The following is a 124,302-nucleotide window of genomic DNA, read 5'->3' as shown; positions in this document are numbered from 1 at the left end:
ACCGGCTCTGTTGAGACTTGACAAGACAGAAGTTGTATGGAGAATAACCTCATAAAAAACGCATGTAGCTGTGTGAACGTGTGATTTTCCGCCGGCTGATCTGTATGGAATAGGTCGGCAGTGCTCACTGAAATGCAGGTCAGGGATGTGTTTGCATACATCACCACCTCCATTCAAAACCTACATTTCAATCTGCTGAAACACTCCTCACAGCGGAAATCATTCATTCATTCATCTGCTGTTCTGAAGCATAATGTTTGGATGTACAGATGTGAATCTCACCAGGTCATATTTTATAACAATATATAATTGTCTTTTGTTTGTTCGTTCACATCGGTATGGATTTAACACAGCTCAACAAATACTACCATGCATTGTGGTATACATTGGGACATCCATGCAAAGAAAAAGCCAGATCTATTTGCAAACGTGCACGTGAATATGTAAATTCTCATTGTACATACAAATTTAATTTACCGTTGTAATCACATGACAGTCACTCTCTGCCGCAGGGTGAAGTTAATAATCTATATGTAGATTGACTTTTCAGAGTAACAGACAACACGCAAATGAACTGCGTAAACATCATCACCGGGCTTAGATTAACACGGCAATGACGTGTCACACTGCATCATGATCAGTTACAGAGTTCATCATAACAGAGCTTATTTACATTGAGATATTCAAGGTATGTCCAAATGTAAAGTTCGAAAAACAAATGAAAGTAAGCTAAACAAATATAAGTCTATAAGACTGTTCCAAAATAAAAATACTGCCTGATACCTTTTTTCACATTTGCATGTGTCTTTCATAAAGAACACAATCCCAGAATGCACTGCGATGTGCTCTGTGAAAGTATAAATCTAGGACCTCTAAAACCCTGTGGATCTTGTCAGTATTGAATCTATTTACAATAACATAACAGAACAAATGATCATTTTCTTTATGAAGATTATAACTATATATGTGTAACTTCGGGGGTTTCCTCCGGGTACTCCGGTTTCCTCCCCTGGTCCAAAGACATGCATGGTAGGTTGATTGGCATCTCTGGAAGAATTGTCCGTAGGGTGTGAGTGTGTGAGTGAATGAGTGAGTGTGTGTGCCCTGCGATGGGTTGGCACTCCATCCAGGGTGTATCCTGCCTTGATGCCCGATGACTCCTGAGATAGGCACAGGATCCCCGTGACCCGAGGTAGTTCGGATAAGCGGTAGAAAATGGAATGGAATGGAATGTGTAACTTCAGGGAGATCATAACCATCAGCTGAAGTTCATTAGATGTTTTTATGGTTTTGAACTCATGTTCCTCATGCCGTACAGTATAAATATCATCTATATTGAAAAAATCAGAACCATATCATTTATAATGAATACATGCAGGATGAAAAATGAAGCGAGAGACCTTTAAATCATTCACAGCTGCCAAAACAACAGCACGTATATATTCCTTCAGCCTACACGCTGCTGTCTGTAACCGAAAGAGAGAGAAAGAGAGGGAGAGAGAGGGAGGGAGAGAGAGAGAGAGAGAGAGAGAGGTAAAGATAAAAAGTAGAAATAGAAGTAAAGAAGGAATTATGTAAGGGGAAAAGCGAGGGTTGGAAAAAAAAAGAAGACGATATTTGCATGTCACCTCCTGTTCCAGCACGTCCAAATGAATGGTTACTATAGCAACATTTCCAGAACATGTGGCAGATTTGAGTTACCTTGAAGAAACTCACACGCTTAATGTTACTTTGAACATCTTTTTTACAACTTTTATCAAATTCAGGGGACAAAAACAACTCAAATTTGAAAGTCCCTGTGGAAAGTGCTGGAAAGCAGAAAAAGTTGTGCAAAATTTATAAGAACTGGCTTTTCCTATCACTGCTATGCAGATGATACCCAACTCTACCTTTCTTTTCGCCCAGACGATCCGACTGTTTCTGCACGCATCCCAGCTTGCCTAGCGACATCTCGCTCTGAAAGAATGGCCATCACCTGCAGCTGAACCTTTCAAAAACAGAACTGCTTGTAATCCCAGCTGATACAAAGACTCATCGCACCCTCTCCATTCAAATTGGCTCATCAACCATCACATCTTCCAGAAAGGCAAGAAACCTGGGAGTGGTGATCGATGATCAGCTTAACTTCACAGATCAAGTTGCACCGCCCGGTCCCTGTAGGTTCATCCTCTAGAATATTAGGAAAATTAGACCCTTCCTATCAGAGCATGCTACGCAAGTCCTAGAACAGGCTCTGGTCCTGTCCAGACTGGACTACTGCAATGCGCTCCTGGGTGGATTTCCAGCTTGCACAACCAAACCTCTACAGATGATCCAGAATGCTGCGGCAAGAGTTATCTTTAATGAACCAAAGAGAGCACACGTCACTCCTCTATTCATTAAGCTACATTGGCTCCCTATAGTCGCTCGCATCAAATTCAAGACTCTGCTCCTGGCCTACAATACCATCACTGGTTCGGCACCACCTTATCTTCACTCGCTACTGCAGACATATGTACCCGCCAGATCACTACCCTCTGCAAACGAACAACGTCTTGTGGTCCCATCCCAAAAAGGTAAAAAATCTCTCTCGGTCACCTTCTCCGGATCTGTTCCACCTATGTGGAATGATCTGCCCACTGCTACAAGATCTTCAGATTCTGTCGCCATCTTTAAAAACGTCTGAAAACAAATCTCTTCTGTTCATCTGACTGTTTTCTCCTCTACTCTTCAAAAAAAAAAATGAATGAATGGTTCTGTATACTGTGTTAGGTTATATGAGACCGGTCTTCTTTTTTGGTTGCACTTAAGCTTTTGTTGTACTTATTTTGTCCCAATTGCTTCCATTGCCTACCCCACCTGTAAGTCACTTTGGATAAAAGCGTCTGCTAAATGACTAAATGTAAATGTAAATGTAACTGTATGCTAGTTGTGGACCGTTCACTATTAAAAAAAGTGCTACAAAAGATTCTTCACAGTGATGCCGTAGAAGGAGCATTTTGATTTACTTATATGTAAGAGTTACATAAAAACATTTCTTCTTTAATTTAAAGAAAAATAATTATTTGGGTAAACCCTTTTGAACCCTTTTGAAAAAAACAGCATGCTGGTTAGGTATGTATATTTGAAGCAAGGTAGCTGGTTTAGCTGGTCATGAGCTGGTGCTAAGCTGGTTTGAGCTGGTTTAGGATGGTCATGTGCTGGTCCTTAGCTGGTGCTAAATCGGTTTGAGCTGGTTTAAGATGGCCATGTGCTGGTACTTAGCTGGTCATGAGCTGGTGCTTAGCTGGTTTGAGCTGGTTTGAACTGGTTTTAGCTGGTCATGTGCTGGTTTGAGCTAGTTTAAGTTGGTGCTTAGCTCGAGTTTTGCTGGTTTAAGCTGGTCATTTGCTGGTCCTTAGCTGGTGCTTAGCTGGTTTGAGCTGGCTTTAGCTGGTCATGTGCTGGTTTGAGCTGGTTTAAGCTGGTCCTTAGCTGGTTTTAGCTAGTCATGGGCTTGTCCTTAGCTGGTCAATAGCTGGTCATGAGCTGGTCATGAGGTGGTTTGAGCTTGTCATGTGTTGGTTTAAAATGGTTTAAGCTGGTCATGTGCTGGTTTGAGCTGGTTTTAGCTGGTAATGTGCTGGTCCTCAGCAGCTAGCTTCTAGCTCAGGAGCAGCTCAAAATAAGCTAAGAACCAGTTTAAACCAGATCAAACCAGCTACCATGTTTCAAAACATACCTAACCATCACGCAGTTTTTAGGTTAACGTCTTCAGGAAAACCATTTAACCTAAAGCGGCTCTTGCAAGGCATTGTCAAGCAAGAGTGTTGCTATGAAGTTTTGTGTTTTTTATATTTATAGCATTGCTATAGATATTAGGATGTTTTGGAGGGATGCTTTATGGATTGGGTTTCTTTGAAGTTAGTATGTTTAAGAAATCTGTTGATTATAAAGAAATGTGAGATACAGTAAACAAACAGATCAAATAAATAACTTAAATACAGTAAGCGATAAACAACAGATACAGCAAACAACAGAGAAACAGGAAGGTTCTGTTCATGTAAATTTGTAGGATAAAACTAACAGCTATATAAATGTTTCTGCTGCAACGGTTTTACATTCTAATACAGTGAATGAATCAAACAAACACGTCCATAAAGAGAGAGGGAAAAAAGACAGAGATGAAATGGAAAAAAAAGTCAAATTCATGCTTGAACTTTCCTTTTAACCTTATTCTTTTGAACCACCTTCATGGGAATGTGTTTCTTTCACAGTTCACTCCAAATGTTTGCACCAAATACTCACATTTGGTGTTAATGGGACTTTAGTAAAAGCTCATGTTTTCACCTGCCTCGTGAAAAAGAGAGGCGGTTACTATAGCAACCACACGCTGCTGAGTGCTCAGTCTGGATTATTATACTGTACAGTGCAGCATACAGATTAAACCCTTTTCTACTGACATTATCATTTCAATAGATTTACATTTACATTTACAAAACATTTACAAATCTAGCATTTGGTTAAAAAGACTTGAGTATAGTTGACGTTTGTTAAACTGTGTACTGGAAACACCAAACGATCACATGGCTTGTGAAACAAACTTGACAATTGGAACCCATAGTTTTTTGCGGATGCTTTTGAAAGTCATGTTAATGAATTTATCTTTGGCATCATAATTATAAACAATGTGGCTCAGCAAACAATACAGAAAATGTAAGCAACAGCTGCAGCAAACACACAATAAATAAAACAAGTATTATTTACTTTCACGATCATCCCGAGTTTCTTTCTTCTGCAGAACACAGAAGAAGATATTTTGAAGAATGCTGATAACCAAACAGCACTGAACCCCATTGACTTCCATTATATGATTATATGATATTTTCTAAATATCTTCTGTTGTGTTCCACTGATGAAAGAGTCACTTCCATTTATTCTAATATTTTTCGCTATTCTAGAAAGAAACTGCACTGCCTAAATACAGCAGGTGTGTGTGGGTGCCGTAATGTACATCACCAGCTTCAACATCATTACAAAAACTATTTAAAAAAAGTCTCACGGCTGAGAACTTCTGAAATAAGGCGATGAGCGTGTAAGCGTGACCTACGCGTGTCTCAGCTCGGCGGGTGCCGGGCACAAAGTGACACCGTCTAATTGAAACAGGTGTGATAGGTCAGAGGGGGCGGGTGTTAACATCTGCTCAGGAGGCGGAGTCAATTAGCCTCTGCACAGCATGAAAACACACATCTGACAAAACCTCTTCTTCACCTCAGTGCTTAGAATACACAATCTTCAGTTCAGTGCCGGGGTTGTTAAAACCTCCATTCTGAAGTCTGTACTCTTTATAACAGAAAGGTTTTGATTTCATCTCAGATGATTCTCCTCAAATCTGAGCTCAGTTTGACACATTGTTGACATCTCTTCTGAAAGTCTAACAACTGAGACATTTGTCAGATTTCTTTTTCAGGAGAAATATCTGAGATGAGACTTACACAAAAGTTTGCTTTCTTGTTGAAGATCTCATCTGTGATTTTCTTCTTCCGTGAAGTTGTGTTGATAAACCCAAGCAGAAGGTCTCTGGAGTCCTGCGGGTTTCATTAACACCGTCAGGCTCCGAGGGTCACACAGGTGATCAGGTGTGTGAAGGTCTGATAAGACCTCTGCTGGAAATTCTATTAAAAATCCTACAAGCGCAACCGCATGATAAGAAGTGTGGTCTCGGTTTAACTGAGTCTGTGTTCTTTCCTCAGATTTACGACACGGCAGGATGCAAATCACTCACTTTCATGACCTTGAGGGCTGAGAGCCGCGTATTCACCTGCTCCACATGGTTTCTTCACCTGTCGAATCACTTTGATTGACATCTCAATCGAATTCTGCCAAACAAGAAAATTCGAATTCGTCACAAATCACACATAAATATTCAGGCGCAAAAGTCAACATGGATATGATTCAGCGGGTCTCACTCGTGAAACACAAGGCGTTCCGCTTGTAAAACAGAACAATTTACATACAAATGGATTGATGTGCGATTTTCAGCAGAAATGTGCTCTGCTCATATTTCTTGAATTTGAATGCAGTCAGAAGGTAAATAATGAATGAAATTAGAAAAGCAAATTTAAAAGTATACAATTTTTAATCAAGACACACAGACGTCTGCGTTTATTGAAAATGAATAAATGTCAATCGGAAGATAGTCTCCAAATAAAAAAAAGTTATGATGTCAATTATGCACATGAAACTATAATACTGGGAAAAGAAGGTTTCTGAGTTAATGCTTTAGTTTGAAATGAACTTTTCTAAAACCATCAAACTAAATCAACCTGGAACACCAGTTAGGACAATCCAAGCGACCTGTGCTGTTCTAAGAGAAAACAATTATCCTGTCTGTCTTTTAAACCTTCTTTGTGTGGAGAGCGAGTCTGGCGATGATGTCTATGCAGACAGATTTCAGCTAATCTCACTCAGCCTCCCTCCATCTCTGGCTTGTTTTGCTCTCCGATCTAAATCACTTTTGTTCATCAGTGTGCCGGTGTTAGCAAGACGCCCGTCTGATAAAGAGAAGAGATTGAAAATTGGGGAGGTTAATGAAATTTTTCTAAAGTGTCCGTCTGGCTGTTTAAAGGCAGATTAAATCTGCACGCCGTAATTAGAGTGAATTGACCTGTGAAATGACAGAGTCCCGTCTGGGTTAAGTGTTGGTAAATAGGCTGGAGAGATTGACAGATCAGGTAAATCAGCATGAGACCTGACCACCGGTGACCGGCCTGATCCGAACACTCCAGGTGAAAGTCATTGAAAGTTTTGCCTTTGTTCTCACAGAGATTGATCTAGAAGCCTTGAGTAACCTTACAGCGATTTTAACACCGTTAAGTGTCAACACCACACAAACCCTTACAAAAATGAGTAAACTCTTTGAAGTTCATTTTATAACTATACTTTAGGACTATTGGAGGCTGTGTCCGAAATTCCCACTGTAAAAAAAAAACTATAAAATCTACTCAATAAAATTGAGGTAACAATTTGCACTCACTTTGAAGGAGTATATTCTACCCCATATTATTGAGTAAAGAGCACCCAAATTTATAAGTTATAACAAACTAAATTAAAGTGGATATATTTTCCCTAATACGTAATTTATACAAGTAATTAATTAATACAATTGGGTGATGTTTACCCTTTGACAGCAGGTATTGCTCATCTACCTAATTATTAGTAGTAATATATAGCAAATATAAATAATTAAATGTTACTCATTAAGAAATGGTTGAATTTACATAAAAATGGTGAAAGGTGATTGCAATAAAAAAATTCAATGAACACTTTATTTTTTAAACACTGAAATCCACTTATATTCAATTTCTAATAACATACCACTTCACTTTTACAAATTACTCCTTGAAAAACTTACATTTCAAAATAAAAATGGACTGCTGACACAAACATTTCATCTTTTAAACATTAAACACTAATGCAAGTACAAAAGAGCCCATCTACATTCAAGTTGAATTACAACTATTGTTCACATTACAAATTCATGAAACTGTTCTATTTAAAAACAAACTAATGCCTTTAATGGATGTCAGAATATAGATTAAAAGCAACATTTCCTATACATACAACTATAAGATTTTGTCCTTTCAAACAATAAGCAACTTTTGTGCAATGTATTGTGATAGGGTGCTAGAAGGACGCAAACATGCATTTCATTTTTTAAAATATTAAAAATATCTAATGCAAGTACAAAAGAGCCATTCTACATTCAAATTCAAGTGACAGAACTATTGCAAACTCATTTAAATAAAATATAAATCTTTTTCGCTGGACGTCAAAATATACATTCAAAGCAATATTCATATTCTTAACATCAATTTCAATTGAGATACAAGTCATTGTAGTAACTACTTCTTGAACATTTTCCATCCAAAAATGTCTTTGTTGGCTAAAGCAAATTTACAGTAAAAAAAGCGTATTCCATAAGCTTACTTTTAAGGGTTTTGTTGTGTATTATGCATGTAAATGAGGATGAAACCTGGACAAATGTGCCCTTAATGCACCCCATGTCTTAAAGTAACAAGGACAATATAGAGGCTGGATATGGACTGGTTTCGACTAAAATGCCCATGTTGCAATCTGTAGTGTGTTAGGAGGTTCAATCGTTTTGTTGATACAAATCTGCATGTTTTGCACTGCCAGTTCATTTAGATTAAGGTACCTGAAGGTAATTCCTTAGGCCAATGCTTCTTGCGTATCCTTTAAATTTCTCATAAAGAATTTCCTGGGGAGGAAAAGAAAGTCAGATTTTAAAATTACAATTCAAGAGTGCTAAAACAAGATGTAACAGCCCATAAAATAATTGTATATCTTCTAATATCATGACTGCTTCATATACTGCACATACATGAGGGAAGAATACTAGAAACACTGTTCAATAATGCACTCCAATAAAATGATATACTTTTGCAGTCTTATAAAATACATTATATGTACATTTACTATAGACAACTTGAAAAATTGATGTAGTGCCCCATTAAAATTAATTTCAGTGGCAATAGACAAACCCTATGTGGCCTAAACTTAACTACCAATAGACTTACACAAATAATCAACAACAACAGAGTCTCTGTAGAGATTATTTTATTACAATTAATGAAAATCTAACAAATATTAAGTAAATAAAATATAAATTGAAAATCCTATTATAGGAAAATTCTGTCATCACGTACTTGCCACTTTGTCAATTTAAACCTGTATGACTTTCTTTGTTCTGCAAACCACAAAATAATATATTTTGTAGAATGTTGTTACCCAAATAAAAGCGGCACCAATTCACTTCTATTGTATGGACACAAAAACAATGCAAGTGAATGAGTGCCGTCGATGTTCAGCTAACAAAAATCGTTTTGTTTTCTGCCCAACAAAGAAAGTCATACAGGTTTGAAATGACAAAAGGGTGAGTACCTTAAATGATGACAGCATTTTCATTTTGGGGTGAACTACTGTTTTAACATCTAACCAGACCGATAAACACAAAATGTAAGTTAACTTTGTGCCAGGGATGTGTGTCTAATGAAACTGTCTACATGGTGAATTTACATAAATGCAAATGTTATACGTTTAGAATTTCCTTCAAATTAAAAACTAACTTTTCAGCCAACGGAATTAACCAGTTTAACTAAATGAGCAAATATCATTCAAATCCTGCGTTCTCTTGTAATTCACTGAGCTTTAAATGAATAGTTCCAAGTGTTCAAAGAAGTAATACGTTTCGAAATCATTCTGACTACAATGTGCGTTTGCCGAACTCTGTGTACAGTATAACACAGTTTCAACAAGCTGCACAGCTTTAAACATTATAATGGTTAATAGCAGTTTAATGTAAGAAACCTTTTCATGAAATTGAAAGTACTTGAGTGCAAAAGAAAGTGAGAAGATTCACATCAACAGCCGTGAATTACAGCTGATACAGCTCCTAATAGCTCTTGTTCTGAGTCGTGATTCCTGATTTCCCGCCGGGGCGTTGACGCATGCGCACTCCGCAGTGTCATAGCTAATATTTTCGGGTACATTTTACCTTTTTTTTTTTAAGGTTGCCATTATTACTCATAAAAAAGTAGGTAGTGTAGGTAGAATGTACCCATTAATATATATTTTACTTTCTTACCAATATTTTAAGCTAAATTTTAACTGATTTTAATGGGTTGTATTTTACACCCTCCAGAATCGTTTTTTACAGTATACTTCCATACTGTATAGCATGCGAAAATTAGTATGAGTCATGAATAGTATGTCCGAAACCTCAGTATGCAAAAAATAGAAATAACCGGATGGTCTACTTCCGACGAGATTCGTGAGTGTGGATCAGATGGACACTTATCCATCCCATGATGCAACGGGACCTGAGCAACAGTCAAATTAAAAAAATAAATCAAATAAATGTAGCGGAAATTTTAAGGCGGACGTCCGTTTCTAAGTGCCAATAAATGAATTTCTCGAGACTAAATGATGATTTTATCAACGCTCACATGTAGGATGTTGTTAATTTGTCTTGGACACTATATAGAACGTAGTGTTTTAACGGCCGATAGGTAGATACTTATTCACATTCAGTACGTACTGTCACAGTATGACATTTCGGACTCAGCCATAGTAAAATTTTAAGCACGATAATTGGAGTAAGTACACAAATATCAATGGACTAGAAGTATAAGTATAGGAAGTGTACTATTTCTACACTACTTTTGTCAGACTTTTTTGATAATAATTTTTTACAATATAATAAGTGGCATGCTAAAGTATGAGTACACAATTAGTTTACAGCATTCTATTGCAACTATTCCACAATTAAAGTATACTGACAGTTTGCTAGTCTAATCACATTTGTGTTCACGAAAGTACACTTTGAAGTATATGAAAAGTTTTTTTACTGCAAGTATATTCTACATTTTTGTACATAATACTTCTATCTACTATTTCTATTTTTGCACTTTACGTAGGTATGATTTCTTATTCTTGTAAGATACACTCGAGTGTACTTAAAGTAGTTTTATAGGAAATAACAATCTCTGCATCCGAAATCACATAGAATGACAGTACGAACTGATTTAAATTAAGTATCGACCGTTAAAACAGTACGTTTTATATATAGTATCTGTGGGGGTGATATGAAACGATTTCGGACATACTTCATCTGCCATGCTTTATTGTCATGTGACCCGTATGCTCATTGACCAATGACTTATTAACTTCAACCTGTCTGTAGGCCTCGGTACAAACATCATTTATTCACGTGATTCATTCATCTGTACTTACATTTTAAAAAACAGACCCCTGCTTCAAAGATTCCCAATACTTTTATTTGACTAACTTTTGAAGTTTGACTGTTGCTCAGGGCCCGTTGCATCATGGGATGGAGAGGTGTCCATCAGAGGCACACTCACAAACCTTGGCGGAAGCAGTAGACCATCCGAGTATTTTTCGCCAACTGTTTATTGCATACAGAGGTTTCAGACAGACTACTCATGACTCATTTTCACCTACTATATATAGTATGGAAGTAAGCGATTTCGGACGCATGGAATGATCACTATGTACAAGAAGAACAGTTTCACACGTCTTATTTACTCCATCTACCTAAAATTTGTAAGTTTACAGAAACTTTCAATCAAAAGAGTAAACAAACCACAAACCAAGTATATTTCCTCCATCAAAAGGTAGGGTACAACCAAATACACTAAAAAACTATATTTCAATGTCTGAAAGTATACTTTATTTTTAGTTTACAAGAAGTATATACAAATAAAACATATGCACATTTCTTTTTTAAAGTAGTTTACATAACTTTAATCTATTTATGGCAGAAATGCTTGTGTTTTTTTGCAGTATGCATCTGCCTACTCTCTTATTCATCCATTGAATTAGTTTGTTTTCATCACACGGTTGTAGACGCTGCTGTACGTGCGGATTACTGTTATCAGAAACACACAAACATCTCAGCATTTTTATTATGCACCACTCTTCACATTTATCTGTCTGTTAGCACCAGTTTGTTTCTGCTTCTTCTTTTTATTATTTGTCTCTATCGGCAGCACATTCACAGCTCAACAGGCGCTCGGGGCCGCACCATTCACCGGCGTGCAATTATCATTGTGTTCGGCGCTACCTGTACAGCTTGTTATTATATGTCTGGCTTTCTTCTTTTCTCTTTTTCTGCGTAAAGTGAAACGTAGCATGAAAATGTCATTAATATGTAAATGAGAGCGGTGTGTGAAGTCTGGCTTGAAGCCGTTAAGGGCCGCGCGGGCCCCGTCTGAACTGACACATTAAATCATAGGTGCTCATCAGAGCATGTGTATTTGTCTTAATTACAGCAGGTGCGCTCGCCGCATAAACACAAATTACGCAAATCACACGCGATCTGTGGGGAGAAAAACCTTTAACTGACAGATAAAACACAATGTGAGAGATGAGAATGTTTCTTAAGACAGTTTCTTAAAGTGATACTTCAGCCAAAAATGAAAATTCTGTCATCATTTACTTCACCTTCGAGTCGTTCCAAATGTGTATAAATGTCTTTATTCTGATGAACACAGAGAAAGATATTTGGAATAATGCTTATAATCAATTGGATCTCAATTCCCATTGACTCCCATAGTAGGAACATTCCTTTATCATTTTTTGTTCTGTTGAACACAAAAGAAGACCTTTTAATGGATGTAGTACAGCAAACAGTTCTGGGACTCCTTTGACTACCATTGTTTTTTTCCTTCAATGGGAGTCAATGGGTGTTGAGATCTGTTTGGTTATGAGCATTTTTCCAAATATCTTTCTCTGTGTTCATCAGAACAAAGACATTCATACACAAACAACTCGAAGGTGAGTAAATGATAATTGAATTTTCATTTGGGCTGAAGGAAAAAACTTTTCACGTGCTCGAATTTTAACAATTGAGATATTAAAAAAATCTTTTTATGTACAACTGTCATATTCATATACCAATAAACAGCCGCAGAAACATTAAAAGACTTCTAACAATACTTCTACCAAATTTCAAATAAAAATTATGTTTCTATTTTTATTTATTTGTAGAAAACGAAAACCGGAGACACATGTGAAAAGTCTTTGAGGTAATTTTCTCAGACCTCAAATCTCGCAAAGAAAACAAGTTCATATTCACTTTTAAGCAATACAACAGTAATTTTTTACATGTTAGGAACAGATCAAAAAATATTTTGGTATGTGATAACCTGGATATTTCTGACAGTTTTCATGTTTGTTGTCATTGTGTCACTCTTTCACATTGATGTTGGATGACTTTATGTCTTTATGTTTGGAATGGTCTCTTCATTTCTTCCGTGGCTGTATATTAAAATTGCATTAACTTTGATGGCACAATGCAATTTATAAACACTCTATTCTTGATTTCATTGTAAAAAAGCAGACTTTTTGTTATCAAGCAGTTGAAGACAACTCACATCACATTCAAACATTCATATGAATCATCTCTCTCTCATCTGTGCCTCAGGTTCATCTGTTCTTTAAGTGTTGGGTTGGTAAAACGCTAAATCATCTCATCCTTAACCGTTAAACTATGATAATATTTCATCCCTGATGAGTTCACAGAATTTGTCCTCTTGGAAGCACTGAGGGTGTGAGATGAAATTATTTTCTCTCTCAGTGGTTTTCCATTTGCTTCAGGATATATTGTGAGTCTGTGTGTGTGCGTATGTGTGGAGGGTAAATTTCTCTCTCCTGATGGAAATCCACACGGTTATTTCTGATTGCCTTGTTCAGACACACCGAAGTCAGGAGCCGAGAAAGAAGCCAATTCGATTCCTATTAGCAAACAACCTTTCCACAAGATTATAAAATCAATATATATTAAGCCTTTCCATTATCTGAACCTTTTTCATTATCATAGAAAACAAATCTGTAGAGCAGGTGTCCAAAAGTGTTCCTGGTAACATTTCAGCAAATTACACAGTTTGAGGGCGTCCGCAGGTGGAGTAGATTGAAAATTTCACGATGTTGTAACTCCGCGGCGAGCTGAAACCATTTGACCTCTACATCAGGTCAGGAATGAGGTTTCTGTGGTCACTCAATGGATTGTAGCGGTAAACACTGCCTCGTTCTTCTCTGCTTTTTATTTTTATTCAATTCCATCATGAAACATATAAAGAAATTATCTCTTGGTAAATTTTAATCACAATCAATTGTGAGTTTTTGAGTTTGTTTGAGTTTGTTGGATGCTTTTAGTTCATGTCTGTTAGCTTTGAGATCATCTATGATGATTCACCAGCAAAAAATAATAATTCTGTCATCATTCATTCTCTCTCATGTGGTTGTAATCTGTACCTGACTCGGTTTTCAATGGAACACAAATAAAGATATTTCGAGAAATGTCTTAGTGGTTTTGTAGAAGTTAAAGCAGTTCAAATGATCAACATTCATCAGAATATCTTCTTTTATGTTCTGCAGAGATAAGAAAGTCATAGAGATTTGACCTGACAAGAGAGTAAAAAACTTTCATATCGGGGGGGTGAACTTTCCCTTTAAAAATTCTATAGGAGAATTTGCAACGATCCCATAAATAGAGAAAACATTTTTGGTTTCCCAATAAACCTTTAGGCCTACTGTAAGTCAATTATGATTCTTAATTTTTTATTGCTTTTCAGATACAGAACTTTGATGTTTCTAAGCTTATATACATTTAATAATAATAGTAGATATTGATCTGTTTTTGGACGGCTGTATATAAGGTATGCTTGGCATATCTTGTGCTTGTGATCTACAGAAACTGTATATATATACGGCTGATTTTGTCAGATCTAAAAAGGTAATCTGGGTTTTCTCTGTTAGTGTGGACACAACACCCGCTCTGTGCACAGTGTACATTCACTATACAGCAGAAAATGTGTATGTATGATGGCGTACATTACCTTTGACTGGCTGTGAGTTCTGATGTTTACACACTGCCCCCTACAGCACACACACAACACTACACGACTAACACATCAACGCAATCTCTGAAGTGGTTTGTAGAAGGTTATTGGAAGGTTGTTCAAAGCCTTCAAGGGAGAGCCTTCAATTTTAGCACCTTTATTGAAGATGAAGGATAAGCCTTCCTCTCTTACCAAAACACACACGCACGCATGCACACACACACACGCACACACACACGCACACAGACACACACATACACAGCAGAGAGTCTGTGCATCTTAAAATAATCACGTGCAAACCTGCAGTGCACACATAAACCTGTTGACATCAATAGCATTAAAGCAAAATACTTTATACTTTATTTGTAAGGACTTCTAATCTATCTTTTTTCCATAAAGAACACTGAAAAACTTTGCTCTTTTCAGCAGGTTTGCCAGTAACTTACTGGCAATTTAATTTACAATTTTGTTTTAACCATTATCTTTCCTTTTTCTTATACTATCTTTCATGAAACAAGACTACATATCTAAGGTCACATTTCTTGGTATGTAAATGTATGCTTATTTAAGAAGATTCAAATAGTTGGAGCAATGCTCCGACACCTGTGCTGCGACGCGTGGTGGCGCATTGGGCGACCCAGGTTTGATTCCCGTCTCGTGGTCCTTTCCCGAACCCACCCCCTTCTCTCTCTCTCCCACTTCTCTCCCTATCCTCTCTATCACTAAGCTGTAGAATTAAAGGCAGAACGCCAAAAATAAATCTTAAAAATAGTTTCAAATATATTTACTTAAAAACAAGACAAAATTTTGGTTGAAGAAAAGTTGAACTCCAATTGAAAACAGTACTATAGGAAAGTAATTAAATCTACAGTAAGTTACTGGCTAACCTGCTGCGAAACTACAGCAACGTTTTACAGTGAACCTTTTACATTAATAAAGTCGTCTTCACATTTGTACTGCCAAAAGCACTACTCGTATAAGTATTATCTGGGGACCTCGTGTGATTTAGAAACCTTCCCAAGTCTGTTTTTCAGGTGGCGCATTCTCACGGGATAAGTGAAGTATGTGATTTAAATCAAATTTACTGATTTATTTCCCGGGTTGTGATGGCAAGTCTTTGCGTATTGTTTGTAAAGCCTATAGTTCAATGGTGTTAATGATATTTGGCTGTAGCTTGTCAGCATTTGAGACTGCGATCGCAAACCGGACAGAAGATAACCAAATGCGGTGATATATGAGCCCGCCAAATCACACAGATGCAGATTCGCACAGGATTAATATTATCACAGGACCCCTGTGTCCGTCAAAACATGGTTAAGTTAGATCATTTGCAGGGGAGTTTTTACTTTACAAATTATTGACGTGGCCAAATCGCACGGGATTACAATCACAGACAACCTCTGCAATTATTACAAATGACTAGAAAGAAACATCTTCAGTTTCATGCCGGCTTCTATGAGAAACAATGAAGATATCTGTGACTCTACTATTTATCATTTCTGTGGAGACATTTCACTTTTTCCCCTGCATAACCAAAATATTTACTTAAATAAAACAGATTTTTATTTTCTGTGTTTTAAACACAAATCTGAAGAGAGGAGAGAAAATAAAAGGGATCTTTGGATTTGTGGTGTTTTTAAGAAGAGAGCTCTCAACCCGTCAGCGTTCCACACCAATTATGCACTTCCCTCCTGATTCACAGTAATGATGATAAATCACCGCCTGCAGAATGAAAACACTTAGCAAACATTATTTGATGAATCTGTTTCACCCTTCACGACTCTGCTCATTGATTTCCATCATTCTGGATCAGTGTGTGTTTGAGCTCAATGAATGTTAGACCAAGCGCTTTGTTGTTTTCCTCAGGTTTGGAGAAAAGCATCTGCTAAATGCTTCAATGTAAATGCGCTGATGAATATTGCATAGTTTCATGAAACCGAGCGCCGTTCCTTTCATGTCGCAAACTTTCTTTTCAGTCCTTTTCTTTATTACTCTTGATCAGCGTGAAGCTCTTTCAACATTTCAAAGAGTCATTTAACTGCAACATTGAAATTTCTTCTCTCACCTTTTCGTATTACACACACACATGTATTATGGGTACATTCCATAGACTTTCTGCTCTTAATTCTGTATGATTTATAAGCTTGTTTCCTCATGGGGCCTAAATAATGTCCCAACAAGGACAAGGATTTTGCCATCTTTGTGGGGACATTTTGTCCTAATACCGTAGGGTTTACCAGGTAGCCTACACACACACAAGTATCTCCATATAATATTTGCAACAAAGTCCACAGAACAACAAGACGAAAAATCACGGATGGCATCTCTTTAATTTCTGAATGATTTCTCACATCAATGAGATTAAACGGAGGGCGAATAGAAGTTTACAGTCTCGTGTGTGTCTCAGATATTTCTCCTGAGAAAAAGAGTTGTGATGAGAGTTTGAGGAGAGATGTCAACAATGTGTCAAACTGAGCTCAGATTTGTCAAGTCTGCAATCAACAGTCGATATTATTAAAGATCTCAATATCAACTCAAACATTTCTCATTAAATCCAGATTATTCGACCTCTGCATCAACATTCATTACAGTATTTAAGAAATATATACTGTGTGTAACCATAAATCTTAAACCGACCGACCAATAGGGATCAATATCAGTTTTATTCATGCAGACATCCTGTAACTGTCTCTCTCTCTCTCTCTCTCTTTCTTTAAACTCCATTTGCGTCTCACTTTATCCAATCTATCTTTCTTTCTGCACATTTTCTCCAAGCGCAGCCCGTTTCTCTCTCTCTCATTCAGCGGCTCTATTAGTCTCTCTTTCTCTGAGATTATTTCAGACGGATCCCGTCTCTCTACATTACACACCGCTGATGGCGGTTACAGAGCTTTCAGAGCACCGCGACACAGAGAGAGATAGAGAGAGAGATTTGCTCATGCGTCGCAGGTGTTCTCTCCTCTAATTCAGATGCAGAGCTTCTCTCAGGTTTATTGAAGCAGCATCTCATGAGAGCCGGTCCGGACCGCTTGAGAGAGTCGGCACACGGCCATCGATCAACAATTTATAAGCGATCGATCGGCGGGCTGTCGGGCCTGCTTAACCGCAGCATCACGAGGGGCTTCAGCTCTCACAGCTGTGCTCAGAATTTATACAACATCCACAATGCCCCACACATCCAGCTTTTCATTCACCTACAGAGAGAGATGGCTGTATAAACACAAGCTCAATAAAACTTCTAACAGACACTGACATTTAAGAAATGATAGTCAGACTGCAATGAATCTTTCAGAGAGAGAGAGAGAGAGAGAGTCACGCTTTTAACACGTCTGTGATTGTGTCTGAGGATCTTTCAGCTTTAATAAATCATGCGGCTGCTGAAACCCAACAATCTTATCAAACCATGAAGAACCCGGCCTTTCTAAACGGGTCTGGGTTGTGTTTGATGATTTATAGTTTTATCCATGATACTGACATTTTCTGAACATGGTGAAATCTGAATTGAGTTTAAAGTCTCATCTGCGTCTCAGATATTACTCCTGAGAAAAGGAGTCAGTAATCTCTCAAATTGTCTTTAAAGTTTGAGAAGAGATGTCAACAATGTGTCAAACTGACCTCAGATTTGTCTCGTCTGCAACCATAAGTCAATATTATTGAAGATCTCTCTATGAACCCAAAGATTTCTCATCAAATGTACTCAAAGGCTGATCATTTCACATTCATTTTACACCTCCTTACTCTTTGCTTGAAACAATTAAAGTCAGCATGAAACGACTTCTGAAATGAGAAAAAACTTTAGGGTGGGACTTGATTTCATCCACAGAATACTGATTGGATCGTTAAAAGGTGAAAGATTTTAATGGCAGTTTACAATCTGTCAATCGGGATGAGGTTAACGTTTTTGATCAACGATTAAAAGTATGATATGGACAAATCATTTATAATAAATACTTCACCACGGTGTAAAACAATTAGAATGATCATTTTTATTTTCATGCTGTATTTATATGATAACTCCATCAAATCTCCTGAGCAATGAAAGAGCAACATCTGAGCAAAAACTCTTTCCTGTGGGAATTGGATTTAAACTGATTTACTAAGTCTGAATTTGCTTAAATCCCTCATAAAAACCCCATCTTTTTCTACAGTAAGGGTTCTTATTAGAGACAAGAGGCTTTGTTTTCTTCATCTTAAATAAAGATCTTACTCTACTGTGTGTAATTCACTCCGTCAGGACCCTGTGCACATAACTATCACTGGTGCATAAAATAAATATCCTAATATCCCCTAACCAAGACATTAATGCTTACAGACACTAATCACATCAACTGAGGAATAGAGTTTCTAATGTTAAACCTTTATTTTCTGGAGTAAGTGTGAATGCGTATTCTCATTTTTGCATCTGTGTCAGGGCCCTAGGGTGAAAATGTAATAACATCTCTCCAACACATTCACAGGTAAAGACTAAAGACTTAAAGGAGGAGTTCATTTTCAAAGCGTGACATTTTCAACATTATGTCTTACGTGAAATCATGAACACACATCGCAGAACAGAGCAAGGCGAGTTTATAAAGCATTTACAAGTTTTTATTTTAAATGACAGATCGTTTCACTAGATAAGACCTTTATTCATCGTCTGGTGTGGTTTAAAGTCCTTTAAAGTCCTGTTTGGAGTCCACTGAAGTCCACTATATGCTATCATGCATGGTGTGTGAGTAAATTATCAAGAACATTTATTTTGATAATGAACTACTCCTTTAAGGTTATTTAGTAATGAAGTAAAAAAACCTTCATTCATTTTATTAAAACTAACTTTGACACTAAAAGTGAAAATGTAGTGTGAGACAAAAATGTGAGTCAGGACTTGAGATAACACATCACAACACAAACTGTCCTGTTGAAGACTCCTGACTGATGCTTTTCGAACATTTAAACCTTTTAAGAATATTTTTGTCTTCGTATTTTAATGTAGCTAATATAATTACAGTACTGTCACATTCACAACGTGTCAAAATAACAGTAATTACAAGATGACAAATCACATGCTGACATACGTTTCTATGGAAACGCTCAAAATGGATCCACGACTGCCTTTTTGTTCACAAAATCACTACATGAGTTCATTTATTCATCTCTTTATGCTCTTGCTGTTAAAAGTGGTGTTACTGTATAATGAAATGACACATGAAACAGAAACATGTGAGAGGTGCATTACAGCAATTACCTGTCATTGTGTCTTTTACGTGAAGTTTCTAACCCGCCAACATGATTTTGTCTCTCTAGCTCTCTCCATCCTTTGTCACTCCAACAGGACATTTCGCATCATTCTGCATTGTGAGAGATAGATGTCTGCGAAAAGAGAGAGAGGTACAAATAATGGAAAGGAATAAATGGGGGATTAGAACAAAACACACAATGTCTTTTTGTTGGAGGAGACTCGCAATGCGTTGAGAAAGTGACAGGTCAAAGGTGAAGTGATAGTAATATCACACACACACGCAGGTGTGAATTAAAATCTCTCCTCTCAACACTGAGCACTGCAGCACAAGTCAATATAAAGTGAGAGAGTAGAAATAAAGAGTCGAACAATCAGATGACAGACACAGGTGAGAATACAGAAGATTTCACCTGATCATACAGGATAAAGAAGTACAACCACAGAGTGTTGAACGCCACAAAATAACAATCAAACTACAAAAATGCATCTAACTTAAGTGTCTGGAGATTATAGACAGCACTTACTTATAAAGCAGTAAATGCCTTGTATTCTGTAGGTTACCTCATGATTTTCCAAACCCATGCGACCTTTGGCATGATGTTCATTCTTCAGTATGAAGGTTAATAGAGCTGGTCATGATCTACTCAAACCAAACCCTAAATTCCCTTTGGATTTCTGAAATCATTCAGGTAAATTCATTCATTGATAAAAACGCTGAAATCCGATCTGATCTGAGATTATTTTACTCCAAACAAAAACATTCAAGCATCTTACCATAACATGTCCATAACATAAATAGTATAAAAAACATCTGGATGTTTATACATAAAATAAATATAATAAAAAAAATTAATTATAATTTATGTTATCATTTTCATAACCTTAGATATCTGTTTGGCAGACCTAATTAAACAACTAATCCTTACTTTCAGACTTCAGGTGAGGAGCAGAACTTGTTCAGATATGAGAGATGACATGTTGTGTTTTGACCTTTTATGATGTTCACTCATCAAAACTCACGCTCAGATCACGTGTTTTTTTAAAGTTTAATGGGCTCATGTCTAAGGTTCTCGTTTATAACACACACACACACACACTCTTAATCAACAAACCCAGCAGGACCTGCAGAAGAATCAATGCTGAAGTGTCTCCATCATCACCAGCCTCAGCACATCTCTCTCTCTATCTCTGTCTCTCTCTCTCTCTCTCTGTCTCTCTCTCTGTCTCTCTCTCTCTCTGTCTCTCTCTCTCTCTGTCTCTCTCTCTCTCTCTCTCTCTCTCTCTCTCTCTCTCTCTCTCTCTGTCTCTCTCTCTCTCTGTCTCTCTCTCTCTCTGTCTCTCTCTCTGTCTCTCTCTCTCTCTCTGTCTCTCTCTCTCTCTGTCTCTCTCTGTCTCTCTCTCTCTCTCTCTCTCTCTCCCTCTCTCTCTCTCTCTCTCTCTCTCTGTCTCTCTCTCTCTCTCTCTCTCTCTCTGTCTCTCTCTCTCTCTCTCTCTCTCTCTCTGTCTCTCTCTCTCTCTCTGTCTCTCTCTCTCTGTCTCTCTCTCTCTCTCTCTCTATATTGCTATATGAGCATGGTGATGGTTAAGCAGTATTTTTCAACACTGTTCAGTCTTGACCTCATGGTTTAAATATCTGATTAATTCTTTAAGTCTAAGTCACTTTCTTCACTTCCTTACAGTTTTTCTCAATTGTTTACACACAAATTCTGGTACTTCAGACACAATGACCACAACATGTAACTCATTCACCAACCCCCTGAACCAATTCTGCTAAACTACAAGCACAGTTCCTGCTTTACACTCAAATTGCAGTTCTATAAAACACTTTTTTCAAAACACTACACACAATTCTCTGCTTTTGGCACAATTTTCATGCAGAAAATATCTTGTTTTCACAAGGAACACACTGCCATTCAAATATGCACACTGACTCATCACAAGGGCAAACACCCGTCACACAGTTTTACAATTAGCAATCAGAGCTTTAGCATAAAAAGGCAACAGGTGAGCTCTTCTGTTTTGGAGCAATGGATGCCAACATTGGAAACAGAGGCAGAGCCAGAGGAGTGAGAGTTAGAGGAGGAGGACGGGGAGGACGAGGACGGGGAGGACGAGGAGGACGAGGAAGGCCAAGGACTGTAATCTCTGATGAGATCCGAGCCACTTTGGTTGATCATGTGGTCAACCATGGTCTAACAATGAGGGAGGCTGGGCAAAGAGTACAGCCACATTTGAGCAGGTTCACTGTAGCATCCATCATCCGGACTTTCCGAAATGAGAATAGGTAAGAAATCTACTCTCACTAGAAAATTGCAGTACTGCAAATCAATACAGTACTCAATGAGTACTGTTCTGTAGGACTGTAAAAATTCTGCAAATTATGTTTTAAGTATTTAGGAAATGTATACCTACATTGTATTTACAGTATTTTACTATTTGTTTGGCAGAACTGAAAGATTACCAACACAAGGTGGTCGGGAACGTGTTCTGTCTCCTGAACAGGAAACTGAAATCATAAACATGGTCCTAGAAAACAACGCCATAACATTACGGCAAATACAAAGAAAAATAATAGAAAACAATGACATGTTTCAAAATATTGATAGGGTAAGCTTATCAACACTTGACCGTGCCTTGCGCAGAAATCATCTCAGGATGAAGCAGGTCTACAGAGTGCCATTTGAACGCAATTCAGAGAGAGTCAAAGAATTGCGATATAACTATGTGCAAGTGAGTCCCACAATTGATGCATACTCTCAACACTGTATACAGTAAATTATACATATTTCAATATTGTAATCATAATGATTGTGCTTCACAATATTGACCACTCCGTGTCTATTTCTGAAATTGTCATGTGTGTTTCAGAGAGTCCTTGAGCTAGAGGTGGCTGCAGTGGAGCACCAGTTCATCTTCATTGATGAGGTTGGGTTCAACCTCACAAAAAGACGAAAGAGGGGAAGGAATATCATCGGCCAGCGTGCCATTGTTGAAGTCCCTGGCCAGCGCGGAGGGAACATCACAATGTGTGCAGCGATTACCCACCACGGCGTCATCCATCACCATGCTACCCTTGGCCCCTACAACACCGCCCATCTGATCACATTCCTTGACACCCTACACAACACACTCATTCCACCAGATCAGGTAGATGGCCCAGAGCAGCTCAGGTACGTTGTTATTTGGGACAACGTAAGTTTCCACAGGGCTGCTCTGGTTCGTAACTGGTTCACTGCCCACCCACGCTTTTTAGTTGCTTATCTCCCTCCATATTCTCCATTCCTCAATCCTATTGAGGAATTTTTTTCTGCCTGGAGATGGAAAGTGTATGACCGAAATCCACAAACGCGTATACCTCTTCTCCAAGCAATGGAGGACGCATGTGGAGATATAGCAGCTGATGCTTTCCATGGCTGGAATCGCCATGCTAGGCGATATTTCCCCCGCTGCTTGGCCAGGGAAAACATTGCTTGTGATGTGGATGAGGTGCTGTGGCCAGACCGCAACAGAAGAGAGGATGCAGCATAGTTTTTTTTGTTTGTTTTTTACTGTAACTGTATACAGTAAATTCTTCTGTTGTTTTGTATGTAGTGTATGTGCAACTTTGTGTTGGTTGGGAATGGGATGTACACTGTGTACATTGTTTTTGCGAGAAAAATAAAATAAAATTTACAGTAAAAAACAATATTCTCAAATATTTTACAACACACTCATGTTTGTACTCTGTGTAGTAAGTGTAACACTGAACCAAAAAAGGCCTAATTCAATTAAGTATTTTACATTCATCATAGTGTTTTACATTGAGCACATCAGTGTTCAGCTGGTTCTTATTAATGTCTATACAAATGATGGTTTGTGTGTGTCATTTGAAAACAAAATCCCATTTTGAGAAGAAATAAGATTGTTTTGAATGTAAAGTTTCATTTTGCTGGAGAACTGAGGGGTTTTGCCCATTGTGTGTGTTTTTTTGGATTTGTGTGTAGAGTTCTGAGAATATGAGGCATGCTTTCAGAAAATGTGTGTAAACAATTGAGAAAAACTGTAAAAGTGCAGTGTTTTTTCCATTTCTTGAAAAACTGTGAATGTGGACATACGGGTTTCTGGAGGGGAATGCCGATATTAAAGGAAAGAAAGTTTTGAAAAGAAATTAAATTAGAATTGTCGACAGGAAAACATAAACTGATGATGCTGATGATTCTGGCTGATGATACATTTTATTTCTGTATATTAAAAAATCTCAACCTCCAAACATTATTTTGCACTAGAGCTGTTTATCCTGAATAAATTCTTTTACGGAGGAGGCTGTGACATCCAACTGGTAAGGTAAAATCCCCCCCTTCTCTATCTATACACTGCATATAATATCCAACCACCTGTAAACCGTAATCAAGTTATGATTATAGGCGTTCCATCTGCGGCACATGATCAACGTGTTGGACCAATCACAACAGACTACACCATCTGACAAATCACATGAAACAAGGCTAGCGGATAGGAGGGGATTAGACGGATGAATCTCGGAACGAATCATTTGAGAGTCAGATAAGAAGTAAGGTAAGAATAACGGCCTATGATTACGATATAATAGTGTTTTTACACCTTCTATGTACACAAACTTGTCCATAAACCAAAGTAGGACCTTCAAAATCCAATGTTACTTACTCTTTAACATTGGTTAGCACAATCTAACAATAAAGACTTACAGCACATTTTCTTTCAATAATGTTAATTTCACTTCAAGTTCCAGTGGCTGACACAGAAATAAGATGTCATCCCATTTTCGCTTCTTTCCCAAAGATAACGTATTTAGGAAACGCTCTGTCTAGAGCTGTTTGTCCGTTTAGGGCTACTGTAGAAGAAACATGATGAATTCCATGTATGGGGACCCGTGGTGTGGATAGAAATAACTTATTCTAAGGTGATTAAAACATATGTACATGCTTCACTATGTAAGGTCTTTATACACCTCTGAAGACATATGTATATTATTATCCATTTCTATCAATAGATCCTGCAAAAAATGACACATTGGACCTTATTATTTCTTTTTGTATGAAGGGAAATGAAGCTCAATCATTTGTGTAACCTTAAAGAGCATTTTACTTCCAAATCCTTATTACTTTCCTAAAAAAAGTGGTTATAGCCTATGTCTAATTGAGCTTATTCTTAATTCAAATAGTTTATAATAGAGAAAATTGGCAGCTTTTCATTCCAGTGATAAAAAAGTATTGCTAATAATTTAATGAAGAAGAAGAATCATTCATAAACATTAAAATAATAATAAATAACCTTACTATGCTAAAAAAATATTTTCTTTGTGTAACAAAATCGTGCATTAATACATTTTTCTGGGAATATGGAGAACTCATTTCACACTACAAACAAGTTTGGCCAATCAATTGCACTCTTGAGAAGTACTTCCTCTTATTAGAAGTGTTTGTTTCCACTACATGTGTGTGTTTGTGTGTGTGTGTTTGCGCATCAGAGCCTCTGTGATAGTTTCTCTGTCCCATAGCTGTGTGTGTGGATGCTGCTGGTTTGACTGATGGTCCGGTGGGACGGGGCAGACGCACGCCTGCTGATGGATGGCCTGTGCCAAACCCCTGACACAGCCATTCAGCCAACAGAAATGATAGATGTTAAATCTAATTTTAAACACCCACAACTGAAGCGGACCGGACAGACGAGGCCTGCGCTGACAGAGCCACGGCTGCAGCCGTCTGATAACACAAGCCCTCACCTGAACCCATGACTTGAAATACAACAACACCTGAGAGTGACAGCCCAGATAAATATTACAACCAGAGAGAAAGAGAGAGAGAGAGAGAGAGAGTGAGAGAGAGAGAGAGAGTACATGTTTATTTAAAAATGAGACTGTAAGTACATTCAAAAGTTGTTTTTGGAGGACATTTGTTTACTTCCAGCAGAACTTCATACCTTTAAGAAATTTCTGATATGAGATGTCTTTAATGACTCAATTAAACACCTGCAATGATGTATAGAGCATCAATCTGATCTCATCTGCCATCTGAAGTGTTGAAGATAAAATATCTTGCTCCTCTTGAACACATCTGTGCAGATAAGAAGAAAACATGTTGTTGTAAGTCTGTCAGCTGTTTTTTCGGATGTGAAATTGACTTATTAATCATCACAAACACATATACAGTCTGTTAAGCTCAATATGTTACAAATACACACCATGACAAACTGCAGAATGAGTCAATGTCTTCTGTTTACCAAAGCAGAAATGCAGACTCAATATAATAATACAATATAACACCATACAGAAAGACATTTATACTTTGTGAATATCAGGCCTCTTATTGATCTGAGGTTTGGCTGACCCGAGGAACACTATACAATGAGTTTTTCAGAACCCACAAACCCTCAGCTGTTGTGTATTTCTGTCCCACTGAAACAAAAAACTGTTTTTATTATTTACATTGTCATAGCGTTAAAATTCACTCCTGAAATACAGTGGGTACGGAAAGTATTCAGACCCCCTTAAATCTTTCACTCTTTGTAATGTTGCAGCCATTTGCTAAAATCATTTAAGTTCTTTTTTCTCATTAATGTACACACAGCACCCCATATTGATAGAAAAACACAGAATTGTTGACATGTTTGCAGATTTATTAAAAAATAAAAACTGAAATATCCCTTTGCTGTGACACTCATATATTTAACTCAGGTGTGGTCCATTTCTTCGGATCATCCTTGAGATGGTTCTACACCTTCATTTGAGTCCAGCTGTGTTTGATTATACTGATTAGACTTGATTAGGAAAGCCACACACCTGTCTATATAAGACCATACAGCTCACAGTGCATGTCAGAGCAAATGAGAATCATGAGGTCAAAGGAACTGCCTGAAGAGTTCAGAGACAGAATTGTGGCCATGCACAGATATGGCCAAGGTTACAAAAAAGATTCTGCTGCACTAAAGGTTCCTAAGAGCACAGTGGCCTCCATAATCCTTAAATGGAAGACGTTTGGGACGACCAGAACCCTTCCTAGAGCTGGCCGTCCGGCCAAACTGAGCTATCGGGGAGAAGTGCCTTGGTGAGAGAGGTAAAGAAGAACCCAAAGGTCACTTTGGCTGAGCTCCAGAGATGCATTCGGGAGATGGGAGAAAGTTGTAGAAAGTCAAACATCACTGCAGCCCTCCACCAGTCGGGGCTTTATGGCAGAGTGGCCCGACGGAAGCCTCTCCTCAGTGCAAGAAACATGAAATCCCGCATGGAGTTTGCTAAAAAACACCTGAAGGACTCCAAGATGGTGACAAATAAGATTCTCTGGTCTGATGAGACCCAGATAGAACTTTTTGGCCTCAATTCTAAGCGGTATGTGTGAAGAACCAGGCACTGCTCATCACCTGTCCAATACAGTCCCAACAGTGAAGTATGGTCGTGGCAGCATCATGCGTGTGGGGTGTTTTTCAGCTGCAGGACAGGACGACTGGTTGCAATCGAGGGAAAGATGAATGCGGCCAAGTACAGGGATATCCTGGACGAAAACCTTCTCCAGAGTGCTCAGGACATCAGACTGGGCCGAAGGTTTACCTTCCAACAAGACAATGACCCTAAGCACACAGCTAAAATAACGAAGGAGCGGCTTCACAACAACTCCATGACTGTTCTTGAATGGCCCAGCCAGAACCCTGATTTAAGCCCAATTGAGCATCTCTGGAGAGACCTAAAAATGTCTGTCCACCAACGTTTACCATCCAACCTGACAGAACTGGAGAGGATCTGCAAGGAGGAATGTCAGAGGATCCCCAAATCCAGGTGTGAAAAACTTGTTGCTTCTTTCCCAAAAAGACTCATGGCTGTATTGAATCAAAAGGCTGCTTCTACTAAATACTGAGCAAAGGGTCTGAATACTTGGGACCATGTGATATTTCAGTTTTTCTTTTTTAATAAATCTGCAAAAATGTCAACAATTCTGTGTTTTTCTGTCAATATGGGGTGCTGTGTGTTCCCATTTATGAGGGAAAAAATGAACTTAAATGATTTTAGCAAATGGCTGCAATATAGCAAAGAGTGAAAAATTGAAGGGGGTCTGAATACTTTCCATACCCACTGTATGTTGGAAAGGGTGGAGAAAATTACAACATTATACTATATATATATATGAAAAAAAAGGATTATAAAAGCGTTAACAAAGAAAATGTATTCAGTTATTTTTGCTTTTACTGTATGATTTTTAAATGTATTTAAGTTTTTAGTGAAACGTAAGGGAATATATAACTATTCCATGTTAGTGATCTAAAGAAAGCGTTAAACCTCAAAGATCAGACTTTAAAATTTTCAAAAAAATCATACATTTAAAAATATATATAGTATAATATACATTGTGTAATAATATATTATTATGTGCATTGTGTCTTTTGTAAAGCTGCTTTGCAACAGTGTAATTGGGGGCTATACAAATAAATCTGAATTGACCTAAATCGAATGAATAATCTATGAAAAACTATTATATGATCGTATAAAACAGACTTGCAGAGAGAGATGCAGATATAAATCCAGAATTAATACTCCTACGAATGATACTTGTCTATTCATCTTCTCCATCAATCCCGGCTGTGGGTGTGATTTAATTCTCTCGTTCTCCGTCCATCATTGAGCGATACATCAGCCACATCACAGCAGACTTCAGAATACACAAAGCAATAAACAGACATTTAAACAAAGACCTCACACAGATGACAAGACGATCAAATGATGAACAGAATATACAGCTGCACCAAAAGAAACAACCAAAACTGTCTTTACATCACATAAAGTCATCAAACCAAATAGATTCTGAGATCAAATGTTGCTGGAGCTTCAGATCTGTCACTTTAAGACGTTTTTGTATGACTTATGACTAAAACATGTCCCACTTATGTCTGACACACATTTAGTTAATTCATTTGTCTTAAAAATTGTGTTTACATTTTTGCATTTGACTGGAGCGTTTTATCCAAACTGACACCACTTCAAGCCGTACACCTGACCAGTTCCTGTACTTTTTTTCTTGTGCTGATGTCCTTCTTTTAAAAACATTCAAGCTGGTTTGATTTTGCTCTATCAATGCAAAGATGTTCTTTCATGTGTTTGTGACAAAATTCTTTTTGGGGCACTTTGGACGTTGGAGGCATCGCAGACCCAGCTGAATTGTTTCTAACTACTACATCATACATAGATGATGAACTAAACTGAATTGAGTAAACTTAATAACCATGTCCAAATACTGTGCCAAATAAATATAATTGTAAAAATTGTGTTGTGTTTACTTGTTTTATTTAAGTAAATTGAACAAGCATCAAATATTATTTTGATCTACTTTATTGAAACATGTTAATTTAAAATGTAAAAATCTAAATTAAGTAGGGCCCGCAAGCTTGGGGACCTCCTAGTGGCTACAAGCGGTAAAACCATTTGACGCTTGATTTAAACACTCTGATAAGCAATGAAACGCACTTTCTTATACTGTTAAGCATTCTGTATTATTCTGAATAAGACAAAGGACACTTTTTCATCTCAAAACCAAGAAGGTTTATTCTTATAACAAACTGTAGAGAATTTTGTGCTGTTATGTGGTTGAGCGTAAAATATATCCAGTTTATATTCGTATGTATATGTCTCATTAATTCTATGTACTCAATACTGCTGTGCAATCCAATCAAAAATGTTAGGCAATGTGTGGGGGGCCTCAGGTCTTGACTTTGCTTAGAGCCCCCAAAATGGTAAACACGCCCCTGGTTAAGCCAAAACATTACTGTTTTTAGTCAGTTTAACACAATGCAATTATGTTTACATTTACACACTTGGCAGGCGCTTTTATCCAAAGCGACTTAAATTGCATTATTCTATGCACTATGTTTCTAAGTATGTGCAATCCCTGGGATCAAACCCAGGACCCTGGCGTTGCTAACGCCACTCTCTAACCACGGAGCCACTGAAAAGAGTTTGAAAATAAAACAAAATTACTTGTTTAGATAAAGTGAACAGTATTGTAAAATCATTTTTTGAAATGTGTATTTTATTATTTCAAATATATATCTGTTTAGGCTTGTTTTATGTCAACCCTTTTACGGTCTGTTATGTTATAGGTTTAAACTGAACAGTTAGTTTGTGTTAAGGGTGTTGTTAGTGTTGTCATGAGGACATTTAATGTAACTGAGCCCATTACCTGAGAATCATCTGAACATCCCATTAGCATTGAAATATAAACTTCAGTTCTTCTTCTCAAACCTCACACATTCATTGTGCCGCTTTAGGAATCTTGGCAGAAAATTAAACCTTGTTTTATTCTGTGGAGACGCACTCAGCGTGAAATTAAAGACGTCTTCTGACTGTAATATAAACGGGTTTCACATCCCCACCTCTCGCTCTCATCATCGCTGCTCATCTCAAACAGCAAAGATCTGATGAAATTACACTTGCTTTCAGTCACAAGAGAAGAAGTTTCACTTTAGTATCTGTCAATCACGTTTTATTAAAACCAAACTCACACATTGCTGAAAGGTCAACGGTCCAGTTACCGTCAAAACAAAGTTGTCCAATATATGCATTAATATGCAAAAGAGAAACAAAATGCTCTTTAAAATGTGATATTTCACTTTTACCATGCATTAGTAATTGGAAATAGTAGTCGATAGCAAAATATCTGTTTAATAAGTGTTACAAACTCACTTTCAGCTCTATTCCGGAATGACCCGTGACCTCATGTCTCGTTGCGCGTCTTTATTTGAATATGCTGAAATACGTCACATTCGGAGAAATGTAATAAGTGTAATACATACAGTAATGCACGTGTTCACTTGTATTCATGCAGTGCAAAACATGCAAAAACATTATTTTCAATTTTTACACATCATGGTAACATTTTGTGTACTGCCTTAAATAAAATTACAGTAAACAAATTAAAAAACATTAAAATGCATTAAAAAGGGGGTAACGGTGATGGAAATAAAGTCACAATTTAACAAGTTCATGTTAAGTTAAGTTCAGTTCACGAAAATATAGCCCCGATACATTCTTAATGTGAAAGATCATTTTTGTTGTTCCTTTTCATTTTAAAGTCAAATTGTGGTCCAGATATGTTTTTAAATAAGATTTGTAATGTGAAAGATCGGCCTAACAGAAAAAGTTGTCGTCAAATTCGATTAGTTGTGCATACTTTCGCTTAGTTTAGATACTCTATGTAGTGCGTAATGCTAGAATACTTGTAAGTGTACTATTTCAAATACTACTTGGGACCGGTGTTTGGTGTATAGTAACCAAGTAATCAGTTACTGTAATTTAAGTACTTTCCCTTGAAAAAGTAAAGTAAGGGATTACTGTAAATTGTTCTATAATTTAATTACAGTTACTTCTGATGTAAGTAACCCCTTACCCTACTGTGTGTAATATATGTGTGTGCAATAGTGGAATTGACATCAAAATTCAAAGTCTAACTTTAAAATCTGTGGTTTAATGTTTAAATCTAACATATGATATACTTTAGTCAGTTGTTTTATATTATTTATGTGAATGAATAAAAAGAGACGTTTCATGTCTATGCTTGAATCACTTAACTCATGAAAGTTGATGTAGGATATAGAAAGTAATTAGTAAAAAGTAATTTAATACTTTTTAGAGAGATTCATTTGTACAGTAATCTAACTACATTATGAAAAAGTAATTAATACCTAGTTACTAAGTGCATATTTAAGAGTAAATTGCCCAATACTGCTTGGGACTAATGCTGCGTTCCGGACTTGATATAGGCCTAAATAAATGTTTTTATTTTACATCCAAACCTCATTTATTTATCTGAGGTGGGAATTATCCCAAATTTCGCATCCTAAATGTGCCTATAGTTTTAGTATACTCTCTTATTTTTTGTTCAGACGGAAACTTATTTAATAAGCATATTGTCTATCGTTCTGACATGTCAGTGTGTTGTTAAGATGTAAACTGTGAGCGTCTCTCTGGCCTCAGATGTGTCGTGACGTTGTTTTCTCACTTTCTTCCCTCGCGTCACCTCGCAGGATACTCACCCGTTCAGAGACACGAGCCGAGCGCTGCAGTATTGATTTAATTAAACACACATTGAAATATGTTGTCAGAGGTGTTTGTTCCTCCACGGCTGTTCTCCTGTCAGCTCGCGAGGCCATTCAAGCTTTCTCACCGACACACACACAGTCATTCTCCTCCGTTTGTTTCCAGCCTCGCGGCTTTCTTTCCTTTAAGAGAGGAGAAAAATCGCCCGTGTCAGTCGGCGACCGGTGATGTATCGCTCTCATAAAATAGCCATTTCCCGCGTCGCCTGCAGGAGGGCTGATAGACCGCGGCGCGCCGGGTTACCACAACGCCCGCGCAGCGCTGAGATCGCGCAAGGGCGCGTTTTAAAGCAGCGAGGTCACGACGCTGCAGGAATGACACGGAGATAACTGTGACATATGCCCTCCATACGCTTAAAGATAGTGTCCAAGAAGATGTTGTGGATCCCAAGGTGCCTGTAAAACAAAGAACGTGTCTCTGAGAGAGAGAGAGAGAGACCAATAAAGTAAAAGGGTATAAATGTTACCAAAGTTTCTCGTGCTTCATCCTTTATTTCTTAAATTTCACTTTTTCTATGTAACTTTTCGATACTTCCACTAAAAGGAAAATGCTTAGAGGTTAAATATCTGAGACGCAGATAAGACTTAAAGGGACAGTTCACCCAAAGACGAAAAATTCTGTCATCATTTACTCATCTTCAGATTGTTCTAAACTTGTATAAATGTCTTTGTTCTGCTGAACACAGGAAGATATTTGGAAAAATGTCATATCTCATTCACCATAGTATTTTTCCTACATTTCAGTAAATTGGGGATGAGATCTGACATTCTTCCAAATATCTTCCTGTGCCTTCAGCAGAACAAAGACATTTATACAGGTTTGGAACAATCTGAAGGTGAGTAAATGATGATATTCTTCGTATACAATTTCTCAGACTTTTAATCAAAGTGAGCGAGTGCAGCTGTGACACCTCAGAGGAGATCTGGTCCTCCCGGTTCTCCCGAGTTTTTTTTTCTCCATTTATATATCAATGGAGTTTGGGTTCCTCGCCACAGGGCCATGTTGGCTTGCTCACCGGGAGACTGCTCATATTAAATATTATTAGATATGATTGGCTAGAATGATTTTGCTTGTTCTATAAACACCATGCGCTGTGCTGTGTCTTATATTTTCTGTGTTTTCTCCTGTAAAGCTTCTGAGGAACAATCCACATTGTGAAACGTGCTATATAAATAAATTGAATTAATTGACAGAATTTCGCTTTAAGCTAAAATTTGTGTTTTCTCTCCAATTAATCTCATCCAAAAGGAGAAATAAATGTGATGTTAAAGAGATTTCATCTGTGATTATTCTTTCTTTTTTGCTTTTAAGCAACATGAGTATAACTTTAAATGAAAATCGATGATCAAAGTGTTAACTGGCTGCACTTGCATTGTGATGTGATTCTGTGGCAGGACGTCCACGAGCAGCTGTAGGAATGAGATGTTTGTCATAAAGTGAGCGAGTGTGTTCTAATGACGCCCTGCGGCCCGACACGCAGAGATGAAAACATTCAGCCGGCAGAAATCTGTCTGATGAAGTATCCGTCACCGCTCCTCTGAAACATGACATACAGACGAGATCTTCACATCACTCATCACATTGAATATTTATGAGCGTAAACATGCAGGTACAGTAGAGTCACATGCTGAGAAACAACCACAGAGACATTAAAACACAGTTCATCTCAAAAATATCTCAGTCAAAGGATCCACAAAAAGAACAAAAAAGACAACGAATGGTCTCAGAATTGTTTGCGTAAAATATTGCTTTTATTTGATTTGGAGGTGATTTATGAGCGTGACATGTTTTTGACAGCGTATATGAGATTCTCAATCTTAATGTAACAATAGTGGGTTTATTCACCCACATCAGATAAAATCCCTTCAACACAGCATCTTGAGTTATGATGTTTATATTTGATAGAAACTGGAAGCTCGTGACGGCTTTTGGTCTCCTCGGCAGCAGGTTCTGTTTTCTCAGAGCTCAAGAGCTTCATCCGGATCAAACTGAAGAACAGATTCAGAGAAACACTTCAGCACAGGTTCATTCATTCACCTCTCACACTACTGCTGTTCAGAAGACAAACTCAAGTCAAATTACAGCAAATACAATATATAAACTTAATCTGAAAACATTTGAAGAGAAACAGACTCAATTTAATGAGATGCCAAACACACCCACATGACAAAATGCTATAGTGTACCATAATACTGTATTTATGATAGTAAACTGTAGTAAAATGTTTCAGTATTAAAGAGTATGTGCTAAATGCTAAGGTTTTATTTATTTATGCAAGATACAGCGGGGAAAATAAGTATTTGACACATTAGCATTTTTATCAATAAGGGGATTTCTAAGTGGCTATTGACACGAAATTTCCACCAGATGTAGCCATCAAGCCAGATATTGAATTCATACTGTGGCTAGAAAGACGTGACGAGAGCCGTGAGGCTGGGACCCGTGGCGTGATTGATAGTTTGAATCAGCTGTGCGCACACCGGTCCCCGATATCTCACGGTGGAGATTGGGAGCATAAGAGGACGAGCGACGGGACTGTTGTCGAGAGAGGACCGGCCCGAACATGTTTGTATTTGTATTTATGTTCTTGTGTTTTACTTGCGTGTTTTTGTTTTGTTCACCGGTAGTCGGCTGTGAGGGGCCGCCGGCTGTTATTATTTATATTCAAACTATCAATCACGCCACCGGCCCCATCTCACGGCTCTCGTCACGTCTTCCTAACCACACATACAAAGAAATCAGAACATTTAAGTATAAAAGTTCAGTCATAATAAATAAAGTGAAATGACACAGGGAATAAGTATTGAACACACTTTATTTAATACTTTGTAGAAAAGCCTTTGTTGGTGATTACAGCTTCTATATGCCTCTTGTATGGAGAGACCAGTCGTCTGCCTTGCTCAGGAGTGATTCTGGCCCATTCTTCCACACAAATGGTCTTTAAATCTTGATGGTTCCTTGGGCTCTTTTATGAACATTGATCTTCAGTTCTCTCCATGGATTTTCTATGGGATTTAGGTCAGGTGATTGACTGGGCCATTCAAGCAGCTTGATTTTCTTTCTTTGAAACCACTTCATTGTGTCCTTGGCCTTGTATTTGGGATCATTGTCTTGCTGAAATGTCCACCCTCTTTTCATTTTCAGCTTTCTGGTAGATGGCTGCAGATTTTTATCCAGAAAGTCCGGTACATTTCTCCATTCATCCTGCCTTCAATAATATGAAGTCTGCCAGTACCCCTTTCAGAAAAGCAGCCCCAAACCCTGATGCTTCCACCCCCAAACTTAACTGTTGGTATGGTGTTCTTGGGGTGGTGGGCAGTGTCATTTCTTCTCCAAACATGGTGTGTAGAATGACTGCCAAAAAATTCAATTTTGCTTTCATCTGACCATACTATAGTTTCTCAATAATCCACAGGCTTCTCCAAATGCTCTTTCGCAAACTTTAACCGAGCCTCACCATGCATTTTGTTCAGCAATGGAGTCTTGCGTGGTGAGCATCATGGATGCCATGGCGGTTCAGTTCATTGCTTATAGTTTTCTTTGAAACAACAGTACCTGCTGATGCAAGGTCTTCCTGAAGTTCTTCCTGATTGGTTCTTGGCTCTTGGAGAACTCTCCTGATTATTCTTTGGACTCCTCGGACAGGGATCCTACGTGGAGCACCTGATCGTGGCCGGAATATGGTGAACTGATGCTCTTTCCATTTCTGGATAATGGCCCCCATAGTGCTTACAGGAACATTCAGCATTCTGGAAATGCGCCTATAACCATTCCCATACGAAATGCTTTTCAACGATAAGATTACAAAGATCTACAGAGAGTTCTTTGCTTTTACCCATCATGAAGTCTTTCCTGTGTGCCTCCTAGGTAATGAGAAGCCTTTATTGGCCATCAATTAGGACTAAAGCAGCTGATATCAATTAGTACTGATAGCCGGCAGGGTTTCTCTCTCAATACTGACAGATTTCAGGTGATCTCCTGGCTTTCTATGCCATTTTGCACCTTGTTACCTTAATGTGTTCAATACTTATTCCCTGTGTCATTTCACTTTATTTATTATGACTGAACTTGTATACTTAAATGTTCTGATATCTTTGTATGAATTCAATATTTGGCTTGATGGCTACATCTGGTTGAAATTTTGAGTCAATAGCCCACTTAGAAATCCCCTTACTGATAAAAATGCTGATGTGTCAAATACTTATTTCCCCCCTGTATGTATTTACTATAGTTAACACTATATAATACATTATTATAGCATTTATAGTGTACTGTATAACAGCACAAGGGTAACTGTCATGATCCTGTCCTTCCTGTCCGGAGTTTTCGAGCCTTGTGGACAGGGTCATGACAGGACCATGTCTTGTGTGTATGTTACGTCTTGTATATTACGCACACTGTTTGTTGTGACATTGCGCAACGTGTCCTCCTGTCTCTCGTCTTGGCCCCCGCCCCCTTGTTCCTGGTATTCTCCTCATTAGTGTTCATTCTCGCCACCTGCCCGTTACCTTCCATTTACATTACATTTACATTTAGGCATTTGGCAGACGCTTTTATCCAAAGCGACTTACATTGCTTTACCCTATACATTTTACATAGGTATTTGCAATCCCCTGGGATCGAACCTACAACCTTGCATTGTTAACGCAATGCTCTTACCTCTGAGATACAGGAAAGCAATCTTCCCTTAGAAATTAGCCCTTGTAAGTGTTATTACGCTTACATATCTAGCCCCAGCTCACTGTCTGATGTCGGTTCATTGTTTGTAGTACGTACTCAGTGTTGTTGCTTCCCAAAATCATGAGTTTCTCGTCTCGTTCCTGCCTTGTGTTGTCAGTCATTTTTCTATTTATTACTATTTATCATTACTGTCATTATTATTTACCGTAAGTTTTTATTTGCCTTTTTGATAAGTTTTTCGTTTATCGTGTTCGTTCCCCCATCATGGGTAATTTTGAGCTTATTTTCTATATTTCTGTTGTAATTCGTATGCATTCATATAGCAAAATTACAAGTGTTAAAAAAGGTCAAATTAACACTCGTAGTGCATATGGTGGGGATTATATATATATAAACTGTGAGTGTTAATTTTACCTTTTTTAAAACTGCCGATTTTGCTGTGTACGATCTCATTCGTACATTGTAGTATGATTTGCTTTTGCGCCACTGTCGTTAGGCTTAAGGGCGGGTTTCAGTATTTGTTTCCCTTATAATTGTATGTTTTGTACGATTCACAACCAGTGTTGGGTGTAACTAGTTACTAAGTAATAAGTTACTGTTATTTAATTACTTTTCCTTTGAAAAAGTAAAGTAAGGGATAACTCTTATTTTTCTGTAATTACTTCTGATGTTATTCAACTAAATACTTTGTGTAATGTGACCCTGGATCACAAAAACCAAGAAGCAAGGGAACGTTTTTAGTAAAAGACAAAAACACATTGAATGGATAAAAATGATTGATTTTTCATTTATGTCAATAATCATTTGGATATTAAGTAAAGATCATGTTCCATGAAGATATTTTGTAAATTTCCAAACTTAAATATATAAAATATTATTTTTGTGAGTGGATGGCCTACTACAGTGCCTCCAATTAACAACTTTAATATTTTGATACAATATAATCTTTTGCACACTCAGATTCCACAGTTTTAAACGGTTATATCTCCGCCAGATATTTTCCAAACCAAACATCAATAGAAGGCTTATTTATTCAGATGATTTAAAAATAACATTTCGAAAAATTGACCCGAAAACTGGTTTTGTTGTACAGGGTCACATATGCGTGTGCAATAGTGGAATTGACATTAAAATACAAAGTCTAACTTTAAAAGCTGTGCTTTAATGTATAATTCTTACATTTGTAATAATTTGGTCAGTTAATAATACTACTTTATGTAGTTTCATTTTATTTATTTGAATGAATTAAAATAGCTGTTTCATGTCTTTGCTTGAATCACTTAACTAATCAAGGTTGATGTAGGATATAGAAAGTAATTAGTAATAAGTAACTAAATACTTTTTGGAAAGAGTAATTTGTACAGTAATCTAATTATTGTATTGAATATGTCATTAGTAACTAGTAACTGATTACTTTTTCAGAGTAATTTGCCAAACTCTGTTCACAACATACTAATTCATATGCATAAGCTACATCATAAAATATTTACGAAATTCTATGACATCAGGTTGGAATAAGCACACTTTCCAAGTTTCCCCTGCAGCTCTTATCTCAATGATGTCTAGTAGAACTGAGATAATAAAGAGGTCTCAAGCTATTTGGGACTGGTCTTCATATGTTCCAACTTCAGATTGGACGAGACTAATTCAAAGTCATTTTAAAACTGTTAGTTAACACAAAACAGAATACAATTTTTGAATCATTATTGACAAATACTTATTTACTTTGTTTCATCGTGTTGGAGGTCACATATGAAAGCTTTCGCAGAGCAACATCCCGTAACCATAGCAACCGTTTCTTCATCTTCACTCTGTGACCTGAAGTGGCAGCTGCGAGAGGATTTAAACACAGGAACTGAAAAAAGCGTCCGGGATGAATGTTATTTCTGACAGAACACAAATGAATCTGATCTAAACGCTGAAGGCCAATCAGATGCAAGCCGGCACATTACAATTGCGTTTAAAATGGGATATTGAGTCCGGTATTGACCTGTTGATAATGGCGACGAATGAGGTCACATCAGACTCATTACTGCTGTCAGGCAGATCTAGTTAACACACTATTGAGAATGGAGATTCAGTGAACGGAAATGAACGCGGGCCATTTTTATCACACTAGAGCACGCCACAGATCTGTGAGGGAATTATTCTGAACATTGATTAATTATTCAAACATCTTATTCAGATTCAACTGAATGCAGTGATTTTCTACAAACACAAAATGTTTAATGATTATTATACGAAGAGTTTGGATCCAAAATGTGATAACTCTGTTTCAAAAATCATGTTTTTATTATTTTATCATGTTTTTACTTTGTTTTATTGTGTTAGTTAGCTGTATTTTTTTGTTATTATGGCTTACATAAAAAAAAGTGAAGTTTGAATGATTCAAATAAAAGAAACCATGGCTACATGACTGAATTATTCTGGATTCTAAAATGCCATCTGATAGGAAACTCTGTTCACTTCTCACCCTGGTAAAGTTGGGCAACTTCGCCTTTGGTCGGACAGATTTGTGAGTCTGTGGAAGTTCTCTTAATCATTTATGATCGTCTCGGCTTTTCAAAGTAGCCGAGCGAGTCCCGTTTCCCCCTGACATTTAATTTGTCTGAAAATCAGCGAGCATGGAAGTCTGATTATCTCACGCCGCCTCACATACGCTCTTCACTATCACATGTGAAGAAAACTATCAATATCAGCCGTAGGAAAACTGTGAGGAGGTCATGTGCACGTCTGCACTTTCACGCTGTTCAACTGACTGATGATTACTGTGCAGAAAATCATCTCAAATTTACTACAGTAAACTGCAGAATGTAGTATAATACTACACTTGTGAAATACACATATTTTCTTTAGTATTTACTATAGTAAATGGATAAACAGTAGTAAATACTGTACAGTGCAGTCAAATGTATAATACTAAACTGTATTGCAGTGATTACTTCAATTATAATGTTTATTCTGTAGTATTATATCATTTCTACTGTATATAAAGTAACACACACTTTTATAAAAAAAATAGTTTTTATAAAAGTACACATGTAGTTCATTATGTGTTTATTGAATATGTATCTCACAATTCAACAGTATTATTATATAATAGACAATGAATGTAAGTATCAAAAACAGATATACATTGTGATTTATGCACCATGTGTGAAGAGCAGAAATCCAATATGAGCAGATGTCACTGGTGGAGTAATTCATATTTGCATCGATATATCTGTTCTCAGCGGATCATTTAACAGCACATATCCTCTGCTATGAGAAAAGTGTCAATGATTGGTGAAATCTGTCAGTGAACAGGAAGTCTGAAATGTATGTTCTCTCTCTCTCTCATTATTTTAGGTCAGATCCTGAGAGGATGATATATGTGTCGCCGTTGAATCATATGAGGGTTGTTCCGAATGCATTTGAATGTTAATGAAACGTGAAATGAAAATTGTGCTGTTTAATGTGGAGTTTAAAAGCTGTGGGTGTGTGTTCAACTTTGACCCGACGGATAGAATGACATTCAGTTTGTGTGCGGAATGAAAGCGGCGGGTTTCTTACGTCTCAACAGCGACTCCAAGCGGTGAGATATGGGAACTGCACCATCGGAACTGATGCAAATCTTCCCTATGCATACACAGAGATCGTAAATGTACGTTAAAAATACACCAATAAAGATTGAAATACTGTAGACCGTCAACAGGTATTTGAATTAACCCTTAAACAATAAAAGATGTAAGCAAGACAACAATATATATCACATCTACAAATGCTTTTGCAGTTCAAATGTGAACTTTTCTCATGCCAATAAAGCATGCTTACATTAAACTGATATAGAGATAGAGGAAGAAAGAGACAGACAGCACTGAGTTCGGTTTCATGTCTCTGGTGATCATTACCTGTATATGAAACTCCTCCATCATCTGCAGGTTTAAAACATCAGTAGACATCTGAATGTGATTTCCTGAACCCTCATATTAAAATATAGAATATATAAAAAGGTTTATTAATCATTCAAATCAGTTTTAATAAGGCTCATTATATTTGCCTGTTATGTCATTCACTCAATTAACTTTAGTCACACATCTCTCCTCTTGTAAGATGCTCAACGTTTTATCACTGAACACAAAACTATAAATTAATTACATATAAAAAATATTACATTTTTTTTTAAATCATGGTTTGCTTTACAAGCAAAATTCTTAGTTTTTATATATATTGTATGACATTAGTGTGCACTTCTACATATATTTAAGGAATGGTTCACAATAAACAACAACAAATATTATTTTTGCCTATTCTTTACAGACTCAAATAATCTGAATATGTCTTGTTTTTACCTGATCAGGTGTCAGACGCAGAGTGTTGGACTACAGCCGAAAGAAGTGTTTTCACACCTGTTCACAAACGAAAACGGTTTAGTTTATAATGCACGGTTATACAAGTTAGATTTCCATATGCAGTGATGTATAAATATAAGATAATTCTACATTCAAAATAGTCTGTTCACAGTAACTGTACTCGGATAAACAACAAAAGCATCAAATGATCGTCTGTCAGGAAGCTGCTGTTATTTTACTCTTGAATCCAAATTCAATTGGCTGGAAAGTCAAGCAACAAAAAAATCAAAAGAGGAAAGATGGAAATGGAAAATGTTTATTTAAAACATCATCAGAACCATGACAATACAGAGAATTCTTTAGATTGACAGGTGATCAAATACATCTGAAAGATTGCAATAACCAACATTTATTCAGCTTTTACTAAGACAATTACTGCAATAACGCTTCAGAAAAACCTTAAAGTCAACTGTTGTTAAAACCTAACATCAATATTCCAAATGCTGTTTAATGTCATAATTTTCATTTAACATCAATTGATTCTAAATCAGATAGTATTTTCTCTTAATAGTAAAAACATCGGTTTGTTAAGCTTTGTCCATATTTTTAGTGCTTTATCAAGTAAACAGAAAAGAGCAATTCTTCTTAAAAAAAAAGCCATTTCATTCCCAACATTTCTGCTCTACAAGCAGATCAAGTGAAACGTCACCACACAAACACAAAAGGCGCTTGATTGTGTTGTGAGAATTGTCCCAGACAACTCTACTTACACACACCAATCAAAGAACAAATCTACGAAACACCAACAAACAAAAACACATTCAATCAACCAAAGAACAAAAGCTGCCTTCCATAAAAAACGAACCTGCAAATCTACATCAGATTAAATTATACATTTACATTGACCTCAAGAGTTTATCATCAAATATTATCCTTGTGAACTTTACATCTATCTATTAATTACACAATCAAAATGCTTTTAAATATCCCACTACAATGATATGACATCATCACAACCCTTTTCACAAGACAATAGATTCTGATTTACTGTAGACGATACTACGAACTCAAAACACTGGATAGCTAAAGGGAGACAAGAACCAATGAAAAACAAAATATATATATAGTGCTTTTTAAATATTAAAGTTAATATTTTAGAGGCTGGAAACATTTACACACATGATCACACACATACACACAGAAATAAAATGCAAGAGGTGTGACGGAGGTCTTGAAAAAAAGTTAAAACTGGAAACTGTAATAACTTTGCGTTTACTGAATCAGGATCGGATATGAATATAAACACAAAACAAGTGCTGTCATGGTGATCAATCAATGCTAAACTTAAAAAGATGCAGAAAAAATCTGGGACATGAGGAACAAAACGTGGATTTGTGTGCGAACGAAGCAGAACACGTTTTGATCATTAAGTCAAACACGGACATAACTGCATTCTGAATAAACGCTGAAAATAAAACAGAACTTGTGTGTGTTTTTGTTCTCGGCAGTCTGTCGTGATCCTTAAACTGAATCACAAACCCTCTTAAAGATAACAGATCGATATTGTGCACATGCATAAACAATCTTTAACAACATGACCAGACCTGAACTACACCAGACATTATCACTCACCTGCAGCACTCCTGAGAAATATTTCAGAAAACCAATTTATGTTCAAACCTCGATCCGGTAAAGAGCGCAACATCCTAAAACCTTCACAACAACAACTGTACAATAAAATCAATCAAACACAGAGATCAAAGGTGACTTCTTCGTTTTATAAATAAATTATATGACAGCGCTCAGAGCACTCGAGTGCTGAATCTGATGTCACACGGGTGCACAGAGGCTTTTGAAATCTGCCAAACAGATCTGGATGGAAAAGCGAAGAGATGTGGAACTGAGAGCAGAAAGGGAAACAAATGTTTTCTTCAGAACTCCAGAGGGCCGAAGTCACTGAAGTCACAGTCGAACAGCTCGCTGATGCCCTCGTCCTCCTCAAGGCCGAAGTGATAGTCCTGACTGTGTGGGGGGGAAAGGCAGATAAAACTGTCCAATGGGAGACTGAGACCGTCCACCCCATCGCTCCGCTCCAGCAGGAAGTCAGACGAGCCCAGTGGAGAAAAATCAAAATATGGCATCTCGCAAACGCCAGAAAACGGATCAGAGTCCAGAAACGGCTCTGTAAGACACGAGAACATATTGTATGATTTCTCTAAATATTAAGGATAACATTTGTGCTTTGAGATGCTATGCATCATTTATATCTAACATTTAAGACAGCAGTTCAGATAGGAATCTAACAGTTTATTTTACATGTAATATTTTCCTTATATACTTAAATATATTAATTTGAATGTCGTAAATAAGATTACATTTTTCTAAACAATACTCTTAAGTAATATTATAAATAACAAACCTAATGCGCTTTTATTTGATTTTATTTTAAATTAAAACCAATGAAAACACCAAACAAGATTATGATTATTGTGATTATAAATTACGAGCAACCTGAAGCGTTATTACCAAGAGGCAGAGGGGAGGAGCTTGGAGCGTAGCTGGCGTTGATGTCACTTCCTGTGAGGCGGGTTCAGACTGCGGTGGGCTCTGACCGGTTGATTTTGCTGGACTACAATCTGTGACGGGACTACAAACCCCAGAACTGTCCTCAGGACAGAGGAAAACATCAATTGGGCCTCTAGAGCTCTTTAGAGAAATCTGGTAGCCCTAGAACAAGACGTTTCAGGTTTCAACAAGATTTCTTTCACCTCTAAAATCCCAAATGTGTTTGTGTTTGTGTGTTTTTTTGCGTGCTCACCTCAGTGGGTTCTGTCACCTGCATCTGTGTTTCAGGTGGTGCTCGTATCACCATGACGATCTGATCCGGAGGGTCCACGGTGTCGCGCAGGTCTTGACATCTGATGTACCCCAGCTTGACTTTTCATTAAGGATCACAGCGTTCACATTAAGACACTCTTGAAATCCTGTCATGTTTTTACCATGAAACATGAACAAGTCTAAACAGATACATTATCTGAAGATCACACACACAGAGATGAAGGATATTTCTTGTTGTGCGTGTCCTCTGTGAGCAGCCGTAGCTGCAGGCTGCTTTTGTTGATAAGCTCATCGAGTTTCTCCTCCGTGTCCGTCAGTTCAGCTAACTCTCTCTGAAGCTCCTGAAACCTCGCCACCGACGCCCCGTCTATACGGTTACCCCTGAATCGCAAACACACGCATACAGTGTCACCTCACATACAAATGTCAAATCTGTATCAAAATAGATTCATCATTATGCGTTTCATTATTTGTATATGTTTAGCTACGTTTGCTTAAGGATCTATAGAGACCTCCAGTACTTACAGCCACTGAATGTTGTTCTTTGACTTCTTGGAGATCAGACGAATGCCCTCCAGGACGTTGGTGATGTCATAGATGCGACGTTTCTGGACGTCCAGCACCTGGGACGCCCAGTTGAGATCCACCACACCATCTGGAGACTGAGCCAGCAGGTCCAGAAAGCGTTTGGTGGTGAGATTGAGAGACGTATCGTAGCGAGATTTCTCTGTGGACGGTCTGGGCGCTAGGAAAATGATCAAACACACAAAAAATTTACACTGTGTCTGTGAATCAAATACTTGTTTAATATAACAGATGATATAAAAGATGCTTATAAATGATTTAACGGAGAAAACAAAGAGTTAAGCACTAGGAAAAAGCGCTTCCTCATTTTACCAGGACCGGAAACCACTTTTTTCGTGGCAACAGGAACCCAACGGAAGGGATATGTACCGTACCTCTGGGTGGTGCGGGTGTGGCCGGAGGTGCTGGTCCACGGGAGGCGGTTCTGGAGGTGCAAATGTACTGATGATCACTGTCCAGATCCAACTTCCTCTTTACCTAAAAATCACGAAAGAAAGCAGAACTCACAACCACATTCCATTTCACCCATCGTACATGTATATTGTGTCAGGTTGGGTAACCCAAAGGTTAAAGGTCACCAGCAGGTGACATATGGAATGTGACACAACAGGACAGTAGGAGAGAGGGAGGGGTACCGGTGGTCTGCCCGGTGTCGCTCTTCGGTTCTCGAGCGGGGTGGTCGTGGAGGTGCCGGTGGTGTTGTGTGGGGTGGCAAAAAGCAGGATGTCCCCCCCAGATGCGCTGGTGGTGTTGGGTGTCGATATGATGACAATCTGATGGTCTTCACTGAGATTAATGCTGCCATTATTCAAGAGAGACTCAAAATCAACCAGCAGGTCCTCTGAAGTCTGACCCGATACACAACTCTCAGACATGGTCTCTGTGGACAAACTTCAAGCTTTGTGGAAACTAAACGATAGATTGAATGTAGAGAACAGCGAGGGTTAAACTGTGTGTGGTTGGGTCAGCCATGATCACACATCTGGGCGAGTCTTCGAAATGACAACGAGGCTCAGATCTGGGTCGAGGTCCTTTTTCAAAACAATCTCACCGTGCAACTCTTGACATTAAAAGTTACTAAAAGTTAAGCCATACACGTCATTCATAACCATATAATGCATTGCAACCGAATGCATGATGGGTTCTGACAGTTCTTTGTTTAGGAAACTGCTTTAGACAAGAAAACGCGTTAAAATAAGCACCTGATCAAACAACTGCAAAACAACTTTCTCTTTAAAGTGCATTAAACAATTCAGAATAAACCCTAAATGATGTATCTTTCATTATGTTACTATTGAGTTTTCAGTTGTATATTCTACATCAGCACTGGTACACGTAAGCAATAAGTGTACTATCATAACATTCGATTGTTTAAATATAATCACATGACCAGATGAACATTGAAGCAAAAGTCCACTTCTTCCTCTTATTTCACAAAACAATCCAAAATATCCTCCGCTCGCGTCCTTGTTTACTCAATCCATCCAGGAAGTGTTTAAAATATATCTACAATAACACAAAAAAATCCTTAAAACGTTTGTTTTCAAACGTATATGTGCATTAAAAGATGAATACATATGATCAGACTGGACGCGCGCGCCGGTGCGTCCGGAGTCACTTTTGTTGTTGTTGTTCCAGCTGATCGGATCCTGCTCAAGATTTACGCGCCAAATCTTTTTGCCGCGAAACCGGCACGTGCCGGAATGCTGCGCGCCGATTGGCGGAGAGAGCGCGTACTGCGCCGTTTGTCAACGTTTACGGGTGTTTGATTGGCTGGAGCGGATGTCAGTCAGAAGCGTCGCGTTCTGTTTCTTTTTGTTGAGTCCATTGAATGGAAACATTACAAATGTTTTGGGATTTATTTGAGGTGTTGAATAATTAACGGTGATGGAAAACAGCGTCGTTGTTAGTTAGGCTTTGATCGTTTGGACGATGTTGTTATTAATACTATGTGCAGAAATTAATGCAGACCACTTGTAGGCCTACTCTACAAATTGTTTATTTGCTTGAGACGTTTCATTGTATTTAATCTAAACTACATAATTTAGTTCATTACGTTTTTTTGTTCCGTTTTTATCATCATGCATAAGATCAACCCAATATAAACTGTTACTGTAAATGTTAATCATCTTAGTTTCACTTCAGATCAAAATAGGAACTATAGGGATTTGAATACAATATTAAACAAAACGGATGTCATGAAACCCCTTAAATAAATAAACTTTCTGTAAAACGTGAATCATAAATGAAACTCCGCCCACCGCTGACGTCATGCACACAGAGGAGAGGAGCTACAAGATGGCGCAGGCAATATTTGAGGTTCTGGAAGGTATAAATATATACTTTATTTAATCATTCTCCAACAAATGCACAAGCTTTGAGATGTCATTTTATTTCGATAATAAAAGCGCATAAATGTCGACACGATCAACCCTCTAAATACATATTTACTCAGTTGTTTCGATTTCTGTAAATGTCAACGTGTATGGATCATACAAATATAAATATGGATATTTTTTGGATAATATTAGCACAGTTGTGCGGTCGGTGTGTTGACTTATTCACTTTAATGCACCTGAGCAAAGACTAGAGGAGTGGGGGGTGGAAGAGCGATTGGAATAACAGCCTCGTGCTGCGACTCGTGGCGGAGGGAGCGCGACACATCTCTGGAAAAGCCGCAAATAATATACGCTCAATCTGATCATATACATTACATCTCTGATATACTTACACATCAAATTTTATAACATACATGAAAGATAAGGTTAATATACATTGTTTAGGATAAACTGTATTTGAAAATGTAATTAAGATAGTTTTACATAAATAACTTTCAGTGTAAACATAACTAACAATTGTTTCCATATTTGTCTATGAAATGTATAGGCATGGACAATCAGACGGTCCTTAATGTTCAGTCATTGTTAGACGGTCAGGGTGGAGTTTTGGACCCGGGCGCCCAGAATGTCTCAGGAACGACCATCCAGCCAATGGGTGAGCATTATTCCTCATATCACATCATCTTCAGATTTATTTATGATCTCTACTTCAAAGTGTTGTCACATTATATCTGTAGACGATGACGACGTCTTTCTCTGCGGTAAATGTAAGAAGCAGTTTAACTCTTTACCGACGTTCATGACCCACAAGCGTGAACAGTGTCAATCCAACACCCCGTTGCTGGCGACCGTATCTCTCGCCTCCAGCAACACCTACACCTCCATCCCATCCATCAGCGCTGGACCACAGCTGTCCTCCAACAGACAGGTATACACATCACCTGATCAGCCACACCTGCCCACGTCACTGCTGGATTTATTTACAGTATGCCTTTTCTTTTCGCAAGGTGTCCACGTACATCACCGTACCGCAGTCTCCTCTTACACACACACTGGTCCAGGGGAACGTGTTGGTCAGTGATGAAGTTCTGATGTCGGCGATATCGGCCTTCAGCTCTCTGGATCAGCCCATGACAGCCATGCAGGGATCTGCACAGGTAAACGCTCACCTGAGAAAAACTGACATCTTCTGGGTTCAGTTAATACGTAAAAACTGTGATAAACTTCGATAGGTGTAAAACCACAGTGCATCAAATTGTAAAAAGAAGGTGCATTTTGGACCCGGCATACATGTGACCTTTGACCCTTCTGGTGTTTTTCAGAGTAATCTCAGCATGCACGCAGGGACCTCGTACCTGCAGCACCATCAGCAGCCCCTCCCTCCCAACCAGGTCACGCCTCTTTCCTCACAGGGGCCCTCCAGCAATAGTAACTCCATAGTGCAGGTGTACAGTACACTGCCCCCTATGGCTGGAGGCGGTATTGCAGAGGTCCCCACTTTGGGCCTGCACTCGTTTCAGTCTGTACAGGTATGGTCTAAAACCTATATTTATCTCTGTTAACATGTTTATCAACAGTTATTATAATGTTGTTTGTCAGGTGCCCAGTCAATGTGTGGACGGCCAGGCGTTCAGCACAGCTCAAGTGTACAGTCCTGGAAAACAGAGCAACAAAAACAAGACCTGTACTATCGGCTCAAACCTCTCTGAACTGGGAGAATACAACAAAGTGGTCATTCCAAAGAGAGCCAGAACCGCCAAGAAAACGCCGGATGGTACTTTATACCGTACAGAACATACAGAGGCCAAGCCGTGTGGGAATACTGAAACTGAAAATGTTTTTCATCAGCAGGTCAAGCCAAAGGAAAAGCACAGAAGTTGAAGTGCACTTACTGTGACAAAGTGTTCACCAAGAACTTTGACCTTCAGCAGCACATGCGCAGGTTAATGACGAGTTTGACTTCAAACATATAACTGTCTGATCCAATAAACTCTCTTAGACAAAGTTAACATGCTATAATAAAACAATAGTTCAACATAATACCATAGTTATTTTAGTCATTCATGGTAGTTTTATTAATATGTTATATTTGATATATAATTTGAAAAAAAAAAAATATATATATATATATATACTTACATTTTGTAATATAGGTTTATTTTTATTTATTTCCATATTAGTTGAGATTTCACTTATTTTCAATTATTAATTTTGTGCCAAAACTTCATAAAACTAATCAAATAATGTTTAGGCCTGTATTTCATTTCACTAACCAGACATGTTGAATAGTTAACATAGTAGTTAACAATAATAACGGTGATATAGACTTGTGTTTCTGAAGTGTCAGAAATTCGGTTTATTCAAGAGATGAGAAGTTCTTACAAAACAAACAAACACGTGATCGTTGAGTCACACTCTTGAAGTTAATACCCTCGGTGATGTTCTGAACTCTGCAGTCATACGGGTGAAAAACCTTTTCAGTGTATCGTGTGCGGCCGTGCCTTCGCTCAGAAGTCAAATGTGAAGAAGCACATGCAGACGCACAAGGTTTGGCCGGCCGGGGTTCACAGCAGCGTCTCCAGGACACCCATCACAGTGCAGGTGCTTCAGGTTAACAATGACACCTCACAACAGATGGAGGACGAGGGACAAGGTGATGAATCCTCAATACAATACTGTTATAAACTAGAATGACTGGTTACATATGAACCTGCGTGTGTTTTGATCTCAGCATCTGTAGAAGAGAGAAACGCTGAAGTCCAGGTGGAGACGCAGGGATCGGCGGAGGGGAAACTGAATCAGAACAAACAGATTCTCTTGATCGACAGCTCATATCAGTGTCAGTTCTGCTCGACTAAATTCAGCACCTACTTCCAGCTAAAGTCTCACATGACCCAACACAAGAATGAACAGGTACAACATGGCATAAATGCCATGGCAAGAACATTTTGTCTCTATGCTACGCTTTTTCTGATCATGGCATAGGAACGGGTTCTAGCAATTCAAAATGTATCTGCGTCCATAAAAAAAAGATTTCTAATCAGCTTGAATTGTCCGACATCAATGCTGAAAATGCTTTGATTTGCATGTTAAAATATGTTGATCACATTTGTTGGTACTATGGCATTAGACTTGTGCTTTAAAGTCCCTGTGAACCGGAAGTAAAAACGATTGCAACTTCCGGTTCTTCCTTATTCTGACGCATTTCCGAGTGAAATGGAATTTCACAGGAGAAAATTAGTGGGCGTGGCTTATGTGTTTTTACAGTGAATTGATTAGATGTATAAAAACGCCTGTTGCATTTTGAAATGAAACTAGCAGCAGACTGACAGCTGAAGGGAGGAGTTAACGAATGCTCCGCCCAAGCCGTCTCATTTATGTCATTTGAGATGGATCGTCATTTCAGGGCCGACGTGCATTTTATGATTATAAGATTATGTGGGGAACATGAATTTTAAATGTCCCACATTGATAAGCTATTTACTATAAACGCTGCAATATTTCATAAAAAAATAAGAATTGTCATTTTTATATTCACTGGGACTTTAAAAAGAAGATTGCTATACAAACCTGCTTAATTATATAATATTCTGATATGCAGTAATTAATACTATAAAATATTGCAAAAAATATTTAAAAACGCAAATAAATACATGTATAATAATAAATAAATAAAATAAACCAAATACATTTAATACATTTTTATATGTTTAGAAATTAGGGCTGTTCCACCATTGGTCACATCCAGAATAAAAGTTTTAGTTTACATAATATACATCTGTACACTTTGCATATAACACATTTTTGTATTTATAAACACATACACATGCATGCTGAATTAAAAAATGTATAAATGTTTATATTCTGTATATAATTGAAATTATATCTAAATAGATGTATGTGAATGTGTTTATAAATAGAACATTTGTACGTAGAGTGCACAGATATGTATATTATGTAAACACAAGACTTTATTCTGGAAGCGATCAATCTTGATTATTTGTGGAACAGCCCCATTAGACCTGTAAAATTTCAGTTGTTGTTTACAAGAAATGATTGACACACCCGCTGTCTTCATCGCCCTGTTCCAGTATGCACATTTACACTAAAATGTTTTCACATGATTGACATTGTCAGGTTTATCGCTGTGTGGTGAAGAGCTGCTCGCAGACGTTTCAGAAGTTAGATCCGTTTCTGGAGCACATTCAAACGCATCAGGAGCAGCTGACGTACCGCTGTCATCAGTGTGGGAAAGTCTTTCCATCGCTGTTTGAACTGGGATTACACCAGTACTCCCACAGCTTCAGTCCACAGCAGAACCAGCGCAAAGAGACCAACTATTACAGGTGAGAATCACACCGCTGCTGTTCACTCAATCAGATCTACTGTATGAACTGAAGGTGTGTGTGTGTTTTTGGTCTGTCCAGATGTATTAAGTGTCAGAGTAAATATTCCACACAAGAAGCTCTGGAGCAACATCTGCTGAACGCCACTCACAACTACCCCTGTACTCACTGTCAGAAGGTCTGAAAATACATCACTGATTTCATCATTTTCTGCTTATAGACGGTTTCAGCAGCCACAACGTTATGTGGCCCAAACTTATCTCCTCAAAGAATCAATAACTGTTGAGTAGTTTTAATTTAATTGGATTTAACACAATCAAAATATTAATATGAATATAAATTTAATCTAAAATAAATCATTATAGTTTAACCAAACACCGATCGCAAGTTAACTTCAGGCTGATGAAACTGTCTATGGCCCAATTCACATTTTGCTTCTAAAACCGTGTGGAAACCGCGTGCCGCGCCTCTTTTGGTGCTTTTCCTCTGCATGGTACCGTCAGGTTTGGTACAACTCGGCTCAGTTCATTTCACTTCGGCTCACTTTGCTCTTCCACAGCAGTTTAGCAGCGCTTCAAAGTGGATGGGGATTATAAACCTATTGGCATTGTTGCACCACCTCCACTGCTGTAGTGAACGTGACAAACACACTCACAACACAGGAGTAATGCGGATGGCCTATCGACAGCGGATGGCAGCAAAACAAAATAACAATAAAATACCAGAGAGTTTGTGAAATCTTAAGAAAAGAGCAGATAACAATCATTTGGTTTAATCGACAGCGCACGAGCGTAAGCTAAAGTAGCATTTAGCATTGAGTTAAGGGTCTTGATCTCTATTTTACTGTCACAGAGCATAAAACTAAATGCCAATATTACGTTTGCATATTTATTTGTTGCAAATCCAATGACATTGGTAATGATTCTCTCTGCCCAATCCCTGATATGTGTGTAAACACGTCACATTTTGGTATTGGTACAGTACACTTGGAACCTCAACTGAGGTGGAACTAAAAAAGTATCAGGTACTAGGTACTGTACCCTATGGAAAACCTTCCAAAAGTGAGCTGTACCGCACCATACTGTGCAGTACTATGCAGTGGAAAAGCGCCATTTCTCTTCGCATGTAGCACTCTGAAAAGTTGAACTATTTCCATCTCGACGCGGCGCCTACATTAAAAATAACGAATATGCGCGCGGAAAAAACGCAAAATGTGAATCGGGCCTATAACTCTTGAAACTGTGATCCCTTCGCTCTTTTGACTAAAAATAGGGCTGCAGTGCACTGTATCATAGAAAATGTCTAATTCAGTAACTTGCTAATTAACTAAGCATGCAAGATGTGAAAAGATAATGCTTAAAAATGTCAACTCAATAATCAACAAATTTAATCAATAGATTTGAAAAGTTAAAAAAATTATATAACAAACACGCGCTGCGTCCCAATTGGCCTACTTATACTATGGCCTTAAAGTATGTAGTGTTTTTGTTATAGAATAGTATATACAATATTGCGTAGCAAAACTGTATGCGCGCACATGGACATAACACCACGAAACAGAAGAGGCTGTTGTTGCCTAGACGACACTGTGATCCTTAACTGTCACGAACATCAAAATACATCTCTTCCTTGCATTTAAGTGTTTATTCAGCTATTATTTTGTATGTAATCTTTACTGTATTCTTACACTTATTTTAATTTGTTTAATTGTATTAATGCAGTGCAGCGTCACTAAACTCCGCCCTCTCGCGGTGAGTAGTGGGTAATACCAGCAGTTAAGTGTCCATGAATTCGTACCTTGAATATCAGGAGACTATGATTTGGGACATACTAATTCTATTTTGTAATATTATTAAGAACAGATTGTATGCGAATCGGGACACAGCTATGTTTTATATTCTTTCTGGGAAAAGAAAGAATCTCTGCATTTACTTAACATGTAAATAAAACTTCGTACGTATATACATAACCTTTTGAAATCATGAAGTTATTGATATTCACAATGCAATATGCATTTTTGCTATAAGTCAATTATTTCGATATATTAAAAAGAAAATAATTTTTAAGGTCTTCGCACATACAGAAAACATACAGAAATTTTCGTATGCGTTTTTTTCATATTTGGCACTCGTTTGTACGGTGTCTCTGAATTGTCAAAACGCCTCTCAAAATGCTTGCTACGGATCCGAAAATCACAGAAAATCGAAACCCAGTGCAAATTTTTTTTATGTGATTGACAAAACAAGAGGTCGTATTTAATTTTTAAAGTGCCGAAATTTCGGATGCAAATTTTGTGCAATGGGCTTTACCGCAAACCGTTTGATTTGACCTGTCAGTTAAGATTTTGCATTAAATTTCATTTTGATGTTATTTTACTTTAACCCACTTAAAAAAAGTAAGTGAAGTAACATGCACATTTATATTTCAAACCGTGATAGATTGTAGCTTTATTGACATGTATTTTCCTTAGCTTTCGGTGTGTTCTTACATCTCCGTCTCTGTGATTTCTCAGGTGTTTCCCTGCGAGCGCTATTTCCGCCGCCATCTGGTCACTCACGGTGCGGGAGGGAAATTTAAATGTCACATCTGTAAGAAGTTCTTCAAAACCGAGCACTACCTCAAACTCCACACGCAGATCCACTCAGGTACCTTAAATACAAAAACAACGAACCAATGCTGTCGAAAGGATGAACTAGTTTAACATGTGTGCTGTCGGTGTTGTTCGTTCTCTTGACAGGAGAGAAACCGTTTAAATGTTCGTTGTGTGAGGCCACGTTCAACAGAAAAGATAAAGTCAAGAGACACATGTTGATTCACGAGCCCTTCAAGAAATACAAATGTCCCTTCAGGTGAGCGATGGACCGATAATATCATCACGACTGTGAATTCTCAGTTTTCTTCATGTTTGTGTTTTTATTTGTGTGGTGTCAGGACTCATGTGGGCTGCACCAAAGAATTCAACAGACCAGACAAACTGAAAGCTCATATTCTCTCTCATTCAGGTGAGAATATGATTTTCTCCAAAAATACCATGGTTTTACTACAGTTACTACTTTAATCATGACATAAAAGTAAAATAAAATAAAAAAACTACTACAATTTTACTGTAATAAAACCGTGGTTAGTTTTTCAATAGATTTGGTTGTCAGCATCATGCCGGTTGAAGTATTAATAGCTGACATTATTTGTATATATTTCATTTCTCGAAATAATGTCAAATTACTACAAGCAAAACTGAACTATTGCTTTGTGAACTTTGTATCTCCATGTACAGTAAATAAAGACATCCCCGTCTGTCTCTCTCTCAGGTATTAAACCGTACAAGTGTCAGTTCTGTCAGAAGTCATTCAGTCGTCGTGCACACATGCTGGAACATCAGCGCTCGCACACGGATAATTACCGTTACCGCTGTTCCTCCTGTAACAAAGGCTTCACCCGGCAGAAATACTACAGAGATCACAAGTGTCCGCTGGCAGGAGCCGCGGAGAGGCAGGGACACGGGGACGACACTGAGGGTACAGAAACATCCTAGATTGTCAAATTCATCATCGTGTCTAATTGATCTTCTCAGAGGGCTTGTGTTCTCCATCCTCAGGAACAGCGGACGGATCTCCTGCCGCCGAGCCTGATGAACACGGAGAGAACACCGAGGAAGAGGATGGAGAGAAGCAGATGAGAGAGGAGGACGGGGGCGCGGCTGATGATTTGGAGGGCGGGGCCGGGCTGGATCCCATGCAGGAGGAGGGCGGAGCCGTGGGGCTGCTGTCTGAACCCATGTGCTTTCAGACGGTGGACGGATGAAAAACACATCCATGAATGATTTGCTGGCACAAAGGTTTAGTATAAAGAGATATTGAAAATGACTTGTGCAGGTAGTGTCCCAGCTGAAGATCTGTACTGGATAGAACAGAATTGAAGGACGTCTTGTGTATGAATCCTGAGCAGGCGGAGCTTCGTTACCATCAGGCACCAATAGAATCTTTGACGTCATCTTGACGGTGCAGTCAGTGATGTTTTCTGACATTGTCAAAGTGTGAAATGATTGTTTATCCTTTAATGTGTTTTATATTAAAACGTTTAATTATTTTCTGTTCTTTGCATTTGATGCAATGACGTCAGAGAGTGTAACTGCATCTTTTGGATACGGTTTGAAAATAAATTGAATTTCTGCAGCGTCTTACAATCCAAATCTTTCGTTTACTTTAAATGTCATTTATTTGAATTCTAAAGAAGAAGTTATCTGCACTGTTAATGTGAACATGAAATAGTCCTGTGTAAAAGTCGAATGCTTAGAAGTGTCTGTGCATTACAAACTTCAACTGGTTTGCAAAAAACTGCAAAGGCGAAACATGTTCAACATAATTATTTATTCAACTGATGAGCATCTCTTACACATTTTACTATACATACAAATCAAGTCTAGTAAATCATGTCCGAAACAACCCTGAAAGCGGTCGCTTCTGCTTAATACTAAAATCATTTTTGATGTTGTTTTAATCTAACAGAGAAGAGCAAGTATTCACAGCATGTACAGTTTTCAGTTCATTTACAGTACAGCGGGAAAGAGGTTTCGTTTACACGGATCAGTAGAAAGAATGACAGATGTCACATTATCAACCGTCTTCCCAGGATTTCATAAGTCCTTATATTGTTATGGGTTTACATAAATATTAAGAAGTTATATTCTGAAAATGAAAAAGATCCTGAACAGTCATTCACGTGACGGTATTTCCCACAATGCACTTCTGATCGGGGCCGCACCAGTGGTTTAGACTCTGACAGAAAAGACAGAAAGAGATCTTCACAATTTTTCAGAAGATGCCCTATAGAACTAGGGTCTCGATTTGAATAAATACTGAACTCTGAGACCCCTCCAAACTCACATTATTAGTTGAGGGTTTTATAGTCAGTGTCACAGTCAACTGTCAAATCGAGCTCCTGCAATCATTCTAAAATCCTCTTAATAAATCTTGTGATATAAACAGGACTTGATTTTCCTTATCAAAGCTCTAATGTGAAGAACGCTCACTTCTGAAAAATAAAGCGTGGCATCTTCTGCCATTTAAACGGAGCTACGCTTTCTTATCACTGTGCTGAATGCCAGTTTTCTGGATGCCAGTGGAAATAAAGGCACAAGGAGAACATATAAACACATTCACACAGCTCTCACACTTATATGTGTTGCACACGTATTCAATCTCATCCATACCATTCTTCTCATTTCACGGGTAATGCAGAAATGAATACCAAGTGACAGGCGAGTGTACGAAACCCACTTTCCCATAATGCACACGTGTGCTGCATCATCGAGGGATGAATGTTGGTCTCACAAACACACATATATCGGCTTTATAACCCGAGTTCGTGAGTCCGTCCTCTCTGTCTGTGTGTGTTTTACTCCTGTCCAAAACCTTCCGTCTCCTCGATGGCGAACATGAGCTTCTCCTTCATCTGCTCGTAACTTCTGTACGTTGGCAGGTCCAGACGATTGAAACTACAGCAACACAAAGAGACCAATGGGATCGTAACATGTCACATGAAAAGTCTTGACTCGAAGCACAATAGCTGATGTGTATTATAAAGCTATGCAACTAGGGATGTAACGATTCACTCAGCTCGCGATGCGATTCACGATTCTGATCTCACGGTGAGATTTATCATTTTTACAAAATGAGTTGAAACAATTGGAAATGAACAACTTCCCTTGCATTATTTCATAAATGTTTCACGTTTCTTTGTATGGTAAAATTATGTTTTATTAAAAAAAACAAAGCTAATCTGCAATTTTAAAACAAATGTATAATACAAAAAGTCTCTTTAATATAAACAAACTAATACTGTCAGTGCTTTTTCTATGATTTTTTTGCATTTAAGAAATATCTGTATGTCCATATTTAGGTTTGCAGTGAACATGGCGGCCCCTGCTGTTCGAAACATGTATTGCGATTAAGTTCACACCTCAACCGATTCGAATCATCACACATTATAATCGATTTTCAACCGCCTCACAGTGAATCGTTTCATCCTTATTTGCAACCAGTGAAGTTTCACTAAGCATACAGCAAAATAACAGAAACGAGATGGACACGTTAATATAATATATACAAAAGTGACGAATAAATCAGATTTATGTATAATCAATAGTTTTAAATGTTCAGAGAGATTTACCACGTGTGACTCCGGGGAAGCCAGTTCTCCTTGCCGACCTTCTCGATGCAGAACTTCTGCGGCCCATTACTGCCTGTAAACAAACACCGTCACAAACACATCAGCCTTAAAACCTGAGCAGATCTTCACTTCAAAAAACGAAATCGTAATGAACATCAACAGTGTTAAACACTGAGAGAGAGAGAGAGAGAGAGAGACTCACCCATCAGATCAGCAAAACCTCCAACAGGCAGACGACAGGTACCAGTAACAAACTGCAGGAGTCTCATACGCTTCTCGTTGTCCATCTCTTTAATAAACTACAAAGAGAGAATGAGAGAAAATGACATTTAAAAAAAATTGTCAGTTCTGGTCCTCGATTCTGATTGGTTGAGCCGCATTCTGAGCCGTTATAAAATACCCGATTTGTAACTGCTGACGCTTCACATAGTGTCACCGTGACACTGTTGTTACGTCTGTGTTTCTTAGCCCCTTTACACATATCACCGTGTCTACACCTGATGGCTTGTATGGCTGTCACTATTTTTAAGTCATCGTATCATCGCAATTATTTGAAATTATGGCGATTACTTCAAATAACCGCAATTAATGTGAATCCTTTGAAAACGAGTGATCTGCAGGATCTGCTGCATTTTACATCCACTGTTCTTGATCTGCTCTCACGGTTACATTCAAATGACATTTCTCCATTGTTTGAGTTGTATCAGTTTTGTGTTGATTTTTTGCATCTACACAGCAAGACCCTCATATCTAGTTTTAGTGCTCAAGACTCAAGTCTTCTCTATTAAAGGGGTCACACGGCGCGAATACGTGTTTTTCTGTGTGTTATAAGTTGCCCATGCATGTATTAGATACGTAAAATTTCTAAAGTGTGGGAACAAAAGATCCGTTCTATCTATAAGCGAATGCTCACCCAGACCTGCCTGAAACACCTCGTGTAACCACACCCCCACAAATCTACATCAGTTGGTGGTATGATGTGACTAAAACGGCCCAAATGTACACGCAAGTAAGGTGGTGCACCTGTCTGTACAATTGAAGAGGAACCTGATGTTCCAAATATGGTAAAAGGCGTTACATTTCCGTCACACGCTTGCAGTATTCGACCAATCACTACACACTGGTTAACTGGCCAATCATAGCACACCTCGCTTTTCAGAGCCATGAGCTTTGTTAAAATAGCATGTTTCAGAGAGATGGAGCAAAGAGGAGATACAAACATGCACGATATGTGGAAAATACTGCAATTTTGAATCTTAAATTGTGTATACACATTACATTAGATCTAAAACAAATGATAACATATTAACATAATACAAATTACTATGAAAAGTGAATGGGAGCCAATTTTGAAGTGAACTACTCCTTTAAGGTCACTTTATAGTAAATAATTTTAGTTATTTGCAAAATTTTCACATTTCTAAAGTATATCTCTTCTTCATTTAATAAATTATTTGTCATTAATAGTTATTTTCAAAGCCATAAAACGGACAATTAATCATCAGCCATATTCCATCATCGTGACCGCCCTAATGGCTTGTTTTAATGGGACGCGCCGCCGCATCCAGTGTGGACAAAATTATAATGGGTTCAACGGAGTTCTATTATCTTTTGTCGTGGTGTAAGGAATAAATGTTTAACAAAAGTACTAAGCCCAGCGAAGCATTAGGCTATATTGCATTTTTATATAGTATTTACTATATATGGTGCTACGCACTAAAGCCTAATGCTTCACCGGGCTTATTGCTTTGTTTTACACACTCATGATGTCACACAATGCCCCTTTATAGCAACAAATCATTTCAACAGACACAAGATCATTTGTGTCTTTATATTACATCAAAGATCAACTTAACGTCTGGATTTCACTAAATAAAAAATACATCAATTCTAAGCTAAACTATTTGATTTGACCACGTATCATAAATTCCTATTTTAAGTTTGATCTAACACAACATTTAAACGTTGACACCAAACTCAATCTCTCAAAGAAAGAGAGACGAGAGACAGAGAGAAAGAGAGAGAGATGATGAAGACTTTGTTAAAGAAGATGAAGGTTGTGTTACCTGCCAGAACCAGATGATCTGTTTACTGTTGCATGTGTAATGTCTGTAAATGGTGTTCTTCTGCCAGTCGCTCAAATCAATTTCCTGCATTCCACACAACATCACCTACAACAAACAGAACTCTGTTACAGAACCCACACTGTGTTTTATGTGATGTGAAGTTTCTTAAACAATCAATGGGACAGACACGGCAGTATATCTCATCACCTCCAGCTCTTTGGCATCAAAATACTGCAGATACTGCTGAGGAAGAACTTCATTGAAACCCTCGAAGAACGCTTGAGTCTGTTCCTCAACTCCACGAGACAACCTCCATTCTGCTACCAGTCTGAACACACACAGAACAGACATTACACACCAGACCACAGTGAGAAAGAGCCATGTGTGTTTCATTATGAGACAGAGGCTGACCTGATGTACTCTTCCTTGTTCTCCTCCGTCACCTGGATGTTCCCTCCATCCGGCTTTAGATCGTGAGTCGTCACCTCACCCAGAATCTCCTTATCCACCGAGAAAAACATCTCCAGCCCACACTCCTCAATGTTGTTATCCCTATAACACACACACAAGTTATTGTACCTTTGACACAAACACAAATTGAAGTTGTAATTAACTAGATTAATACAAAACAAAGTAAACAGACTTGATCCAGATGAGTGAGTTGTAGAACTCCGGGTCGATAGACTCCAGATCTTTCAGAGCCAAAGGCTTGTTCAAGATCCGCTTGTAAAACGGCAAAGAGAAGCCTGTGTCGATGAACTTCCCGTGAAACAAAGCCTAGAGGAATCACACAGATGGATATAATCCCATTTCTGACACTATCATGTTTAAAGTCACCATGAACCGAAAGTTGCGATCGTTTTAACTTGTAATCGCATTTGTGAGTAAGCTTTATGTTATCCTGATCTTTATCCTTATTTTTTTCCACACACAGTCTTTATGAAATGCAATCTTCCAATGACCAAACAGGGAAATGTTACCATGGCGATGAAACGGCCGATGAACTTGAAATATTTGAGGTGGTCTGGGTTGATGGAGGAGGCGGGGTTTATCTGGAGGCAGTAGTTGTCCTTTCCCGCATACTCAAACAGACAGTACATGGGGTTCAGCACCTCGTGGGATAACAAGAAGAACCATTCCCTGCACGAAAAAATAAAAGATTACAGACTGAAAAACACTACAGTTTTGAGTAACTGCTCTTTATTTTCTTTAATAGTGAACCTGCCTGGCCACGCCCCCATAATCAAGCCCCTCCTCTCCAGGGAAGATGATCCACAGTCTCCGGCGGAGATCTTGCGCGTTGAAGCTCATGATCTGCAGAGAGAGAGAGAGGACGATCTTTTCACCGGTCTGATTCACCAGAGGTCACAGATTCAGAGTTCAATAATGAATCAAACCTGCTGGAACGAGTCTTCAAACAGAGTCTTACGGGTGACTGTGATCTTAATGTGCTGCGGCATTGCCAATTGCTATGATGACATAAAACAAATAAACAACATTGTTTTTCAGAAAAGCTTTCCAAAGAAATAAAATAGAAAATCAAAGACATTGATAATGACAAGACTCACCTGACACCAGAATCTGAAGTACTGAACTTTGGCTTTGAAGTCTCTAACGTATGTGATCTGAGGACCGTTCTCACTGAAACACAGCAAAAAAAATCCTTCATTACAAAACCAGAATCTAATCTGTCCAATAAACTACTTATTCAGTTCGATAATCAATCATTTAAAATTTCACCATCAAATGTGAAACATTTCAGAAGTACAAGATGGTTTCTAATAATGCAACACTGTAAAGAGAAAACATTTAGATCAGAATCTGCAAGACAAAAAAACCCTGTATGAGTTTCTTTCTCCTTCAGAACCCAAAAGAAGATATTTTGAAGAATGCTGATAACCAAACAACACTGAATTCCATTAACTTCCATTATATGAACACAAAACCACTGAACATTTCTCGAATTATCTTCTTTTGTGTTCCACTGATGAAAGAGTCACATACCAACCACATGAGGAGAATAAATCATAACAGAATTTTTCGTTTATGCCAAATAAAATATGCTCCTTGAGCTTTTATTATGAAACAGGAACACTGAGTTCATATGTTTTGGGTGGGTTTGGGCTGATTCTTGGATATTTTCACATCAACAGCAGCAGGTCTTTAACACTCCTGTGACGTCTGGATCATTATGTGTATCATGAAAACACTTCATGTGGATGAATAAAAGCATGGGCTGACTCAACAGTGACGCACAGGTGTGTTGTGTTTCCTTGAGCAGTTTCACAAACAAAACTGGTTTTTCCTGCTACTCGTCTGATAACTCGCAGTGTGTTTGTGTGTCATGTAACACACGCTGGCTGTCTGAAAGACATCTGAGTGACTCAAAGCTCAGATCAATCCAGAATCGTCCAGCAAATAATTCACGAAATTCATCATCCTACAAGTGTTACATCAGAGGAGTCATGACATCATCATGTGACACAGAAGACCGTCGCTGCTGCTACTGATGACATCATCACGTGGCACTGAAGACCCGCACTGCGGATGACCTCAAGCCATGATAAATCTCAGTCTAGAGTTGGCAGACTGAGAGGGTGTGTGTGTGTGTGTGTCAGGTGCTTTCCACTCACAGAGAGGATTTTCCAGTCCGCGGGTCGATGTAGGTGGTGGTTCTCCGAGTGTGATCTACGAAGTAGGGAATGCCGTCGACAGTGAACCTCATCTCCCATCCCTCTGGCAGAGGCTTGTCATTTAGCAGACTGCAAAGAGAAACCTTCATAAGAGTCTGTTTATTAAAGCATCACTCACTCACACATCTTGTGCCCCGGGAGACCCGAGGAGTCGAGTAATTGATCCAACTGAAAACAGTTCTGACCCTTGAGTGCGCGGATCCTCCCACTGCGTTGCCCGGGTCGGGTGATGAACGTAGTAAACTCTTCCAGTAGAGTCTGTTCTCTTTTCTGAGAGAGAGAGACAAAGGAGGAAAGAAAATCAAGATGACATTAGGAAATAATGAAAGCGAGATGTGATTAAACCTTTGCAAACTTCCAGAGCTATTTTCAGCGGACGAGACATTTTCAGCAGCTGGTTTACTCAGACGGAGCGCTTCTCATTTGTTAAATGGGGACACTGAAGGATGTGTGGCTAATTTTAGTCGCAGGTGCAGATAATAAGGTTAGCAGAGTAATAAAAGTGTGTGTGCTAAAGAAAGAGTCTGTATCTCACCCCATCCATGTGGCAGAGGACCCAGAGGATCAAACTCTTTATTCTGATTAGCTGAGCCCTGCTCCTGTACCTACACAACAACACAGTTTATTCATTCATCCTGTACTGCTTTACTGTTCTTTAACAAGATAACACACTGGCAGACATACAAACAGTTGGTATAATATAACATAATAAATGGAAATACCATATGCAAATAGTAGCCTTGTTTACACAAAACACTGTCATTTTATTTATATAGCACTTTTCAGTGTGGATTTTTCCAAAGCAGCTTTACAGGAGAAAAACAGAAAAACGCTGAAAAGGTCAAACAGTTCATGGTGTTTGTAGAACAAGCAAGATCATTCTAATAATTAATATCTAATATCAGCAGTCTCCCGGTGAGCAAGACGGCCATTTGGCGAGGAACACAAACTCCAATAATAGATAAATGGAGAAAAAAAACCTCTGTAGAAATCAGACTCAGCCGCACTCACTTTGATTCTAAGCTACTGTGTCAATGTTTGTGAAGAATAGAGAGAGCTTATTAGTTGTGATTTTTTCATTTGTTGAAACTGTTTAGGTCTAATTTGGTCTATTTTGTGAATGATATCAGACAACAGAGGAATGTTATAAACAGGGAAAATAGTAATGACATAATGTCACTGAGTGCAGCTATAACTACAAACTGATGTCATGTGATGTAAGTTTAGCGTTAAATACTAATCATTGTTAATTTAGCATTAATGTGATAAATGTGTCCATCTCTGCTCTTGGTTGGGGATGGAATTGCCTGAGCTGGACCTGGGAAGGTCAAATTTGTGCACTCTGTTCTTCTTTTAGTATTTAAGGTATGTTTTTCTCACATCAAAAATAAAATGAAACAAAATAATAAAAAGTAAAATAAAATAACAAAAAATAAAAATAAATAAACAAAGTAAACAAAATTTTTAATAATAAGTTTAAAATAGAATTACAAAAACAAAAATAAATAAAACTGTATTGCAATAAAATTAAATATAAACTATAGTGAAAAAAAATCAATAAAATAAAGTCAATTAAATTTTTATTAAATGACAAAAATTAAAAATTAATGTAAATTGAAAGAAAAAATTAAGTAAAATAAAAGAATGTAAAATAAAATAATTTTAGCCTCAGAATTTGCGACAGACCAATCAGAATTCCAGAGATCAGTGTAATAATGTAATATATAAATATAATTTCCTCACCCCAAATATGAATCTCTGGTTGAACTGTTGCATGGCTCCCTGCAGCTGACTGCGCTGGTGCTGCCATTGCTCATAGTTACGCACTGTCTCCATGGTGGGCCGCTGCCACGTGGTGCTTCTGGTGATGTGGTCCACAAAGTAAACCCGACCCATAGGGTCCACCCGCCTCTCCCAACTGCAAAAGAGCCAGAGATGAGTCTCAAGGTTCCGTTCATAAAAAAAAACTGCATGCCACCTCAAGATGATCATTTTTTTCCTAAAACCATAATGCATTTCACAAAACTGCACCGAAAGCTATTTCACCCCAAGAAATACATCAGGGCTGTAAGAGATATGGAAATCATTGAAATATTGCAAATGTGCATATCGCAAGGGTTCAAACCCCTTAACACACACATCACATAGATGAAGCATATTTTTTAAGGGCCGTGTGATTCTTACCCTGCTGGTAAAGCCTCTGGTCTCTCCCATGTCGTCCTCTTTTCAACATGATCGACAAAATACATACGACCGGTCTGATCAACACGCTGCTCCCAACTACACACACAGATGACACAACGTCACAAACATGATGACCTCCAGCTTTATTATTAATAATACAGATTATAGCACTATGGCAAAATCCAAAATCCAAATAATCGCTTATATATATTTCAATCATTTGTCATATTTACCCCGGTGGCATAGGTCCAGGGGTGACCACGCTGGGAATCCTGCTGGGGGCAGGGGCAACACTGCGGGCTGTTCTACCCGGCTGCTCTTGAGTAGGGGCCGCACTCGAGTCTGAGGCTCCGCCCCCTGGTGGGTTACGAACCGGAGTGTCCGAACGGGACGAATCGCTGCCGTCAGGACATGAGCCAGTAGAGAGAGCTGGAAATAGAAAACATCCCTAATGTAAGATTACAAACGTTCTCCGAACACGACTGACCAAACGTGACAGCACGTGCATGTCACCTGGAGAAGACGAGGGCCTACGTGGGGCTATAGGCGGCGGTCGAGAGGGTCTCGGGGGTCGTGACCCTCTGGCGGGCCGCGAGGGCGAGTCCATTCCGTTGACCTGTCCGTTTGGGGCGGACGGACGTTCTGAAGCATCTCTCACTGATGGGGATGCATCTCTGCTCCTACACAGAGAATCAGACGTGAGTCATGACATTAGACAAACAATGCAATAAGCAAGGGTTTGAGGTGTGGCTAGGACGGTTAAGATAGACCACAGAGATAATGCCGTTCATATTAATGTGAACTCCCTCATTTCTTTCTCTGTGAGAAGAATGCATGTGTACCTCTGACTAGAGTCGTCCATAGGTTCCGATTCCCCATTTAAAGTGCCTAGAAAACAAACAGTGACGTGAATAACTTGATGAAGCGTACATGCGAGACAGAACATGACAGAGACTGACTTTGGTTGTTGGCCTCCGCTGACAGGAACACCTCTGGATCCACCTGCAGGCCGTCTAAACACACGCACAGATCGCCAACAATATCAGTCTGCTCTCTGTCTGCGCAGAGCTGCATCGACTGCACAACTTCGCAGACTGATGGAGAATAACAAAAACAAGAGAGAGGTGCTTGAGAAAATCTGTTTGTGTTCTGAATGTTGAGTTGCATAGACAGCGTCTGAGATGTGTCTAACACACACACACGCACACAGACAGACACACACCTATCAGCTGTTTAATTCAATTACACAGGATGTCATGTGACAGAATTTTAGCAACTTGTTTTTGTGTCTGATCTTTTTCTGAATTTTTATGTGCTAGGAATGTAGTCTTGTGACATTCTGTCTCCTGATGACCCCGGGCCATTATTATTGTTGAGACCTGTCTTCAGCTCTAACATCACAAAGTTCAATCAGATCATAGACACAAGGTCACATACATTCATTGGTTTCTTAAAACACAGTTTGTGAAAAACTAATAGCCTTAATAAAAAGTTACATCAGAGGAAAGCAGATTTTAATAATAAATAAACTCATGTCATTCAAGATTCTATTTAACGTAATGACACACACGTGAAGTTGTGTGACGAATGCACGTGTGTCCCAATGTTTTATTTGTAATTGTCAATATTTTGAATGCAGACTCTCAACAATACATACTGAAATATGATTATTTTAAAGGTGGGGTGCAACATTGTTGTATGCATTCTGACTTCTTTACACTGTTAAACGTGCTGTCTTCTCATGCTTGACATGGTCAACTTGTCAAAAAACGAGTTGGATGTGTGACGTAGTTATTCTGTGCTCGATACACTCCCCCAGTGTTCGTATAGGTTTCAGAGAGGTTTTTTTCGAGATAAAAGAGGAAGCCCACACGTCAACCCGTGAGAGCGGGAAAAAGAGCATGAGCGCACATCAACCAGCTGGAGCAAGAGAGAGCGCTGCGTTCATGAAGTTCAGCTGTGTTTGTTTGCTCACTGCATTTCGCTGAGGACTGTTATATAAAGGGTGGATATAATGCTGGATTTGGAGAAAGATGCACGCGGTAAGTGAAACTGAGTCATATGTCTGTGCTTTGTTGCCAATCGGCGTGTCCGTGCAAAAGTTACATAACACAAACTTATAGGGAATCAACATTTAGAAGGGATCTTGCAATGACGATGTTTTGTGTGCTCTTGCTGTAGTCCCGCCCCCTGTCTCTTATAAATGTGATCAAACTAAAGACTCTTCGAAGATACGAAGTATGCAAGAAACTGCGTGTGTTACAATTGCTTTAAAAAGTATCTGTAATATAACCTTAGACGTGTTCTTGTGAGCTTCAGTTATTTTAATCAATATAACATACCTATAACTTATATATTGTCTTTCTTACACATGCCAATAAATTATAAAGAAGATGCAGATTCATAAGTGCAACAAAATAGATATTGTGAATATTATGCATTTGTGAATCATATTCTGTGAATATCCACACTGTCTATTCAAAACCTAGGATGTCCAAATTGCATTTTTTCAGGGAAATGGAAATTTGTTAAATGCTTACATATGGTGTTGTGAAATGGACAAGCATTGTTTATACTTTTCACTGGTTAGATATTTGCGAAACCCAGTGACACACATAAAGGAGCGCTAATAATGATGATTTCCGGGAAAAAACTAAAAATCACAAAATACCAAGATGCAGATTTCAGAAGGACAGCAGCGACGTGTTGATTAATTCAAACTCACTCTTCATGTCATTAGATTTGAGCGTCTCGCTGATATCGAGCGTGGCCACGCCCAGAAGAATGTCAGACTTCAGTGTCTGATGACTCCAAACACGGAAGATCAGTTTGCTGAACGGAGTGACAATCCTGACACACAAACACAACACAAATAACATTATAAACATACAACAGAAACCGTACAGAAGTCCAGTTCGATCTGATAAACGTGTCTCATCTGCTAAACAGAAATCGTCAGATCATCTCTAGAATCTACTCATGTCATTCATGTGTGTACCTCAAACAATCTGAACAAATCCTTTCAAATCAACTATGACAATAACACCGGTGACATCTGCTGTATAAAACCATGTGATGATATCATTCATGATTGTTTCTTTACAATCGCTTCACATTGAGAAGATAAAAGCCAATTGAAAGAGTGTGTGTGTTTGTTAAATAAAAGCAAACATGTCATTGGTGTGAATGAGAACTGAACACTTACACAGTGAGCGGCTGCTTCCATCGGGGTGAGTGTGTGTTCGTGCATTTCTCCGTCTTCTTGGACTGACCGTCCACAGACACCTCAACATACGGACTGGGACCGAACCAGTTCTTCTTATTATCCTTCAGTTTTGCCGAAATCACTGCATACACACAGATACAAACTTGTCAGACATAATGACACAAAGCTTTGCACAAACTCTATCTTCTCTTTGCTAAACCATTTATTCATAAGATGTTTTGATCTCATCGAGATCAAAACATACTGGTATTACAATATTTGTGGGAACATTTCATCCCCACATCGTAGGTTTACATGCAACACACAGCCTGGTGATAAAACATAATATGATATGATGGGTTCATTTGCAAAAACAGATAACTTATGTTTTTTCTTATTTTAAAAATCATGTTTTTGTTGTGTTTTAGTTATTATTACTTAATCAAAACAACCCAACTCCACTTTGACTGATGTTACTTGAAATAACATCAACAAAGTTATCTGTTTTTTGCAAATTACCTCTTTAATTCTAGACTAAACTTTACAGTAAATAAACCAGGCTATACGAACATTTCGAACATATCCATGAATATTTATAAAACACATGCAGACGTGTGTGCAGGTAACACACCTGTGATCTGAAGCTGTGCTTTCATAGGGAAGCCATTAGCCGGGCCCACTTTAGCTCCACCGCAGGCCATCGCATGAACTACAATGAGACCTGCAACAAAAACAAAAACATACAAAACTATAAAAACAGATAAAAACAACGCCTGATAAAAGATCTGAATCACCAATAAAAGACAGAAAATGAAAACCTGAAACTGTAAATCGACACATATCTTACATCAAGACTTGGGAAATGTGAAAGTGAAATACAAAGTTGTGCTTAAGGAAGTCGGCTGTTTACTTGTCTGAAGAAATTAAACCACACAAATGTCACAAGTGTTTAACTTTTGTTGTCTGGGAACTCAACGTTAACACAATGTGAAATCTGAATGAAACTGGAGATATTAAATAACTTTTTCAGCCGGTTCATTTACTTTGTTAAAGAGTAACAAGTAAAGTTTCCACTAATAAAAAAAACATCAAGTTGGCCAATTTTTACAAACAAGAACTTCTATGATGCAATAAGATTGATATTTTATGATATTTTCACAGTTATTTAATCTGAAAAACAAACACTTTCACATTCAGGAAAACATGTCTGTGCTATAGCTTACGTACGAGATGCCAAGATCAAAAAACAAATGAGATTTTCCTTTCATGGAACCCTTTGACTCATTAATAATAAAACCATGGATATGTATTCATAGTTGCCACACCTCAGCAATTGATTCATACATGTGTGGGTCGTTTACAAATATACAGTAAAAAGAAGAGAGTTAAAAAGGGGGTAACAAATATATTCTTTTATATATTTATTCTTATTATATAAAATAGCATAAGAGAGACAAACATCATAAAATCAAATGTAGATCCAAACTTTAGACTATTCAAATGCACTACAAACATTATTCAAATGTAAAATTGACCACACATTTAATATGATCACATTCTCTAGTCTGAACCTTCATTTAATAAAGTTCATGGATCACATCATCTGGGTCTGATAACTTCTCAAGTCCCGCCACAAAGATTCATTCAAAATCACACAAAATGTCACGGAACGCTGGTGGTTAGGGGAGAGATATCAGTGAGATCCGAGAAAACTTTCACTTGAGCTGATCTGTGGCTCGGTTAATAATTCATCACCGATCGTGTGTCGGGCCACAATAAACAGCCAGCAGGCCAAACCCAGGGACACATATAAACACGCAAAACCACAGAAGCTAAACACTTTTATCACATCTTTGAGCTTCCAGATGAGCAGTCATAACATTAACACACACACCTGAACTCAGAAAACTAAAGAGACAATCACATTGTCTCTAACAGGGGATGTAAGGCACCAAAGACATCAAAACACTCAACTCAACTATAAAACTCAGTAATTTATATTCAAATAAAAGTCATATTAAACCAACTACATTTTTTACTAAAAATACCATGGTTAAACTATGGTTATTGTGGTGCGACAATGGTAAATCTGTGGTTACTATAAAAGCTGCTACAGTACAGTATAATTACAAGGTTTTTCATTTTATGGCATTATCATAGTACATGACAAAGAAATCACGGTATAACCTCGGCTCAAACTTCCCAAGTCAATATGTTAAATCGTTGGTGTCTCCACCTGTTGACAAAGTGATGATGGGATGGAGATCATCTGTACTACACAACATCTCCATTATCTCATCCACAACACTGACACACATCACAAACATGTCAAAGCTCACGGTCAGGGTCTGACTTACACACCTTTACAATAAACACTTCCATACATCCTCATTAAATATGATGAATGCTTACAAAAACCTACTTTATAGATTCCTATAAAAATCTGGCACTTGGGTTTAATGAAAATCACATTCAATATATCTTTGACACTGTATGCTTTTAGACATAAAGTAGTCGACAATGCCATTGTACAGTGATCGTATTAGACAGTTACGTCATGGCTTTTTTGTGGAAATACAGATTAATTTAATACCATTTGGTGATAATACCATGTGACATATTGTGGTGTTTAAATCATGAAATTAAATCAATTTCTGTATGTGATGACGGGTGACTTTAGTAAACATTCCCTATGGTACTTTTGCAATAATGCTTTCTTTGCCAAACTTATAAAAACCTTCTTTTGGAATATTAATCGTGGTTTTATTATAGTAAAAGTGAAGCAATCATGGTATTTCGGCAGATTGATGATCACTTGCATAGCATAGATTTAGTACATAAAACTTATATATGATTACGGTTATTGTGGTGAGATCATTGTAACAACGGTCTTACTCCAAATAAAACCAAATAACTTTGGTTATTATAGTTCACCAATGGTTAACTTTCGTAAGGGTTTCTTTGCCAAAGTTGTACAAAATGTACCCTGGTCATCATATGTGTGGTTTCTCCCACAATGCCATAGTGAGCAAATTCATACAGACAAACAAGTAAAAACCTTTGTCATTGTTTACTATGGTCTCACAGTACTATATTACCTACGAAACTATGTTTTCTACAGTTCATTTAAATAAGGTTCTCGAAATACCTGTTCAACTGGGAAACATTCAAATGATCAAAACCAAAACCAAGACACGAAGAAGTTCATGTCTGTCTGAACATCTGAGTCTGATAATAACATGTCACGTGTGTACGGGCTGATATGAAAGAATCGTAATAATCATGTAAACTAGAGATACACCTTTAGACAGATTAGAATAATAATCTGTATAATAATGGTTATTATAATATTTAAGACATGTATATGAGATTTACACCGTGAAAGTGATTGACCGAGCTGTCAACACGCGTCTCTCGCTGTCATTATACGGCAGTAATCCGCAACACAAACACATTTCTGGATCATTTATCTGTTTCTTACCCGAATCTGTCAGTGGGTCCGTGAAGACTTTGACGAAAATCCGAACCGGTCCGTCCTGAAATAGTTTATTAGAGAATTACGGAGCGACTCCGGCTAGGTTCGGGAAATGAACTTCCGCCATCTTCACGACAGTACGTCATCAAAGACGCTGTTCTGAAACTAGCCCTCCCACTACAACGTCTGTGTTCAGAAATCGGCCCTCCTTTGTCTTTTTGGAGACGCTGTATACTACACTTTTCTGTCTATTAATTTAAGAGCTGTGTAAACGTAAATTTCTATAGAAATATTTTTTTATTTAAAAAACTCGGTCCATTATAATCCATCTAAACGCGGAGATACGTAGCAGGTATCACGTGACATGACTACTTCCAGCAGCTCTCTTAACGCTAATTAAATACCTCATTTAAAACAGTACATATTATTAATAACACACAAACGCCTGATGTTAATTCATGCCCATTTCATCTCACAAATGTCAGTCTTGTCGTTCTACAGTCCCTCTGACAACTGTGATAAGATAATAGCGCGCGTACACACTACCACACCCACTAACTCACTCACTTACTCACAGAACGACAATCTTCTTTTGCTATGTACACATGCAATGTTGATAGTGCTAAGTATGCCGGTCAAAGTGTATTGTTTATGCTCATGTATTTTGCATGCATTTATTTATCAAATACATTTATGTAAATGATGTCCGATTCAACACAAGCAAGTCTTAAAAAGTGCTGATAGTACTGAGATGTAGCATCAGTATATAAATATGGACTACATTGGGTATGTTCAAATATTTAACACTTGTTTGAAGTTTAAACTTGTTAAACTTAGGTGAGATGCACGATATGTGACCGCCATCTACCGGTAAAATACATTAATAACACGGGCACACACGCACTTATTTACTGAATAGTTTTTAGTTATCACTAAGTGAGAAAACTGAGTGCATATGAATACATGGATTAAAAATTAAATAAAAGCGTATCACTTGATTTTACCCATAGCTACGGGTTGTTGCTGCATGTCGTGAAAATGAGTACAAATTATTATAAGAAATGTTTTTTAGTCACCGAACTTAAGTTGTTTATCTTGTTTTCCAAATATTCGGATATTTGCTTTTCAATACAGGTGGCATGATTACCTGTTAGCTGTATGAGTGTGTGTTAGTGCGCACTACTACGTGACGTTACGTTACAGTGATATCCTGAAGATCCTTCATAAACTTCCGACATGGTCCAGTCACGGAATTATGATTAATTAATCCACCCTTACAATTGTTGTTATAAATACATCATCTACCGTCCAACCACAGATCGCTCGTAACCATAAAAGGTAATAAATTAACAATAATTTTGTTTGAACTCTTTGCAAATGTCATGCGCAATGACACGGGTTGTTACGGTAACGCATATGTGTCCGGAAATGATCGTGTAGTGAGGCATGTTGAATCGGTGCTCTCTGCTGGCGGACTGTAATGCTTCACTCTTCGGGTTTGGACGCGGGTCGGGTTTGATGGGCGATGGGTTTGATCGCTCGCGCGCGTAAAGAATGGTTCATCATCGGTATATTGCTCGTGATCACGTGCGCCAAGCTCGAGCCGTCCGTGGGGGTGAAAGGAGGTGAGACTGATAGAAATCTTACGGGTAATGTTAGACATCTGGTGTTGATAAAACTATTTAAAATAGTTTTCGACCATGATTACATAATAACATAATAAAGAATTACTTTATTCAAGCGAAACGGTTCTTGTTTTGGCTTCCTCTATAGTGGTCAAATGCATAAACAACTTAATTACAACTTAATTAGTTTTGTTAATAATTGTGGTGTTTGTTTTTGTGAAAACGGGTTTAGAATACGAGTTATTAATACGTTACAATTTCTGCCTTGATATTGTAAGCTTGATTAAGTGGGATGGCATCAGACTTTTGCATGCAAAGTTTAGTACATACGACATCATGTAAATAACATTACCACTGACTAGATCTGTTCGAAAGTGTGTATTGGATTTGATTAAATGTGTTATTTGGCCCAGATAAAGCTGGTTTATAGAGGCAGCAGGTTGATGGATGTGTTAAGCTCACCTGTGGTGACTGTAGTGACACGTTGCAACACCCGGATCTGAGAACAGTTTGCTTTAACACTGTCACTATGTTAAGTTCAAGACAGACTCTCCGTGTTTCAAAGGTTTGAAGATAGATGAGGAAATGCCTGGAACACCAAGTTGTCATCATAATACATAAGTAATCATAAATGATTATAATTATGAACATTTTCTCTGAGTTTGCTATAAATAAAAAGCAATGGTTACTGTAGTAAAATCATGGTGTTGTATAAAAATGATAACCAATCTTCCCAAAACATGGCTACTATATTTTAACTATATCAAACATTTTCAAAAGGAATTATCCTCTTTTAAGTTAATATCTGATGCAAAGCCTTATTCATTGCATTAAAAAGTCTGTTTGTCCTGTTCTCCTTCAGGTCCTCTTCGGCCAGAGTTCACCATTACCTATGTGGCAGTGTCTGTTATTTTCTTTAACAGTGGTTTATCTTTAAAAACAGAGGTGAGACTGATACCTCTTCAGGTATGTTTAGAGATGATCTATAGTGTTAAAATGAATCTCGCTCTCTCTTTCAGGAGTTAGCCAGCGCGTTAATGCACGTCAAGTTGCATTTCTTTGTCCAGACGTTCACACTTGTGTTTTTCCCCGTTGCCATTTGGCTCCTTCTTAAAGTTCTGGCGCTCACTGCGATCAACGTCTGGCTTCTGAAAGGGTACGTCTCTCTCTCTCTCTCTCTCTCTCTCTCTCTCTCTCTCTACCTGGTAAGTGCTCAACTGAATGGAGTCTGTGTTGATGAACTGCTCTCAGAGGTCCTCTGTGTGTTTAAGTCGTCACATTCAGCTGAAAGCCACACACATACACTCACAGAGTGGAAATACTCGAATTAGAAATAAAGAACAAATGGTGATTTTGTTTCATTGTCGTTGAACGTTGACACACATTTCCAGTTGTGTAATGACCCAGAGGGATCGACAGGGTGGGGTCGGTTTTTAACAAGAGCATTATGCATTTGCAGTGTGCAAATACAATGGAAAGTAAGAGAATTTTATGCTCAGTGAGTTTATTGGTCATTAAGGTGTGTGTGTGTGTGTGTGTCTCAGGTTGCAGACCGTTGCGTGTATGCCCCCTCCTGTCTCCTCGGCAGTCATTCTGACTAAAGCTGTGGGAGGAAATGAGGTAAAATATCACAGTAACTTTACAAACACATCTCATCAAAACATTTACACACTGCATCACAACTGTACAAACACAATCCATCTCAACTCTGCAGCAAAATATAGTGCACAGACCTTAAAGTTAAATCAGTTTAATATTGTCCTATTTTTGTTCTCTACAGGCTGCAGCCATTTTTAACTCTGCATTTGGGAGTTTCCTGGTAAGTGTGATCATATGGAGTATCAAGGTATCACAATGTAAGACTGAATGTGTGTGTCATGTGACCTGAGGGTTGTGTTCTCTGTCTGCAGGGGATTGTGGTCACTCCTCTACTTCTGCTGGTGTTTGTGAGGACAAACTTTTTTCTTTAATATCAGTAATGTTTAAAAGGAACACACACACCAATAAGCTGTGATATTGTGTTGTAACACTTATTGTATCTCTGGTCGGTGTGTGTGAAAATGTTTATTTATGATTTTATTGTGTGTAAGTGAAATCTTTCTTTATTCTATTGTGTGTGTGTGTGTGTTGGTGTAGTTGGGCTCCTCCTCGTCTGTCCCGTTCTCATCCATCTTCTCTCAGCTCTTCATGACTGTGGTCGTCCGCTCATAGTCGGTCAGGTGAGTGCGTGTGTAATGCTCATACAAGTGTGTGTGTGTGTGTGTGTGTAATGAAATCACATCTTTTGTTTTATTGAGATTTTGGAGCCATTCAAATCAAAGACATTTTGTCACAAGTTGTGACAACCAATGATGTTTGAATTCATAAATATAACAGATCTGTATTTTTATTTCATACAAAAATGTAATACAAAGTGCTTCACAGGTGATAAACAGCAAAATATTACAAATGACATTATATAATAATACAACAAATAAAGGAAATAAAAGAAAAAAGTAACAATTAAGACCAGAATTAAACAGATCTCTAACCACTTTTTTAGAATTTCAAATTTCTACACAACCGCGTAGGGAATTTCAAAAAATATGTTTTTAGCCTCTTTTTATAGTATAACATTTACATTTGGTCATTTGGCAGACGCTTTTATCCAAAGTGACTTACAGTGCACTTATTACAGGGACAATCCCCCTGGAGCAACATGGAGTAAAGTGTCTTGCTCAAGGACACACTGGTGGTGGCTGCTGGGATCGAACCAGCAATCTTTGATTTACCAGTTCAGTGTTTTAACCCACTAGACCACCATCTCACACTTAGTAAAAAAAAGTAAAAATATAAATACTTAGTATAAATACAATTCCACATTTTGTCCACATCCTAAGATTGACTGTGTGATATTCCAAAAGACCAGCACTAGAGGATCTCAAAGTATTTGGTTGAATAGTAGAAGTTAAGCATAGGTGGTCACGTGATATAAAACGCTCTGTGTTCATGTGTTCTGTATGTGTGTTAGGTATGCAGGAGGTTTCTAAGGGAGTGTCTGGACCGACGAAAACCTCCGTTCGGGACGGTGAGCAGCGTCGTTCTGCTCATGATCATCTACACCACCTTCTGTGACACCTTCTCCAACCCCAACATAGAGCTGGACCGTCTCAGTCTGCTCCTCGTCGTCTTCATCAGTACGATTCAAAGACTGTTGTCATGGAGATTTCTAACTTTCTGAAATAAGATAATAATCTCTCTCTCTCTTTCCTTTTCAGTTTTTACTATTCAGTTGAGCTTCATGTCTCTGATATTTATTATATCTACAAGGTGAGAGAGACACACACACACAATGGCGTATCAGTCTCACAGTGTATAGATGTAAATATTGTGTCTTTGTGATGTTTGTAGAAAATCCTCTGGATTCACAGCAGCTGACTCTGTGGCCATCCTCTTTTGTGCCACACACAAATCACTCACATTAGGTAAAACACACCTGAGTTCATTGAACCGTAATTTTTTTTTTGCGTAGTTAATGTTAAAGGTGTGTAATACACTTTGTGTGTAGGAATCCCCATGCTAAAGATCGTGTTTGAGGGCTACAAGCATCTGTCTCTGATCTCAGTGCCTCTGTTGATATATCATCCCGCTCAGATCCTGTTGGGCAGCATCTTACTTCCTTCCATTAAAACATGGATGACTGCGAGACAGAAGGTAACACACACATGGACTGCTAAACACACCTATCCTGTAGTTATAGAGAGGTCATATGATCAAACCACCAACACTTCAAAGGTCTCTGACACTCTCATTATTATGTTTCTCACTTTAATTCATAATTTGAATAATTTGGGGTTACCTTGAGTCAAGCGCCACTCAATTTATGAAAGTTTTAAATGAAAAATAAAGAAATCTATATATTACCTTTCACACTAAAGGACGATAACATTATATTTATTCTAAGTTTGCGTGCTGCTGTTTCTCAATTTTTAAATGTGCTGGCCCTTTAAATTATAATGGGTTTGATTAGTTGGTTTTATTGCTCGTCAGCTAAAAATCATTTTAAAATAAATCTATTTGACCTCTTTTTATTTCCCTAAACTCAAAACTGTTCTTACAGAAGGCTCATAAAAATACCATACAGTAGATTCATGATGCATTTTTTAAATGTGTTTTCTTTAAAGACCCTGACACCCGTATGAACCACGTTGGTCATTGAACGATGTGTAAAACGTGGCTGAGCCAAACCAGACCAGGAAAGAAAGAGACCAAACCGTAGCGTTCCGCTCTCCTGACGGCAGGATCAAGTGCCTTAAATCATCACCGCAGAACCTCGACACCCTCGCATCTACAGATGATTCCATCAGCCTTTTTATAAAGAACCTGAATGTATATTTTTATTTTTATATGAAATGTGAAATCTTTTCTTACTGCAGCCGCACTCAGACCTTCTTAGAAGAGTTATTTTTGTTTTTTAATCTTGCGGGAAGTATTAATGTGGCTCGATCGGGCCTTTGTTATTTTTGCAGTAGAAAGAAATAAGGAAAATCAACGTAATGCACTCTTAATATAAAAATATTGACAGTACTTAACAATGAAAGAGTATTATATAATCATTTATCTATTATTGATTTTTATCGGTTGTTTATTTTGGTGGAAAGCTTTGCAGTTTTGTCAAACTCAAAGGTCAGTAGTTTCAGGTCAGACAAGACTTCTCTTGTGATGTTAAGTTACTGGAGACAATAAATATTGTCATAAATTCTCTGATTCAGTGTGGTTTTGCGTTCTCAAACTAATTTTGACAGATCACATCACACTACATATAAATGTAGTATAAGCCATATCCCTACAAGACCAACTGTTTATTAAACACTGATTCATGCATGTATTCTTTTGTCAAAAAGCTTTAACATTAACAAAGAGACATACACTAACGGCTACACAAACATATTTAAGTGTTAAGTAACAAAGTATGATATATTTGATAACAATTTACAGTTTTTTATCAGTAAACTTCGTTAACATTGACTATAAAAAAAACTTCTACAGCATTTATCAATCTTTGTCCATGTAAATTTTAGTATTTACTAATACAATACAAATGTTGGAAAATAATATTTGTTAATGCAGAATGAATTAACACAAATTAACAGTTGAATTGGTATTATCTAACAGTAAATCAGAAAAGAATATAAGCTGTAAAATACACCAATATATTGCTCACTATAGCTCATGTTAACTAAATATTATGAATGAGGCATTTTTGTAGTTTTACAGTTTATTTATATTCTGTAGATAGCTCTGAAAACATAAAAATAAACACAATATGAATAATAATTTAACTCTGTTATTAACTGTCATTAAAAATGAAAAAAATATATATGTCAAGAAACGTTCAACACTTTCTAAACTATACATTTCATAAAAAAGATATTTGATTACTAAACATATATGATATTAAATTTCCACCGGGAAATCAAAATCGTCATCATTTATTCCCCCTCATGTGGTTACTCTTTCTTCAGTGGAACACTAAATAAGATATTTCGAGAAATGTCTCAGTGGTTTCGAATTCATATGATGAAAGTCAGAGGGGACAGATGACAGATTTTTAATTTTTTGGTGAACTATCCCTTTAATGCGAAAGCATTCTCTGCTTTTTTGTCTCTGTTTATAAATGTCATGCATCTGTGTACAGTATTTGTGCGTGCTGTCAGTCTCCTGTCGGGGTAATGAGATCATACTCGGACTGCAGCACCAGGAAACTGTTTTGTCGGATTTTGCGCACCTGCACCAGGTCTCCACACTCTTGCACATGGATGATGCCTCTGTTGTCATGGCGATGGTTATGAAGCGAGACGGCGGTCCGTTTGCGGCAGTGTTTCCTCTGCAGGTACCTGAGACCGCCGGCGATGGCCATGCCCAGAGCGGCGGAGAGACCCAGCAGCAGACCCAGCTCAGATCTGTTCTGTCTGGGGACGCGCTCCGGTCTCTCTCCTCCCGTCTCTGTAGCTCCTGGAAGATCTTTGGCACGGTTCCGTGGTTTGAGAAGATTTCCAGATGGATGAAACGTGTCCCGCTGTCTCTGGGTCACTGACACCGAAGCCTCTGTGGGCTTCTGGGATAGGAAGAGGTCTGAGAGAGATCGGCGAGGAGCCGGAGAGGGTTTGAGATGCGTGTGAGTGTTGCGTGTGTTGGGGATGTGACTGTGTAATGTGTTCATTCGATTAGGCGTGAGTGAGAGAGTAAAGGGAACAGTTGGTGTAGAAGTGTGTGACTGAGATGTCTGAGTGTCAATCAATGATTGTGAATTTGAGTGTGTATTAAAAGGTGAAATTGTGTGTGTGTCTTTAGATGTGTGTACGTTATATGGTGTGGAAGTGTTGAATGGTTCAAGTGTATTGGTGTATGTGTTGTATTGTGACTGTATGGAGGTGTGTGTGTTCAACGGTGCAGGTGTGGTTGTGTTATTCTGTGGTTGTGTAGAGGTGTGTGTGTTAAACGGTGCAGGTGTGTTGGTGTTTGTGTTATTCTGTGGTTGTATAGAGGTGTGTGTGTTAAACGGTGTGGGTGTGTTGGTGTTTGTGTTATTCTGTGGTTGTGTAGAGGTGTGTGTGTCCAACAGTGCCGGTGTGTTGGTGTGTGTGTTATTCTGCGGTTGTGTAGAGGTGTGTATGTTAAACGGTGCAGGTGTGTTGGTGTGTGTGTTATTCTGTTGTTGTGTAGAGGTGTGTGTGTTCAACGGTGCAGATGTGTTGGTGTGTGTGTTATTCTGTGGTTGTGTAGAGGTGTGTGTGTTCAACAGTACAGGTGTGTTGGTGTGTGTGTTATTCTGTGGTTGTTTAGAGGTGTGTGTGTCCAACGGTGCAGGTGTGTTGGTGTGTGTTCTATGTTGTGGTTGTGTAGAGGTGTGTGTGTTCAATGGTGCAGGTGTGTTGGTATACTTGTTACTTTGTGGTTGTGTAGAGATGTGTGTGTTATATTGTGAGTGTATGGAAAAGTGTGTGGTATATTGTGGTTGAGTAAAGGTGTGTGTGTCCAACGGTGCGGGTGTGTTGGTGTTTGTGTTATTCTGTGGTTGTGTAGAGGTGTGTGTGTCCAACGGTGCAGGTGTGATGGTGTGTGTGTTATTCTGCGTTTGTGTAGAGTTGTGTGTGTTAAACGGTGCAGGTGTGTTGGTGTGTGTGTTATTCTGTGCTGGTGTAGAGGTGTGTGTGTCCAACGGTGCGGGTGTGTTGGGGTGTGTGTTATTCTGCGGTTGTGTAGAGGTGTGTGTGTTAAACGGTGCAGGTGTGTTGGTGTGTATGTTATTCTGTGGTTGTGTAGAGGTGTGTGTGTTCAACGGTACAGGTGTGTTGGTGTGTGTGTTATTCTGTGGTTGTGTCGAGGTTTGTGTGTCCAACGGTGCAGGTGTGTTGGTGTGTGTGTTATTCTGTGGTTGTTTAGAGGTGTGTGTGTCCAACGGTGCGGGTGTGTTGGTGTGTGTGTTATTCTGTGGTTGTGTAGAGGTGTGTGTGTCCAATGGTGCAGGTGTGTTGGTGTGTGTGTTATTCTGTGGTTGTTTAGAGGTTTGTGTGTCCAACGGTGCGGGTGTGTTGGTGTGTGTGTTATTCTGTGGTTGTGTAGAGGTGTGTGTGTCCAACGGTGCAGGTGTGCTGGTGTGTGTGTTATTCTGTGGTTGTGTAGAGGTGTGCGTGCTCAACGGTCCAGGTGTGTTGGTGTGTGTGTTATATTGTGAGGGTATGGAAGAATGTTTGTTATATGGTGTAAGTGTGTTGGTGTGCATTTTATGTTGTAAGTTTATATAGCTGTATGTGTTCAACGGTGTGGGTGTGTTGTATTGTGGTTGTGTAGAGGTTTGTGTGTTATAATATAATGGTATAGAGGCGTGTGTGCTCAATGGAGCCGGTTTGGTTGTGTGTTTGTTATATTGTGAGTGTATGAAAGTGTGCGAGTTAGTTTGTGTAGACGTTTGTGTGTTTGTGGACAGTGTTGCTTTTTGGACTCTATGTTCCAACACAGAGGCTGCAAGTAAAGAAGAAATACACAAAATATACACAATTAAACCCTTAAAAATAATTATAATTATTGTGTAATAAACTGTGTGTCTGTGTGTGTTGTCACCTGTCACATTTGCTGTCTCTTGTCCTATGTGACCGTCAGTAACAGAAGAGCTCCGTGTCCCATCATGCACTACTGCTGATCTGATTCGAGCCCAGTACACAAAGTAAGACTGAACCAGTGTGATGCTACAGAGATGATGAGTCATTACACAACCGAACGGCTACATGTGTGTGTGTTATTTTGTTGCATGTCGTGTTGCTGCACTCACTAAAAGCGCAGGTCTCCGCTGGGTTGCGGTGGGGCTCTCCAGCTGAACGACAGGTTCCTCTTCATCATTTTGTCTGAGTGTGTGACCGTGTCATCAGGACTGACACAGGACAGTGTGTGTGTGCTGGGAGGGTGAAGCCTGAACTCTCCTCCAATCACACGATCCTCCAGCACTGAGCGCGCCTGCAGCAGAAACCCCATGAACGCCCGCGAGCTCTGCACGGTTACTGAAACAACAACACAACACACACACAAACACAAGTTCAACTAAAACACGAGAGTGTGTGTGTGCCTGAATGGGTGGCAGCAAGTACACAGATGTTTGTGTTTACCTGTGTGTGTGTTTACCTGTGAGTGTGTGATGCGGCAGGTACACTGACCGGCTGCTGCGTATCATTATGGCGGTGTGTGTGTGTTGTCGTAGAGAGCTGATGTGACCAGGGTTCATCGACACACATGAAGAAACACTCGCACCAAGAGAGAAACACACACAGCTGACGGGAAACAGCCAGATCATCACACTTCCAGCCAACACCACCTTCATCATCATCATCATCTTCATCATGTGTCCTGAATCACACACACAGCGTTACAGACCAGCATCATCCTCACCAAACTCAGCATCCACTCAAATACAATGCAGTACTACTTCAGCAAAACATGAAAAATGCTACAAACGTGATGTCAGTGCAAAACCATTTTCCTGTATATTCCTGTCGCTTTGAGCACATAGTTATTGACTACATGGAAAAAGCATTTGACTCTTTGAAGTTCTGGAATTTTTGTAAGTAAAAGAAGATCAAACTTTCAATATAAATTTGATTGATCAGTAGTTGATCTCAAAATTTGTTCACCGACACCTTTAATATCTGGACATTTCATTAAAACGACATTAAAAACTGCACATCACAAAAAAATCTGCATCACAGTTTATAAAATCTATAAATGACAGATGCTTAGAATAAATCTGTTTTAATGCTTAACATGTCAGTTCCCTTTTTATCAAACATGTAACAAGGTAAATAAACAGTAAATCAAAACCTTACTTACATTAAAGATGCTTCTGTGCTCACTGAGATTATACAAACAACTACCAGTGAACCTCTCTCTCTCTCTCTCTCTCTCTCTCTCTCTCTCTCTAGGATGTGCAACAGCTGCAGCTCCCGGAACTACAAAATCCTATGTGTACACACACTCTCTCCCACACACACAACAATCAAATCTCAGCACACCGCACGAAAATATTTTTTATTATTATAATATATTTATTAGGAGCATAAGGATGTGTTATCATGGAGATCCTTGCAGTGTATAACTTAGACACTAAAATAGATTATTGTTGTGGCCCACTTAATGAAACCATTCCCTGAAAATCTTCTATCATTAATTTGTACCCAAAAGTGACCAATCTGAGCAAAATCTCCCCTTGGAGGTGTAAGTCTTTGCAAAACACTATAAAATATGGTCAATAAAGGTTTTATTTAAAATGTAAAAAGTGTTTTAAGTTTAGGGTTAGAAATATATGGAATAGATATATATACAAAAGGAGTATATTAAAAAGTAAAAACTCTCAGATCTGTTATTGTGATATTTCTCATGGTTTGCGCCTAATGTAACAACAGTAAATGCGAATCTTACTGCGGCGAACGACCGCGCGCTCCAGTCCAGCAGGTGGCGCATCACGTGTCACAGAAAACGTGAAGAAAGATCAGCTCAGTTTCAACAGCAGTAAGTGTCGTGTTGTTTATGTTTTTCATCATTTATGTGCTTCATGTTTATGTTTGTTTTCTCTTTGGGGTGAGCGAAGCTTTTTCCTCGCTCACTGTAACTTGCAGTTTTTTTTATCGGACGCTTTAAAATCTTTAACGTTAGATGGTTATGTTTTTAGATGGAGTCAGGGAAAGTTTTTTCTTGATTTTATAAAGCTGCTGTCGTTTGTGATAATATTGTCATGTTGTTTTGTGCCGTATGAGTATGAACATGATTTTGATGTTTTGTTCAGGTGTCCATGATGATGGTGCAGGTGGATGTGATGTGCTGTAAATCAGTAGGAACTGATCTGTCTATGCTGGATATTGATGATTTGATGACAGAAATCTGTCAGCTGAAGAAAGAGGTGAAGTTACTGGAGACAAAACTCAGAGAGAGAGACCAACTCAACAGAAAGGTTTGGACACTTGTCATGTGTATGATATCTATACATGTAACATTGGTCTTCAAACTAGATTAAATGTATCAAAGCACTGAAATGTATGTTATTTTCAGGATGTATGTGGTGTTTCTCTCTGTGACTTCACTGATCAAACATCTCCAGATCTTCTGCTTTCTGTCTGTAATGAAGAGCAGAAGACATCAGTGAAGCTGCTGGACTGTGAGATGGAGCTGAAGACACAAATCAAAGAAGAACAAACAGATGAAGGTGATGAGATTTATTCAGGTGTGTCTCTTCTCTTCCTGACATAAAGACATTGAACACTATCCTTATAGTTTCAGAAGTGCTCAGTGCATTTCTGTACAATGTGATATTGATCACAATTACTTTCTCTGTTCATTTTAGACCTGATGGAGGTGAAGGAGGAAAAACCTCATCATCTCATAATGGGAGAAGAATCTCTGACCTGCTTGAACACTGAACAGAATTTCTCACCCAAAATGAATCAAATAGCAGCAACAGATCAAAAAGAGTCTTGTACCTGCCCTCAGTGTGGAAAGATCTTCACTCGCAAATCCAAACTTAATAGACACATAAAAATTCACACTGGAGAACGGCCATACACATGTGATCAGTGTGGGATGACCTTCATTCGTAACTTCCACCTTCAGAGGCACATGAAAATTCACACTGGAGAAAGATCTTATAGATGTGACCAGTGTGGAAGGACCTTTACTCGTAAAGACCATCTTAAAGACCACATGAGAGTTCACAATGGAAAACCTTACAGATGTGATCAGTGTGGAAAGATGTTCTTTTATAAAGCCATGCTTCAAGCTCACATGAGACGTCACACAGAAGAGAAATCTCAAAACTGCTCCTTATGTGAACGGAGTTTTAAATACTCTAAATGTCTTGAGACTCACAGGAAGAAGTGTTGCAAAGTTCATCCACATGAAACTGTTTAGATCAGAACATCCCTGAGATCATCTTCAGTAACTCACCAGAGATGGAGTTTGTCTTTGACCTTCACTAAATTAAGCTCTCAATGTAGGAGCCTAAACATTCAGTTCTGTCAATCATCAGGAGGGTGTATATAAGCGGCAGTCTCCATGTCGTTAGCTCTTCCAGCATCCCTCCTCCTATTTTTCCCTCATTTTTCCTCTTAGGACCCTCGGATTCGAGCCCCCTTCATGAAAAAGGCAGCGATTCAAGTTTTTGTTTACTGTTATCTGTTAGACTGAATGGGCAGACGAACCCTCGAAATGTTTTCTTTTCAAACAATGTAATAATTCAGGAAAAGCTTTTCGTAGTAATGTTAATATTTTATCAGCATTATGAATTTATTTGATCAAGGACTACTTGTTGGTCAACCATAGGCCAATAAATACAAGATTTGTGCAGTTTTGTGATCTTGTAAAGTTGAAGTGTTTACAGATGATCTAAGCGTTTTTAGGAGATACAGCTCATCTGAATTACAGTCTGGAATCAAACCTGTTATTACACAATGAGACATATGACGTGAGAGTAATACAGGTTTAGTCTAGAGTGATGGGTGAGATATCCTGGAACTGTGTATTTAAAGAATTTAATTGAAGATGTTTCATGTATTTCTCTTAGGCTGTGAAGGGCTCGAGGCCTGTAAATGCACGCTTAACTGGGTCTTTATGTATGTCTGATGACATTATTTCAAGAAAAAAACATACAAAGATATTTGGAAGTTGAATCTTCATTTCAGTTTTACCACAATCAGCAGACGTTGCTTCACGCAGCAGTCCACGAATCACAAAAAACAGCAGCTGTAAATGTTTTTAAGTGTGAATAAAACCGTTTACAACTGGATACACTGGCTTTTAAAAAAACATATAACAAAAAAATAACATCTGTAAACAATAGAGATGAGTGGGTAACTGTTGTAAATAACTTGTCAACCAGACACCGCTTCATTCTCCAGCAGGTAGCGCAAACGCAGTAATCGTCACAGAAAACACCACGTGAAGAACAAGAAGCTCATACTTTCAATACGAGGAAGCGTTGCTTTACTAAATATTCTTTTGTGAATCATACTTGTTTACTTTTCCGCTTACTGTAACCTGTTGATTTTCATTGATTTCAAATCTCCTCTCATGTGTAATTATGTAAAAATGTGTTTTTGCGATTGGTGTTTCGAGTCTGACGTCATAACTTGGTCATGTTTTTTGCCAGGTTTAAGAAGCATAGGTAGTTTAGATGGTTAGTGTAAGGGTTACGTAAGACTTGGAACAGCAAGTATTTAGTAAGTAGATATAATTTTGATGTTTTGTTGAGATGTCCATGATGATGGTGCAGGTGGATGTGATGTGCTGTAAATCAGTAGGAACTGATCTGTCAATGCTGGATATTGATGATTTGATGACAGAAATCTGTCTGTCAAATATAAAAATGTACATTGTTTAAAGTGCTGTAGATCAGACTTGAGAATCAAAGAAATATCAGATTTTGTCAAAAAAGCATTTACTCAAAAATACCATCTCAATGTGCACAAGTGAATACACACTGGAGAGAAACCTTGTCTATGTGACCAGTGTGGGAAGAGCTTCAGTCTGAAGGCAAATCTTAAATCTCACAGGAGAGTTCACACTGGAGAAAAGCCGTACAGATGTGATCAGTGTGGAAAGAGTTTTGCATCAGCAGTGACTCTGAGAGATCATCTTCTCTATCATTCAGGAGTGAGATCATTTCAGTGTGAACAGTGCAGTAGAACATTCATTACTACATTTGCTCTGAAGAGTCACATGAAGACTCATGCGAGTGTGAAGCCTCATGTCTGTTTCATATGTGAAAAGACTGTCTCAACACTCTCCGATCTTAAAGTACACAAGAAAACACACACAGTCATGTTATCATATGTGTGCTCTGAATGTGGCAAAACCAAACACCAGAGAGTTCACACTGAAGAGAAATCTGACCACTGCATCTCATGTGAACACAGCTCTAGAAAATCAAGATGTCTTGAGACCCGCAGAAAGAAGTCCTGCAAAGTTCAGCAGTTAAATAACTTGTGTTGAAGTGATTTCTGCTAAAGTAGTTTTATTCACGTAAGATAAATATTGAATACAAATAAGCTAAAATGACTTTTTTTACTTACCTAGTAAATTGTTTAAAAAATAAATATTAAGGGCTGGTTGCATACATCTGTTTTAAGGTAGACTTTAAAGTCACCAATCAGATTTTTTTTTCTTGAAGAGAGTTTTTTAAGACTATTGTCAAAAATCTAGGATTTGTCTAATTTACGATGAAAAAGTAAGACTGATCTCCAATATGAGGGATTCAACTTTAACACAGCACAAATGATCTATCATATTTCCCCCTATTTTATTAATGATTATTCCTCATAGTTATATTTTTGCCATTTTGTTTTTACAATTTAGCAAATGTGTGTATTTGTTATTGTGAGTTGTATGTTAGTCTCAAACTGCAATGAATCATAAAACAATTTTTGTCATTGATCGTCCAGACAACAACACAAAGTATTTGAGAATGAATGCTTGTAAACTTTTGAAATGATTGATTATCATTAATAATGATCAATATATCGGTCCCGCCTGCTCGTGTTGAAGAGCGAGAAGGGGCGGGGCTGATAAAAGTTACGTCAAAGTATACGTGTATATTATTCATAAACATCTCTAAATAAATACATAAATCATTTAGTATTTTTATTTTACTTTTGGTTAATTAGTTACATTTCTTAACTTACTAAATATATATATATAGATATCTTTCACTTGTGTTGCAGGAAGGGTTTCACTTTCAGTCTTGCTTACATCTTCCGGGCCGGCGTCTGCTAAAACTTAGCTAAACTATCCACGTTCTCAGCGGTGTCACGACGCCTTTAGAAAAGCCCCAAATGTCCCTCCCATGACCTTGAATGTCCGCTATAAAGTTTTGATCGTTGCCTTCGTGTTCGTGCATACGTGCCTGCATGCGCCTGCAGCGCTGCGCGTGACCTGGAAACGCTCTTAACTTTCCTCTGCACTGAAATCAAAAGTGAATCCAGTCACTCGGCATTCAGACATGAGCTGACAGGACCTCAGTAATGGTAAGGAAACCCGTTCATCACATATAGTTTCATATATCGGGATCATATTGGTGGATCATCATGGAAGTCCGGAGGGCATCAGCGGACGCGCAGTCGCAGCAGACCGGCGATCGGACGCTCGAGTGCCGCATGGATGAGTACCTGCGCTCGCTGGGGTTTTACCGCAAAAAGATCGCCAAGGACGGCTCGTGTCTCTTCAGGGCTGTGGCGGAGCAGGTCCGATAATCGACAATTCACTTTAACATCATCATTTAACGTGTCGTTATAGTTATACACAAACAAACACATTTAAATAGACTTCAGAAATAGTTTTAAATATTGCGTGTGTTGAAATCTTCAATAATGCCATAAAGTGACCGGAAGAACATTTATTTCATTGTTTGTGCCACTTAAAAACAAAACCGCACACTTTATAATGACATGTAAGGATGTTTTATTATTGAACTTACAGTTTAAATTAGCTTTAGCATACTAGCTTTGCAATGTTGATATTATCGTTATTGTTTCACATTATTTATCTTTTTTAAATGTTAGTAAATAATATCTCTAAAAGAGACTTGTAGTACTTATGTAGTCTTAATCATAACTAATTATTAATTTCAGTGTGCTTTGTATTTATTTTAGCTATAATGTGGCATAAATTATAATAGATTAATTGATAATTATATACAACACAGGTTGTATTTTATCGTTTATTGTTTTAACATCCCTGCAGGAAATAAATCTATTTATTTATTTATTATATCTCTTCTTAATAAGAGTTATTGTTAGTCAATGTTAATTTTCCCACATTATTGTAAATGTCAATCTGCAGGACCGGTTGATATGTTTATTGTCTGTGATATGAATTTCAATTCATGGCTCATATAAGAGAAATTTTCACTGGAAGCATACGATCTGTCATAAACCTGTTATTCTTGTTGTGACAACTGATGATCAACACCTAATGTCAGTGTAACACTGTCTGATGTTTTGCTGTATTTTTGTTCATAATTATTTCATTCGTGCACACAGGCGACACTTTTTTTTCAAGTTATGTAATTATGTACATTACACGTGTTCACTGGGAATCAAACCCTGGCTCAATGGGATCATGAGCTTTGAACAAGTCAGGTTTATGCCTATAGCGCATTCCTGCACCTGTACAAAAAAACACGTTGCAACACAAAAAGAAATAAATAACGATGTGAAGTATGACACATAGTTGTGTTTGTGATTTCTTTACAGATTTTGCAATGTCAGGGTTTGCACACCGACGTTCGAATGGCTTGCGTGAAATATCTGAAAGATAACAGATCCACTTATGAGCAGGTGACAAGACACAAAATGTGTTTAATAAAACTTTCATATACTGTATGTAAATAACATGTACAGTGTTTCCTTATCTTTATGTGTGGAAAACCCAGATGTTTAGAAGTCTCACAGAACCCACTCAGTTGACCATTTACATTTTATGTGGAAATAGCTGAGAACTGGATTAAAGTGAACACAAACTCAAAAATGAGATGAAAGTGAAACTGTTGTGAGCTGTTTGTGTAGTACAACAATGATGTTGACTTACGAGAGGTTTTTATGTGTTTGTGTCTAGTTCATCGAAGGTGATTTTGAGAAATATCTGGAGAATTTACAGGACCCTAAGGTAACACCTGCACTTATTTAGAACAAACCTTTAAACACTGTGATTTATAAAACGTATCTTTATGTTTTTTTATTTAGTTGTTATTTGCTGTGAAATACAAATGTGACTCACATGTTGTTTTTTCTTGTATGTTTGTTCTGTGTTCAGAGCTGGGTTGGGCAGGTGGAGATCACCGCTTTGTCTAAACTCTATAAGTGAGATCACAACTATAGTAATGTTTGTTTCAATGAAATTGTGAGCTGTTCCAAATTAATAATGACATGAGATTGCATCATTTTTCTAGATGTTAACTTTTACATTGTAGTTCAAAAAGTGTGTCATCATTTATTCTCCACATGTGGTTGTAATTCTGCATGCGAGTGTTTCTTCATTGGAACACTAAAGAAGATATTTTGAGAAATGTGTTCATACAATGGAAGCCAGTGGGATTCAATTCAATTGTCTGATTATCAGCTTTCTTCATAATATCTTCTTTAGCGTTCTGAAGACCGCATACAGGTTTAAACTGAGAGTGAAAGAGAATGAATTTAGTTGTTGTTATTCTTGGGTGAAATGGGTTATTCGTTTTATGTTATTATCATTATTATTTTTTTCCAGGCGTGATTTCATTGTTTTCCAGCAGCCTGATGAAGCTCCGGTCAGCATCACCGAGAACGGCTTCCCTGAAAAGGTGCAAACAAACAGTCGCTCAGAGATTTCATTTTCCTAGCACATGAAATCAGTTCATTATGTGTAAAGCCTGAAATCTCTTCCTCCTGTTCTGTCAGGTGCGACTCTGCTTCCTCAATGGAAACCATTATGACAGTGTTTACCCACAATCCTTTGAGAAAAGTGCAGCTGTATGTCAATGTATGTGACGTTGATGAAGCCATTCCAGTTTGTTGTTGTCAATTAAGTATGTGTGCAAAATGAAACTAAAGCACCTTTCTCTCTCTGTTCATTAGCGATCCTGTACGAGCTGCTGTACGATGGAGTTTGTGGCATCGACCGCAGTGTTTTAGGTCCGTGTGTGAAGGGAGGTCGGGGACGAGACAGGCTGGACTCAGAGCAATGTAAGAGCAGTGAAGAGTCCGACCTGGAGGAAGATGAGTTCTGGTGTGTTTATAAACAACCAAGCAAACACTTTTTTACCATTAATGAATTATTGTGGCAGGTTAAAGTTCACACGTTGGTATTTTACCTCAAAATGTTTTCGTTTGTGTTCCTCCGAGGAAACAAAGTTCGCAGATGTTGTGTGTTTGCTCTCATCAGGTCCAGTGAGGTGAAAGAGAAACCAGCCAGTGAAATGAAGACCAGACCGTCACACAGGGTGCTCCACTCTTTCTCTTCTAGACCGTCACATTATTTAGACGTGGTGATGTCGTGACAGTGTTTCTGTCTGTGCTTTAGGGTCGTGGACGGGGCCGTGCTCGAGATGGGGGGCGTGAATCTCTGTCCACAAAGGTCCAGAAATCCTTAAACCCCGGCCTCTACAGGAACGTGGAATATGACGTCTGGCTTCGTTCTAAACGTCGTACGTCGCTCAAATATGTTATTCGTGAGCTTTCTTAAAATATAGTTATTGTGATTGAAAACCGACACGTGTTGTGCGTTTTTGTGATTGCAGTTCAGCAGCAGCAAGATTTCCGCATGGCTGCAGCGATGCAGTACACTGTTGGAGACAAATGCAAAGTAAACTGAGTGGGTGCATGTGTCAGTGTTAACTTCTTTAAGTAACAGGATGTAAAGATGTTTTCTGTCTCAGGTGCACCTGAATGGGCGTTTCTACAGTGCTTATGTTCGGGAGGTCAGTCCTGACAACGGACCCGTCACTGTGTACATAGAGGAACTTGGCAGAGAGTAGGTGTCTCTCTTCTCTTGATGTGTGTTTGTGTGTTTGTGTATGTGTGTTAAGACAGTGTTTCACAGCCGGGGGGGTTACGTGGACCCCTAGTGGTCTGTGGCTCAATTGCAGGGGGTCTGTAGATAATACTTTTTTATTTTTATTGAACAATGGATATATCTATATCACGTTGGTAAATCTTTTATTGCTTCTTGTTTTGAATCATTCTCAACCTTTATTAAACATAATATAATGGTGACTTATAACGGTAACCGATCAGTAATGGTTTGTGTAAGTCCTTGTTGACAAATGAATGATAAAAGAATAAACTGCAGTAAACCATGTTTATACTGATGGAGATGTTTTGGCGACGTAATTGTGATTATTTTGTCATTTTAATGCAACTGAAAACCATTAAATGGTCATGTGTCATTTTAAGTTATTCTTAAATTTACTGACTTAACAAATATACAATGTTTGACTTTAAAAAAAATATTTTCCTAATTTAATGGGAATATGTTGTTGAGCTGGGGAAATGGGATTGGGGTCCATGAGGATGGTTTGAGATATGATGGGGTCCAGTACTCCAAAAATGTTGAGAACCACTGTGTTAAGACTCTGGCTGTGTTCAGAATGCATCTTACTCAAACTTTTTACATACCCACAGTGTATATATATATACACCTGAAGAAGACTTTATTTGCAAAAACGATCATGTTTTTATTGTGTAAATTAGCTGTATTTAGTCATTATTACTTAATCACAGAACCTGACGCCAGTTCGATTGATATTACTTGGAATACACAGCAAAAAATGCTGAAATGCAGAATAATGTCATTCAAATGTGATTTTCTAAATGCTAATCTTGTCATTGCCTTAAAGCTGATGCTAACATGACTTCAGTTTTGATATCTTGGGGGCTTTATACAGGCAGAGGGCCATTATTTTGAATCATGTTGTGTGTGATGAGAACTATAACAACAGTTTAAACTTCCGTCTTGACCGGTTTCATCTATTAAGAAATCCTACACTCTTGTCTGTCTCTGTAGACAAACTGTGCCGTTGTTGAACTTGCGTTTACCATCTGAAGAGTCTCAGTCTTGGCAGAAAGTGTCTGAGAAGAGTAAAAGACATCCGCCACCAAACAACGGACAAACAGCGTCTGGTATGTTCTCTCTGAACACACACACACACCCATGGCCTTTAGTTCAGTTTGAGAGCTGTGGTCTTTCTTTGTCTTTGTTGTACCTTATTGATGTTCATTGGTCAACTGTGCTTGTTTTAAATGTGCTTTAGAAATAAACTTGAAACTTGATGTGTTGATGTAGAATGGGAGAACAGAGGAGGCCGGAGATCAGGTAAACCAGCACCTTATTCTGCGACCGGTGGTCGTGTAAACAAACAGCACTCCTGGCCTCCACAGAGCACCGCAGACGAACAGACGGCTGGACGCGGCAAATCCAGGTGTGCTATCTTATTTTTTATAAAAAATGTTTTGGCAGTGGAATAAACAGCTGGACTGTCTGGAGTCTCTGTGTGAAATGATCCGTGTGTGTGTTTGCAGGACATCTGATCAGCACAGCAGTCCTGTGTGTGTACTTCAACAGGAGGAAGAGAACGCTCTGCTGGAGCTCCTGCACAAAGATGAACACAACTTCCCTTCACTTGGAACAGGTCCACAAACGGTGAGGTCATAACACACACACCATGCACATTGACACATGACAACCTTATTCACAACACATGATGGCATGTGTAAAACAAGATATTCAGCTGAAAATGAAGAGTTTGGTTCCAAAATGAGTGTAATTGAAAAAAATCATGTTCTTTTTATTGTGCATTCCAATTAATATCAATCAAAGTGCAGTTGGTTTGTTTTGATTCAAGCCATGATACCATTTAAAAAATACAGCTAACAAACAAAATAAAAACATAACGTAGTAAGCAACATTGTATTTTGGGACCAAACTCTCGAAATATTGATGGACATTTTCTTTATCATGATGATTAACAAAACATTGTTTCAGAGATGGAGGATTTTTATAATTCAATATAAAACATCAAATATATATTATTCTTTTTGTAACATTGTAAAGTATAACTTAAGATAACGTGCAGATGACTCATTTACATAGTTCAAGAAAGACTGAATATTTGTCATTAAAATAAAATCACTTGTGACTTATTAATCCGTGTATCATTCGTTCTTTTCATATTCAATTGAGATTCCAAAATCTGAAAATTAAAAAACGGTTTGTTATTTCGTTATTCGTTTATAAATGTGATACCAAAAAACAAATAACGGGTCATTTTTCGTACTTTTGATTTAATGCTCAGATCAAAAATAGGAAATGAAATAAAGGGGACACGACAGATTTTGATTTTGAGATTTAATTTGTTCGATTTGGGTAAACCGGAAGTTATCTTCGTGTGTATGTGTTGCACTTGGAAGTTTGCCGCATTTGCAAAAAGTTAAAAGAAGCCTGAAAATCCTCAATCTTGCAGTGATTGACTAAGTAATTGTTTTTGTAATTTCGTATCGACACCATGGCCGTACTGGAATCATATGCTGATTTAATTAAAGACTTATTTGAAACTGTCAAGACACATAAAGAGATGTCAACTACGCTGCAGAAGATGGGTATCCAGCGAAGTTCTGCTACAAAATGCTACAATAAAAATATCTGCTTTTTGGCTAGATGTTAGTCATGAATACTGGGTATAACTCCAATGTAGAACGTCTAACGCACCCTCAAAGAACTCGAGATATGGCACCCCAAATTGTCCAATAACCCAAAAATGCTACAGTAAAACTGTTTTCTTGCATGACGGTAGACATCAAGACAAGGTGTAACCTAGCTGTGGAACTTTTAACGCACCATCAAAGACATACTTGTACAAAAACACAGTTCTGTGTCAAAGTTTACTTAAATATATATACATGTAACTACATAGCAGTAATATAATGTGTGTATAATGCACTGGCTAAGACCAACAAGAGTATAATAAATTGTATAAGAACAATGGATCAGTAAAAAATTAGAATAAGCTTTATTTTCAAATTGTGCACACAAAGACAAGCAACGTGTTGTGGTTTCAGGAGCTCAGAATGAAAAAATACAGTATAGACAAACAAAGGAAATAGAAAAAATAAATATATAGAATAAAAACAGTTAATTATATATATGCAAAGTATAACAAAACGGTGTATACTATGTTTTTTTTACAAATATACACGTAAATTACTCATGCATAAACCGTACTGCATGTTCTGCACCAGAATATTGCACTTTCAAACATGTAGGTACTTTTGGATTCGATTAATATTCATGGTGGACATAGGCTGCCTAAAAAAACTGTTCGATCAAAGTAATATAGAGAATGTTAAGGGGAGTGGGTGATGGAGGTTCCACGTGAAGTTCACGGTCATCTCAAGGGGCATTCAGCAGGTCATGACTTAGACAGCGAGCAGCAGCCCATCCTCTGTGCACTCTCTCTCACACACGCACGCAGGCAGGCACAGACACACGCCAACAGACACACACACACGCGCGCGCACACAGAAACACACACACAAAAAAGTTTTTATTTTAAAAATGTAAAAGAAGAGAAACGCGAGATGGTCCCTAAGAAGCTAAGCGTGAATAAGAAACTGCGAATAAGAAGCTGGATTCAGCCTCGTCTCATTTCAGAACTTCGCTGGATACCCATCTTCTGCAGTGTAGTTGACATCTCTTTATGTGTCCTGACAGTTTCAAATAAGTCTTTAATTAAATCAGCATATGATTCCAGTGCGGCCAGGGTGTCGATACGAAATTACAAAAAAAATTACTTAGTCAATCACTGCAAGATTGAGGGTTTTCAGGCTTCTTTTAACTGCAACACATACACACACGAAGATAACTTCCGGCTTACCCAAATCGAACAAATTAAATCTCAAAATCAAAATCTGTCGTGTCCCCTTTGTTTCATTTCCCATTTTTGATCTGAGCATTAAATCAAAAGTACGAAAAATGACCCGTTATTTGTTTTTTGGTATCACATTTATAAACGAATAACGAAATAACAAACCGTTTTTTAATTTTCAGATTTTGGAATCTCAATTGAATATGAAAAGAACGAATGATACACGGATTCTTATTGTCAACATGTTTCAAAATTGTCTTTGTTATTCAACGTACTTTTAATAACAAAGAAACTTGTGTTTATATTTGTGTGTGTGTGTGTGTGTGTGTGTGTGTTCAGGTCACTGCTGTTGACGTCACAAAAAGGGGAGGGGACAAGAAAAGCTCCCAGAAGAAAGTTCACAGGGGGTCCATCTCAGAGCATTTCACAGGTGAGGGACCTAGCTCCGCCCCCTTTACGTCTCAGGTGTATCAGAAAAAATAAGTCAATGTAGCTGTCATTCATGTTGGTTTCATGGTTTTCAGACTTAACAGAAGCTCCACAAAAGCCTGCTCAGAGACAAGAGAGTAATACTAAAGAAACACAAGAGGTGAATGTTCAACGCACGATCTACAAGTTCATTTGTCATCATTTAGACGTAATTTAGAAAAATGTATGAAACATGTTGTTTGTGTTTTATTTTGTTTGTTCAGACAAAAGTGATTGAGGAGCCAGTTCAAAGGTCATCTCCCATGGTCTCACTCTCTCATCTCCCAAAAGTCCTGACTCCATCTCAAACCGAGACTCCTGCTGGCCCTCATGCTTCAGATAAGACTCCGGTCCTAACTCAAAATCTACCTTCTGTCTCAGTTACTCCCTCTGCCACCCTTTCTAAACCTCCCGGACAAACTGCCCCAGTTCTGCCCCCAGCTGCTGAACCTTATTCACATCCTTCCCAACCAACTCAAGCGCTCTCTCAAAACATCCCGGTGAGCTCTTCTGCATCCGCTCGGGTTGCCCTGGTTATACCCCCCACCCCTGTCCAAGCACCTGCTTCCGTCTCAGCCACAGATGCCCTTGTTAAAACCACACCCCCCATTCAAACTGCCTCGCATGTCTCTATATCTGCCCCTCCCTTCATACCTTCCCCTGCAGTACCTCCCTCCCCAGTTCAAACAACTGCTTCTGTATCAGACACTGCAAACCAGTCTACTACAGCCCCTCCCACTGATGGGGGCAATGCTCCGCCCACCGTCCAGCCGACAGTGGACATTCGTACTCTCACAACTACTGCTGTGCTCACACAGGCTCCGCCTCCAGTCATACCTTACACATCAGAGCCAAGCCCCTGTGAATCACTGGAAACACCTTCCTCAGGTAAATGTTTTTAAAAAGACACATTTTCCTCTTTTTAATAGATCATTTTTTGACATAAAGTCGAGTCAAATCTTAAGTGCATGTTTTTACAAAGAAATGTTTGTTTCTAGTGGTGAATGTTTTTGCTCAGATGTTATCTACCATTCAATGGAGTTCTCAGTTGTGTCTCATTTGAGTATTAACTTCTGTTGTCTGTTTCTGCTCAAATTGTTTAGGAAAAAGAGTGTAATTGTTAAACGCATGGCGGTGTAAAATCAATGTAGTGGTAAAAGAATCTGGATTTTAGTTTATTTGATGAGAAATGTTTGAGTTGATATTGAGATCCTCAATAATATTGACTTTTAATTGCAGATTTGACAAATCTGAGCTCAGTTTGACACATTTTTGACATCTCTTCTCAAAATTCTAACTACAAAAACATTTGTCAGATTTCTGACTCATTTTCTCAAGAGAAATATCAGAAATGCACATGAGATTTAAGCATTTGCTCTCCATTTAATCTAACAGATGTCTTGAAGAAATAATCTAGATATGATCAGGTTAACCATTTCAGGCACATTTTTGCCAAAATATCCACAAATTTAAATATCTTTATCTTAAAAATGTATAAAAAAAATTCTGGTCTGTCAGGTATAGCTTGTGCTCCTGATCATCCGTCTCAGCCTCAGCAGCTCCTCTACCCTCCACTTCAGTGGTCTCAACTCGTTCGGGATCCACTTTACCCCGGATTCCCACAGAATGAGAAGGGAGAGGTGGAGACGCTGCCCCCGTATTCCCTCTCGCAGAAAGGAGAAGATCTACCACAAAGTAATAAACTTGCCAAAAGATGTCATGTGCAAAAAAACTGATAACATAGTGAGAGGACTTCAGCTTTTAATCTTTAAAGCGTTCTTGTTTTTTCAGATATCCACGTCCTCAGGTTCTTCTTCAATCTTGGCATCAAGGTGTGTGATTATAAATCTATACCTGTTTCTCTCGCTTTGTGTTTTTGATGTTGAGCTGAATTTCGAACTTGTTTTCTCAGGCGTACTCTCAGCCCCTATGGCCTCCCATCTCATATCTGGGTCCTCTGACTCAAGCCTATCAGATGCACCGCAGAGCACCGCCGCCTTCCTCCAGCGCTCTCGCTAACCCCACCCCCATGACCCCATGGCAACTAGAAAACCCTCCTCTTCCACAGAATTTGAGTTCCACCCTTGACATCTCGTTGGAAAGCCACCGTCACGCTCCTATCGGATCTGTAGACATGGGAGGATATCGCGATCACCCCCCAACCATTCAAATGCAGGTACCGGCGAGACCGCCAGTGCCCTGGTCTGCTTCCCCCGGTCCAGGTGCCTATCCCGAGGCTTACCCGGTCCAGTTTTCAAGCCCATCTTGTGCACCCCCCGCGAATCAGATGTACCCAGCATCATCCGCCAGTTACCACCGGCCACCTCAACCTTTTGAAGCCATAAACCACGTTCCGATGTCGTTGGTGAGAAGTCAAGACTGTGGCCAAAGATCAATGAACCCCCAGTATGGATCCTATCAGACGGGTACGTGTTTTCCCGGAGGTCAACCTCTTGATTTCAAGCCGGTGAATATTCCTGTTTCAGTGTCGACAATGGAACCGCCCCCCTATGGTTCCGTTGTGCAACCCTACGGGATTGGTCCACTCCAAGGAGACATAGCGGGTTTGAATCCGTTAGCCAATGGGAACTTCGGAAGACAAGATGTATTTCAAAAAAGCGCTCTCGTCGCAGAAGAGCCCACTCGACTGCATCACGCGTACTGTCCCGAAGACGAACAAGAGTTGGTCGGCGTTGACCTCCGAATCGGCCAGAACTTCTACAGTCAGTCATACAGGGGTGGAGGAAGGCGTGGCCAAGATGACAGAGGAGGATATAGAGGGAGGAGCTACCGTGGGCGGAAAGAGTATTCGGGGCGGGGTAGACAAGACGAGCAGCCGTATGGCGGTAGAGGACATTACATCAGGCATGGGGTGGGGCCACAGTAAACATTTCGATGGCATACCCCGGATACACACCAGTCATTGGTTTACAATGAATTGTTTGAGGTGTGTCTGTGTGCTGTTTTAATCGTTTCTTCACTTTCTTATTTAAAGCAACCTGTTCACACACAAAGTGTCGTGAAAATGTAAATGTGTTCGCATAAATTTTCTAATAAAGTCTTGCATGGAAGTTTTTTGTTCAGCATTGATTGCACGGCCCCTAAACGCACATTTGAAGGGAAACATAACAGTTTAAAAAAAAAACACTAAATCACATTTACAAATCTAGTTCATTTGAACTCATTTTATAAACATGAAAACTTTCCAACGAATATCCTTAACTCACTGGATATCAGCTCTGTATTGTACGCGATTCTACAGAATCAGAATTTCTTGGTGATGGTGTCTCGCTCACGTTTTGCTTGGGTTATTTTAACTTAATCTTCACCTTAAGGTTTGGTGAAGTTTCTCTGCACTTAAAAGTTTGTTTGAATGTTGTGATACGAAGTGCCGATTCATTTACTCATCCAAAAGTTCTTGTTTGAGCACTGAAAACAAATAAAAGCAAAAGACCTTCTCTCGTTTCTCTCCATTGTAAATCAGTTTATTCCAAAACAATGTCATCGGCTCACGAGCCTTTGATACAACCGAGTTCTGTGTGGCTTGTTGTGTGTGTGCGTGTTTTATCGTAAATCTTCAGTTCATCTCAAGACCCCCGAACACACAAGCCAATCTGTTTTTTAATATGATGATGTAACATGATTAAAATATTTTATTCAAATATACATTTGCGTGTTTGTCATATTTCACACCACCAGAAAGAACCTTAACATAAATGACAGCAACAATTCACCCGGAAACATACATCTGTCCAGGTTTCATTCCTAAATGTTGTTCTCTCTTCTCTTTGGCTTTGCTTTCATCTCAGTCGTTCTGTCCAACAAATTACGCCAGCGACAAAGAGAAGAGAAGATCTGCATGTTTGAAATGGATCCACAGGGCGGTGATGGTGTTTGATAGTTCAGACAGTCAGATGGTTAAATGTCACATTGAACGGCGGCCCTGTGGGATGAAATTTCTGGAATTCTGTGAAATGAGATCTTCAGTCGTCCAGGAAGAAGTAGTTGCCGCTCTTCTTCTGTTCCACATCCTGAAAGAGATTTTTTTATTAACACAACATTTTTGTTCCCGAGTATGTGAAAAGCTGTCTGCAAGACTTTGAGAATTGAGAAAACCCCAAAAGAAAAGATGCGTTTCCAGAAACCATGTTTACCTTAATGGAATTAAGTTTGTTAATTCTTGGTCTGAAATTGTTGGGGTCCCTTCTGAATGTGATCCCCAGCTGCGCCAAGAACTTATTCATGCCCGCCAACAGCGACTGCGGCCTGGTGACATCATACAATTACATCAATGTCCGTGTCACATTCAACATCCGGAGACAAAGGACCTCAAAACATGTAGATTGAATTAGAAAATTTGTACAATCTGGACAATAAGAAACTGAATATTAAACACATACGCATTGGCGGTGGTGCTCCTGGAGGGAATGCCGTCGAACACGATGACCCTGTCTGCCAGGTAAGTGGCCATGATGAAGTCGTGCTCCACCACAAACGCCGTCTTCTTCGCATGGAGGATGAATCTGCACGAGTCAAAGTAAACATGAAAATAAGCCCCACCCACACGAGAAGATTGACATCCGTACTAAACGTGTGGATGCGTTACCGTTTGACAACTCTGGCAGCCATCAGACGCTGCTCAGAGTCCAGGTAAGCAGACGGCTCGTCGATCAGATACACGTCTGCTGGTTTCCCTAAACACAGAGCCAGAGCCACACGCTGCAGCTCACCACCAGACAGATTCTGAACCTGTAAAACACACAGACACAACCCATCAGTGCACTGTACGTGTGTTAAATGCAGTGTGTGTGTTGATAGCGTTGACTCACGTCCTGGTCGATGATGCTCTCTATCTGCATGGGCTTCATGACATCAGTGACAAATTGAGGGTGCGTGTATGCATCTCTGATCTTATCGTGAAGTAAAGCTCGTACGCTGCCCTGCAAACACACACACAGTTGTAATGAGTTTTCGAGCTTGCAGCAATACACCGAATAATATGAAGATTCAGAGTTACACTTACTTTAAACTTGGGACTGATCTTCTGTGGTTTGTAGCTCACATTCAGGATGGGTATATCACCTGAGGAGCAACGTTATTTTAGTTTCCTTAAAATAAAACTTATCAAAAGTTTCTGTTCACTGAAATCAAATCAAATATTGGCCTAAAAATTATTGGGAAAAACTAATCAAAACCAGAAATGTTCCCTCAGAAATAAACTGAAATAAGTATTAAACACTACAATTATAATAATAAACAAACTCAAATAAAGAATAATTAAAATGTATAAGGCAACATAAAAATAAACAGAATCAAAAAAGCACAGTCGCAAAATTGTTAAACATGTACACATAACAATGTAAGATAAAAATCTCAAAATAAAAGCTCATTTTAAATATGAATAAATCAAAGCTATAATAACTGCTGAAGACACAAAAGATAAAGAAAAAAACTGATGTGATTTATAAATCAATGAAATGAAGAAAGTTAGTGCACATTGTGTGTGCATGTGCGAAGCTGAATTTTACCTCCTCCGTCCGGTTTGAGTCCTCCTGCCAGCATTCTGATGAACGTGGTCTTCCCAGTTCCTGTCAAAAGCAAAGTTCTCTTTTATCAACACTGAGACGTTCTTTAACTCTGACCAACATCATCTCTGCTCTCATGTCTCACCGTTCTCTCCCAGCATGACCATAATCTCAGAATCTGTGAACTCTCCTTCGGTGATGACGAGCGAGAACTCTCCCATGCACTTCTTCATATCAGGATACTGATAACGACACATCTTTTTCACTTCCTCCTCGGCCGCCGTCTCTGCCACCTTAAACACCAGTGACGTCTCCCTGAAGCGCAGGTTCTCCGTCGGCACGTAACCGTCCAGGAAAATATTGATACCTGAAACACAGAGCGAGTGTTCCAGTCTCCAAGTTTTACAGTGTCTATGCCTCAAAACATTTCAGATGTCTACAGCTACATTTTTCTAGACAGCTTACTACAATGACCAAGACACAATGATGCTCGAAAATGTCGTGTAGGCAGATAACTCACACGGCTGTGTGTGTGTGTGTGTGTGTGTGTGAGTGTGTGTACCTTCTCTGACACTGAAGGGCATCGTCACAACTCCATAAGCGCTGGGAACTCCATACAGACAGCAGATGAAGTCAGAAAGGTAATCCAACACACTCAAGTCATGCTCCACCACAATGATGTATCTACACACAAACACAAACACTGAGATCCATACAGTTTGTATGTCCTAAACACATAGGACAGGACACGAAATAGTTCCTCTCAACCAACAGTTTTTTTCCGCACCTGTCTGGAGAGATGAGGGAGCGGATGGTGATGGCGGCTCTCAGCCTCTGCTTGACATCGAGATAACTGGACGGCTCATCGAACATGAAACTGCACAGAAAAAAACATCAGCGCTACAGAGTTTGACACTCAAGAGAGACGAGAGGATGGACACTCACATGTCAGCTCTCTGAATGCAGACGACTGCGCAGGCGAATCTCTGCAGCTCTCCTCCTGATAGGTCCTCGACGCTACGGTCACGCAAGTGCAACAGATCTGACCAATCAGAGCACAGGACACCAGAATTATTCACACGCATCATTGTTGACACAAGGTAAAATAATCTCTATGAAATAAAGCGTACAGACCTAGTTGTTCACACACCCGCTCCTCTGTTTTAGTGTCATCCTTCCGGCTCAGAATAGATCCTACTGACCCCTACAGGACAAACATAAACATTGCAGCCATCAAGTCTCTAAAACACAACTCTATGCAGTCCATACTCAAGACATTTCCCAAGCGAGTGCACAACTGTTTAGCAACTTCATACTGACCTTAACGGTTTTGGGGATCTGATCGACGTACTGCGGCTTCACGATAGCCTTCAGATCATCCTCCAAAATCTTTGTGAAGTAATTCTGCAGCTCGGAGCCGCGGAAATACGCCAAGATCTCCTGCCAGTCAGGTGGGGCCTGGAATGGCAGATATTTGTTAGAGACCATCGCACCGCAGGCAGATGTGCGTTTGTGTGTTAAGGCCACTCACGTCGAATCTTCCAAGGTTTGGCTTCTGTTTGCCAGCCAGGATCTTGAGAGCAGTGGACTTGCCAATACCGTTAGTTCCCACGAGCCCCAGCACCTCTCCGGGGCGAGGAATGGGCAACCTGACCAACACAAACACTCCTTTAGATGACACAACGTAAACAGACTGATAAATGAGAATCTTTATGACTCAGAGACGCGTGTTTGTACCTGTGAAGCTTGAAGGCGTTGGCACAATATCTGTGTGTGGTCTCCTTCTCCAGGTTGCTAGGCAGGTTCACGATGGACAGAGCGCCAAATGGACATTTCTTCGAAAGAGCCGAGAAATGAAACCATGAAGCGTGCATAAAAACGTACAAAGTTTAGGATACACAACGATTTTTACATCGAAAGCTTCACAGAGATGACGACGGAAACAGACAAACCTACCTTGATACAGATGCCACAGCCGATGCAGAGAGATTCAGAGATCCAGACGATTTTACTCTGAGGAGTGACCTCGATACACAGTTTACCTGAGAGAACATACATGTACATGTGAGCCACAAGCAGACACCAAACCCTCCTCAAAGCTCAAGATCACAGAATATAGCGTGTGATCCGTACCCATGCGCACCACAGGGCAGCTCTTCTTGCACTCCTGACGACATTTCTTGGGTTTACACTTGTCGTGGTTCACAATAGCGATTCTGGTGTTTTTGTCGGCCATCTGGACCAGTTTGATGTCACACGCAGGTGACGCAGATCCACAGGAACAGAGGAGGTCTGGACCTCACTGCAGACAGGCAGAAGAGAGACACGTATTACAAGAGTTTCAGACCTCAATTCATCTCATCCTTCAGTCCGGGGGCATCAACATTTTGTTCCCAGCAAATGTTTGATCCGGAAGTCCCAATGAAATCAAAAATTGTGGATTTCTACAAACTACTGCGCTGATAAAATTTCCTTTTGGAAGAATCAAGCACTGAAAACGTACAGTCTCTCATTTCTGCAGGTACTTGATCAATGATTTTTTATGATATAAATCCTGCACTTCAGCTTCTCGGCGCATTTCGGGCAGTGAGGTAATAATAATATGCTCGGTCCTAACTTCCTGTCAAATTTATCCCTTATGACATTGAAAACCTGTAGACTCTTTTTTCTGTAAACCACAAAAGAAAATATTTTGAGAAATGTCTGAGTGGTTTTGTGTTCATCCAATGGAAGTCAATGGGGTCTAGTGTTGTTTGATCATCAACATTCTTCAAAATATCTTCTTTTGTGTTCTACAAAAAAGAAAGTCGTACAGAAGAATGATGAAAGAACTACCCCTTTGAACATATGAAACTAAATATGCCTACTATATCTATTAACAATTCCAGGGCAGAAACATCTGTGATCTGTCCCAAACAGCTTCTGGACGATCATGATAAACTTAAAATATATCAGTCTGTCAGTGAACACATGCAGCCAGACCCAATCACATCAGATATAGTTGACACCAGCTGTCACCAACTGACAAAACCATTTCAAAAGCACATGGTGCAAACTCTACTCATCAGAGGAGGTTTTCCACCGTGTGTCTGTCTGCGGTCAGACAGACAGGTCGTGGATCTATGATGAATGTTGTTGCTGAGTTGCCAAATGTGAAAATGAGGGGCTAAAGCCACGTGACAGCACAACCCATAAGCAAACTTGATATTTGTGTGTTTCTGTACCTTGTGCTGTTCAGTCCTCAAGGATAAAAATGAAGATACGAACCCTGTTTATGTGCTGGATGCTGATCTTTATGGGACTAGATCATGAAACCATTCATATATCAACCCAACTCTAAACCACCGCGTCAAGGGTCCACCTGAACCTGACCACTCCCTACTGGACCCGATATTACACACAGAACCTGACAGACGTCACATTTTTGACAGATCTGCTCTTTTAGAACATGTGTGAGCGTCGTGACTACACCACGCGCGAGCGAGACAGCGATGACGCACGGGTCTCTCTAAGCTTTTCCTTTTCGTTCTCTTCCTAATTCATCATATGATTTTAACTCATCATTCTTAACATGTCTGTATGATTTATATGCACACAATGTCGTTTTTTAAATGTTTGTGGAAAAACAGGCACGTTTCCATGAATAATCGAAGGCCTTGCGCACAGAACTGCACGCGCCCACAGCTGGAGTCTTCCCGACATCCATGAATCTCCATCCAATCATGAAAGAACAATAATAAAACACCGCTCACCTCTCGGGGACGAGACTGTCGCGCTGTAAGTCGTTATTACACGCGAAAAGTCTTCTTTCTGTGTGAAGAAATTGAACAGCGCGTGTTGTCTCTGTGCCGCGCACGAGACAACACCGGTAGCAAAGATGGCGCCTGAAAACGTGACGTGGGGACGCGACGGCACAGATAGACGTCATCAGAGAGCGCCAGTGCCGGGGAATGAGAACGCTGTGTGGATGTTTATGATTATATTTCATGATTTTTTTAGAATAATGTACTTGAATTTAAGTTAGTGTGATCTTGACAATAAAACGACACAGAAGTGGGAGAATCGTTTTGTGCTGTGAGTAACATTTTGCTTTGCTGTAGATTTGATTGCTAACGGAACGTGCAACTTTATATTGTTTGTATTTATACAAATGTATCTTTAAGTTCATTTAAATATTACAGGTTTACAGTTGGTTTGTAAAGTGTTTGGTCATTAAAGGTTATTTTGCTGTTTTTTAGTTTAATTTAGTTTTAATTTAAGTTCTTCCTTAGTGATTGAAACAATGCAGGCAGTGGTCTCTGAAATGGTTCGTTTTACATAATATTTAGCAGTAGTTTATAGATCCTATATAAGAATTTACAGTAGTGATAATAACTGTAGTCACTGTGGTAGTTTGGTAAAACTATTGTGGAGCTACAGCACTGATTTGTGTCCGGATTTATGTCAGTATTCACACTTTTCTTTTTAGTAACCATGGCAGCCGCCACCAAAACCCCCCCAGGTGCAGACCCCAAGCAGTTGGAGCGCACGGGTACCGTCCGAGAAATCGGATCACAAGCTGTATGGTCCCTGTCATCCTGTAAGCCAGGTGTGTGAGCTGTCATTCGAGATCTTTGCGCTCATTCTTTCTTCATCCATTGTTCAGCTGTGTTTACTCATTCATTTATTCTGTGTGTGTGTGAAGGGTTTGGAGTCGATCAGCTAAGAGATGATAATCTGGAGACGTACTGGCAGTCTGACGGGTCTCAGCCGCATCTAGTCAACATTCAGTTCAGGTAGAGCCAATTCCTTGAATGATATTTTGATCATGTTTTTAAGATTATGGTTCAAGCTAAAATATTTCACTTGACACTACCAATAATCTTCTGCCAATAATAAATCTTTTTAGTTACATTTCTTTCCATTTATATAGAAAAAGTACGCTATTCGGTAGATCAATTCACTCAAAAAGTCTCTCGAGTCAAACACGATCCCCCTGTTGTCTCCTCTCAGGAGGAAAACCACTGTGAAGATGCTGTGTATTTACGCCGATTATAAATCTGACGAGAGCTACACCCCCAGCAAGATCTCAGTCAGGGTCGGAAACAACTTCCACAACCTGCAGGAGATTCGGGTGAGAAACACCACATGTTACCACCTCAATCGATGAGTTCAATTTAAACAGTATTCTGTGTGATTTACATAATGAGCACTAAGCACTGTATTTCATTCGTATCTTTTTCATCGTGTGCGAGCAGCAGTTAGAGATGGTGGAGCCGAGCGGTTGGATTCACATTCCGCTTCTAGATCTGGTGAACAACCCCATCAGAACCTTCATGATCCAGATCGCTGTGCTGGCCAACCACCAAAATGGGCGCGACACGCACATGAGACAGATCAAGGTCTACACGCCTGTGGAGGAAAGTTCTATTGGCAAATTCCCACGATGCACCACTGTAGACTTCATGATGTACCGCACCATCAGGTGACCTGAGCTCGCATGGATGGACTGAGCGGCAGACTTTGTCTTCATTTAAGACTCTATCCTGGATTGAAATCACTTCAGGTTCTTTTGAAATGTGCCAAGATGTGTTTTGTTAAGGAAAGTGTTTTAGAGATCAATCCGTATGAATGTGAATGCTACAGAAAATAAATGTTTGTTTTCGAAATGAGGAAAATTTGTTCTGCATTGGTTTTATCAGTGAGATTAATTAAGTTTCTGATCAATATTGTGCAAAAAGGGCAAAATCAAGCATGATGGAAAGCTACTTGATACTTCATCTGTCCCAGAGAGGTCGCCATTTAGCTAAAGTGAGATCCTCCTCTATTGGGGTAAAAGAAAATTTGACCTTCTTTGATCTATCACATCATTGTCGACATTGTAAATCTCAAAGACCTTTTCAAATCTAAGTATATATATATTTTTTTTGGTGAAAGTTTACCCTCAATTCAAAATTCAATCTGGCTGTATTGGTTCCCCAAAGATTTGAAAACAGGAAATAACACCAAAACTACTTCCATTATCTCTCATAACAAGTATGTGTGGTGTCTTGTTTAACAAATATTAAGAGTAAAGGAGGAGAGATAGAAAATGCAGTTTAATTCTTCTGATGGATAAGCGTTTATTGTGTTTCCAGCAGACTTGACATGTTGCTCTCAGCTTGCATGAGGAGGAAGTTTCTCTGAACTTTTGAGAAGGTGTGTGCATGCGTCTATGCTGGCATCCTGTTGAGGCCTGATGTGGTTAGCGTGCGTTAAAGCCATTGTCTTAGAAAAAGAGTCAGTGAAATAAAATTGAGTTTGATGGTGTTGAGCTGGATTGTATCTGAATCAAGAAAAACACACTGCTGAAGATGAAGACTTACTTCGTCCTTTTACATGTTTTCGGTAAGTTGCTTTAAGTTCTTTTGTCAGAAGTATGTATTTTGGAAGATTTGGGGAAGCACATGTTTTATAAGGATGTTGCCGAACAGGCCTTTAATACATTTCGGACTTAATGATCTGTCAATAATTTGACTCTTTAAAGTAAAATCCGATACAATAGTTTTCTGTTTTCTTTAGGCAATTAACAAATGTCTGGCCAAAAATATAATTAATATTTTCATACAAAGCTGATGTGTGTACATGAGGCAGAATTGCATTTTTACATTTTACAATTGTAATTGAAATGAAAGCAACAAACATTGATGCAGTTTTAAAAAAACTTAAATGTGTGGCTAATTACAGGAAAGTAAATTAATTAAATGAACAAAATGCAACATAATTGATTTCTCCAAATTCTTATTTTTATTTATTTATTATTTTGTATTAAATTCAAAATGATAATCACTTATATCTTCAAAACCACTTTATTTCCAGAATGTCTTTCCCATGGAAGAGAAAAATCACAAATGATCTTGTTTTAAATCGCAATTTTTTTTCTACAAGGAATTAGAGAATGTATCAATTTAAATCATTTTAATCTTTAGGATTTTCTCATTAGATCTCATTAGACCTCTGAGCAAAACCATTTTACCTCTTGATTTGTTTCTTAATGTGATAATGTGATAAAAGCGTAAATAAATGTAATAATGGTATAAAAGCTATAGTTTTAAACCATGTGCTTTATTTTTGACTTGTATTTTCTAATTTAGACACAAATCATACACTTTGAGAAGCAAGTGTGATCTACAGACGTTTAATCTACCATCATGTTGTGTGTTTTTTACAGTTTTCCTTCTCATGTTTGATTATGGGATGTTCTCCACATCATCATCATCATCATCATCGCTGTCCTCACAGGAGTCCCCGACTGCAAGCTCCAACATTCCCACTAACATCACTATGACAACAGCACAATCAATAACTGAAAGCGAGTCCAGTGTCATGATCCGTGATAACCCAACCACATCTTACTCTGGTGATGAGGACGATAACAACAATACAACTTCTGTAACAAATACACAACCAAACGTTTCCTTAGCAATACTTCAACCAGGGGTTATGAACCCCACTCCGGGGATCATCAAAGGTTTGAAGAACATCCTCATTCTGGAAGCTGATTGGTGAATTTGAATTATGTTTGTGGTTGTTTGTTGGGCGGTTTATGGTTTGGACTTCAGAAGGCTGTCAATTGATTTAACCGGTTCTTTTTTTAACTGTTCCTTTAAGGTCATATTTATTTTAAGGGATAGGGTTACTAAATGCAGTATACAATATAGTTAATTAAAACTAGCAAAGTACAATTTTGTGCAATTGGAAAAGGATTTAAGAGTGTTAATAGTATCAAGATGCAGTTAGCAGTTTAAACTGTGTGTGTGCGTGTAGGTGTGGAGTGGGTGAGAGTTTTCATGCATCTTGCATTAAACTGCAGACGTTACCACACAGTTTCACAGCTACTGGAATTGTTCTTTACAGCACAACTGGCAGCATGTTTGACATGTACATGAATTCTGAAGTTATCCCTATTTACATTCTTAACACATTATTCAAAAAGGACAAAAGCTTCTGAAACCACTCTTCTGTGACGCTGACATCTTCTGAATCGTGTGCTTTATTGAGTAATCTTCAAATGACAAAACATAGTCTTCTTTTGAAGGTCATTCAGCCTTTCTGAAGTCTTATAGTTGAAGCATTAACTTAATGCCAGTTGCTGTTACAGCTTTAATAGTCAAGTTTATTTCTTTGGCGCTATTTACAATGTTGCAATGATTTAAAGCAGCTTTACGTGAAAAAGAAAACGCAATGGAGGAAAATGAGTGTAAAGAGTACAGGCAGAGCGGACCATCCTTATGAAAACAATGTTAATGGAGTCTGCAGAAGTGTGTCTATGTTCAGCAGTCCCCCGGTGACCAAGCCATCACCGAACGGTGGGAAGTAACCGAAACTCCAAAGATGAATAAATAGGGAGAAAAAACTTGGGGAAACCAGACTCAGCTGGGAGTGCCAGTTCTCCTCTGACACATTACACCTGCGGTGACCTTTGAGTAATAGTAACTGAGTAAATGTTTATGATTAACAGGAACAGCCTGGTAAATAATGATTTTAAAACTGAAGTTTACCGTTCAGATATGTGGAGATGGTCCAAACGCCCCCCCAATAAACAATATTGCTGTAAAATGTGAGAAGATGCTCATCTGTGGTGTATTTTTGTCAACATTTATTTTTGTTGTAACATTTTTGTGTCTCTCTTTCAGACAATTCCGGACCAGTAACAGGAGGTGAGTTTCATTTCCTGCACACAAGAGAAACATCCACTAAAGTAAACGTTCTTGCAGCATACACTCCAAACACGTGGGACCTTCTTTCCACCATAAAGCATGACATTTAAATGATGTCAGATTTGTTTTTTGAGTGAGCTTGCTATCTCATTTCTGTTGAGATTTATCACTATGAAATCACAATGTTACATCATTGATATGGTTCACAGGTGTCATCATTCTGATCCTTATCCTGATCCTTATCATTCTTCTTCTTGGCATTTTGTATGTCCTGAGGAGGAAAGGCAGGGTAAGAGCTCTGCTTTTCCCTTGATGTCTACATAATAGCAAATCCTTGTTATAACATATTTGAAATGCTCTTAATAGGCCAAATGTAGCTTTGAGGAAGGGTTACAGCTGTTATCTTTGCACAAATATGTTAAACATGTTAGTTTGGTAACATTGTCAGCATTCAGTGTTTGTCTTCTCTCTTGTTCTGATTGTAGAGTTATTCGTTTGACTTGACTCGCAGCGACGCCTGCGCCAATGAATACGACACACCGCTCAGAGAGCAACAAGGGATAAGCTATGAATCTACAAACAAAGGCAAGAAAAACTTCAAAAGCACTTCATCACATAAAGGGTTTCACCTTTTGCTTCACATAAATGAAATATCTTTGGCTTTCTCTGGTTGGTAATTCAGTTTCATGTACTAATTCAAACATGGCTCTTCGTTCAGATATGCCTGTGAGTCTGGACTATATGCAGGATGATAAATGCCAGGAAAAGACCAGCCCGATACTCAACGGTTGTGCCAATGAGACAACTGAACAAACAGATGCGCTGGAGAGCGGTAATGATCATGTCAATGTTTGTTGATGATGTTTTCCACATGCACTCTTGAAACAAAGGCTGTTGTACTTAAAAAACAATGAGATGTGGGCTGACGTCTTATATTGCTTATATTGCTGCACCCAGTGTTGGGTGTAACTAGTTACTTAGTAATTAGTTACTGTAATTTAATTACTTTCCCTTTACTTTTTCTGTAAATTATACTGTTACTTCTGATGTAATTAAACGAAACGAGTGCAATAGTGGAATTGACATAAAAATCTTTAACTTTAAAATCTGTGGTTTAATGTATAATTCTCGCATTGTAATACTTTGGCAAGTAATAATACTACTTTATGTAGTTTTATAACATTTATTTTAATGAATTGAAAGAGCCGTTTCATGTTTATGCTTGAACCACTTTATTAATCAAGGTTGATATAGGATATAGAAAGTAATTTGTAATAAGTAATTAAATACTTTTTGGAGAGAGTCATTTGTAAAGTAATCTAATTACACTTTTGAATATTTAATATGTCATTAGTAACTAGTAATTCATTACTTTTTCAGAGTAACTTGCCTAACACTGTGTGTATGTGACACATTTGACCGCTCCAGACATGTCGAGGTGCTGCCATCTTAGAATGTGTACATCTCTTCGCCTGTACACAATGATTTAATCTTGCATTTTCTATGATAATGATAGTCTCCTTGTTTTATCTTGAAGAAGATCAGAATCTTCCAGAAGAGAACAGCTTCCCCTCAAGCCCCGGTCTGACTCCACCCATAAGGAAGGTCGAGTTTAACCTGGATCTGGATATGATCAGCGGAGAGTTTGAGCTGAACACGCCGACCTCCGCTGACACCTGTGATGCATCTCTGAATGAAAACAACAACAACATCTTTTATGCTGGTCAGTACAACCACAAAACAGCGATGTTGATTCCCATGTGTTTGGACAGTTGACATGTTGTACTGGGTGTAAGTTTCTTTCATGTTGAGTTTTGTGAGGTGTGTTTGTATGTGCTACAGGACTGGGACCGGCTGAAGAGATCTTTACTGAAATCAGTCTGGATGAGCCAAAAGAACAAGTGTAGCGTGCGTTATCCAACCTGGTCATTTTCTGCTTGCCTGATCCACAGTTGCTTTAGATTAAAGCTTCTGCTAGTTATAGAAATGTAAAAGACTTGACATACACGCGCACACACCGCGTGTCACGGGCATACATATATCAATATAAATTAAAGATGTGGAGTGTAATATTTTCATGTTACATTAAATTAGCCACAATTAAATATGCAGAGATGACGATTATAGATTGATTGGATGTGTGTAAACCCTGTGACTGTATTTGTTGGCCCAAGAACACACATCTGCTTTAATTAACTATGAAGATTGTATATTGTACATAACTTTATGGATATACAGTACATGGTATTTGATGAATGTTCTTAAAAAACAATTTGTTGGTATAAAATATGTTGCAATTAAACATGACTTGAATATGAAGCATGATGTTCTGTGTGGTTATAATGTAAATACACAAATCTGTTTGCATGGACAGAAGGATTTTGATCATCATACTGTTTCTTTGCGGTCTTTGTGTCTGAGGTGTGAACAATTGTTTCATCTGAAATATCCTGATGTATTTTGTCTGTCTCTTTATAGTCTGCCCTTTAAAGTGGCCATAACACACAGGGTTTCTGCCAATCTCATATTAATCTTTAGTACCTAAAGAGTAGTATTGCATAAGTTGTATCTTCGAAGAGTATTTAGTTTGATCACATTTATAAAAGATAGATACAGCTGTACGATTACTTCCAAAATCGTACGGGGGGGAGGGGGAGGCTGAACTAAAGCATCTATTAGCGCTGGGACGGCACCATATATAAGTTTCAAACCATCTCCAAATCCAGCATTATATCCAATGATTATATAACATTCATCACCCAAATGCAGTAAACAAAGAAACACCTGAACTTCACTAACATATTCTCTCTCTCTCTCTCTCTCCTGCACACAAGTGAAAGTGATGACAGTTTTATATGTTCGAAAAAAACGTTCTGAAACCTACGATATCTGGGGGAGTGTATTGAGTACAAAAATACTAGGTAATACGCCCAACTCGTTTTATGACAAGTATACGATTTCAAGCAGAGGGACCTTCCCCGACAGAAGGGACATGCTGAAGAAAAGTTTCAGAACAACTGGTTTTCCATTTAGACAAAGAAGCGGGAAACTCCACATAAATTACAGAATGACACTTGGTGTTTGAATGATTTAAAATTGTTTTGTCAGTGTATTGACCATTGAAATAATGTATGAATATGTAAATATCGCTATCTGTTGACAGACAGTATCTCACGATGAAGTATTCATTCATAGATTTAAATACTGTAGGGAAAGCAGGGACGAAAGTAGCATTATATAAAAAAGACAAATTAAGATAATTTTTTAGAAAGTGATATATTTTTTGTTGTGGTCCTCACAAGTGTGGTCTAGCAATACCATGTGGCATTTTGTTCAAATGTTGAATTGTTTTTGTATAATTTCACTTTGAAGATAATTTGCACAATGTTACTTTCGACCCCATCAGTAGGGACGAAAGTAACCCTTCGTCCCTACTGAAAGTAACTTTTTTTGAGTTACTTATTAGTTTAACTGACCATGACTTTGTTCATATGTAACTGCAAACAACTTATGTCTTTTATCTTTGCAAAAAAAGTGTAAAATTTCCTTTCATTTAAATTTTCAAATTAAATCAGCATAATCTAATTACATTAGCGAAGAGACGAAAGTGTTACTTTTGTCCCGACAGGAACTCCTGACATTCAAACCCGATTGACTTTTACAATGAAAACTCTGACAAGGCAAACTTCATGATGTGTTATAGCACTGAATCACCTGTAGATGGATCATTACTGTGACACATGAAACGAGAAACACAACTTTTAATAAGAAAAAAGCACATCTTCAGAAATTTACATTCCGAAAACTGTTTTCCGGAATTAACCGCGGGAAACGATGACGAAATCATGTGAAATTCAGCAACAAGGTCAAAGGTTGCGTGCTGAACGTGATGAAGTTCAGGCTCTGAGTAAATCGCTGAGTTACTTTCGACCACGACTTATCAACCTGAAATCAAAACTTATCAAATAAGATCTTTCTCTCTTGACTTCTTTAGTTCAATCTGCTGTCACATGTGGATGGCTGTGTGTTATTGTTGAGCAGTTATTTCACATAACCAGACCACCCAAACCTGACCTTCATTTCTCAACATTTAGTCACGCACACACAAGCTGTGTCCCTATTCGTTGGCTGCAAAAACGAGGACTTGTCCTTCAAAGCATGCAGCCTCAATAGACCAAAAATCGAAGTGAAATGAGACGGTTTCCCAATTGCGTCACCTGCTGCTCATGTTGCGTGGTGACATCAGCAGGACACACCAGAGACCTTTCTGACTTTTTTAAACACATACGGAGCCAGAAAAATTGTGTAATATCTCACAATAAGGGAAAATGTATGATACTCCCTAACTCCAAGGTAGCCAAAAGCATCTTTACTGCAGTCCATTTCATTTAGTATATTGCAATTACATATATTTACAATTATAATGTTTTTAGAGTTAAGCATTGTTGAAAAGTCATTTATAACAAACAGTATAGACGGAAAGAAATACACACCTGGTTTTAGAATAGATGGCATTGTAGATAAACATAATTTATTTTATAAGGTTAAAATGTCATTATCAAGGTAAAATGCCACCGCCAGGTTAATTCCAGAACAGGATTTAATCTTAAATTGTTGACACGTTACAAATAACTGATTAGGTGTAATTTTGCGGCAGTCCCTTGTCACTCCTGCTGTTCTTCGCTCTGCCGTTAGCGGGCGCTGTTTCTTGTTTCCCTCTGCTTTTAACCGCAGCAGCTGAAGGCCGTACACATTCAACATCATGCTGCCGTCTCGCGTCTTTTTCTCGCGTTTACACCCGACCTGCGCGTTTCTCACGCGCGCAACAGGCTCTCGACTTTGCTAAACAAACTATTCTTGCGTGTAAGTGGGTTGTTTATATGCTTTAATGAAGGCTACCGAATATCGCGCCGCGTAGCGAGTCCGAGCCGCACAAAGAAAGATTATGGAGTGAGCGCGCGAGCATAACAACAACAATAAATAACAGTATGGCGTTATCCGTGATTCAAGCTTGTCGTAGTTTGGCCCTGTCCACCTGGCTGCTGTCTTTCTGTTTCGTGCATCTGCTGTGTTTGGACTTTACGGTGGCGGAGAAGGAGGAATGGTACACGGCGTTCGTGAACATCACGTACGAGGATCCGGACACGTCCGAGGTCCGAACGGAGAAAACGGAGTGCGGCCGTTACGGCGAGCACGCGCTGAAGCGCGAGGCCAGGGGCGTGCTGGCGATGCCCGCCGCTCCACAGGACAGACACGCTTGCGACCCCAACACCAGGTTCGTGCCCCGGAGACCCGGCGCGTGGATCGCGCTTATCAGCCCGGGAAACTGCACGTTTAAGGATAAAATCAAACATGCTGTGGGACACAACGCGTCCGCCGTGGTCATATTCAACGTGGGATCTTCCAACTCCAATGAGACCATAACAATGCCGCATCCAGGTACATGCATTAGTGGTCATGAGTGATGGTGACCGTGCATTCATGTGTGGCTGTGAGGGATGATTGTGCAGGTGTGTGTGGTTATGAATGATGAAGATGATACTGGTGCATGCATGTGTGCTTATGAGTGAAGATGATGCATGCATGTGTGGTTATTATGAGCTGTATGCAGAGAGGTTTCCATCGCATGTGTGGTTATGAGGGATGATGATGATGATGATGCATGCAAGCAAGCAAGGAAGCGTGGTTTTGGTTATGAGCAGTTAAGATGTATGTTTGGTTATGTGGGATGATGGTACATGCGTGTGTGGTTATGAGCAGTGATGATGGTGCATGCGTGTTTATTTGTAGCCTTTTCAGATTTTTTATGTCTTCTTCCCAATAGATTTACGGCTGCTTCTCTCTTTATATTTGATTTTTATTTTACGCTTTGGATTTTATTCCTTTGTGTCTTGCTGTTGGGTTGGAATCTTCAGGTAACAAAGAACATTTCCAGTGTCAATAAAACTGAAATATAAAAATAGCTTTCTACAAAATGTGCCATGTTAGACAGGGCAAGCACACCTGTGAACTTCTGGCCCATCAGGATCAGCAGAATAAGATCTGAATAAGAGCATTTGTCAGGATGTGATGGTGTGCTTGGTGAACTTCAGAACAGAGTTTCCAGTCGTCCATCTGTGTTAGTGTTAAATCACATCTGGAAGTCATGAATGATGTTTTAAAGAAAGACGTGATGTTCAGGCCGGACCAGAAAAGTCACATCAGCATTCTGCTCATTCTACACCTCAAAGCTTTAAATCACTCATATATATGACAGATCCAACGCTTTACATTTCTCTCTCTCAAGAAATGTAAAAACATGTAACCGGTTCAGTTCTGGTCTTTGTTCTCGCCTACTATCTTAATCTTTGAGTTAGGGAGGTGTTTTCAGAAGTTTCGGTTTCATTTTTTAAATTATGTTCAGAATATCATAAGCTCGGTTTCCCCTAAAAAAGAATATTTAAAACCAACGAACCAGACGTGTGATCCCTCTTTCAGGCACTGGTGATGTGGTGGCCATCATGATTCCAGAGCCGAAGGGTCGTGAGCTGGTTCTGCTCCTCGAGCGAAACATCACAGTCACCATGCACATCACCATAGGAACACGGAACCTCCAGAAATACGTCAGCCGCACCTCCGTGGTCTTCGTCTCCATCTCCTTCATCATCCTCATGATCATCTCTTTGGCCTGGCTCGTCTTTTACTACATCCAGCGCTTCAGATACGCCAACGCCAGAGACCGCAACCAGGTACAACAACACAACGCACTGTTTAAAGTGCCCAAACCCATAACTGCATCAGTGATGTTAGTAATGTCATAGGGGTCACATAACCATTGCTTTGCATTTGACACACTGAATAATCGCACAAGGGCATTGTGTTACAACCAGACACAATGCCCTTCTTGTGTGTTTCTGGTCGTTTGAGGCCTTCACACGTGATTACAGGCATCAGGAAAACTTTCATCTGGAGCCTGAAGCCATCCGAGGCTTTAATAAGTGCGCCGTGTCTTTTAAAGGTAATGAGAAAGAGTGAGAGAGGTTTTCATTAGAGTTCTCTCTTCTGATTGGTTAGAGGAGACTGGGGGACGCTGCCAAAAAAGCCATCAGCCAGTTACAGGTGCGGACCATCAGGAAAGGCGATCAGGTGAACAACAATAAACGATTGATGTCTACTGGTATTAAAATCATCCACCTTTGTTTTGTATTCACACATTATGGCTTGTTTGTTTGTTGTTTTCTCTTCAGGAGACAGAATGTGATTTCGATAACTGTGCCGTGTGTATCGAGGGATATAAGCCGAACGACGTGGTGAGAATCTTGCCGTGCAGGTAAATGCGCACGAGATCCTCCTGGTGTAAAGTCGTTTGTCATGAACCTTTTAAATGGAGAAGATGTGTATGTTTAACAGCACACTTACTCCACTGATAGTTTTGTGTTGAGATGGAAAGATGATGTGACATGATGCTATTGAAATCCACACATGCTAACACACGTCATAAACATGCAAACCTGAAGACCCGGATGAGCTGGTCCAGGTGTGTATCATCAGATGCTATGAGCTCATGAGTTCTTCAGGAATGGAATTGAATAGTTTGGTTTCAGGAGAGCTTGTTTGCTCGATACCATGTTAAAAATGTGCGATGTCAAGCTGCATTTTTGATTGTTGATGTGAATCATTCTGTCCCCAGAGAAAGAAGTACTTCACAGAAACAGGTGTCAATAAACTTTTGAGAGCAAGATCATGTGCCTTGACCTTTACACTGTATTTTTTGCTCTCTGTTGCTTTTAATGATGACGTTGATTGCTTCAGGAAGGAAAGAAAATACAGTTGTGGATTGTTTGTTTTTATTTTTGTTATTCAGACCCTCTTCTTTAAATATAACACGTTTTCAAATTGACTCGCATTTGCTTTTTGTGCAATTATCCAATTGCACATAGAGCTACTTTGAATACTTGGGAGAGGACTAAATATGTTCTTTAAAATGATCATATCAAAGGACACACTTATTAAAAAAGCTAAATTTAAAAGGATGCTCTGAATGGTTTTTGAGTTACAAACTGTCACCATTGCTGGTTAACGTGACAAGGATTCAGATCTGCCAGTCTGTGTGAAAGTAAAATAATGATGCTGACATCTTTTTCACCTGCTCTAATTTGGATGGAAATTTTAGGAGACATTATCACCCCCTCTACAAAATACTGGATTACTATTAATACATGAACATGACATTTAGTATTTTTCCTTTTTACATAATTTCAATATTTCTTTATCCAGACAAAGAGCTGTCAAAAGTACAATTTTAGTGGAAGTTTCCAAAATGGTTTATTTGACACAGAATGACCCAATAGCTGTTCAATGATGGTGTTTTGATATAATGAAACAGCTATTGTCACAACAATGAAAAAAGAACTTGGCTAGATGAATTCCTGTGTTTGGATATATTGTATATGGATGTTTTAATTTCATCTCTCTCGGTTTCTCTCTCAGGCATCTCTTTCACAAAGGTTGTGTTGACCCCTGGTTGGTGGATCATCGCACGTGTCCCATGTGTAAAATGAACATTCTCAAAGCTCTCGGCCTTACGGTTGGTGTTTGATATCTAGTCTTTCACTGAATCTAGACAAATGATTTGTGTTTAAATGAATGCCGTGTTTAACTCTGTTGTGTGACTTTCTCTGTTGTGCAGTCCAGCGCAGAATGTCTAAATGAGTTTCCTATGGACTATGAGCTCGCTGTCGGGGGGGTTGCTCTCAACGCCATGGTGATGACTGATGATGTCACGGTGGGCGATGTCACCGGTGGGCGGGACCCTGGTGTCAGGATGGTGGGTCTCCCTCAGGTCCTCTTGGACTCTGAAACTCTTTCACAGGACACTTTCCCAACCGAGCAAAGTAAGTGTGTGTGATTTGTGAACAAATTTGTTCTTCGTTTGTTTGTATTAATTAAAAAACATTTATAAAAATTGATAAATTTCCTACCATCTGACCACCTTTACAATTTCCAACATTTAATTTTGGATTTGAACATTTAGGAGAAGCATGCTTACTAGATCATCTGCTTTTTTTCTCTATAGGTGAACTACAGCCGATAGCCAGTGGCAGTTCTGAATGCTCGCTCGCTATAATGCCGGGACACTCGGACATTGACACGCCCCCTGACGACCCGAAGTGCTGATCTAGCCACACCCACTCATGTTACACATCAGTAGTTCGGTTTGCCCATGGCGACCGGAATGGGTGACCACGGCGATGGGCTTCGACAGGTTGAATGGGCTTTAATCTGAGTGGAATTTTGGCTGGTGATAATATAACACACACTGCCCGTCATACACACACCCTGACCCTCAGACGACAGTTCCCCTTCCTATTTCTTCCTGTAAAGCAGGGTTCCCTCTCCTAAAATGGCCAGAGCCCCAAAGTGTGCACGCAAGAGTGCCAGCAAGAGAATGCACTTGAGTTAAAGCACTTGTTCAGTATTGGCAGACAATTCATTCCGCTCTGCTCGACAATCAGATCGCCTCCTCCTCCCTTCCCTATCGTCGTGACGTTCGCTGCCTGTATTTCTGTCATCTCTGAGATCCAGAGAAGAACACGCTAAAGACTATTTTGAATCTGAAGTAAAGTCGGTTTATTTTTCTACAGAGATGTTTGAGTTGTGCAGGATTAAAAGACTGGCAGTATCGGAGACGCACGTCTGAGTGCTTGGATTTGACCGAAGGCCGCTGGCGAGATGGACATTGTTGATTCTACGTGTGTGTTAAAAAAGGAACCGTGGAGCTTTCTAGAAAGTTATCTTGGGATTCTGTGGAGTGGGTCATGTGATGTTTGCCATGCATGCCACATGTCCTGTCCACCTGTGTTTGGATTCTAGTGGATTCCATTTAAAGAGATCATTCACGCACAAATGAAAATCTCCGTCATTGTGTTTTCACCCTCGTGTACACCAAACTCACACGTGCGGTTTTCCTCTTCAAGGAACACAAGAAAATGTCTTTAAAGTCTTTAAAAAAAAGTCTGACTGTATCTTGAAAGCGAGTGTGTGTGCATTACTTAAGCCATCTTTGGTTTTACAGACAAGCTGCATTAAAAATGCAAATCTTCTGCTTTGCATTTGACAGAGAAAGCAGTATATGGGTCATCAGAGAGATGAGGGTGAGAGTAAATGATGACGGCGGTTTCATGCGTGTGTGTGTGTGTATCTGCAACTCATTCTTACTCATTTGGTTTAACTGTGTATTGTAAATAGGAGAATAGGTTTTGTCGTTCATTTTCTCCTTGATTGCAAAGTTTCTGTCATGCACTTTATGTATTTAAAGGTTGAATTTCATTTGGTATTCAGATTACGAGATTTGTATATTTACACACACATCACACAGTTATTATTATAGACGCAACACAAATAACCTCTCTCACACACACAAATACACACAGTATTTCACCCTTCTTTTGTGATAAACGCACATACAGTTGCGTTTTGTTCCCATGGTTAATATTTTGCACGTGTTTCAGTTAGACAGTGCTTTGAATATTAATAAATTTGAATGTATGTTTTTTTGTGTGAAAGTTTTGTCTTTTGATTTACACTGTACAGTGTTTGCTGAGCAGCATGTCTATAAAAACACAATCTAACTCATCTGATGTTACAAAGATGCAGTTCCTTCCATTTGTTTTAAAGACAATTCCATTGTAATGACATGAAGCTCTAACATCGAGTCAATTACTTAACATTCAAATATTTTAAAACGACAGTCAGAAGAGTTGAATATTATGTCCTGGATTTGCTGAGAAAGTTTATCGTGTTGTTATATGTGATTTAGAGAGATGATGGAAAACATGCCTGTTTTTGTGTCGGTGTTCTTCATCTGAGGAAAAGGAGAACATCAGACTTGCAACACAGATTCAAAGCAAAAGTTTTGAACAGTGAATCGACAGTATAGAATCATTTTCAGGTAAGAGAAATACACCTCATGAACGGATGTGAGGAACTGTTATTCCAGTTTTTAACACAGCAAGATGGACCTACCATAGTTATATTTTGTAATCAAACAAGAAAAAACAAAACACTACATTGAATGCACTAGCAGCGATCCTCACAAGATGGCGCAGCATTCATCACAGCGTGGTATAGCTTCACATTCTCTATTGATCAACACTTTAACTCACCCTTCATTTGTCCAATGTTCAGATCTCTGTCCAGTCAATCAAAGCCTGAACACACAGAACATTTTACACTGAACTTTAATAGTCTAATCATATTTTTCTGTTTACAACGTCTTACTTTCTTGCATAAACATGAATGATATTCTTCAACTAAATCAACTAAATAATTGATGGATTTATTTATGAAACTAAACAATGTCCCATATATTTATTTCTATTATACTTGCTTGCACAAAGACAAAAAATATGTTGTTGCTTATTATCTTGTAGATCACTTAATGTTTGGTTGTGTTCTTGTGGATCAGTGATTTTTGGTCGTGTCTCTTGCCTTTCAGCAGCAAGAGTTTAGGGATGTTGCAGGATGTTTGATATTCCTCTGAACCAGCCGTCTCAGTATTTCTCTGTTTTAGACGGATCAGTTCTCCAGCTGTTCACACTTAAGGGCTGCAATAATCACACACACACATATTGATTGTGTTTATCAAGTTCAGGTTGAAAGATTTGGGTTGAAAATAACGTTCACATTTGTAATCCACTCGTTCAGTAATGTATATAAGGATGTGTTGGTGTAAATACTCATCCACAGGAGCAGGTTTTCAGTGTGTGTTTCTCAGAGGGACTCAGCTCTGCTGATGTGATGCTCTCAGCTTGATGCTCAACTCCTTGTGGCCCGGCCTCCGCTATACTCTCAGTTTCTGGACTCACAGGCTCCGCCTCCTCGCCCTCCTCGACCTCACACCTGTGTTTGTGTGTGTGCTGAAGAGAGAGATTTATTTTATGAGATGGACGTGAGCTTGAGTGTAAAACATGGAGACGTGTGAGCAGACGTTTACAATCTCACTTGTCCCACAATAGAGACTTTAGCAGATTCCAGATTTCTGATCTGTCCACTTTTCACACTGCAAAGAGAAACTATTTTTTCTGTACATGAATCACACCTTAACATGACAATAGAGAAATGATGATTATTTGAAATATTGCAGATTCTAGAGAGATTTTCGAACAGTAAGAGAGAGATTTGTCTATTATCCTACATTCGATGGCGTGATCAATAATTTGAAGGATTTGGGTCGTCCTCTGAGAAAGTTCTGCATGCTGTGCAGGATGTCCATGGCGTTACCAGATGAGAGAGAACAAATTCAAATCTTTGGCCTAGTTCTCAGATCAATCGTTTAGTTTTTCCAACTTTGTCTCTTGGTAGTTCACTTTAAACTTTAAAATGTTATACTTTTGCAGCTTTATTTCGCTTAGAAATTTAGGCGCTGGGTGCTAGGCCAATACTATGCTCACATCCCAAGATCTTTCTATTCTTTACAGGCGCTTGATAAATAGAACTATGAAAAAATTAGATGTTTTATTCCCCAATTGAAAAAAGCATTATTTGGATATTTTGTGATATCTTCTGTCTCTTTTCACAACCTTGTTGCTTATTGTCGCCGTTTTGATAATGATGAGATTTAAAATGACATTATCGACGATATTTGATAGACGAGCTATCTGTCATTTGGATCTTCATAAAATCTAATATTTAAAAAATCCCCCTGCCCTATTAGAAATGTATGATGTAAGACATAAAACATAAGAGATAAATGATAAAGTAAGTGATAAAAGAAATCCCTCAAATGCATCGATGGCGACCAGTCTGACCACGGAGGGCAGCAGTCTTCCACGGTTGCATGCACCGCTATAGCTCCGCCCATACTGTGACTACCAGGATTATAGGGGGCGGGATCTCTCTGTATGTTGCCGCACTACATTGGCTACGTCTCTGTGGGAGTGAGAGAGGATTGGTTAGAGTTAATGCACAACATTAATGCTACAGCTTGTTAATGTGTGTGTGTTACCTGGACATGGTTTGTGTGGAGAGATCATCATGCCTGACCTGAGTTACATCTCTTTTAATAATATAACACACTTTTCTGTTCTTTGACCCAATTTGAACTTTGACCTTACCGTGACCCCTATCCATAGCCAGAACCTGTCATGTGACTCGGCTGGTCATTGCTGACTGTTGATAGAGAGACAACATCAGGTGAGACATAAACCATAATCCTCATAGCCTATCATAGATCATTTCAAGGGATCATAGAAATGCCAAACAGTATACTTCAGAAATAAAGCAATTCCAGAATGCATTGTTACAAGCTTGGTGTTTTAAATTTGGCTGGCATTTGTGTGATATCTTTCAGTAAAAACGGCCCAGGACAGAGCTGAATGTCCTCCATCATGAAGCAACACCAGCAGCGGGCCGTCATGTCTACTTTTATATTCACGAAATTTGTACACACACGGTGGTCAAGGAAAACCAAGATCATGCACAGACAAACATCTTCTGATGTCATATTTCACAGCAAAATTAAGAGAATAAATGAAAAACTTACAACCAACAACAATTACTGATTAACTGTCACAAAAATGTCTTAACAGTCCTCTATTTAATTTATGTAAAATATCATTTCAGGGTTTCTTTTCGTTTTGTGGAAAAGAGTGACGTGCATGTGAAGCGGTGGGACGTCCTTCTTAAACATTTGACAAGTGTGTGTGAAGGATATATCTTTAGTTTCTCATAACCACATCATCCATCATTTCAAAGTAATCATTCCAAGACACAGTGCTCACTCCATAACTGAAAGAGAGAGAGAAATTCATTTTCATTTTGGCCTGAGCCATTTTCTAGTGTTGCTTTTTTTAAGAATCACAGCATTATTCCTTCTAACTTAGTATATAATAACAAATAGAGTTAATGTTTTATTTAATCTAAAACAAAATATTTACTGATATTAACACAATGCATTATTAGGGCTGTTTGTAAGCATCACAAGCAAATATTCCATTCCATTTTCTACCGCTTATCCGAAATACCTCGGGTCACGGGGAGCCTGCGCCTATCTCAGGAGTCATCGGGCATCAAGGCAGGATACACCCTGGATGGAGTGCCAACCCATCGCAGGGCACACACACTCACTCATTCACTCACGCACTCACACACAAGCAAATATAAATGGCAGAATTCATATATAGATTCTAAAACGGTTCAGAAAATATCACAGTTCTTAAAAGCTTAAAATAATTCTGGTAACACTTTACAATAAGGTTATCACTTATTAAATGCACTAGCTAAAATCAACTAACAATGAACAGTACTAATAAAGCCTTTATTTATGTTAGTTCACGTTCATTTTAGCATTTAGTAATACATTATTAAAATCAAACGTTGTCACCTTTAACATTAGTTGACACACCATGAATTAACATGAATAACTGTGTTGACATGAACTAACATTGACAGGGAATAATAAATTAATCTTCTGAAACACCTGACTGATCAGATCTGACTTCTATCTCTTTTCTACTCTTTCAATCAAAAAACAGAAAAACTTACTGCATACTGGCTATATGAGATCAGTTTTATTGCACTTACTGTATGCTTTTTTAGTTAAGGCATTTAGCACAAACAAAACAACTTTTTATATTCAATGTTTTATGTGCTACGATTACTGATGTTTATTATAATTGTCATGACAAAGCGAATCGAATATCTTTTTCTAATAGCTCAGAACTGGTCTAGATTGACTTGAGGTAGACCCCCTCTGACCAGCAACAACAAGAATAAACGCATGAACGTTTGCACACATATGGGTGAGATATTTACAGAATTGTCATTTTTGTCAACAAACTCTGTTTAAGATTCTCCTTTATTGTGTTTTGCTCAGGTTAGTTTGACGTACAGTAAGAGTTTAAGCTATAAAATAAAAGCTTGGAAAATAAGATCTTGGAAGTATATTTTGCATCTTTGTATAAAAACAATAGCAAAGACTCATGGAATGACTTTAGATTTTTGTCTGGAGTAATATAAAACGTCTCATTTTCTCTCCACTAACATGCTACATTGATCTGTAAATATATAAATATTGGAAACTCATGGAAAAATGTCCTTTAATATATTATTTATCTAATTATGCTCAGCTTTGAAATATTACATCACGACACATATATTTTGGGTTTTTTTTTTAAATATTCTTAAAAAGTCTTTATCCTTAAATGACAAAATACTATATCATGAACTCGTGCACTTCACTTGACACACTTACTTCTCTGTGTCAAAGTCTTCTTCCCACATGTTGACGGAAGCGTTGGTGTGGATCTCAGCATCAGGGCTCAGGTGAGAGGAGTGGGTTTGGGAGACAGACAGTGAGTGAGACAGCGTGTGAGCACATGGACCAACAACACTGGACTCTCAGACAAAGAACCCACAGATGGAACTGACAGCCATCACTGGATCAAACTGTGATTGGATCAGAAGTGTCTCCAGAGGTTCAGAGTCAGATGTTTTT

The 124,302-nt window shown here is 38.6% G+C and overlaps 12 protein-coding genes and 1 pseudogene across 16 annotated transcripts; 8 read left to right on the top strand and 5 right to left on the bottom strand.

Moving 5' to 3' along the window:
- Positions 1 to 21,350: 21,350 nt before the first annotated feature.
- On the top strand, positions 21,351 to 23,594 carry LOC130409638 (uncharacterized). Its single transcript, XM_056733707.1, has 2 exons — positions 21,351 to 22,350; positions 22,489 to 23,594. The coding sequence occupies exons 1-2, from the start codon at positions 22,021 to 22,023 to the stop codon at positions 23,146 to 23,148; spliced, it is 990 nt and encodes a 329-aa protein (XP_056589685.1). The 5' UTR covers positions 21,351 to 22,020; the 3' UTR covers positions 23,149 to 23,594.
- A 19,062-nt stretch (positions 23,595 to 42,656) lies between these two features.
- Positions 42,657 to 45,780, bottom strand: e2f1 (E2F transcription factor 1). Its single transcript, XM_056733283.1, is given in 8 exon segments — positions 42,657 to 42,907; positions 43,237 to 43,278; positions 43,281 to 43,452; positions 43,544 to 43,660; positions 43,794 to 43,944; positions 44,089 to 44,308; positions 44,523 to 44,625; positions 44,784 to 45,780. Coding segments are annotated over 8 exon segments (1,296 nt in total). The 5' UTR covers positions 45,024 to 45,780.
- Positions 45,781 to 46,343: 563 nt separating this feature from the next.
- Positions 46,344 to 55,005, top strand: znf341 (zinc finger protein 341). The gene is made up of 16 exons (XM_056734044.1): positions 46,344 to 46,477; positions 47,035 to 47,142; positions 47,225 to 47,415; positions 47,495 to 47,644; positions 47,810 to 48,016; positions 48,087 to 48,261; positions 48,336 to 48,429; positions 48,944 to 49,140; positions 49,219 to 49,400; positions 50,625 to 50,833; positions 50,915 to 51,011; positions 53,346 to 53,478; positions 53,571 to 53,682; positions 53,765 to 53,835; positions 54,142 to 54,348; positions 54,429 to 55,005. Exons 1-16 carry the CDS (start codon positions 46,420 to 46,422, stop codon positions 54,632 to 54,634), a joined length of 2,397 nt encoding a protein of 798 aa, XP_056590022.1. The 5' UTR covers positions 46,344 to 46,419; the 3' UTR covers positions 54,635 to 55,005.
- A 176-nt stretch (positions 55,006 to 55,181) lies between these two features.
- itchb (itchy E3 ubiquitin protein ligase b) lies at positions 55,182 to 71,134 on the bottom strand. Its single transcript, XM_056733239.1, has 24 exons — positions 70,631 to 71,134; positions 67,781 to 67,870; positions 67,150 to 67,291; positions 66,670 to 66,794; positions 64,904 to 65,038; positions 64,787 to 64,832; positions 64,458 to 64,624; positions 64,178 to 64,373; positions 63,945 to 64,040; positions 63,504 to 63,678; positions 62,296 to 62,365; positions 61,946 to 62,030; positions 61,701 to 61,829; positions 60,636 to 60,708; positions 60,465 to 60,536; positions 60,293 to 60,381; positions 60,048 to 60,207; positions 59,711 to 59,844; positions 59,479 to 59,619; positions 59,275 to 59,395; positions 59,068 to 59,172; positions 57,204 to 57,300; positions 57,002 to 57,074; positions 55,182 to 56,327 (listed from the first exon to the last, which is right to left on the bottom strand). The coding sequence occupies exons 2-24, from the start codon at positions 67,848 to 67,850 to the stop codon at positions 56,228 to 56,230; spliced, it is 2,601 nt and encodes an 866-aa protein (XP_056589217.1). The 5' UTR covers positions 67,851 to 67,870; positions 70,631 to 71,134; the 3' UTR covers positions 55,182 to 56,227.
- Positions 71,135 to 72,036: 902 nt separating this feature from the next.
- slc10a7 (solute carrier family 10 member 7) lies at positions 72,037 to 76,995 on the top strand. Its single transcript, XM_056733164.1, is given in 13 exon segments — positions 72,037 to 72,249; positions 73,112 to 73,194; positions 73,269 to 73,405; positions 73,794 to 73,869; positions 74,030 to 74,068; positions 74,160 to 74,195; positions 74,386 to 74,446; positions 74,449 to 74,468; positions 75,260 to 75,425; positions 75,507 to 75,558; positions 75,640 to 75,713; positions 75,797 to 75,942; positions 76,413 to 76,995. Coding segments are annotated over 13 exon segments (1,008 nt in total). The 5' UTR covers positions 72,037 to 72,149; the 3' UTR covers positions 76,431 to 76,995.
- Positions 76,996 to 77,941: 946 nt separating this feature from the next.
- On the bottom strand, positions 77,942 to 80,956 carry LOC130409597 (reelin domain-containing protein 1-like). Its single transcript, XM_056733637.1, has 5 exons — positions 80,908 to 80,956; positions 80,561 to 80,786; positions 80,353 to 80,477; positions 78,972 to 80,253; positions 77,942 to 78,434 (listed from the first exon to the last, which is right to left on the bottom strand). The coding sequence occupies exons 1-5, from the start codon at positions 80,954 to 80,956 to the stop codon at positions 77,942 to 77,944; spliced, it is 2,175 nt and encodes a 724-aa protein (XP_056589615.1).
- Positions 80,957 to 82,235: 1,279 nt separating this feature from the next.
- LOC130409515 (gastrula zinc finger protein XlCGF7.1-like) lies at positions 82,236 to 84,553 on the top strand. 2 transcript variants are annotated; one of them, XM_056733538.1, is made up of 4 exons: positions 82,236 to 82,287; positions 82,562 to 82,726; positions 82,825 to 82,996; positions 83,117 to 84,553. In XM_056733538.1, exons 2-4 carry the CDS (start codon positions 82,568 to 82,570, stop codon positions 83,677 to 83,679), a joined length of 894 nt encoding a protein of 297 aa, XP_056589516.1. In that variant the 5' UTR covers positions 82,236 to 82,287; positions 82,562 to 82,567; the 3' UTR covers positions 83,680 to 84,553. The 2 variants fall into 2 exon arrangements, with proteins under 2 accessions (XP_056589516.1, XP_056589515.1); XM_056733537.1 differs by lacking the exon at positions 82,236 to 82,287 and adding an exon at positions 82,304 to 82,356.
- A 1,976-nt stretch (positions 84,554 to 86,529) lies between these two features.
- Positions 86,530 to 98,086, top strand: otud4 (OTU deubiquitinase 4). 3 transcript variants are annotated; one of them, XM_056732946.1, is made up of 20 exons: positions 86,530 to 86,789; positions 88,017 to 88,100; positions 88,378 to 88,428; positions 88,576 to 88,622; positions 89,026 to 89,098; positions 89,196 to 89,277; positions 89,373 to 89,523; positions 89,680 to 89,737; positions 89,818 to 89,941; positions 90,035 to 90,099; positions 90,173 to 90,267; positions 91,300 to 91,415; positions 91,579 to 91,714; positions 91,815 to 91,935; positions 94,496 to 94,586; positions 94,681 to 94,745; positions 94,849 to 95,512; positions 96,143 to 96,319; positions 96,416 to 96,456; positions 96,537 to 98,086. In XM_056732946.1, exons 1-20 carry the CDS (start codon positions 86,787 to 86,789, stop codon positions 97,509 to 97,511), a joined length of 3,219 nt encoding a protein of 1,072 aa, XP_056588924.1. In that variant the 5' UTR covers positions 86,530 to 86,786; the 3' UTR covers positions 97,512 to 98,086. The 3 variants fall into 3 exon arrangements, with proteins under 3 accessions (XP_056588924.1, XP_056588922.1, XP_056588925.1); XM_056732944.1 differs by having other exon boundaries at positions 86,530 to 87,005; XM_056732947.1 differs by lacking the exons at positions 86,530 to 86,789; positions 88,017 to 88,100; positions 88,378 to 88,428; positions 88,576 to 88,622 and having other exon boundaries at positions 89,039 to 89,098; positions 89,373 to 89,480.
- Positions 98,087 to 98,259: 173 nt separating this feature from the next.
- Positions 98,260 to 104,045, bottom strand: abce1 (ATP-binding cassette, sub-family E (OABP), member 1). The gene is made up of 18 exons (XM_056732948.1): positions 103,902 to 104,045; positions 102,283 to 102,451; positions 102,106 to 102,191; positions 101,887 to 101,984; positions 101,681 to 101,798; positions 101,470 to 101,607; positions 101,284 to 101,353; positions 101,095 to 101,191; positions 100,937 to 101,026; positions 100,712 to 100,833; positions 100,295 to 100,516; positions 100,153 to 100,212; positions 99,648 to 99,706; positions 99,454 to 99,564; positions 99,231 to 99,373; positions 99,025 to 99,147; positions 98,779 to 98,890; positions 98,260 to 98,655 (listed from the first exon to the last, which is right to left on the bottom strand). The coding sequence occupies exons 2-18, from the start codon at positions 102,383 to 102,385 to the stop codon at positions 98,608 to 98,610; spliced, it is 1,800 nt and encodes a 599-aa protein (XP_056588926.1). The 5' UTR covers positions 102,386 to 102,451; positions 103,902 to 104,045; the 3' UTR covers positions 98,260 to 98,607.
- Positions 104,046 to 104,068: 23 nt separating this feature from the next.
- anapc10 (anaphase promoting complex subunit 10) lies at positions 104,069 to 105,823 on the top strand. The gene is made up of 5 exons (XM_056732949.1): positions 104,069 to 104,223; positions 104,618 to 104,737; positions 104,834 to 104,924; positions 105,142 to 105,262; positions 105,387 to 105,823. Exons 2-5 carry the CDS (start codon positions 104,623 to 104,625, stop codon positions 105,615 to 105,617), a joined length of 558 nt encoding a protein of 185 aa, XP_056588927.1. The 5' UTR covers positions 104,069 to 104,223; positions 104,618 to 104,622; the 3' UTR covers positions 105,618 to 105,823.
- Positions 105,824 to 106,170: 347 nt separating this feature from the next.
- On the top strand, positions 106,171 to 111,146 carry LOC130409444 (uncharacterized). 2 transcript variants are annotated; one of them, XM_056733427.1, is made up of 8 exons: positions 106,171 to 106,515; positions 107,339 to 107,638; positions 108,804 to 108,827; positions 109,037 to 109,116; positions 109,313 to 109,412; positions 109,546 to 109,659; positions 110,368 to 110,550; positions 110,670 to 111,146. In XM_056733427.1, the coding sequence occupies exons 1-8, from the start codon at positions 106,482 to 106,484 to the stop codon at positions 110,732 to 110,734; spliced, it is 900 nt and encodes a 299-aa protein (XP_056589405.1). In that variant the 5' UTR covers positions 106,171 to 106,481; the 3' UTR covers positions 110,735 to 111,146. The 2 variants fall into 2 exon arrangements, with proteins under 2 accessions (XP_056589405.1, XP_056589404.1); XM_056733426.1 differs by having other exon boundaries at positions 106,175 to 106,515; positions 110,365 to 110,550.
- Positions 111,147 to 113,532: 2,386 nt separating this feature from the next.
- Positions 113,533 to 119,359, top strand: rnf150b (ring finger protein 150b). Its single transcript, XM_056733866.1, has 7 exons — positions 113,533 to 114,266; positions 115,305 to 115,555; positions 115,881 to 115,952; positions 116,054 to 116,136; positions 117,297 to 117,393; positions 117,496 to 117,700; positions 117,883 to 119,359. Exons 1-7 carry the CDS (start codon positions 113,816 to 113,818, stop codon positions 117,981 to 117,983), a joined length of 1,260 nt encoding a protein of 419 aa, XP_056589844.1. The 5' UTR covers positions 113,533 to 113,815; the 3' UTR covers positions 117,984 to 119,359.
- An 884-nt stretch (positions 119,360 to 120,243) lies between these two features.
- LOC130409596 (protein phosphatase methylesterase 1-like) lies at positions 120,244 to 124,088 on the bottom strand (annotated as a pseudogene).
- Positions 124,089 to 124,302: the final 214 nt, after the last annotated feature.

This window comes from Triplophysa dalaica, chromosome 20 (genome assembly GCF_015846415.1).
Source record: "Triplophysa dalaica isolate WHDGS20190420 chromosome 20, ASM1584641v1, whole genome shotgun sequence".
NCBI lineage: Eukaryota > Metazoa > Chordata > Actinopteri > Cypriniformes > Nemacheilidae > Triplophysa > Triplophysa dalaica.
Note: the sequence above shows the minus strand (reverse complement) of the source record. Positions and strands in the feature narration are given on the sequence as shown.

Bases quoted from the DNA above. Each gene is read 5' to 3' on its own strand.
- LOC130409638 (XM_056733707.1), top strand. From the start codon at position 22,021: ATGTATACCTACATTGTATTTACAGTATTTTACTATTTGTTTGGCAGA. The intron at 22,351-22,488 runs GTGAGTCCCACA...TGTGTGTTTCAG, and splicing joins TGCGATATAACTATGTGCAA to AGAGTCCTTGAGCTAGAGGT.
- znf341 (XM_056734044.1), top strand. From the start codon at position 46,420: ATGCACACAGAGGAGAGGAGCTACAAGATGGCGCAGGCAATATTTGAG. The intron at 47,416-47,494 runs GTATACACATCA...TCTTTTCGCAAG, and splicing joins AGCTGTCCTCCAACAGACAG to GTGTCCACGTACATCACCGT. The intron at 48,430-48,943 runs GTTAATGACGAG...TGAACTCTGCAG, and splicing joins CTTCAGCAGCACATGCGCAG to TCATACGGGTGAAAAACCTT.
- itchb (XM_056733239.1), bottom strand. From the start codon at position 67,850: ATGGCCTGCGGTGGAGCTAAAGTGGGCCCGGCTAATGGCTTCCCTATG. The intron at 66,795-67,149 runs GTAAGTGTTCAG...TTTGTGTGTCAG, and splicing joins TGGAAGCAGCCGCTCACTGT to GATTGTCACTCCGTTCAGCA. The intron at 60,537-60,635 runs GTGAGTCTTGTC...ATGTCATCATAG, and splicing joins ACTTCAGATTCTGGTGTCAG to CAATTGGCAATGCCGCAGCA.
- LOC130409597 (XM_056733637.1), bottom strand. From the start codon at position 80,956: ATGATACGCAGCAGCCGGTCAGTGTACCTGCCGCATCACACACTCACA. The intron at 80,787-80,907 runs GTAAACACACAC...TTGTTGTTTCAG, and splicing joins GCCGCATCACACACTCACAG to TAACCGTGCAGAGCTCGCGG. The intron at 80,478-80,560 runs GTGAGTGCAGCA...TCATCTCTGTAG, and splicing joins AGCGGAGACCTGCGCTTTTA to CATCACACTGGTTCAGTCTT.
- LOC130409515 (XM_056733537.1), top strand. From the start codon at position 82,306: ATGTTTTTCATCATTTATGTGCTTCATGTTTATGTTTGTTTTCTCTTT. The intron at 82,357-82,561 runs GTGAGCGAAGCT...TGTTTTGTTCAG, and splicing joins ATGTTTGTTTTCTCTTTGGG to GTGTCCATGATGATGGTGCA. The intron at 82,727-82,824 runs GTTTGGACACTT...TGTTATTTTCAG, and splicing joins GAGACCAACTCAACAGAAAG to GATGTATGTGGTGTTTCTCT.
- otud4 (XM_056732944.1), top strand. From the start codon at position 86,850: ATGGAAGTCCGGAGGGCATCAGCGGACGCGCAGTCGCAGCAGACCGGC. The intron at 89,278-89,372 runs GTATGTGACGTT...TCTGTTCATTAG, and splicing joins AAGTGCAGCTGTATGTCAAT to CGATCCTGTACGAGCTGCTG. The intron at 90,100-90,172 runs GTAAACTGAGTG...TTTCTGTCTCAG, and splicing joins CTGTTGGAGACAAATGCAAA to GTGCACCTGAATGGGCGTTT.
- abce1 (XM_056732948.1), bottom strand. From the start codon at position 102,385: ATGGCCGACAAAAACACCAGAATCGCTATTGTGAACCACGACAAGTGT. The intron at 99,707-100,152 runs GTAAAATTCAGC...GTTGCTCCTCAG, and splicing joins ACTCAAACCGGACGGAGGAG to GTGATATACCCATCCTGAAT. The intron at 99,565-99,647 runs GTAAGTGTAACT...GTGTGTTTGCAG, and splicing joins AGATCAGTCCCAAGTTTAAA to GGCAGCGTACGAGCTTTACT.
- anapc10 (XM_056732949.1), top strand. From the start codon at position 104,623: ATGGCAGCCGCCACCAAAACCCCCCCAGGTGCAGACCCCAAGCAGTTG. The intron at 104,738-104,833 runs GTGTGTGAGCTG...GTGTGTGTGAAG, and splicing joins CCTGTCATCCTGTAAGCCAG to GGTTTGGAGTCGATCAGCTA. The intron at 104,925-105,141 runs GTAGAGCCAATT...GTCTCCTCTCAG, and splicing joins CTAGTCAACATTCAGTTCAG to GAGGAAAACCACTGTGAAGA.
- LOC130409444 (XM_056733426.1), top strand. From the start codon at position 106,482: ATGAAGACTTACTTCGTCCTTTTACATGTTTTCG. The intron at 109,413-109,545 runs GCAAGAAAAACT...CTCTTCGTTCAG, and splicing joins CTATGAATCTACAAACAAAG to ATATGCCTGTGAGTCTGGAC. The intron at 109,660-110,364 runs GTAATGATCATG...TTTATCTTGAAG, and splicing joins AACAGATGCGCTGGAGAGCG to AAGATCAGAATCTTCCAGAA.
- rnf150b (XM_056733866.1), top strand. From the start codon at position 113,816: ATGGCGTTATCCGTGATTCAAGCTTGTCGTAGTTTGGCCCTGTCCACC. The intron at 114,267-115,304 runs GTACATGCATTA...TCCCTCTTTCAG, and splicing joins CATAACAATGCCGCATCCAG to GCACTGGTGATGTGGTGGCC. The intron at 115,953-116,053 runs GTGAACAACAAT...TTTTCTCTTCAG, and splicing joins CCATCAGGAAAGGCGATCAG to GAGACAGAATGTGATTTCGA.